Here is a 144,179-nt window from a genome sequence, read left to right on the forward strand (position 1 = left end):
CGCACCATCGCCCCAGTCCTAGGCCTTCAGCTGGGTTTTATAAAACCTTTTCAGTTTAGGCCTCCGCCGCCATGTGCAAAAAAAAAAAGGTTCAATCAATCAATTTCATCTTCTTGCGGGGAAAAAAAAAGATCTTGCAAAGTTGGAATTGATTGATTGAACATTTTAGTCGCACCCAGTCTGCCGTTACCACCGCAGCCACGCCGACCCAGTTGGCTACGCCCACCCATTTGGCCACACCCACCCACTGGGCCACGCCCACCCAGCACGCAACAGTACATAAGTGGGTTTTGGGTTGCAGTTTGGACACTCGGTTTCTAAAATGTTTGCCATCACTGTTCTAAGCTGAAGGCTAACCATGATAACTTTGAGGCATTTTTTTTCATCACTCTTGATACTGCATTTATATCCAATCCTTTCTCTCCGTGAACTCATGACTGTCCATAAGGGATACCCTAATTAAACAAATTTAATCTAAATTCTGAATATAGGTTGAACTGAAAAATCATGGCAGGACCAGTCATACATTGCCTTTCAATTCCATATTATGAACTGCACTATACTAATTCATGATAATCTAATAAGCTGGAAAAATGCAGAACTTGGGTGTTGGGGGAGGCGAGAGATAAAGACACATGTCTAGTTTGCCTTCATATCAATGGATGTCTTGTGACTAGCCACGCTCACGGTCTTAGACATTTTGCAGTGAACATAGGAGCCATTTTCTGATCAGTCACAATGTCATTTTATTGCTAATAATACACACAGTATCAACAATTATGTGCTAGTCATACCTATACTTTGTAAGTATACTTCAGCTCTTTCAATATTTTGCTAGTATTTATGGCCAGCCTAGGAACATCATCCAGAGTCCACTTGAGTAGGGTAACCAATACACTTAAATAAATAAATCTTGATTAAACCTAAGTGAAGGAAGGCATAGCAAAAATTGTTTCAACTCAAGGACGTGACCATAGTAAGAATTCCCCTGCCAAGTTATACACTTCTAATCATTGCTTCACAGGTTGAAATTTAAAGGTGAAGGCCACTATGCAATAGAATAGCAAATATAAGCTATTGATTTCAAAGTAAATATAAAGAAAGAAAAAGCTCTGTCAGAACCTTGCTCTCTCTGCATAGCTCCATTTTCTGTCTTGTCTGATTCGGCAAACATTTCCAAAATGGCCCTTTTAATTTCATTCTTAATTGGGATTCAGCTGTTTCATGCAGTGACTTCCGTTCCACTTCCTCACTTTCTTTCCCCATCATGCAATTCTTTGGAGGTAAATTTTGCTGCCGAAGAGGCCCTTAACAAACACAACAAATATCGGACAGAAGGCTATGTTTTTGGCCTCCAACGCATTTCTGATGCCCAAGAAGTAAGAGAGGTAAGATCTCCTCTTTCTATTGATTTTTTTTCTTTCTTACCACTCAGCACCAACACTCTGGTGTTCAGTCACGGTAGCACTAATTGAGCAGGAAAAAACCTATAAAATCACGTTATGGCACCCAAGAAATATAGCCTAAATTTGGTAGCCCTAATAAAAAGACATACTCAAAGTAGGGCCAACTTTCTGATTAGACAGAGTCAAGCTACTAATATAAAGGACAGGGTAATATCTCAGGGTAGAAGTGTGTTCTCCGAGCTTGTGGGCTGGTTTCTGAACTTTTGTTACCAGGCTAGGTAACATCTTCAGTGGAATTTAGGGGATGTCAGTGTCAGTATTCTTCTGCTAATAAAGGCTTCATGTAGTCAGTCGGTCTTGTGATGGGAGGGTCACATCAGAATAGAATAGAATAGAATAGAATAGAATAGAATAGAATAGAATAGAATAGAATAGAATAGAATAGAATAGAATAGAATGGAATGGAATGGAATGGAATGGAATGGAATGGAATGGAATGGAGTGGAGTGGGGTGGGGTGGGGTGGGGTGGGGTGGGGTGGGGTGGGGTAGAACAGAACAGAACAGAGATGGAAGGGACCTTGGAGGTCTTCTAGTCCAGCCGCCCACTCAAGCAGGAGAACCTACGTCATCTCAGACAAGTGACTGTCTAGTGGTCTCTTCTTAAAATCCTCCAGTGATGGAATGCCCACGATTTCTAGAGGCAAGCTGTTCCACTGGTTAATTGTCCTTACTGTAAGAATTTTTTTTCCTTAATTCCAGGTTGCTTCTCTCTTTGGTCAGTTTCCAACCATTGTTTCTTGTCCTGCCCTCTGGTGCTTTGGAGAATAGCTTGATGCCCTCTTCTCACATCAGGTGAAGGTCTTGTGATGGGTCCTAAGATGGGGAGGTCATTACATGTGAGGGTCATTGAGAGGCAAAGTGCTGGCTGGGGGGATTGCATGGGTTGTTTGAGTGTTAGTGCTATCACTGGTTGGCTGTGGAGTTGATTTGAATTTTCAGGGGGTCATAGGCTGGTCAATGTGTTTGTTGATGGAATTACTTGTGGAGTGCCAGGCAATTGTGGAGTGCCACAAGCAATTCCATCAACTGACAAATTGACCTACAACCAGCCTATGAACCTCTGATAATTCAAATCAACCACATAGCCCACCAGAGACAGCAACAAACTTCAATCAACCTACGCAACCCTCCCCAACCAGCACTTCACCTCCCAATGACCCTCACCTCCCAATGACCCTCACCTCCCAAAGACCCATCAAAAGACCCCCACCTGACATGGCCTACACCCTAGCCATCACAAGACCCATTGCAAAGCCCTCACCTGATGTGACCCTCACCTGATGTGAACCTCCCATCACAAGATCTACTGACCACACGAAGCCCTTATAATCAGAAGAACATCAATTCTGGCATTCCCTAATTTCTGCTGAAGATCTTACCCAACCTGTTAATGAAATGTTCAGAAACCAACCCACAAGCTCGGAGACTGAATCTCCACCCTCATCCTACACCCGAGCTACAGCTGTTTGCCACCAGGATAATAGCTGCCCAAGACATTCTAAGTTAATCATTTGGGATCAGATTTTCATGATAATAGATATCCAGCCTTGCTAGGATTAAAATAAATGTTTTGCCGCATGGAACAAACCATCTGGAGTAAACTGTGATTCTGTGGACACAGATTCCCTCTAAACGTCTTGGCATACAAAGTTCCAATATGCTACAGTCTTTTGCGCCCAACGCTCAAAAGAACAGGGTTTATGTCATTTAAGTTTCTCAAAGAAGCAGGTGATTGCTGTTCCAAATACAGGGAAGGAAAATTAAACAAGGGAGAAAAGAATTGAAAATGATTAAGGACCAGCCTGTCCTATGCTCTCCCAAGTAACCAGTTTCCACAGATGCGTTGAAGAAATGGTGATCCATTACAACAGGGGTCTTCAAACTTGGCCCTTTTATGACTTGTGGACTTCAACTCCCAGAATTCCTCAGCCAGCGTGTCTGGCTGAGGAATTCTGGGAGTTGAAGTCCACAAGTCATAAAAGAGCCAAGTTTGAAGACCCCTGCGTTACAACATTAAAATACTGAGAGATTCACCTAGTGGTCTACTGGTTCTCTTCCCACTTCATTGGAGACTAAGGAGCAGCACTGCAGTATCCCGCCAGAACTGCAAACCTTTCTGGCATGTGCACAATATTGTCAAGCAGGTAAAAAAAAAAAGCTATCAGTCTTGCATTACAAGACCACCACAACTATGCTTGCATTACTTCAAAAGCGAGCCAGGCAGCATATCTATTTAATAAGTAATTAAAATTAATTGGACATCCTTGCCCCATTCAAGGAAGCTGCTGGATTTATCTGAGACTGCAGTTGATTTCTTGATATCAAGTGAAAATCAGATGATCTGTCTTTTTCTGAATTTTGATTTGAAGGTTAATTTATGTTCATCCAATGTGCTCAAATTGATTAACACCTTGTCTTGCCTTTTTAAGAGTTTTCCTTTCTCCATAACAGAATGATGAGTCTGTTTTCAACCTCGTTTTGGATGTGCTAGAAACCGATTGCCATGTCCGGAGCAGGAAATCGTGGAAAGAGTGCAAATTTAGACGTCCACATGAGACAGTAAGTAATCGATCTGCTTATTTAAAGAACTACCAATGGGGTTTAGAAAGAAGTCAAATCTAGGTTTTGAATTGGTTTGCAAAGGAGGCTGAGGGCATCAGTCAACCCACTTGCCATGTGGTAACAAACTTTTTTCTTCAGAATAGCCTTCCACACTTCTCCCACGTAGACACTGATTTCTTGGCATCTCTGTGTTCACAATAATTCCCTGCACTGTGGTGCAATTTCCACTCAATGGCATTGTACACATGAATCATAGCATTGGAAGAAAGGGAGATGAATGGGTCAAACCCCCCCCCCCCCACTCAGTGGAGGAACTCAAGAGAAAGCCTTCCTGACAGAGGGCTTTTGGGCTATCTGGTAAATGCATTTAGGGACCCTTGGCAAAACATTCCCACTGTCCCACAGCTCTTACACTTGAGAAGGGTTTCATAATATTCAGTCCAAATCCCATGCCTACAACCTAAAACTGGTTCTTCCATGTCTGCACCATTGAAAAAGAGGAAACAGTTCTTGGCCTTCCTCTAAATATCCCCTTTTTGGGTACCAAAGGAATCTTTGCCCCCTCCCCCTCCAGTCCTTTATCAAACAAAACATTCACATCACCTTCAAGGTCTTAATTTCAGGACTCGTGAGCATTCTTCTTGTCCTGACACTTTCCCGTAAGCATACTAATTTTCCAAGAGAATACTTTTGGCCTTTGGCCTTTTAAGTTTGGTTTAAAGCTGTGCTGGCTCAGGAATTCTGGGATTTGAAGTCCACCAGTCATAAAAGAGCCAAGGTTGCTTACCCCTGGTCTAAGGTGTGGAAACGATCCAGCTTTTCATTATGTGTCATGGAATCATTGGTAAAAGAAATTGGTAGCACTTACACACTATTTTCTTTTGTTCCAGGTCTTTGGCCATTGCGAAATAATAATTAGATTAAACAGGAAAACAAATGATTCATTCTTGCACAAAGATGATTGCATTTTACGCCCTCGTACGTATTTTCCATGTTTTACTCCATGTAGGCTTGGCAAAAATGTCAATCCAAGCATGTATATCTCGCAATTTCAGTTTTACCGATATCCCCAAAGAGATTTAAAAAGTAGATGCAGAAGCACCAAAATTAAATTTTAAAGCTTTATTCCGTTCTTCCAGGTATCTTAGGCTACATCTGTAATTTCAGTTTGCTCTATTACTCAACCACAGGTGTAGTTTGGCCCAATTGAGGATGGCAAGGTCTAATTACTTCGCTACCCTCATCGCGTCTGCAGATAATTGCCCGGCCGCCCTGTTTAGGGTGACCCGCTCCCTCCTTAACCAGGAGGTGAGAGAGGATCCCTTGCAAGGTCATGCCGAGGAGTTTAGCCAACATCTGTCGGACAAAATCGCTTGGATTCGGACCAGTTTGGACTCCGACTGGGCAGCGTCTGACGATCAGGACATGGGTGGTCTTGTCGATGTTATCTGGGAGGAGTTCGATCCTGTGACTCCAGAGGAAGTGGACAGGATTATGGGGAAGCTGAGCTCCACCATGTGTTTATTGGACCCGTGCCCTTCCTGGCTGGTTTATGCAGCTCGGGAAGGGACACGAGGCTGGCTCCAGGCAGTGATATCTGCATCTTTGAGTGAGGGTAGTTTCCCTGCCGCCTTGAAGGAGGCGGTGGTGAGACCTCTCCTCAAGAAGCCTGCCTTGGACCCAGCTGTATTAAACAACTTTCATCCGGTCTCCAACCTTTGCTTTCTTGCGAAGGTTGTTGAGAGCGTGGTGGCACATCAGCTCCCTTTGGTCCTGGATGAAGCTGATTATCTAAACCCGTACCAATCGGGTTTCAGGCCTGGGTACAGCATGGAGACGGCATTGGTCGCTCTGGTGAATGATCTCTGGAGGGCTCAGGACAGGGGATGTTCCTCTGTCCTAGTCCTATTAGACCTCTCGGCGGCTTTCGATACCATCGACCATGGTATCTTGCTGCGGCGTCTCAGGGGATTGGGAGTGGGAGGCACGGTTCTTCAGTGGTTCTCCTCCTACCTCCTGGGACATTCGCAGTTGGTGTTGGCAGGGGGACAGAGGTCTACCTCGAGGCCTCTCATTTGCGGAGTTCCTCAGGGGTCGGTCCTCTCGCCTCTCCTGTTCAACATCTACATGAAGCCTCTGGGTGAGATCATTCGTGGTTTTGGAGCATACTGATGATACCCAGCTTTTTATTTCGACCCCAAACCACCCCAGTGATGCCCTCGATGTGATGTCCCGTTGCCTGGAGGCGGTTCGGGTCTGGATGGGGAGGAACAGGCTTCGGCTCAACCCTGACAAGACTGAGTGGCTGTGCATGCCGACATCTCGGGAAACTCAGATTATCCCATCTCTTACTATGGGGGGGTGAGTTATTACCCCCCGTAGATAGGGCCCGCAACTTGGGAGTCCTCCTAGACTCACAGCTTTCTTTAGGAGATCAACTGTGACTAGGGGGGCCTTCGCCCAGGTTCGCCTGGTGCGCCAGTTGCGGCCCTATCTAGACCGGGATGCCTTGCGTACAGTCACTCATGCGCTCATGACCTCTCGGTTAGACTACTGCAATGCTTTCTACACGGGGCTGCCCTTGAGGACCACTCGGAGGCTCCAACTGGTGCAGAATGCAGCCGCAAGAGTCGTGTTGGGGGTCTCCTGATACTCCCAGGTTACACCTCTGCTCTGCGAGCTGCATTGGCTTCCAGTTGTCTTCCGGGTGAGATTCAAGGTGCTGGTAATGACCTTTAAAGCCCTACATGGTATGGGTCCGGAGTACCTTAGGGAGCACCTGCTGCCGGCATCAACTTCCCTCCGCCCAGTGCGCTCCCACAGAGAGGGCCTCCTCAGGGTGCCACCGGTCAGAGAGTGCCGACTTATGGCCCCCAGGGGGAGGGCGTTCTCTGTGGGTGCGCCGGATCTGTGGAACCGTTTACCGATTGAGCTCCGGATGGCCCCCGACCTTCGATCCTTCCGACGTGATCTAAAGACCTATTTGTTTGAACAAGCCGGCCTGGTCTGATGGGTTCTGGGATTTTATCATGTTTTTATGTAATTTATCTGTTTTATTGGGCATTATGGTTTAATCTCTTCTTAATTTTTGTACTTTTGTATTTTAGTATTTATTGCCCTGTTCACCGCCCTGAGTCCTTCGGGAGAAGGGCGGTATACAAATTAAATTAAATAAATAAATAAATTTCCTTTTCCATATATTTTTGTTGCAAATTTATACATTTTTCGGACACTTTTTCCCCGTTTGTTTTCTGTCAGCATTTTTATTAGCATAAAGTTATTATTTTCTACTAACTACGCCTGCATTTCTGAGCAAATTGTAATTAAATTAAATTTAAAAATGGAATTCAGATATTTTTTTTCTGCCACCCAGACCCAAATGATGCTTTACAGCCAATTAATGTTGCACTGTGGCCACTCTTGTTTCTTAGTTAGGTTAAAAAACAATTACCTGTTTGTGTCTCAGTCTGTTCTGCAAAACAGCCCACTTGACTTGTTTGCAGTTCAGTACGTGAGAACCTCAAAGGCATTTAGTGGATGATTCAAGCTTTACCAAAATGGCTGACTATGCAGTTAGAGAGTGAATGGAGTGAGCTGGAAGTTGTTGCAAATGTGGTTTGAACTAATGGATGATGGAATAAAAGTCACTTCAGCCTTGGCATATGCATTCATCAGATGTTACTACGTTGTAGAATCTGATTCTATCATGAAAGAAAAAGTAATCCAGATTAAGAGCCAGTTTGATATAGTGGATAAGGCATCAGGCTAGAAATTGGGAGGCTATGAGTTCTAGTTCCATTTTTGAGCACGATCCCAGGGACGGAGGCGATAGCAAAGTGCTTCTGATAAATCTTCCCAAATAAATTGCATGGAGTTATCCAGGCTGTCTCCGAGAATTAGGCACGAATATATGGAAGGGGGAAAAAATCCAAATTGAGTTTATATTTAGGGATTCCAGTTTGATGCTAGTTGGTTCAAGGAGGCAGAGGAGGTTTTCGGTAATGAATTATCTACAAGCAAAACCACCAAGCTGAGAGAGCACCAAAAACTCCACAGTACAACCCTGAGATATAGATATTTTTCAGAATTGTAGATATATTTTTCAGAATTGTAGATATAGATATTTTTCAGAATTGTACCCCTCTCATAATGACAGGCTTCACTGGTTCCCTGCTATTGGGTGTTGTGTCAGGTCGCTAAGCAACTATGACCCTGATGAAATACAGGTTTGATAGAGAAGCTTAATTTTCAAGCTGATCGAAGCTTTTCGATTTAAATGCACAAGTTCATATTCAAATGCCTTGTCTCACCTTTTCAAATGATGCTCTTTTTTTCCCCTTAAAGTTTCTACTCCTTCTTGCCCTGGCTGTCCACAGCACAGGAACCCTTCTGAAGACAGTCTTCAGGAAGCAGCAAGAGACAGCCTGACCAAATTTAATGCTGAAAATAATCACAATCATTATTTTGCCCTTGTCGAGGTCACCAAAGCAAGTTCACAGGTAAAGCTGAGACAGAGTATTTTCAAGCAAGAAAGTATTTTCAAGCAAGAAAGAGGCCTGGTACTCTTCAATATCTTCATAAATGACTTAGATGAGGGGAATAGAAGAGGAACTTATCAGTTTTGCAGATGACACTGAACTGGCAGGAATAGCCAACAACCAAGAAGACGAGCTCAGGATCCAAAAAGATCTTGACACACTTGAACAATGGGCCTTACCCAACAAAATAAAATTTAATGTAGAGAAAAGCAAGGTTTTACACTTAAGTAGGAAAAAACAAAGGTCCAAGTACAGATTAAGTGAAAAACCTGGCTCAAAAACAGTAATGTGAGAATGACCTTGGAGTCCCAGTGGACAATCACTTAAACATGAGCCCAGCAGTGTGCTGTAGTAGCCCAAAAAGCGAATACAATCCTTGTTTGTATAAACAGAGGCATAGAATCAAAATCACAGGAAGTATTAGTATTGCTTTATAAAGCCTTAATAAGACCATACCTGGAATACTGCATCCAGTTTTGGTCGCCACATTATAAAAAAGATGTTAAAACTGTGGGAAAAGTGCAAAGAGGAGCAACTAGGATGATTAAAGGCCTTGAGACTAAAATATATGACTAAAATATATGAAAACATATGCAGTATTTGTGTATGGCTAGTCTAGAGAAAAGAAGGACTTGGGGGTGGGGCATGATAGTAGTATTCCAGTATTTGAGAGGTTGCCCCAAAGAGGAGATAGTCACCTTGTTTTCCAAAGCACCGGAGGACAGGACAAGAAACAATGAAAACTAATCAAGGAAAGAAGCAACTTGCAATTAAGGAGAAATGTCCTAACAATGTGGACAATTAAAGAGCTTGCCATCAGAAGTTGTGGGTGTTTCATCATTGGAGGTTTTTAAACAGAGACTAGACCACAGGTCTGCAACCCGCGGCTCCAGAGCCACATGCGGCTCTTTCAGCCGTCTCCTGCGGCTCCCAGTCCTCTGCCATGTGCAGTCCAAAAAAAAAAAAGGTGGGACTAAAAAAGTTCAACCAATCAATTCAAATATGCAGGGTAGGTGTATATCTCGCCTTGGCTCCACTCTTCAGTCAAACCCTGTTCTGTGCATGTGCGTATGTATGCGCATGTGCACACATTTTTTTGCGGCTCCCAGTTTTTCCTTTTGTGAGGGAACCGGTTCCGAGTGGCTCTTTCACTGTTTCAGGTTGCCGACCCCTGGACTAGACAGTCACTTCTCTGAAATGGGGTAAGCAACCTTGGCTCTCTTATGACTCGTGGACTTCAACTCCCAGAATTCTGGGAGTTGAAGTCCACGAGTCATAAAAGAGCCAAGATTGCCTACCCCTGGATAGGATCTCCTGCTTAAGCAGGGGATTGGACTAGAAGACCTATTCAGATCTATTCTGTATCCTTGATTTGTATAGAAACTGCTGCAAAAACCAGGGTTTATGCAAAATGTAGAAATTGAAAATAATAACAAAATAATTCCAGAAGAGGGCAGTTGATCTCTACATTATTGCCAAAGAAAGTGTAGAGACAGATTCTCAAAGTCTGTAGAAATCTGAACTGAAGATTTTAATTTTCATCTGCCAGAGGGATTCCCAGGGCCATCCTGTTTCCCACAAGGGTTTGATTCTGATCTTTCTACAACATTACATTCAGTTTGATTACTGAATATATTTATGTCCTCTTCCTAAAAATATTTGACAACATCCTACCAGTTCTCTTAGTGCTAAGAATTATGGGGACTGTCTGGAGCAGGGGTCGGCAACCTAAAAAAGAAAAAGAGCCACTGGGAACCGGTTCCATCACAAATTAAAAAAAGAGGGAGCCGCGTGCGTGTGTCCATGCACGCGCATGCGCAAAAAGGTTTTTTGCGCATGCGCGGACGCACGCGGCTGCCATTTTTTAAAAAATGAGATGGAACCGGTTCCCGGTTGCCCGATGGCGACGGCCCGTCTGCAAAGCTGCAGCTTCCGCAAAGAGCGGCGCCCCTGCCCATTCCGAGAGGTGCGCGCGCACCTCTCCGAACGACCGGAGGTGCGCGCGTACCTCCGCGCGAATGGGCAGCGGTGCCGCTCTTTCAGGAAGCCCGCCGCGGCCCGTCTGTGAAGCTGCCGAAAGCGGCAGCTTAGCAAACGGGCTGCGGCAGCTTCTGCAAAGAGCGGCGCCCCTGCCCATTCCGAGAGGTGCGCGCGCACCTCTCCGAACGACCGGAGTTGCGCGCGCACCTCCCCAAACCTTTGGGGAGGTGCGCGCGTACCTCCGTGCGAAGGGGCCGCTCTTTCAGGAAGCTGCCGAAAGCGAAGGGGCAGCGGCGCCGCTCTTTCAGGAAGCTGCCGAAAGCGGCAGCTTCCTGAAAGAGCGGCACCGCTGCCCGTTCGCGCGGAGGTACGTGCGCACCTCCCCAAAGGTTTGGGGAGGTGCGCGCGCACCTCCGGTCGTTCGGAGAGGTGCGCGCGCACCTCTCGGAATGGGCAGGGGCGCCGCTCTTTGCGGAAGCTGCCGCGGCCCGTCTGCTAAGCTGCCGCTTTCGGCAGCTTCACAGACGGGCCGCGGCGGGCTTCCTGAAAGAGCGGCACCGCTGCCCATTCGCGCGGAGGTACGCGCGCACCTCTCCAAAGGTTTGGGGAGGTGCGCGCGCACCTCCGCCCATTCGGGGAGGTGCGCGTGCACCTCTCCAAACGGGCGGTGCCACTCTCCATTTGGAGAGGTGCGCGCGCACCACTGCCCGTTGGAAGAGGTGCGCGCGCACCGGGCGGCTGGGAGCCGCAAGAGACGGCTCAAAGAGCCGCATGCGGCTCCGGAGCCGCAGGTTGCCGACCTGTGGTCTGGAGGCTTCAGGTTATTGAAGTTCGATAGGGCACCCAAGATTATGAGGAACATTTCCTGCAGAGTGTGACCTACTCTAAATCTTTATTACTTATTACAGGTGGTTTCTGGTATTTCCAACACTGTGGAATTCATTATCCAGGAGACCTCCTGTCATAAAAGTACACATGTATCTGACATCACTCAATGCTCTCTCCTCTCATCTCAAACTGCAGTAAGTATTTACAATCTTGCATACAACTTAGCCCAACATCATGGCTCAACGTGTGTCTTCTAAAGAACTCAATTATCCACTGCTCATATCGTGTTCTTTATTCATCAGTGTCTGCCGGACTCAATGGCTGCAATTATACAACATTTAGACTAACCTAAAATAGGATGAGGTAATCTGTGGGAATCCATCAATTATTATCTTAGTTCGTTGCATAAATCAAGCCATCACATTATGCCATGCTATAGTTTATTAATTCAGCCATTGCGTTATGGAATACTGAATTCATTCATACATTCATTCGTTCACTCATTAACATATTGATTTATTTATTAAATTTATTGGCCACCTATCTTACAGCAGTGTAACTTTGGGCAGCTCACAATATTAAAAGGACAAAACCTGTACACAATGCAAATAAAATATTATGAAAATATAAATACTCAACCCTAACTAAAAGATGGGCCGGGAGGGAGTAGGATGAACAGGGGGGGTGGGGGTGGGGGTGGGGAATCTGTCAATCAGCCCCAGTACAAAACCACAATGCTTCTTCTCCTCTTGTAATTAAAAAGAGGTAGATATATTATACAAACTATGCATCTCTTATATATTAAGTGTATTATATGAAAATTTATATGCCTATGGATGCATTATACTATATTTATAAGTGATAAAGATATCATTTACAGTACCCTACAAGGTTGAAAATTTTCCCATTCAGTTGGGTTCTTAACCACCCACCTTCCTTAGCAGTCAAGATAACACAGTTCTTTCTCTGACTTTCTCCTTTAGGGACCTCAAATTCCCTTCCTTTACATAGGACTTAATTTTGCTTGTGCTTGCTATCTTTTTCTCATTTCCTTTTTCATCTCTCAGTCATTCTCAATTTGCTCTATACCCCACTGGCTTCTCCTTCAGCTCTTAAACTCAACCCCCCTTTCTCTTTCCGCCAACATTCACGTCCTGCACCTTCATAGTTTCTCTTTTTCTCTCTCTGCACTACAGTTGTGGCCTCTACACTCTTAAATTCCCAGGGTCACAAAATGATAAGAAAGGAAAACTCACACCAAAGCTTAAGTGGACATAAATTCTTAAGTGAACATACAGTAGGCACTGGGTTTTTTCACCTACTTCTAGCATTCTGCATGAAGCAAATTATCTTCAGTAAGGAACAATTGGGAGGAAAAGGCTCATATTAGCTATAATTGTTGTTGTTAGTTGCGAAGTCGTGTCCGACCCATCGCGACCCCTTGGACAACGTTCCTCCAGGCCTTCCTGTCCTCTAGCATCTTCTGGAATCCATTTAAGCTCGTGCCTACTGCTTCAGTGACTCCATCCAGCCACCTCATTCTCTGTCATCCCCTTCTTCTCTTGCCCTCAGTCTTTCCCAGCATTAGGCTCTTCTCCAGTGAATCCTTCCTTCTCATTAGGTGGCAAAAGTATTTGAGTTTCAACTTCAGGATCTGGCCTCCTAAAGAACAGTCAGGGTTGATCTCCCCTAGGACTGACCAGTTTGATCGCCTTGCAGTCCTAGGGACTCGCAGGAGTCTTCTCCAGCACCATAGTTCAAAGGCCTCAATTCTTTGGCGCTCAGCCTTTCCTATGGTCCAACTTTCACAGCCATACATTGCAACTGGGAAGACCATAGCCTTGACTATATGCACTTTTGTTGGCAGGGTGATGTCTCTACTTTTTAGTATGCTGTGTAAATTTGCCATAGCTTTCCTCCCCAGGAGCAAGCGTCTTTTAATTTCTTGGCTGCAGTCCCCATCTGCGGTGATCTTGGAGCCCAGGAAAATAAAATCTGTCACTACCTCCATTTCTTCCCCATCTATTTGCCACGAATTGAGAGGGCCGGATGCCACGTTCTTTGTTTTCTTAATGTTAAGTTTCAAGCCAATTTTTGCACTTTTGCATAATAAATCTATCTACACACAGAAAGAAGAAAATAAATATATGGGGGTAAGGGAGGCTGAATGAGAAACAAAAGTCCAGCCCTGTACCATTGGTGCTCTTATTTCATTGTTGCTGATCTTGATTTTAAATTTTTTAATGTTTTTATACCTATGTATTTATTCTATTGTAAACCACCACAGTCATTCAGGACAGAGATTGGCACCATATATATTAAATAAATAAACAAACAAACAATACAGATCCACAATGAAGCTGCAGAAGAGGCTAATGTCTAAACCAACTTTCAGGCCATGCTTTTATCATTAAACCTGAGGAGATATTCTGCATGTCCACCTTCTGGAAATGGAAAGGAAGCAGAGAATCATGTTGGAATGGACTTTAGTGGTCTTCTGATCCAAACCAAACTCCATTTCTAGCTGGAATAATCTTATCATCCCAACAAACTGGCTCTCAAACCTTAAATAAACCCTTAACAAGTGAATGAAGAAGGCTCTTCCAGTTAGAATTCAAGCTTAGTACATCATTATTTTCCAAGTCAAGCCATCAACCATAATTATCAATTTCTAAATTTTTGTAGGAGAATTCTCCAACAATCAGAGAATATATAATTATAGGAATATAATCATCAAAATACCAAAATTAATATCTGGAACACCAAAATGCACTTCCTATTCTGGAAAATTTGCTTCAAAAAATCTATGGAATGGTTGGATTACTGTGAAAAGAAAGAATTTAAAAATTATAAGAAGCATAGCAGAAGAATTCAGATTTCCCCTGGAGGCTCCATTCACTCAAATGGGACTACAGAAATGGTCACTCTGAGGAGGAGAAATGGCATGCCAATCACAGGGAGAAATGAAGAAGGCCCTCTGATCAACCATATCTATTGCTATCCCATTACATATTAAAAATCTTGCCAGGTTAAATTTCTTGGGCTTTGTTGATGAAAACTTTCTCTTTTGCTCTAGGAGGCAGGCCTATGCAAGGGCTCTGTAATAAACAGAGGGGTAAAACTTCAGAAAACTGTCTCTGTAATTTGCGAATTCTTTCCACATCCGGTAAGTTCGTTGGACAGCTATCATCTGCAGAAAATATTTATTCCTGGGTTGCTGAGTATGGTTTACTTTTTAAAATACATTGACTGGACTTTACCCAGCAACCCAACAAATTTCTCAAAGAATAATTCAATAAATGACTAGTTAAGACCTGGCTTGATTAAGCAGGCAGATGGCAATCTTCTTATAATATTTTTTCTGAGATATCATTATTTTAATAACAATGTTTATTTTATTTTGATTTAAAATTCTGCCTAAAGCCTCTAGACTGAGGTAGTTTATACTGTAACTCTTAAAATCCAATAGTGAAATGAAATGATTAGCAGCAATCAAACAACAACTGAATAAGCAGAGAAAGAAGTTTATAGGTAATTGTAGATGTATGTGGAAAAGACCTTGAGAGGTGGAGCAAAGAGTTAGCAAATAGCATTTACGCTTATATATCATCCCATGTTGCTTTCTGGGCATTTTACAATTTAAACATTATTTGCATATTTCCCCCAAGAATCCATGCCCTCATTTTACCAACCTCAGAAAGGCTGAGTCAACCTTGAGCCCCATCAGGATTAAATTCCAGGCTATGGCAGAATTTGCCTGCAATTCTGCACTTTAACCACTGCACCAATAGGACTCTTTCTTAGGGAAGAAAGAGATGTCTCTTAGGGAATAGTCAGAGAGCCAAGTAGCTGCATAATGGAGAAACAGGATCAGAAGGGACCCTCCCTAGTTTCGTGGGGTTGTAAAGGAGATGGTCAATTTGTACCTTCAGATTTACAAGATTTTATTAATGTAACCATGCAACAAAGTAGAGTGATCTCATCTGGACATGTTTCTTCTCCATCCACCTGGTAAGACTGACAAAAAATAAGGTCTACCTGTGAGGAAGTACAGTTGGAAAAGTCTCCCCTTCTTGCACACAGAGAGCAGAATTTATGGACCTCGATTGTCTTGAGCATTTCACAAAATAACTAAGCACAATTTATAGGCCAGATATGGACAGTTCCCTAAATCACTTACTCTCTCTTTTGTCTTAATCCGGGTCTGAACCCCAGGAGATACACCATCCTCAGCACTCAGCTAATGCCACAGAAACGCCAGCAAAGCAGAAGGAAACAGTGGGACAGGTGATCAACTATCATCTTTCAAGTAAGCCTGATGTGGCAGAAGTGAAGGAGCCACATCCAACCGTTAGCCTAGGAGAAGAAATCAAGCCAACCATTCCTCCCTACCCCAAATGGTTTTCCGAATCATTTGAATGCCCAGGAAAGGTTGCAATAAACATCCCTGGCCTTCAACTGCCTTCACGGCAAGTGGCTGAAACCTCCCAAACAAAAAGTGATGTACAACACTGAAACTTTAATTCAGAGGAAATCTCCCACCCCTCCTCTTTCCCTTCCCCCCCTCCTTGTCTCCCTCCCTCCTTTATCACAAGATCAGCAGCTACTTTTCTGCTCAAGGAAATATTGAAAACATTCAATAAAAGAAACCCTGTAGCATGACAGTCTTTGTAGTGGTTATTTCAAAAATCAAGTTTTTTTTCTCCATTTATTATTTTGAAACAAATACACAGCTTGTGAGAATGTAAGGCATTTTTCCTATTGTAACAGCAACGCCTGTTTTTTTTCCCCTGGTTGTTTCAGTCTTAGAGCTTAGAGTAAAAGGGTTTTTTTTTTAAATTCAGTAGTACAGGTATTTGATGTGTAGAAATCCAAACATTTCTTTACTTCTCATAAGATGCCTAAAGAAAACAGCATAGTAAAGAATATTACAAAGTTCTAAGAGATTATTTAAACCAGGCTTTGCATGTTAGCTGGACTCTGTTTAAAAAGCATTGTAACTGCTTTTACGATATGTTAGCTGGGGAATTCTGAGCATTGAAGTCCACGTGTCCAACCAACAGTAAAAAAAACACTGATTGAGAACACTGTTCCAACTCATGGCTTGGTGCAGGAATCCCATTTAAGGTATTCCAGAAAAAAAACCCTACATTTTTCCTGAGTATATCCAGTGAAGGAGACCCAAGATCTCTCTTGAGCATGGTTTGCCTAACATTGTCATAAAAGCCCTCAACGAAGGGTTAATTTGGATATATGGAATCTTTTGCACCAATCATTAATTCATTTTATATATATCCCTCCATCACAGACATTCTCAGGACCCCAGAGAATAATAATATAAGAAAATAAAAGAAAATAAAAACATACTTACAATACAAAACAGTATCCTGTATACACCTCCATTGATTCTAACGAACTTATGATAGGAGGCCATTTTGATTTCATTGAACTTCCCTTGGGAGGCCATTTTGTAGGACCAGCCCAATGATTGAAAAACAAAGTCTCTGGGCTTCAGTCCGTCTGCCTACTGGGAATGTTCTCCCAGCTCAGTCAAAGGAATTGGGAGAAATGCACTTTGCAGCTAACCTAGGGCCAAGCACAAAGCACTTTCTCACAACAGCCGCCTTGCGATGGAGGCTGTGTTAGGAAAGGATGTCAGTCCCAAAGACATCCAGTGACTCACAATTCAGGTCCAATACCACTAACCGCACTGGCTCAAGTTGTGCCAATAAGCTAGGAAAATAGAAAACATGAAAAGAGGGATGTTTCTATATTTGTGCACACGTGCTACTGTGTAATTCAATGTGTGGGTGACTTGAGGACAAGGGAAGGAGATGCTGCCCAGGGAATGAGCAGAGAAGAGAGGCAGGAACCCCCAGTTGCTGCACAGACAGAGGAAGAATCTTAGAAAGGGCCCACTCAGATGAATCAAGCAGCTAAAAGAAGCAGAGAGAAGTTTGTCCTCTCAGACTTGCAAAATTCTGTTAATGTAGTCTTACAATAAAGAAAAATTAGTTAGTTCATCTTGTCCTGTTTCCTGTCTGGTTCATTCCAAATTTGTCTTCTCATCTACGGATGCTTAGCAAACAAGCCATACCTCTGGCGGCCATTTTAATGCAAATGCACTCATAAAATCAACCATTTTCTGACTAGTAAGCCTCACAAACCCAGTCATTTTGTAGACAACAATATGTATAATATCATATAATATGTAATATTGAAGATGTCAGGTTGGAATTAAGGAAACTTATTAAAGGAATTGCTAAGGCAGAAAAGTGGCAGCTGTGGTGAGTGTTACATGACCAGTAACCAATGGCGGGACACTACTGCCTAGCAATAGGAAAGGAAATAATAAGTTAGAAGGATGCCCTTAGTAGAGGAATGTTAGCTAAGGCATGAAGCCATGTGCCCTTCCTGTGCCAGGCCAGCCCCTGCAGCCTTGGGGGCAGCTTGGCTGACGCTCCTCCTGCTGGAGTGGGAGGCCTTTGCCCTGGGGATCTGGGAAGGCTACCTTTGCAGGACAGCAGACGGGCCATGTGTCCTTCCCATGCCAGGCCAGCTCCTGCAGACCCAGGGTGACCATGCTGGGTGTGGCAGGAAAGGTGCCGAGGTGGGGGCAGCCTGACTGACCCTCCTCCGGCTGGAGTGTGGGGCCTTTGCCCTGGGGATCCAAGGAGGCCACTTTTGCGGGAGGGCGGACGGGCCATGTGCCTTTCCCATGCCAGGCCAGCCCCTGCAGCCCTGGGGTGGCCATGCTGAGTGGCGGCAGGAAGGGCACCAAGGTGGGGGTGGCCAGGCCGACACTCTTCTGGCTGGAGCAGGGGGGGGCTTTACCCTGGAGTTCCAGGGAGGCTTCCTTCCTGGCCTGGCCGGGCCCACCTGAGAAGTGAGCAGGAAGGCGGCAGCCCAGCACCAAAGTGGCGAGATCTTTTTTTTTTTTTGCGAGAAGTTGGAATTGATAGACTGACTTTTTTTTCTCCACAAACTTCTTTTGTTTCCCTGCACATGGCAGTGGAGGAGGAGAAATGGGACAGGGCTGCAAGTCAGGTAAGCAAAGAAATGCAATTCCTGGGGGAAGCCAGGGCGGTGGTGTGGCAAGCTCTCCAGCTCCACGGGGAAGGGGCAGCCGGCATGGGTGTTGACGGTTCACTTCAGCACCCTCCCTCCCCGAGCCTCCGGCACTCCACCTGATGCTTTGGTGACTGTGGTCAGAGCTGTGAAGAAGGCCAGGTGGCTGAAAGCACCAGCAGTCTGGCTCAGGAGCAAAAGGGAAGAGACTGGGCAGGTGAGGGGGGAATCTGGCCCACTTGTTCCACGGCTGTAATATATATGTATACAAAACGTTAGCAGTAGTTAAACCCGTTTATTCCATTTATTCTGTGAGGTAAACAAATCTGACAGGAGAACACGCGGGAACTTTGACAGCTGTCAAAGTTCCCCGCCAGGGCGCAGGCGCAGCCACTGACAGCTCGCGGCTGTCAAAACACCAAGCCATGCGGAAGTAAGAACTGTCAAGAGAAGACGGCGGGGATTGGCTCGGGCAGACGCGGCGCCAAAAGAAACGATCCTGATTGGATCTCCTTGACAGCTGCCGGCTATAAAAGCCGGACAAGTTATTCTGTTTTTGCCTTGTTCTAAATAAAGTCCTAGTTCAGTAACCTGTCGTCCGAGTGGTCCTTCGGCTACTTCACTGGCGACGAAGGTGGGATCGCTCCTGAGCTGAAGTCACGGCCGAGGAAGAGAGTTCCCGGCCAGAGCTGTCACTGGAAGTTTTAACTTCCGAACGGAGCGAGACCAGGACCGGACGACATGGCCAACTTCGGGCGTGTGAGGGAATTTGATACCCGCCATCCGGAGAGATGGCAGTCACACCTGGGGCAAGTCGAGGGGTTCCTCCTAGTCAGCAAAATCACAGACGACAGAGCAAAGGCCGCCGCCCTCCTGTACATCAGCGGGCCCCCGGTATACGATGCTGCCATTGGGCTGTTCAGCCCGGTACCCATCACAGAAGTCTCCTACGCGGACCTGGTCGACCAGCTCAACAAACATTATATGCCAGCCCGCTCGGAGCTGTATTGGCGAGTACAATTCGCCCAGAAGAAGCAGCGACCGGACAAGCCCGCAAACGACTTCATCGCTGGGGTCAGGCATGCCACGCGTAACTGCTGCTTCCCCGACTTGGAAGACCACATCAGGGACCAAGTGGTGATAGGTTTGAGGGACGAGCGTCTCCAAAAAAAACTGACATCAAACCCAGACATGAGCCTAGCCGAACTGACCCGAGAGATAATGGCCTATGAATATAACCACAAGAAAAAACCGACCACCGCAACACCAGAAAGTCCAGCAACCGTATACCACGAGAACGCAACCCTCAGCGACAGCGACGAGTCAATGGACTTCACAGACGGTGAGGCCCTTCAGCGCAGGATGGAGCGTCGACAACAGCGGAGAAGCGACACGTCAGATCGCCAAAGAGCCAGAAACCCCCCGCCACCACGATACGAGCAACGGGCCACCTGCGCCAGCTGCAGGGGCAACCATGCCCGGGGAAGCTGCCGGTTCCGGAACGCAAAATGCCACAGTTGCGGAAAAACCGGCCACATCAAACCAGTGTGCCGAAGCCGGCCCCGTGACAACGTGCATGATCTGGAGGCCAACCGCCCAGGTAGGCCAACCGCCCAGGCCAACAAGGGAGGAGCGCCAGGAATCTTAGTGGGTACAATAGATAAGGTGCATAGCCTAAGTCCAAAAGTAAGGATCAGGGTAAAAATTCAGAGTGTCACCTGCCCCATGGAGGTGGACTCCGGGTCAGCAGTCTCCTTAATATCGTTCAAAACGTATCAGGAGATCTGCCAGCAAAGCAATAGGGAAATTCCCCTTAAAAAAACCCAGGTCCATCTAGCAGATTTCCAAAAAAAACCCATTCCTCTAGAAGGGAAGGCTAAGGTCGATGTAGAATACAAAAAATTCAAGGGACCCCTGGAAGTCTTAGTGACTCCAGGGAACCACACCAACCTAATTGGGCTGAACTGGTTCAGCCCTCTGGGCATCGCCATTACTGGGGTAAACACAGTAGAAGCCTCTAGCCTCGAAGCCGTCTGCAACAAGTATGCAGACGTCTTTGATGGCACACTAGGGAAATACACTGGCCCTCCCATCTCCTTAAAATTAAATCCAACCATCCAGCCCATAAAGATAAGAGCTAGGAGGGTTCCATTTGCCCTCAAAGAAAAAATAGAGAACGAGCTAGAACGCCTCGTAGGACTAGGGGTGCTGGAACCTACAGAAGGGGGAAGTTGGGAGACCCCAATAGTCACCCCAGTTAAACCTAACGGGGAAATTAGATTATGTGCAGACTATAAAGCGACCCTTAACCTAGCCCTCAGCCCCCATGCTTACCCGGTGCCAGCGGTGAGGGACGTCCTCGCTTCCATCCGCTCCGGCGCCATTTTTGCAAAACTTGATCTGATGCAGGCGTACTTGCAACTGCCTGTCACAAATGACACCGCGGAAGCTCAAACAATTGTCACCCACCGCGGTGCCTTTAAAGTGAAAAGACTCCAATTTGGCATATCGGCAGCCCCGGGTATCTTCCAAGGTATCATGGAAAAAACCTTAAAAGGGATACCCGGGGTCTGCCCCTATTTCGACGATGTTCTCATCGCCGGGGAAAACGAAGCAAACTTAGCTGACAGACTGTCAGCTGTGCTGAGCCGACTCAGAGAAGCCGGTCTCAAACTAAAACGGGAAAAGTGCTCCATCGGAGTCACTTCCATAGAATTCCTAGGGTACAAAATAGACACCCAAGGCATCCACCCCACCACAGAAAAACTAAAGGCTATTCAGACAGCCCCCAGTCCAAAGAATAAACAAGAGCTGCAAGCCTTTTTGGGGTTATTAAGCTTCTACCATGCTTTCCTTCCCCACAAAGCCACTATAGCAGAGCCTCTCCATAGGCTCCTAGACAAGGGATCTGCCTGGTCCTGGACCAAAACACATGAAAATAGCTTCCAGTCATTAAAAAATATTATCTGTAACAGTTCAACAGTCACCCTCTTTAGAGAAGACACACCAGTATGCATCGCTTGCGATGCATCTCCCTACAGAATTGGGGCAGTATTAAGTCATCTTTACAAGGATGGCACCCAAAGACCCATAGCTTTTTATTCACGCACCCTGTCAAAAGCTGAAAGAAACTACGCGCAAATCGATAGAGAAGCACTAGCAATAGTCGCAGGGGTAAAAAAGTTCCATGACTATCTCTATGGGAGACCCTTTACCATATTCACGGATCACAAACCCCTACTAGGAATATTCACTTGGGATAAAACAACCCCACAGATTCTATCACCAAGAATACTGCGTTGGTCCACCTTCTTATCAGCATATTCATACAAATTAATACATAAGCCAGGGAAAGAATTAGGGCACGCAGACTGCCTCAGCAGGCTACCAATTCAAGGCAAGGACCCTGACCCAGCCCCGGCAGGGCAGATTCTGGCAATATCCCAACTTCCTGACTGTCCCCTCTCCGCTAAAATTATAGCTAAAAATTCAGCTAAGGACAAAATACTCAGCAGAATTCTCAGATGGACAACCACAGGATGGCCAGCAAAAAATCCACACCCTCAATTCCAGCCATACTATAACAGGAAAAACGAAATATCTTCACACCAGGGATGCCTTTTGTGGGGAAACAGGGTAGTAATACCTGACAAAAACATAGCACAAACATTAGACACCTTACACGAAGGGCATCCAGGCATAGTCAAAATGAAGGCTCTGGCCAATAGTTATGTCTGGTGGCCTGGCATAGATAAAGAAATAGAAAAATATGTGGGAGGGTGCTACACCTGTCAGTCAACACGAAGCGAGCCACCCCAAGCCCCAATTCATAAATGGGAAACTACAAAAAACCCATGGTCACGCATACATCTAGATTTTGCAGGACCAATCCAAGGGCAAAGTTTCCTAATAATAGTTGACAGCTATTCAAAATGGTTAGAAGTAATTCCCCTTAGAAAAACCACTTCAGGGGCCACCATACAAGCCCTTAGGAAAATATTCGCCACCCACGGCCTCCCAGACACCATGGTCTCAGACAACGGACCTCAATTCACCTCTCGTGAATTTCAGATGTTCGCTATTAGACTAGTCACGTCTGCACCGTTCCACCCATCGACGAACGGGATGGCTGAAATTATGGTGCGCTTGACTAAAGAAGCCTTAAAAAAGTTTGTAAAGGGGAACTGGCAGCGTCGACTCAGCCAGTTCCTAATGTCACAACATACAACTCCCTGCACAACAACCGGCAAGACACCAGCAGAACTAAGATGGGTGAGGAGACTGATAACGTGCCTCGACAGACTTCATCCCGACACTTACACCGCGGAGCCAGATCACCCCCCCCACACCTCGTACATTTAAGCCTGGGCAAATTATCTGGGCACGATCATACACAGCCAAACATAAATGGGTCCAAGGGACGGTGTTACAACAAACAGGACCCATTTCCTACCTAATACACACGCCTACTGAAGGCAATCTACGACGGCACATTGATCAGCTCAGGCCAAGACAACCACAACACCACCCAGACCCTCACCCACAGGACCACCAAAACCCACCCCCCCGGAGACATATTGCCGATACCAAATCAAGGGGAGGAGGATCAAGAGAACTTGCCACTACCAGAACCAGACATCATACCACCCCCAAGGCGTTCAAACAGGAACAGAAGAGCCCCTACATATTTGAAAGACTACCAATGGGCCGGCTCCAACGACCAACAAGGGGGAGGAAACACTCCAGGGGAGCGGTAAGGGGTGCAATATATATGTATACAAAACGTTAGCAGTAGTTAAACCCGTTTATTCCATTTATTCTGTGAGGTAAACAAATCTGACAGGAGAACACGCGGGAACTTTGACAGCTGTCAAAGTTCCCCGCCAGGGCGCAGGCGCAGCCACTGACAGCTCGCGGCTGTCAAAACACCAAGCCATGCGGAAGTAAGAACTGTCAAGAGAAGACGGCGGGGATTGGCTCGGGCAGACGCGGCGCCAAAAGAAACGATCCTGATTGGATCTCCTTGACAGCTGCCGGCTATAAAAGCCGGACAAGTTATTCTGTTTTTGTCTTGTTCTAAATAAAGTCCTAGTTCAGTAACCTGTCGTCCGAGTGGTCCTTCGGCTACTTCAACGGCCACTTTCATCCAAGCCACGTTGTGCTCACCAATGGCACAGCCATGAGGCTTGGTAAATCCCCCCCCTTCTGACCCACATGAAACCATAGCCAGGCCTCCCATGCCTATGGTAACCCTAACCCCCACTCCCCCCCAATCCTAACGGGAGATGGGAAGCCCTGGGGGGAAAAACAGGAAAAGTTTGGTGGGGAAGAAAACAGTTTTTCCTGTTTCCCAAATGGGGGAAAAAACTGTTTTTCACAAGTTTTCTGGGTTTTTTTTCCAGGCCTTCCCATCTCTAACCCACAGTGCCTAATCCCCAACCCTAACCCACCCTCCACCCAGGGCAAGCACAATGCCTAACCTGACATTTGTGACTAGAAAAGTCATAAAATGGGGCAAACTTCCATTAACAATTGTCTTACTTAGCAACAGAAATTTTAGACTCAATTGTGGTCGTACGTTGAGGACTACTTGTATTTTAGTTCTAGTGGTGAGTCAACTCTACTGGGTCCTACATCTCATTTCTAACTGAAGACAAAAACAGACATAGATTTTTGGTGCAGTGATTTAAATCCAACAGCTTGGTTGTTGCTTGGTAAGAGCCACCCTGAAAACCTATAGACTTCTAATCATTGACTCGGTGTTAATAATGTGTATGTTGAGGTTCAAAGGTGAGGGTTACTGTGAGATAGAAAAAACAAATATTAGCTATTGAGCTAAAGTATATAAAAAAATGTAAAGATCTTTCCTAGCCTTGTTCTCCTAGCTTGGCTCCAGCTGCTGTCTTCCCTGATTCCTCAAACGTTTCCAAAATGTCTCTTTTGATTTCCTTCTTCATTGGGGTTCAGATGCTTCACTCAGTGGTTACTTCTCCACCTTTTCGCTTTCTGCCCCCAACGTGCAACTCTTTGGAGGTAAAGGCCGCTGCAGAAATGGCTCTTAACAAACTCAATGCACATCGGAAAGAAGGCTACGTTCTTGGCCTCCAGCGCATTTTTGATGTCCGTGAACTACCCCAGGTAAAATTTCCTTCTCCTATTGACTTCCTTCTTTCCTTCAATTCGATAGCATCCAACTGTAAAGATGTCACATTAAACTAAGGCTATCTGGATTGGTAAAGAAAACAAAAAACAAACAGCTATTCATTGTCACCCAATTCTTTCTTTTATCTGCTAGTTATCCAGATTCTTCCAAACTAGATTTGATGGATCTAATAATAAAATAATAAAAAATAGTAATAAAGTAATAATACAATAAAAAAGATGTTGAGACTCTAGAAAGGGTACAGAGAAGGGCAACAAAGATGACTGGGGGACTGGAGGCTAAAACATATAGGGAACGGTTGCTGGAATTGGGTATGTGTAGTTTAACGAAGAGAAGGGTGAGGGGTGACATGATAGCAGTGTTCCAATATCTCAGGGGCTGCCCCAAAGAAGAGGGAGTCAAGCTATTCTCCAAAGCACCTGAAGGCAGGACAAGAAGCAACGGATGGAAACTAATCAAGGAGAGAAGCAACCTAGAACTAAGGAGAAACTTCCTGACAATTAGAACAATTAACCAGTGGAACAACCTGCCTCCAGAAGTGGTGAATGCTCCAACACTGGAAGTTTTTAAGAGGAGACTGGACAGCCATTTGCCTGAAATGGTATAGGGTTTCCTGCCTGAGCAGGGGGTTGGACTAGATGACCTCCAAGGTCCCTTCCAACTTACTTATTATAATAAAAGGACAGAACTAAGGAGTAATTTTCCAACAGTGAGAGCTAGTGGAACAGCTTGCCTTCAGAAGTTGTGGGTGCTTCATCACTGGAGGCTTTTAAGAAGAGACTGGGCAGTCCCCTGTCTGAAATGGTATAGGTCTCCTGCTTGAACAGTGGGTTTGGACTAGAAGACCTCCAAGGTCCGTTCAAAGCTCTGTTCTGATTCATAAATTAAGTGTACGGAGAGAAGGGAAGCAACTATTTGTCCTACACCCTTTGTTGTGCATCATTACTAAATAATAAATAATAAATAAAATAATAAATAATAAATAAAAAATTATCTTCAACAGCAGATCCGAATACCCCTGAGCATTCCTCTTTTTTTAATGAGACAGGACTGTACCTGTCCTAGATCTTCCATGTTAAGCTGATGGGACCAGTTGTGGCTATAATGGATATTCCCCAAGTTTCAAATAATTTTTTTTGTTCCAGGCGTGAATCTTTTGGAGTAAATGGTTACAAAATTACAGAATAGAATTGGAAGGGACCTTGGAAGTCTTCTAGTCCAACCCCTGCTCAAACAGGAGACCCTTTGCCATTTCAGACAAGTCTAGTCTCTTCTTTAAAAAAAACCATCGTGATAGTGCACCCACAACCTCTGAAGGCAAGCTAGTTAATTATTCTCACTGTTAGAAAGTTTCTCCTTATTTTTAGTTTGCTTCTCTCCTTGATTAGTTTCCATCCACTGTTTCTTGTCTTGCCTTTTTGGTGATTTGAAAAATAAGTTGACCCTCCCTCCTTCCTTGTGGCAGCCCCTCCAATACTGGCTCTCTGGCCATTCGCACTCCATAAATATGTCAGCATTCAAAGCTCCGGCATATTTGGTATCTTCCTTCCAAGCTGCACAACTTGTACAGAATCAGTGTTCTAAATTCAATTTAAGCAAGCCAGCATTAATAGGAAAAAGTTTAAAAAGTGATACACGGACAGCTATCAGTTCTAAAGGAAAGAAGAAACACCTATCTTCTTGACCAGTATAAAAGTTCTAAACCTCCTCCTTTCGTATATTTGGAAATGAAGTTTGACAGTATTTTTTCAGTGTAGCATCTTGCAGATTGTAACTTTTTTAAAGCAAAGTAAGATATTTCTTAAGTTATGTCTGTGGTATCCAACCAACGTTTGGTGTTAGCTAAAGTCAGTGTATATTTTGGGGTTGGGTGATCGTGTGCAGGTTGTGCAGGATTAAAGCTTTCCCTTCAGGAGCTCAGTTTACGATCCCATACAGTGTATTCCACATGGGAGTTACAGAAAAGAAGGGAAAAAAATCCATCTCCACCACAACCAGAGCCAGATGAGTGATTGCACATCCCAGGGACCAATCCTGCTCATCTTCTAACCGGACACTGCTGGATTCATCAAAAGGGTAGTTGGTTTCCTGACACTGAGTGAAAGTGGGTTGAATTCTTGCCTTTTTCTGAATGATAATTTGAAGGTTAATTTAATTCCATGTAATGTACTTATGGTGATTGACACCCTGCTTTGCCTTTTCAAGAATTTTCCTTTGTTTGTCCATAGTGGATGGGTGGTTCTCTTTTCTATATCACCTTGGATGTATTAGAAACTGAATGTCATGTCCAGAGCAGAAACCTGTGGAAAGAGTGCAAAATTAGAGAGGCACACCAGACGGTAAGTGATCGATTACTTAGTTTAATAAACTACCAACTGAGATTGGAAGGAAGTTGAATCTGGGTTTTGAACTGGTTTGCAAAGGAGGCTGAAGGAGTCACTCCATCTTCTTGTCGTATCGCAACAAACATGCCTCTTCATCACCACATCCTTCACCACTTCTCCACTCTTTCCACTGGTTCCCTCAGCATGTGCATGCACATGTACGATAATTCTCCGCAGTGAGCTGCCACTTCAGATCCATAGTAGAAATTAGGGTTGCACGAAATTGCAGGAAGAAATGTTGGAACTGTGGAAATGGGGAGAACAAGAAATGTAGAAAATTTGACTCTCCTCATATTGGAAGGAAGGTAAACTGGAGTCCAAGGTGTGAGAAAGATACAGCTTTTGTTTATGTATCATGAAATCATTGGTAAAAAAAATGGGTGACTCTAACAAAAACTACTTTTTCTTGTTCCAGGTCTATGGCCAATGCAAAATAATAATTCATTTCAACAGGAATTCAAATCATTCGCAATTGTACAGTTATGACTGTGTTTTACGCCCACGTACGTATTTTCCTACATATAGGTTTGCAAGAAAAATGTATCTAAGCACATCTAACCCCCAATTGCAGTTTTACAGATTTCCCTGCAGAAATTTAAAAAGTAGGTGCAAAGTCCCCAAAATTAAATTTTAAAGATTTATTTCGGTCTTCAGGATATCTTAGCTACATCTGGAGTTTCTGTTTGCTCTATTTCTCAACCACAGGTGCTATTTGGCCCGATTTGATTTTCTATAAATTTTCACATGGCTCCTATGCTTTTTGCATGTGCAGTTTCTCACAATTTTTTATTCTAATGAATTATTGTTCATTTTTATGTTATACATATTGTACTTTAATATATATATTTCTGTGCAGATTAATGCCTTTACAAAATTTATTATCAGACTCAAAAACATGGTGACCTCCATGTTGTCATGATATTGCAATAATCTGATAAGATTTGTTGTACATGTACAGAAAAAAAATCCTGACAGAACAAATATGTTGTCCCTTTGCATCTAATTTTAATGCCTGAATTAAACTGTGAGCGAGGGACTAGCAATTGAAATTCTCCATCAAATTCAAACAATGAAACAAATATTTGTAATTAATCCAAGAATGGAATTCAGATTTTTTATCTTCTATTCAAGCCGAAATTTCACTTTATGTTCAATTCATGAAGCACTGTGTGACTTGGCAACCCAGTAAGACCTATTGTGTATATAAACAAACAAGAGTCAGATTGACTATAACATGTACAGTATGGACCTTTTATGACTTGTGGACTTCAACTCCCAGAATTCCTGAGCCAGCCATGCTGGCTTAGGAATTCTGTGAGTTGAAGTCCACAAATCATAAAGGGCCCATCATTCCCCACCTCTGATTTAGACAATATGATCATATGGTATCATGGTCAAGAGATAAAGAAACTCCATTTTCAATCCAATCCAAGTTTGTGCTTTCATTGAAATATATGAGCTGAAATCCAATTTTATATTGGACCAATGTTCTAATTCAGTGTTTCTCAACCTTGGCAACTTTAAGATAGGCGAGCTTCAATTCTTACAGTTTCCCACACATGAATGCTGGCTGGTAAATTCTGGCAGTTGAAATCCCCCCTCCATGAAGTTGCCAAGGTTGAGAAACACTTTCCTAAATGTTTGCTACATTGTTCTCTAGTTTCTCCAGCTGCTATGGCAAAAATCTGCCCTGATTGTCCAACCCCCAGAGACCCTTCTGAAGCCACTTTTTGGGAAACAGCGGCCGAGAGCCTGGCCAAATTCAACGCTGAAAGCAAACATGTTCATTATTTCACCATCCTCAATGTCACCAAAGCCAGATCGCAGGTAATGCTGAAATGTCAACACTGTGTCCTTGGTTTGTCTGGAAAAAAGTAATTCTTGTAATAATTCCCAATCTGGCATCCTTCAGATAGGTTGTGAATAAAACTCAAAGAATTCTGGAAGTAACTGTACCTAAACTTCAGAGAAAACCAGATTAGGAAACTAGCAAGTATACCTAGCCACCATCCAAAATTCCCAGTTCTAAGGACAAGTATTGTTCAGTACTATTTATTAGGCAGGAAACCATTTACCGTATTTTCCGGCGTATAAGACGACCCCTGACTTTTGAGAAGATTTTCAAGGTTTTTCGTCTTATACGCCGGAAAATACTTACATGCCAGTTGCCAAGTGTCCGACACAAGCCTGATTCAGATTCAGCCCTGTCTGATGCAAATGGTGCAAAGCCATGCGCTCTTCCAGGCCAGACTCTGCAAACAGCACGCCAGAAGCCGCAACCACCGCGGGAACTCTGAGTCCCCGCCTTTCGGCAGCCTGCACAACCAAGCGCGATTCGGCTTTGAGATAGCATTTGCAGACGGAGCAGCCGCCGCGTCTGGAGCCAAGCCCTGCCCAGGAGACGGTTGGCCAGGCGGGCCCAGAAGACGCGCTAGAGAGCCGGGCTTGGGGCGGCCATGCCAAGGCCCGCTGGCGAGGGCCGCTGCATGGTCTGCGGGCAAGAGGGGTGCCAAGTAGCGCTGTTCCGCACTCCATGACCAGGCAAGCGATTCTTCCGGTCGGCGTGGGTCAGGCGGTGCCTCGGCAGGAGCAAAGGTGCTCCCTTCCTACTGTCTGTCGCGGCCTACAGGCGTGACATTCAGCGGGGCCCCTCTTCGCAGCACGCCGCACAGGCCTCACCTGTCTCCCCATGGACGCATCTCCCTCGCTACGGGAGCCACCCCCGCCATCCCTGCACGCCACAGACGGAGGCCCACCTCAACTTGTCGTGAGCCTGCCTTCCGCGCGTCGGCTGCTTCTTCCGACCGTCCAACGCCGCATCCGTCCCTCCAGTGATCGCCGGCCTGGCTCGGAGGCAGGGGAGGCTCGCGAAGGGGAGGCTTCTCCCTCCCGTCTGAACCCCGGTGGCAATGGCGACAGCGGCGGCTCAGCTCCAAGCCGTTCCATCCCCTCCCCTGATCCAATGAGTGATTGATACACCAACGCCCGGCGCGCGCAGGACAACTCTACCGGGTCTCGCCAGGTGCCAGCGGGCTCCGCGGCATCCTTGACTGGGACCGGACCCATCCAGGCTGCAGTGCCTAGACGCGGTGTGGGCTGGGAAGTTTGGCGGCGACTTGCTGGCTGGGAGGCCTCTTTGGAGCGCGTTACCGGGGACTGCAGATCAGAGAGGTGAATAGTATTTTCCAGCGTACAAGACGACCCGGCGTATAAGACTTTTGAGACGATTTTCATGGGTTAAAAAGTCGTCTTATACGCCGGAAAATACGGTATTAGTCAGGAAACTAGCTAAGAAGGGTTAGGCTGGGTTGATGCTTGGATGGGAGAATGTTACAAAAGTTCTCAGAGTTCTCAGGGGATATCTTTAGTGATCCAAGTCATTTATCTGTTTGTTTGTTACATTTGTTTGTTGGGGGCAATTAAGCTGACTTTGTAATAATGCCACTTGGTGTGTGTGTGAAAGCCCTACTAAGCAGGCATATACATAGAATGAAGGCTACTGCTAAGTTTGTAAAGCCGCCCTGAGTCTTCGGAGAAGGGCGGGATATAAATGGAATTAAAATAAAATAAAATAAAATAAATTATTGGCCACCCGTGTTGCCGTGGGGCTACTCTGGCCAGCTCTCAACAATAAAATGGGAAAAATAATAAAAAATGTAAACATAAGAAGAGCAAGGCAATGAGTCAATAAAAATAAACAAGGGCAATAATATAAATTAAAAGATGGGTGGAGGGAGCAGGATGGGATCAGCTAATTAGTCAATAGCCACCTCCAGTGGACAAATAGTCCTTGACTTACAACAGTTCATTTAGTGACCGCTCAAAGTTACAACGGCACTGAAAAAAGTGACTCATGACCATTTTTCACTCTTGTGACCATTGCAACGTGCCCATGGATCACACGATCAAAATTCAGACACTTGGCAACAGACTCATATTTATGTCAATTGCAGTGCGACATTCTGAAAAGCGAAATCAATGGGGAAGCCAGATTCACTTAACAATCGTGTGACTAACTTAACATCTGCAGTGATTCACTTAACAACTGTGGCAAAAAAAGTTGTAAAATGAGGCAAAGTATGCTTAACAATTATTACAATTGTTGGGCTCAATTGCAGTCGTATGTCAAGGATTACCTATATTCCCCTAGTGGGTCCCGAGGCCAAACAGCAGAGTCAGATCTTTAGACCATTATTTGCTTTATTTTGGCAAGATTTCTGTCTACAGGTGAGCAATGATAAAGGAAACGTCTTTGAAATTACTCAGCATGTATTTCTTGGTTTTTTGGAGCATGTCATTCTGCAACTTGGTGCTCTATGGATCAGTTGGACTTTGATTTCCATAACTATTATGGGACCTGCTCTAACTTTTGCCTGTGACTTTTTCACAGTGGGTTGTTGGTCCTTCCAACTTTGTGGAGTACACCATCCAAGAGACCTCTTGTCCCAAAAGCCAGCCAGTGTCTGTCATCACTAAGTGTCCTCTGCTCCCATCCAACACTGCAGTGAGTATTCAGATATCTTGCACAAAATCTGTAAGTACATTTCTTTTCCAGATCTAATAAAAATGGAACTGAATAATTTGGGGAAGCCAGCTCTAATCTTATAGGTTGTGTGCCATGCTAAAAGATATTAATTTGAAATAACCTCTTGTGTGAGTACAGGAATCAGTTTTAGTTAGCCTAGGTTTTGGATTTAACACATTGTATGAATCCAACAATTCCATTTGAAGGACAACTGTTAGGCAGATACTAATATACTAATATAGCTTTAATAAATCTATTTGAAAAGAAATGGAAGAAACAGTAATAATACCATACCGAATCAGCAGAAGAAGTTAAATCTAAAATTAGATTTTGTAGAGGTAGACAGGAACCAGACAATGATAATGTTGAAACCCCTTGTACAGGAATTCTCCTATCATCCCTCCAAGGATCTAGGTCAGCTTGCTGGCCAACTCACCATGGCCATCTTGCCATGTCCAACTCACCCCGGACAATTCCACATGGGATAACTCAATGTGATAAAGGTTATCGGCACTGTTTCTTTGGCATTATTTCCATTGACATTTATCACATTGAGTTATCCCACATAGAATTGTTTGCATCGAGTTGTCCCACAGTAAGTTGATCATACAGGGACGCGGTGGCTCAGTGGGTTAGGACGATGAGCTTGTCGATCAGAAGATTGGCAGTTTGGTGGGTCGAATCCCAAGTGCCGCGTAGCAGAGTGAGCGCCTGTTACTCATCCCAGCTTCTGCCCACCTAGCAGTTTGAAAGCACGTAAAAATGCAAGTAGAAAAATAGGGACCACTACGGTGGGAAGGTAACAGCGTTCCGTGCACCTTTGGCGTCTAGTCATGCCAACCACATGACCACGGAGACGTCCTGGGACAAGGGCTGGTTCTTCGGCTTTGAAACAGAGATAAGCACCGGCCCCTAGAGTTGGAAATGACTAGCACGCATATGCGGGGGAACCTTTACCTTTACTTTTTAAGTTGACCATGGTGAGTTGTCATATGCCAAGTTAGCCGCAGTGAGATGGCCGCAGCAAGATGGCTATGGCAGGTTGGCTGCAGCGATATGGCTGCGGCGAGTTGGCCCCGGCAACATGGCTGTGGCGAGATGGCTGTGATGAGTTGGCCACATTCCATCCCTAGAAAACTAGCTGTCCATCCTTTGCTTGATAATGTCTACTGATGCAGTACACATAACTCAAGGAAGCAGGCTGTTCCATCTATGCAGTATCGTTTGGTGCTCTCTAACCCAACGTATAAATCAGAATGTTAATTATAATTTAGCGGAATTTTGCAGGGCAATTCTTTACTAACCAAAATTATATACCAATAGGAATTTAATAATTAAAATAACGATTTCACTCTGTAACACCAGAAAGCTATTCAGTCACCCCTAGAACAGTTGGACCAGTACAGTCTGAAAGAAAACAGAATATTTTGGAATTCCCAGAATACTATGTTATGTTCACAAATAGAAAGGAACTGATGAATAGCCTCACAGCACAGGAAATGTACATTGGAAGATCCCGCAGTACAAGAGTGTTAACAAAATGTATCTTCACTTCAAACTTAAGAATCAGTTTTCTTCCACTTTAGGAAATTCACGCTGAAAAACCCTATGTTATGCATGTAGCCCAAAAGAAATGAGAAAAAGAAAAAAAATCAGTTTCTAACAAGGATAGCGCACAAATTTGGGTTTGCCATGCTGTTCACTCTAACTGGAGCACGGAAACAGTTTTTTTGACGAGGAGAAATGGCATGCCAACCATAGAGACTAACAGAGAAGGCCCTTTGATACAGAACATCTGAGGAACAATATGTATTGCTGTCTCACTGCATATTAAAAACATGTGGCCAACTTAAACCTTTTGGGGATTTTTTTTTTGATGAAAAGTTTCTCTTTTGCTCTAGGAGGCAGGCCTATGCAAGGGCTCTGTGGTAAATAGTCGGATTGAAAATCGGAAATTTGTCACTGTGAAATGCCATTTCTTCCCACACCTGGTAAGTTCCTCAGACAGCTATCATCTGCAGAAAATATTCACTCCAGGTTTCTCAAACACGTTTTACTTTTTTAAATTTTTTAATTGGGGTTTTAAGTATACAGGGTTCAATTTAATATTTTTTAATTTGGTTTTTTAACTTTTGTATGGGGGATTTTTTAATTTCCTGTAAACCGCCCTGAGTCCTCAGGGAATAGGGCGGTATATAAATTTAATAAAATAAAATAAATAAAATAAATAAATAAATCATTGACTGAACTTTACCCAACACACCAATCAATTTCTCAGTTAAATAATAGCTTTAAAAAAATCACTAGTTAAGTCCTCGCTTGATTAAGCAGGTAGAAGATCTGCTTAACAACTTTACTGTTAGTTGTCTTTATTGTAAAGTTCTTGATTATATTTCAGTTTTGCATTCTACCTAAAGCCTCTGAAGTGAGGTAATTTACAACTCCCTAAATAAGATACAATAATAAGATAATGAAATGAAATGAAACGAACAAATATAAATAGAAACAACTGAACAACCCCCCCCCTGATTTTTTAAAAAAATGCATAAATAGGTTCATAGATAATTAAGGGTACCACAAGAGCATACAATTGGAAAGGTCTCACCTTGCTGCATCCAGACAAATTATTAACACCAACTGCCTTGAATATGCCACAAAATAAGCAAGCACAATTTATAGGTCCAGATACTGACAACCCCCTAAGCCACTTTTTTTGTATCTTTTGTCTTATTAGCCACCAGTTACAGATGAACAGACTCCACTGTCCGGATTGGAACCTGGGCAGGAAGAACACCATGACGATGGTAAAAGACACAGAAATCACCATGAAGAGAACAGACACCATCGTCACCACTCCCATCCTCATCACCACAAACATCATGGACATAAGCATGAAGACCAGGAGCCACACTCTCCTCACCACTCAGCTAACATCACCGAGATACAACCAGACCAGAAGAAAGTATTGGGTCGGGTGATCATCTATCCTCCTTCAAGCAAACATGTCTCACTACACTCCTTACCAGAGGTCCAGGAGCCCAAACCAACCTCTAACCCCAGTTTGACTTGTCCAGAACAGGAAGCCAGTCCTCACTCAGTAAAGTCAGCCAGGCCAGCCGTTCCTCCCTTCCCCAATGGGTTTTCAGAATCACCATCATGCCCAGGAGACCTTGCAATACAGGTCTATGGCCTTCACCTTCATAGGCCAGAACTTCACTAAAACTGAATGATGTACTGTAGGACCCTGGAATCTTAATCTAATAGAAACTCGTCAGATCTCCCCACACAAAAGCAGAATTCTCTTGGCTTCCATGTTCGCTAGTTTATTGTTTTGTAGCATCATACCAGCGAAGTTTTGATTTTAATTTAATTTTCATGAATAAAATACTGTTCGGATTCATACACTCTGGGAAGTGATGGATTATTTAAAACATGAGGTACCAAATGAGCAATTAGGTGCATGTAGACCATCAGGCTACTTCATAAATCATGGTTCAAAAATCTGAATGATTAAAGACTAAGAAATATAATTATGTCTGAACTCATTATACAGATCCTGCCTCTGTGGCTTGATGGCCCGGCAGAGGGCGGGGGAGAGAGGAACCAGCCATCCAAGCAGCAGGCCAGTGCATACATGTGCAGCTCGATTTGTGCAAGCAGCGGGCTGGCACACACGCAGGCATGCACAGCTGATTTGCACGTTGAGCTACACACTCGGATGCACACCCACTGGCCCACCACTCTGCAAGATGAGCTGTGCACGCTAGCCTGTCTCTCACACAGTCTGGTTGGGAATAGGCTACAGCCCCTGTAGTGGGCCATGGCCCAGGGGTTGGGAATTCCTGATCTAGCTATTCTACCCAGAGCCATCTGAATATAATTGCAAGTGTCAGAAAACCAACCTCAAAAAATGTCAGACATGCAGAAATCAATCCGAGTTGTCTCTTTCTAAGGGTTAAATAAACCTGTCATCTGGAGACACACCGAAGATTTGACCATGAATTGGACTGTGCAAGTCAAGCAAAAACAACTAAAACCATTTTTTGATTTGGAATTGAACAGATGGGAACCAGTTTCTGATATGATATGCAGTTTTGTAGCATCATACCAGCGAAGTTTTGATTTTAATTTAATTTTCATGAATAAAATACTGTCCGGATTCATACATTCTGGGAAGTGATGGATTATTTAAAACATGAGGTACCAAATGAGCAATTAGCTGCATGTAGACCATCAGGCTACTTCATAAATCATGGTTCAAAAATCTGAATGATTAAAGACTAAGAAATATTATTATGTCTGAACTCATTATACAGATCCTGCCTCTAGTGTCCCACAATAAACCTTAAAAGTGGGCCTTTAATTCTAAGTTAAGGTGGTGACTTTGTCAATTGCAGATAGTCCTTGACTTATACCATTTCATTTTGTGACGCGGTGGCTCAGTGGGTTAGGATGCTGAGCTTGTCGATCAGAAGGTCGGCAGTTTGGCGGGTCGAATCCCGAGTGCCGCGTAACAGAGTGAGCGCTTGTTACTCGTCCCACCTTCTGCCAACCTAGCAGTTCAAAAGCACATATAAATGCAAGTAGAAAAATAGGGACCACTACGGTGGGAAGGTTACAGCGTTCCGTGAGCCTTTGGCATCTAGTCATGCCGGCCACATGACCATAGAGATGTCCTCGGACAAGCGCTGGCTCTTCAGCTTTGAAACAGAGATGAGCACCAGCCCCTAGAGTCGGAAACGACTAGCACACATGTGCGGGGGAACCTTTACCTTTACCTTAAAGTTGCAATGGCACTGAAAAACTTATATTTTTCACACTTATGACCATTACAGTATCCCCATACTCATATGATCAAAATTCGGATAGGTGGCAACTGGCTCATATTTACGAGAGTTGCAGCGTCCCAGGGTCACATAATCACCTTTTGTGACCTTCTGACAGGCAAACTCAATGGGGAAGCCAGATTCACTTAACAACTGTGTTACTAATTTAACCACTTTAACAATTGTGGCAAAAAAGGTCGTAAAATGGGGCAAAACTCACTTAACAATGGTCTCACTTAGCAACAGAAATTTTGGGCTCAGTTGTGGTCATAAGTCAAAGACTACCTATATTGGCAAGATATCTTCAGTTTTACACAGAAAAAAACCCGGATGCATAAAAGTAGGTCATGATATCTCATGGGTTGTTCAACCATCACAGAAGTCTATATACTGGGATCTGCTCTTCAAATCTATGCAAGTTACCTCTTTCTTCCTGTATCCCAGTACTGGAGTTTCATGCTATTTTAGCCATTGGTTCAAATATTAGTCCCTCGTTTGGGAACCTCATTTCCTCTTGTTTACTCCATCAACACTATTTGTTTAGCTTAACCAGGGATCAAGGCAACTGGTTCAAGAACCTTGAGATCAGAGCTACCAAAAAGTAAACATCTCTTTGAGTTTATGGAATTAGCTTTCTAGTATCAGCTCAAAAGAGCTCCAATCTGTGACTTAAGAGGATCAAATCACTGCATAGCCCAAATGAAATTGCTAGCCTGTGCTCTATTTATTGTGGTATGGACCACATCCTGCCAAGCCTTGGTAGTCCCTGAAGACTGCAATGATGCCAGAATAGAGAAGAGTGCAGAGGTGGCCCTGGATTTAATCAATAAACATCGCAAAGAAGGCTACATTTTCGCCCTGTTCCGTATTGTTGATGCTCATGTGCAACATGTGGTAAGTACCACAGCTGTGGTTGGCTCCTCACTGATAGGGGCCTGGTTCCAGCATTGAGTCCATGTCTGTCATAATACTCTTGATTTAATGCAACCACTAGATAATTATTTGATTGCATGGTGTGATCATTTTGGAAGTACTTGTTTGTGTCACTTAGGGGTTGTTTTTGTTTTTTGAAATGGAACTTTTAAAGAACTTTTTTTTAAAAAAAACATTACTAATTAATTGGGGGAGCTTGTAAACTCACTTGAGCTTAATTTTAAAATATGCTTAATTTTAAAGTGCAAGTGTAAAATATGCCACTGTGAAGGCGAGGAATCTAGAATCTCTTCTTTTCCACCAATTTATGAGAAAAAATAAAACCAATACAGGTAGTCCTTGACTTATGACTGCTCCCTTAGCAACCGGTCAAAGTTACAACACACACACCCCTCCCCAAAGCTATTTATAACCTGGTTTCAAAGTTAAGGCCACTGCAGTGCTTTTGCAGTTGTTTACCTTTACAACCAACCACAGGTAGCAGCCCCCCCACCTATCCCCCCACTCCATTCTTCTGAATGCCCACATGCCTTCGCCTGCTCCCAGTCCAGTCACTCAGCCATCCTAAGGAAATTAGTCGGGCAGCAGAAGCTAGTGTTCCATTAGGAACTGTTACAGATTGTAGGCCAAGGCCTGCTTCCCACTCAGCAAACTCAAGGATTTGCAGGACTCAGCCTGCTCCATCTACTTGTGGAGTCTGTGGAGAGAGACAGAGAGACTCAGACACACACACACAGCCCTTACAGGATCACAAAAAGAATACCGGCTTGCAGAATAACATCTAGTTGTCATGAGGCAGCCTCTGTTGAAAAACTGGGTTTTCCGTTGCATCGGCCTAAAGGAAGAGAAAATTAAAAGCAAGTTTCAAAATGATGTCCTAGCAACTACGGTCACAGTTTCAGGAAGATGCGGAACCGGAACGAAGGAACGCTGTAGGCGTTAACTAAAGATATCCAAAACAGCGTTAGGTGTTGTAAGGTTTTTAGCTCAGAATTCCAATAAATCCAAAAAGATTCTGAACACGAAGCTACTGAAAATAACACGGTTTTATTCCTTTGATCAAAGTAATAAGCTGGGTGTCCCAGTCTCGTCACATGTACGAACACTGTGAGACAGAAGAGAATGAGCACATCCTAATAAAAAATTTCTTCCTTTTCTAACTAATACACATTTTCCCCCCTTAACGTTGCAAGTTTTCTGCACATCTAAAGATTTCTTTTTCGTTTGAATCTCCTTATCTATCAAGCATGTTGCAGTTCTGCATCTCTAAGCTCTGAATACGCAATAGCTCAATAGCTGGCAATTAACCCAGAAACTTAACTTGTTCCTTTGCAGGCACTGTGTTGTATATGTAAACAGTAATAATACTTCATTAACAGATTGTAAAAACTAGGGAAGCCGCCTGACAGAAAAACACGCGGGAACTTTGACAGCTGTCAAAGTTCCCTGCACAGCGCAGGCGCCACCACTGACAGCTCGCGGCTGTCAAACTCCGGACCAGGCGGAAGCCTGAGCTGTCAAAGTTCCCCGCACAGCGCAGGCGCAACCACTGACAGCTCGCGGCTGTCAAAACACCAAACCATGCGGAAGCCGGAGCTGTCAACAGAAGACGACGCGGATTGGTCCCGGTTTGACGCGGCGCCAAAATGAACACTCCTGATTGGCCCTCGCTGCCAGCTGCCGGCTATAAAAGCCGGACAAGTTATTCTATGTTTGCCTTGTACTAAATAAACCCTGTTGTTAACTAGCCTGTCGTCCCGAGTGGTCCTTAGGCTACTTCACTGGCGACGAAGGTGGGATCGCTCCGGAGCTGAAGTCACGGCCGAGGAAGAGAGTTCCCGGCAAGAGCTGTCACGGGAAGTTTTAACTTCCAAAGGAGCAACCCAGGACCGGACGACATGGCAAACTTCGGGCGTGTGAGGGAATTTGATACCCGCCATCCCGAGAGATGGCAATCACACTTAGGCCAGGTCGAGGGATTCCTCCTCGTCAGTAAAATCACTGACGACAGAGCAAAGGCCGCCGCTCTTCTATACATCAGCGGACCACCAGTGTATGATGCAGCCGTTGGCCTGTTCAGCCCAGTGCCCATCACAGAAGTCTCCTACGCGGACCTGGTGGACCAGCTGAACAAGTACTATATGCCGGCTCGCTCAGAACTGTACTGGCGGGTCCAATTCGCCCAAAAGAAACAGCGGCCGGACGAGCCCGCCAACGAGTTCATCGCCGGGGTCAGACACGCCGCACGGAACTGCTGTTTCCCCGACCTGGAGGACCGCATCAGAGACCAGGTGGTGATCGGTCTGAAGGACGAGAAGCTGCAGAAGAAGCTAACATCCAAACCCGACATGAGCCTGGCAGAGCTGACCAGAGAAATAATGGCCTACGAGCACAGCCACAAGAAGAAGCCGACAACCTCGACCCCAGAGAGCCCAGCGACCGTCTTCCAAGAGAGCGCAACCTTCAGCGACAGCGAAGAGTCGGTGGATTTCACCGACGGAGAAGCCCTGCAGCGCAGAATGGAACGCAGGCAACCAAGGAGAGGCGACACTTCAGACCGCCGTAGGTCCAGGAACCCCCCTCCGCCGCCGCCACGTTACGAGCAACGGGCCGCCTGTGCCAGCTGCGGGGGCAACCATGCCCGGGGAAGCTGCCGATTCAGAAATGCTAAATGCCACAATTGCGGAAAGACCGGCCACATCAAGCCGGTGTGCCGCAGCAAGGGCCGTGACAACGTCCATGATCTGGAGGCAAACTCCCCAGGTAGGCCAGCTACCCAGGCCAGCAGAGAAAAACCGCCAGGGCCCCTGGTAGAGACAATTGACAGGGTAAACAGCCTAAGCGCAAAGGTTAAGGTCTGGGTAAAAATTCAGGGGGTACCCTGCCACATGGAGGTGGATTCAGGGTCAGCAGTCTCCTTAATTGCATTAAAAACGTATCAGGAGATCTGTCGGCAAGGCAAGGGACAAATTCCCCTGAGGCAAACCCAAGTACACCTAGCTGACTTCCAGAAAACCCCCATTCCTCTGGAAGGGAGGGCTAAGGTCATAGTGCAGTACAAGGGGTTCAAGGGTCCCTTAGAGGTTTTAGTTACGCCAGGGAACCGCACCAACTTGATAGGGTTAAACTGGTTCGGGCCGCTAGGGATCGCCATAACGGGGGTAAACACAATTCAATCACCCAGCCTAGAAGCCGTTTGCAACAAATATGCAGACGTCTTCGATGGCACTTTAGGAAAATACACTGGACCCCCCATCTCCTTACAGTTAAACCCAGCAATCCAACCAATTAAGATAAGAGCTAGGAGAGTACCCTTTGCCCTAAAAGAAAAAATAGAAAACGAACTTGATCGCCTCATAGGCCTCGGGGTGCTTGAACCAACGGAGGGGGGGACCTGGGAGACCCCTATTGTCACCCCAATTAAACCTAATGGAGAAGTGAGAGTCTGCGCAGACTATAAAGCGACAGTCAACCTAGCCCTCAGCCCCCACGCTTACCCGGTGCCAGCAGTAAGGGACGTATTTGCTTCCATCCGTTCTGGCGCCATTTTCGCCAAACTCGATCTCACGCAGGCGTATTTACAACTGCCTGTCACTGAGGACACCGCGGAAGCCCAGACAATTGTCACCCACCGCGGTGCCTTTAAAGTAAAGAGACTCCAATTCGGCATATCGGCGGCCCCAGGTATATTTCAGGGTATCATGGAGAAGACCCTGAAGGGAATACCCGGGGTCTGCCCCTATTTCGACGATGTTCTCATCGCCGGAGAAAACGAAGCAAACTTAGCTGACAGGCTGTCAGCTGTGCTGAGCCGGCTCAGAGAAGCCGGCCTCAAACTAAAGCGAGAAAAGTGCTCTATTGGAGTCACATCCACTGAATTCCTAGGGTACAAAATAGACGGCCAGGGCATCCACCCCACCACAGATAAACTAAGGGCTATTCAAACTGCACCCAGCCCAAGGAATAAACAAGAGCTTCAAGCTTTTTTAGGGTTATTAAACTTCTACCATGCCTTCATCCCCCATAAAGCCACTATCGCGGAGCCCCTGCATAGGCTCCTGGACAAGGGCACTGTTTGGTCCTGGACCAAGATACATGAGAATAGTTTCCAATCATTAAAACAGATTATCTGTCACAGCTCAACTATCACCCTATTCAGAGAAGATACCCCAATATGCATCGCTTGCGATGCCTCTCCCTATGGAATCGGGGCTGTATTAAGTCATCTATTCAAGGACGGTACACAAAGACCCATAGCCTTCTATTCACGCACTCTGACCAAAGCAGAAAGAAATTACGCACAAATAGACAGGGAAGCCCTAGCAATAGTTGCAGGGGTCAAAAAATTTCATGACTACCTTTATGGGAGGCCATTTACTATATTTACTGACCACAAACCCCTGCTGGGCATATTCACTTGGAATAAAACTACACCACAAATTCTCTCTCCGAGAATATTACGGTGGTCCACATTCTTAGCAGCCTATTCCTATCAACTAATACATAAACCAGGAAAAGAATTAGGACACGCAGACTGCCTCAGCAGACTGCCCATGCAAAACAAGGACTCTGACCCAGCCCCAGCCGGTCTGATTTTAGCAATCTCCCAACTTCCAGATTGCCCCCTGACTGCAAACATTATAGCCAACAATTCAGCCAAAGACAAAATACTTACCAGAATCCTCAAATGGGCCACAACAGGGTGGCCAGCTCAAAACCCACAACCCCAATTCCAACCATATTTTAACAGGAAAAATGAGATCTCCACCCATAGGGGATGCCTGCTGTGGGGAAATAGGGTCATCATACCAGAGAAAAACATAGACCAAACATTACACATTTTACATGAAGGACACCCAGGCATTGTAAAGATGAAAGCGATGGCTAGAAGTTATGTATGGTGGCCAGGCATTGATAAACAAATAGAAAAGTACGTGGGAGGGTGCTATACCTGTCAGGCGACCCGAAACGAGCCACCCCAAGCACCGATCCACAAATGGGAAACTACAAGGAACCCTTGGTCACGTATACATTTAGATTTTGCAGGACCTATCCAGGGCCAAAGTTTCTTAATTGTAGTGGACAGCTATTCTAAATGGCTAGAAGTCACTCCCCTTAGAAAAACAACGTCCGAATCCACTATTCAAGCCTTAAGGAAAATATTCGCCACACATGGCCTTCCAGACACCATAGTTTCAGACAACGGACCTCAATTCACCTCTCGTGAATTTCAGATGTTCGCTATGAAGAATTGTATTAGGCTGGTAACGTCGGCGCCGTTCCACCCATCGTCGAACGGGATGGCTGAAATTATGGTACGGTCCACAAAAGAAGCCTTGAAAAAATTCGTTAAAGGGAATTGGCAGAGGCGTCTCAGCCAGTTCCTCTTGTCACAACACTCAACCCCATGCACAACAACGGGCAAATCACCAGCGGAATTGAGATGGGGGAGGAGGCTAATAACACGACTCGATAGACTGCACCCTGACACATACCCAGAAGAAAAAGAGCACCCCTACCCAAACCGCACACTCAACCCAGGACAATTGATATGGGCACGGTCATACACGGATAAAAACAAGTGGGTCCAAGGGACAGTACTAAAACAAACCGGACCCATTTCATACCTTATTGCCACACAAGCACACGGCAACATACGCCGCCATATTGACCAACTCAGACCCAGACAACCACCATACAACTCTGAGCAACCAAAGCATTCCGAGCTACAACCCCCCCCCCCCGGAAATACTTCCTATGCCAAACCAGGAAGAAGAACAGCAGGGGAACGAACTACCAGAACCAGACAATCCCCCACCCCTTCGCCGCTCCAACAGGAATCGAAGAGCCCCCACCTACCTAAGAGACTATCAGTGGGCAGGTTCCAACGTCCAAGGGGGAGGAAACGCGCCAGGGGAGGGGTAAGGGGTGTGTTGTATATGTAAACAGTAATAATACTTCATTAACAGATTGTAAAAACTAGGGAAGCCGCCTGACAGAAAAACACGCGGGAACTTTGACAGCTGTCAAAGTTCCCCGCACAGCGCAGGCGCCACCACTGACAGCTCGCGGCTGTCAAACTCCGGACCAGGCGGAAGCCTGAGCTGTCAAAGTTCCCCGCACAGCGCAGGCGCAACCACTGACAGCTCGCGGCTGTCAAAACACCAAACCATGCGGAAGCCGGAGCTGTCAACAGAAGACGACGCGGATTGGTCCCGGTTTGACGCGGCGCCAAAATGAACACTCCTGATTGGCCCTCGCTGCCAGCTGCCGGCTATAAAAGCCGGACAAGTTATTCTATGTTTGCCTTGTACTAAATAAACCCTGTTGTTAACTAGCCTGTCGTCCCGAGTGGTCCTTAGGCTACTTCAGGCACCATGGTAGAGAAGCAAAGTAATACATTTACAATCCAAGGAGAAATGGGGTGGAAAAAGAACGCTACTGTATGTTGCAAGCTATGGCAGTAACACTTTTAAAGTAACAGAAAGCTTTTCTTTCTCTTTGCTCAGCACAATTTACATTATACTGGAGCACCTACAGAAAGCCAACAAAATAAATGAACGATGGCTGGACTATGTTATACATGAAAAATGGATTTTACATAATAGATTACATTTTTGGTCCCTTCAGTGTCAAGTTCTGCAAGATTCGGGGAAAGCCTCAATACCACCACCACCACCACCTCATCTGTCCTAAATCAGGACTTTTCAACCAGTGGTACGGATACCATCTGTGGTACATTGGCACCTGGCAGGTGGTATGCAACCATCCTAGAAAAGTGGTAGTGAGGGAGGGGAATGAGCTGAATCAGTGGCAGCACCGCACAAGCCTGAGCAAGAGATGGCTGGAGCTGCAGGGCTGTCAGGGCTCAGCGGAAGCGCCAGGATCAGCGCCAGGCTCCAGCTGGAGCTCGGCGCTGATCCTGGCGCTTCTGCTGAGCCCAGAAGAAGTGCAAAATCAGCTGGAATGTTGCAGCATCTCCAGGGTCTTCTGATTTACATTCAGATGCTTGGCAACTGATTCATATTTAGGATGGTCACAGTGTCCCAGGGTCATGTGAAGTGACCAAAACCTGCTGCAACCACCCAGCGGACGGGGAGGAATAAAAACCAGACACCCCCACCCCACCCCCGCTGCCAATCCTCAACAGAAATGCTCACAACAATGAAAACCTCGGACAGGAGGAAGAGCACCGCCGGGCAGGCAGGCAGGTTCTTGCTCGGCTGTGGCTTGGGGGGCACCAGTGCCATTGTAACTTCGAACAGTCACTAAGTGAACTGTTGTAAGTCGAGGACTACCTGTACTTTTTTCCTTTTTTTTTTTTGGTCATCAAGTTTTTGACACCTTGCTAGGTGACTGGTGGTACTCGGATGTTGCCATATCCTAAAAGTGGTACAATGGGTGAAAAGGTTGAAAAGCCCTATTCTAGATAGTCAGACCTCCCCCCCCTCGCCCCAGAAAGGCTCATTAGCATCCTAAAATACACCCCAGAGACATGTGGGAATGGCATTAGTCAAGTCTGCTTGCGCATTAACAAGTAACCAATTGCAGCACTTGTTTCCTGCGGAAAACTACAAAAAGCCATGCCTGACTCCTCTTCCTCTTTGCTTGGAGGCTACTCCTTTGCTTATGTGCATCAATAAAGGAGTTTTGCTCAAGGACTGTCTTGTGGCCTGTGGACTTAATTGGGCATTGTCTCTGGGCAACAGACCACAATCCAATCATCTCTGTTTACCAGTCTGACAGGCCAGGCACCTCTCTGTAAAAAGAGAATGGTAACTTGGGTGTTGCTGGGCCCTGGATCTGGCTGTGGAGTATGCTCAGTCCTGCAAATCCCTCAGTGGCTGAGGAGGAAGCAGGCCTCCACATGCAAAATCTAACAGCCCTCCATGCACCAGTAGCTTCTGCTGCTTGATTTTAGGCTCCCTTGGGTGACTGAGTGGCTGGGTGGGAAGCAGGCTAAGGCCTGTGGGGACTCCAAGGGGTAGGAAGTGGAGCCCCGGGTGCCTCAGAGAATGGGGAAGTCTCTGAAGGGCAACAAACACTATCATCTAGCTCAGCGGTACCCAACCTCTGTGGCTTGATGGCCTGGCAGAGGGCGGGGGAGAAAGGAACTAGCCATCCAAGCAGCAGGCCAGTGCATACATGTGCAGCTCGATTTGTGCAAGCAGCGGGCTGGCACACACGCAGGCATGCACAGCTGATTTGCACGTTGAGCTACACACTCGGATGCACACCCACTGGCCCACCACTCTGCAAGATGAGCTGTGCACGCTAACCTGTCTCTCACACAGTCTGGTTGGGAATAGGGTACAGCCCCTGTAGTGGGCCATGGTCCAGGGGTTGGGAATTCCTGATCTAGCTATTCTACCCAGAGCCATCTGAATATAATTGCAAGTGTCAGAAAACCAACCTCAAAAAATGTCAGACATGCAGAAATCAATCCGAGTTGTCTCTTTCTAAGGGTTAAATAAACCTGTCATCTGGAGACACACCGAAGATTTGACCATGAATTGGACTGTGCAAGTCAAGCAAAAACAACTAAAACCATTTATTTGATTTGGAATTGAACAGATGGGAACCAGTTTCTGATATGATATGCAGTATTCAGAAATGATCCAAGCTGGCTTCTCATTGCTTTTTAAAAATTCACCTTGATATGGAAATCCGATTCAGTTTGGCAATTTGATCAGGTGGCTTCCTAATCAAATAATTCACCCTTGTTCTCTGCTGTTTGCTTTGTTCATTTATTTCATAATTTGAAGTGGGATTGCAATGACCTTTAATAATCCTGGATGCATGTCATCCTATTTTATCCTTTTTAGGAAGTTCTTGAGGAAATCAAGCATTTCAAAACACTAACCTATGTGCGTGTTTGAAATAAGCAGAAACCAGCGTATATGTTCCACCTGGAAATCAGCAAATACTGATTTTCACTGCTGTGGTTCAAGATCCACATTATCATGAGTAAAGACTAGATTGTGAGCTACTTTTTAAAAATGAAAATTTATCTTTTTTTTAATGAATCTACTTCTTAGTTTATTAAACATCTTCAGCAGAACATGCCCGATTTTCTTCCATTTCGCTCTTGTTCTTTTCCATTTCAGAAAAATGCATCCATAGCATACCTAACTTTGGATGTCTTGGAAACGCAGTGTCCTGTAATATCCAGAAAACACTGGTCATCCTGTGGACACAGACCATACTTAAGTATAACGGCAAGTAATGGCCATCTCTGTTCTTCCTAACATCAACTCTTTGAAATATACTACTGTGGAAAGTCCTGCTTTTGTAACCACTAAACCAACAGAAATGTGACGTTAACACATTATTTGTACTGCCATAATCTCATTGACAAATACAAGTTTTAGAAAAAGGTTTTTCTTGGCTGAGGCCCCAAAGTGTTCCACATTTATACTCCACAGCTGATATCATCTGCATGTTTGATATAATGCTATGTATTGATATAAGCTAGGGACGCGGTGGCTCAGTGGGTTAGGACGCTGAGCTTGTCGATCAAATGGTCGGCAGTTTGGCGGGTCGAATCCCGAGTGCCACATAACAGAGTGAGCACCTGTTACTCATCCCAGCTTCTGCCAACCTAGCAGCTCGAAAGCACGTAAAAATGCAAGTGGAAAAATAGGGACCACTACGGTGGGAAGGTAACAGCGTTCCGTGCGCCTTTGGCGTTTAGTCATGCCGGCCACATGACCACAGAGATGTCCTCGGACAAGCACTGGCTCTTTGGCTTTGAAACGGAGATGAGCACCGGCCCCTAGAGTCAGAAACAACTAGCACGCATGTGCGGGGGAAACTTTACCTTTACCTATTGATATAATGTTAAAGATAAGGACTGTTTGAGCTAAGTGTGACTCTAGGTGACTCCATAAACACATTCTTCCTGGATAATTTTTCAGCAAGTAGCAGCTCCTCAATGGATGTCAGTCTTCTTACCTGGTTTTGGCACCAAATGTCACTTCTCCACATACTTAAGTTTGGTTGAGCTTTTCATAAACACTTAGCTCAACCCACAGAGACAACTTAGCTAGATTAGAATCTTAATCTCAGACAATAATAAAGCTTCAAATGCAACCACAGTGCAGAGAAGCCAAAAGCCTCAATTTTTTTATGCTCCAGGGTTCAAACTTTAGACTTCTTCCTGCAATCTTTCTGAATTAACAGAACTTTGGCAAATCAACTGGTGGCCTTGGGATATGTTTACATCATGTCCTCCTCTAAGCTCGGAATTGCTGATTTCCCCTCTCACTAGCCTTAACCTTTACACTGCCCTGGGTGTCTTAGAAAGCCAAGCAGGTTCAGTGATGGTTAATTCTTGAATAGAAGATCCAAGAAAAACAAGGCTGCAGTAGAGAAAGAAGGGAACTTGAAAAACTATTCTGGAGAGAAGGACATGGTAAATCAAGCTTGTCATACTAGTACCAAGCACATTCCATAATCATGGCCAGGACATTGCTAAGAGCCAACTTTTAGTGACTTTTGTCTTTTTGTAAAATACAATTTGGAACTGATGCCTTTTCTTATGTCTTTCCCAGGATTTGGGACAATGTAAGGCTGTTGTATATATAAATGAACTTTCCGAAAGAAAACTCCTATATGCATACAACTGCACTGTCAGTCCAGGTATTCACATCTTCTAAATTACAAGTCCAGAATCAAATATAGAAGCATCTCAGTGACCTAGAGGGTGATTTTTTGCACCTTCAGACAATGTACAATCTTGTCTCCTAGAAAAGTTTGAGGGAAAAATCTGATGCTTCTGATTGTTCAGAGGATGATGGCAAGTCTGTACATACATACCAAATGCCACTTCCTTTAAACATTTTTTTCAGATGAGATAGATAGATAGATAGATAGATAGATAGATAGATAGATAGATAGATAGATAGATAGATAGATAGATAGATAGATAGATGGAAGGAAAGGAAGGAAGGAAGGAAGGAAGGAAGGAAGGAAGGAAGGAAGGAAGGAAGGAAGGAAGGAAGGAAGGAAGGGAGAGAGAGGGACAAGAATTATCATCTAAATGTATAGATACATTAAACAAGAATCAAGGCAAGACATTCAACTGCAGTTTGGGGAAAGGCAGAGATGACAGAGGATCAGGATTTGAGGTTATAGAAAGAGGTACCTATAACAGGAGGGTAAAAAAAATCAAGATGTTGGCTGAAACTTTCTGATCAAAGCCATTTTTTTAATTTATAGTCATATCCATTGGACCCTTTTCCATGGATATCCCTGGTCACAGATAAACATGGAGGACATGCTTTTACAGTATGTGCTTATCTCAATACTTCACCGTAAAAGCATGTCCTCCATGTTTATCTGCACAACCTCAGAAATTGCAGGCATATTAACTGATAGAAAGTCCAGGTTACTTGAGGGACTGTCTCACCTCACTGGGGTTGGCCCGACATCATATCTTACTGTGGGAAAGGTAGAATAGAATAGAGCTGGAAGGGACCATGGAGGTCTTCTAGTCCAGCCCCCTGCTCAAGCAGGAGGACCTATACCATCTCAGACAGGTGATTGTCCAGTCTCTTTTAAAAAAAAACGTTTTAAAGGTTTTGACTGACAGACATGAGACTTCTGAATTTTAATTTTTGGTGGCAGAAGCAGGGTGGTAATAGATATTATCACTCAGGTGATATCAAAAAATTTAAAAGGGACATTTTTGAGAACTTTAGTATTTAAAGATTACATCGGAAGATTAATTTTTACTAATTTGTTCTAGCTCTAATGTGTGAAGACAAGTCAGATCAATGATGCGGCAGTGTTGATAACAGTGCTTTTTTTTTTTACAGTTCCACCAAAAAAATATGAATGCAAGGATTGCCCTGTAAGAATAACAGTTCTAGAAGACGCTGATAAGCACACTGAAGAAGCCAACAAGATTTTAGAGAAGTACAGACTGGAGAGCAATGAATCAAATTATTTCAAGGTGGAGAAAGTCCAAAAGGTTGTCAGCGCAGTATGTATCCATGTTTTCCCGTGGAACAGTAGGCTTAGGTAAAAATTGTTTCCCAAGGTGTCCGGAAAGAAAGGATCAACAGTGGAAAATCCACTCCCATTATGCACCTTCCACTACTCTATCTCTTTCTGGTCGCCATGATGTAAAAAAAAATGTTGAGACTCTAGAAAGAGGACAGAGAAGAGCAACAAAGATGGTTAGGGGACTGGGGGCTAAAACATATGAGGAACAGTTGCAGGAATTGGGTATGTCTAGTGAAAAGAAGGACTAAGGGTGACATGACAGCAGTGTTCCAATATTTGAACGGCTGCCCCAAAGAAGAGGGAGTCAAGCTATTCTCCAAAGCACCTGAGGGCAGGACAAGAAGCAACGGATGGAAACTAACCAAGGAGAGAAGCAACCTAGAACTAAGGAGAAACTTCCTGACAGTTAGAACAATTAACCAGTGGAATGACTTGCCTCCAGAAGCTGTGAATGCTCCAACACTGGAAGTTGCTAAGAAGAGACTGGACAATCGTTTGCCTGAAATGGTATAGGGTTTCCTGCCTGAGTAAGGGGTTGGACTAGAAAATCTCCAAGGTCCCTTCCAACTCTGTTATTCTGTTCTGTTATTCTTTCTCTGTCTTCTTTCCTTCCTTACTTACTTTTTAAAAAGGTCATTCTTGTGGCTGCTATTCTTATGAATGAAATACATACCAAATTTAACCCATATCTTAACTGTATTAAAAACCCTTTCATAGTGTCATTACTGTATTGTACTAGCAGTGTCAAGAAGTGGCATATTTAATCCTCTTTACTGATCCCCTATCTTATGCCTAGGTTTATTCTGATTTAGAACAGACTCCATGGAATAGCCTGATTTTTCTAAAACTTTCCTAGGTGAAAAACTTACATCTACTCTGCAATCATCCTTAGATGCTAATGCCAAAATGAAGTGTAATGTTGGAAAAGTTGGATGTCATTTGATCACTGTTTTGTTTATTTTATGCAGGTGGCCGATCGTAAGGTATTCATTGTTGAATTCACCATAAAAGAGACAAATTGCCCTAGAAACACTGACCCAGCAAGTGTTTCCCAATGCGAATTCCTGCCTGATGGAAAAGCTGTGAGTTGAGAAGCCAAGAACTTTATTATATGCAAAAGTAGTTTGACTAATAAACTGCAGGAATAAAGTAGGTTAGTTGTGATACAGAACTTTTCATATAGGGCAAGAAAAGATAGAACACAAACTTCCTGTTATAGATCCTCAAATGTATCTTAGTAACAATTGAATAAGGACCAGAGGGATAAGCCTTTAAACTTTGCTCAAACTTTAGCTTCTAAAGGAGAAAATATTTTATTTATTTTTATTTTATTTAGTTATATTTATATACCGCCCTATTCCCTGAGGACTCAGGGCGGTTTACAGGGAATTAAAAATCCAAAATACAAAAATTAAGAACAAATTAAAAAAAAATATTAAATTAACCCTGTAGTCAGTTAAAAAGAACCCCAAATTAAAAATTCCTCCTCAGTCTGGGCCCGAGAGCTGAAAGAGCCAGGTCTTCAGGCCCCGGCGGAATGATTGGAGGTCGGGGGCAGATCTAGGTACTAATTTAGGGGGCAAATCTAGGTACTAAAATAGCAGATCTAGGTACTAATTTAATAAGGAGTCCTATAATTATTACAGTCAGGTGATCATCATTTACAACCTTCTTAGCCAGCTTCGGAGAAGCAGTCAATGGGGGAAGCTGGATTTGCTGAAAGACCACATGATTGACTTCACAACCGCAATGCTTCACTTAACATCTGTGGCAAAAATGGCCATAAAATTGGGCCATTGACTCACTTAATGACCATCATGTTTAACAGCAGTTGTGGTCATAAGTTGAGGATGACTGAGAGAGACAGAAAGATGGAGAGAGAGAGAGAGAGAGAGAGAAGGAGGGAGAGGGAGGGAGGGAGAGAGAGGGAGGGAGAGAGAGAAGGGAGGGAGGGAGAGGGAAGAAGGGAGGGAGAGGGGGTGGGAGAGAGAGGGAGGGAGAGAGGGAGGGAGGGAGAGAGAGGGAGGAAGAGGGAGGGAGAGAGAGAGGGAGGGAGGGAGAGAGAGAGATGATATATGTATCAAATTTAGAAAATCTAATACTATCACAAGTGTTACCATTTCTTTTTCTCTGTAGAACCTGGGATTTTGCATAGGAAGAATAGTTAAAGGGACACAAGGCCCAGATGTGATTGAAGTAGACTCCTGTGAAATCTATGATCTTCAGGTAAGAGTGCAAATGATTTAACAGCTTTGAGGAAAAACACATAGCCTTAAGGGCATTGGTAGCCATCAGCATGAATATGAATCACAGCATGCAGCACAATCTCAGTCTCCTCTTCAAAAGTCTTTACAAAAAGGGGAGGAGTTTACAATTTACCCACAACTCAGGTTTTCCCCCAAGAGATTGCAGCCTGTCTTAGTCACACTGGATCTCCAGATTTCTCTCATCTTCCTCCCTCCCTCCCTGTATCAGCCAAATAAGGAAAGTACACTACTACCATAAAACAGATGAAACAGGTAGTCCTCAGCTTGTGCCCATTCATTCAGTGACCATTCAAAGTTATGGCAGTGCTGAAAAAGAATGGACATACAACTGATCCTCGAAGTTCTCTCCACCATAGCATCCCAGAAGGCATGTGATCACAATCGGGACACTAGGGTGCCTGGATTGCAATGATGGCACAAGAGAGAGTCATAGTCACACGATCACAATTTGTGACCTTCCCTGCTGCCTTTCTGGAGCCCTGGTGACACACAGTGGTTAGAATGCAGTATTGCAGGCTAACTCTGCCCACTGCCAGGAATTCGATCCTGACTGGCTCGAAGTTGACTCAGCCTTCCATCGTTCTGAGGTCGGTAAAATGAGGACCAGATTGTTTGGGGAAATATGCTGGCACCATAAACCACCCAGAGAGTGCTATGAAGCACCGTGAGGTGGTATGTAAGTATAAATGTTGTTGCTATTGCTATTTCCACAAGCAAAGACAATCAGGAAGATAACAGGCAAGGTCACCAGTAGCTCCAGTAAGTTACTCTCACTTTTTCTCCTGCCCAGACCACCCCCTGTCCACACGCAGCTTTCACCAGCCTTCCAAGAGCCTTCGACAGCCTCCCACACTCCCTATGGCAAACCTTGCATCACCACTGCACTCCTTACCTGGACTTCCACCGCTTCCCACTTAACAACCCACAAATCTTGGGGTTACAAACAGCAACCAGGACTGCCTGGGATTGCCATTGCTAAAAATGTGGTCACATGACATCACACTGTACAACGGCATCACTTAGGGATAGTAATCCCAGTCCCAATTGCAGCTGTAATTCAAGGACTACAGGTAGTCCTCAACTTACAATCATTTGATAAGCGACTATTTAAAGTTACAACAGCACTGAAAAAAGTACTTACATTTACAACCATTGCAGCACCCCCACAGTCACGTGATCAAATGCCAGAGGCTTGGCAACCAGCATGTACTAATGACAGTTGCACTGTCCCTGGGTCATTTGTGATCAATTGTAACCTTCCCAGCCAGCTTCAACAAGCAAATCAATGAGAGAAGCCAGATTCACTTAATGACTGCAGAATTCGCTTAACAATTTCAGTGATTCGCTTAACAACTGTGGTAAAAAAAGGTCACAACTCGCTTAACAACTACCTCGCTTAGCAATGGAAATTTTGGGCTCAACTGTGGTTGCAATTCGAGGATTGTCTGTATCTGCATTTGAAGAGTGGTGCAATGCCTCATAATCAGATCATTCAGTTCAATCCCATATGACAAAATGTAACAGTAAACAGGCCAATGACTTGCAAGGTACTTTCACATACTGTATATTTTCATTTATATATTTATGTGTATTATTAAATGCTTTTGTTGCAAACTCTCCAAGGGGTCAGGAAGGGCATCTGGCCAGTAAACGCTCAGCTCCCGTCAGTTGCCCCAACTCTACCCTGAATTATAGGATTACAGGGTAGTAAAGAGGGAGTTTTTTATTGATATATTACTTTGATTTATGTATTTTGCATTTTTCTTGCAATATGTGTTACACCCATTCACAAATACATAGCAAATAGAGTTCCAAACTAACTTGGTTTCTTTTTTCTAATTCTCATTTGTGTTCCATACAATCATAAACGGTGGCTTGTCCTTTTAACTTCCTTTGCAAAGACTCTCAGCATCTTCCATCATCACCCTCACCACTTCCAGCACGATTCAGGAGAAGGCCATCATTGTTGCAATGTAACTGGGCATGAATGCAGACATCGGCTACATGATCATCCTTCTCACCATCATCATCACCCTCATCACCCCCATCATCACCATCATCATCACCCCCATCATCATCATCGTCATTCTCACCACAATCACTCTCACCATTCGGGACACCTCCAAGAGTATAGAGATCCACCAATTCTTGGCCATTATCAAGCTGGTCCTGCAGGTCCCAAAGGCAACCATAATTCTGAGCAGACGCAAGAGGAACATCCTGGCATTCCCCCTCCTCCAGGGCCCCAATATCCTCCTCCTCCTCCTGGTGGTCCCCATCATCTTCCTCCTAGTAAATATCCACCACCACCTCCTGGGCCTCCACCTCCCCGACCTTTTCCTCATAGACCAGTTGATCATCACCCACAGCCATGTGGGAGGTTTCCTCAATGTGGCCACTGGCATCGCTGCCACCACCATCATCACAGGTCTAATGACACCGCATATAACAGAGAAGAAAACAGCTACCATTCTTTCCCTAATAGTGGTGTGGGTTTGGTCCATCACATTCCAATTTTGAATGAACAGGGTGTCCTCCAAGCTCCTGGTGCCAACTTTCTTGACCAACCTTTGCCTGACCAAGGAAGACATGGAAAACATATAATACAACCTTTCCCGGAGGGGTCAAAGTCATGCCCAGGGAAGGCCAAATATGACCTCTTGCCAGGCCTTTTGTCTTTATTTCCTACACCATCAGCACATTAAAAAGCTTTTCATGGAAATATTATATCTGCATTTATTTGTGTTGATTTTAATTTAAATTCCCCATAAATGGTAACCACAAGAGATAAATATCAGACAGCATAGCTTGTATATAACCCCCTACTCAGGCAGGAAACCCTATACAGTTTCAGGCATGCTCTAGAAATGATTTGAAAAATCAGTGCTTTTTTTGTAAAAGAAAAAGGTGCCGGAACTCGCACATGTCATACAACCCGCCTTGCCTACCCTACAAGGTTCCATCCAAAAAAGGTGCCGGAACTCCGTTCTGAGCGTTCTATGAGGAAAAAAGCTCTGTGAAAAATGTATTTCAGATGTTGCATAATTGCATGCGCAATAATATGCCATTCTTTAAAACAACCTGTTTTTTTTTCAGTCTTTCCATAAAAATCTGGAAGGAAGATCCTAATGTTTTATGCTAAGGAGTATAATTGCATGCACCACATACAGAGAAAGTAGATTTTGTAGAAAGAATCTTCTTATGGAATGTCTGATTCTAAATATCTTCTTTATTTTATTTAGTCCAGTGGTATTCCACAGAGCTACCATATTTGGCAGAAAAAGTCCAAATGATTAGTATCTGGCAGCAAAAAAAAAAGGGAGGGGGGATTCCTGAATCTGTTTGCTACCACCTAATAGTTATGTAGAGTTTTGCAAACCAGATTTGGTAAACCAAGTTTCTTTTATGGCCAGCAGGGGTTGAACTGAGAGGTGACACCTGTTGCAAATTGCCGAAGGTAAAAAAATATTTTTACTTTTTCTCAAACCAAACTTTTATCAACTGTAAACAATCCAAAGGTTTCAAATTGTGGGTAAATCACCAAGGCCAATGTTATATCTGTAAAAGACTGTATTTGCACAACACATTTAATCAATGGCATATGCATAAGATATTGAATTAGTACTGTATCAGCCTTGATTACTTCCTGTGTGCATACACATGGAATAATATACTGTGCAGGTACAACTTATTTGGCTAGCCTATTGTGTAATGGGTAGCCTGGAAGTGCATTTTTAAGTGTTTTCAAAACTGGCAAAAAGGCTTTGCAATCAAGAGCACAAGTCCTGATCAGAGCTGTCGATGTAAAAGATGACCAGGCTGAGCATGAAGTTAGGGTTAAACTTGTAATCAGTTTGGAATCATTGCACAGCTACAAGAGACCTATGTCCAGCCCCCCCTCCCCCATGAATCCCATTGACCTTTATCTAGAGCCAATTTAGCTTTGACCATTAATTGACCAGATTCTGTGTGGAGGAAGCAATAATTAACTTTTCTCTGCTTTGAACTCAATGAACGTTCCTGGTTTTTTGCACCTGACAATAAGTGAGCAAAAACAGTCTATACCTGTATGTCATTCAGAAGGAAGTAACAACTGTTCCTATGTTGCTTAAATACAACCTATTGTTGAACGACAGCACCCACCCACCCTCCTAGAGAAGGAAATATTTTGAGGAATATTAAAAAAGGCAGAATATTATACTTCCCCAAAGGAATAAAGGAGAAAAATCTTAGACAGAAACCAGCCCCCAGTCTCCTTCCCCCAAGCAGGCCAGCTTTTAGAAATGGAGATTTGGGGGCCACCTCCTCATAAGCAAAATGCCTTCAGCCACAGCTCCAGAGAAGGTTTGAGCTGATGGGATTAGGAAAACAAAGACCCCAGGACAGGAACATAAACTTTAGGATATAATAGGATTAACCCACCACCTCTGTTCATTCCGCCGGGACCTGAAGACCTGGCTCTTCGAGCTCTCTGGCCCAGGCTGAGAATCTTAATTTTAATTTTAATTTTAATTGGGGTTTTTATTTTTTCAGGGATTGATGTAATTTTTTAAATTGTTTTTAACTTTTGTATTTCTTGTTTTAAATACCCTGTAAACCGCCCTGAGTCCTTCGGGAAAGAGCGGTATATAAATCCAATTAAAAAAATAAATAAATAAATAATAAATTAGAATATCAAAATTATTGTAGTTCTGATAACCCAACAATTTCATCTTATTTTTTTTTACTCCTGTTTAATCCTGTTATAAAAGGGACATGGTGGCTCAGTGGGTTAGGATGCTGAGCCTGTCAATCAGAAGGTCGGCAGTTTGGCGGGTCGAATCCCGAGTGCCGTGTAACAGAGTGAGCGCCCGTTACTCGTCCCAGCTTCTGCCAACCTAGCAGTTCGAAAGCACGTAAAAATGCAAGTAGAAAAATAGGGACCGCTACGGTGGGAAGGTAACAGCGTTCCGTGCGCCTTTGGCATCCAGTCATGCCGGCCACATGACCACGGAGATGTCCTCGGACAAGCGCTGGCTCTTCGGGTTTGAAATGGAGATGAGCACCGGCCCCTAGAGTCGGAAACGACTAGCACGCATGTGCAGGGGGAACCTTTACCTTTACCTAATCCTGTTATGGATATAATTATCTCCTCAAGCTTGGCAACAGAGAAGAAAAAAAATACCAATCCTTGGAATCGATTAAGTTCCATTCTTTCTCCCTTTGAAACTTGCTTAGTATCAGTCTGGAAAATATTCTTGAAGCCAACCAAAGTGACCTACAGTGAGAACCATATGTTCTAACCTTCTCCACGCCACTCAGCTGTTCAGCAGGACGGCCTCGTAGCTGTCCTCTGCAGGGTCCCCCCTTCTAGCAGACAGGTCTGGGGGAGGGAAAGGGCTGTCGGATGCCTCCATCTGATAGTTTTGTCCCCTCCTCCCCACTCCCGTTAATGGCAAGCCCACAGGGGTTTGACAGTAAATTTTGGGCTCAATTGTGGTTGTATGTCAAGGACTATCTGTAAAGCTGTATTTTGGTCTGTATATTTTCCACAGTTGAAAAAAATGTGAGCTCTCCTGCTCATATGTGTGTGTGTTCTGGTTGACACTAAACTGGCAGGAATAGCCAACACCCCAAAACTAGGTGTCATGGTTCCGATAAATGAGACAGTTCAAAAACATGTCAATGTTTGCAGCATTGACAATAGGCTCAAGATCCAGATGGATCTCAACAGACATGAACACTGGGCCCTATCTAACATAATGAAATTCAATGCAGAGAAAAGTAAGATTTTACACTTAAGTAAGAAAAACCAAACGTAAAGGTTCAGATTAGTGGAAATTTTTTGGGTCACACAATTGGCTGACTTACAGTAGGAGCCTTCCCGATATTGTTAGCATCCAAATTCTAGAAATAGATGAATGTGTCTGCTGCTCAACATCAGGAAGAACACAGGTTAACTCTCTGAGGATACAACCAATTTTAAAAAAAAATCTGTTGGATTACATATAGCTTCCACAACTGTTTACAATGGAACAGAACGAACTATTCCAAGCCTGTTTGTACACATATCAATAACCATGATGCAATGAAGAAGAGCACAATGGGATCACTACACTGTGCTCCCCCCCCCCTGAGGTGACCTGGCTCTGACCTGGGCCCTAATTCTGGAAGTGGCACCTCCTCCTCATGGGTATCTTGCTCCCTTCTTTAGCCATCTTCATCAATTTTAAGCCAGGTTTAGTATTACTATTTATTGTTTTAATGTTTCATGTTATTATTCTTATTGATTGTAAGTCATCTAGAGTCACCAATATGGGCGACGTATAAGTTTAATAAATAAATAAGTAAATGTGTTCATTATTTCTATTACAAAATCAACATAGATTATAGGATGTGATTCTTGAACCCTCTAAATTTTGGAATAATTGAATATAATAGAATAGAGCTGGAAAGGGCCTTGGAGGTCTTCTAATCCAGCCCCCCCCCTCAAGCAGAAGAACCTACACCATCACAGACAGGTAAATGTCTAGTCTCTTCTTAAAAATCTCCAGTGATGGAATGCCCACGATTTCTGGGGGGTAAGGTGTTCCACATCTGTAAAGTGTATATTTAACCAGAAAGATGGTAAAGAATGTTTCTGTTCTAAAGTTTAAGCAATTAAGCCTTGAGATCATCTTTCTGATAGGAAAATTCTATGTACGTCTATTTAAATCTAAACCCTAAATCCAGATTAATGAAACTCCTGTGACCAAAAGGAATATAATTAACAGGACAGCCTGGTAAACCAACATGCTAAGAAAATAGACCACAGAATCATAGGGATGGAAGAGACCCTGGTGTCCTCTAGTCTAACCCTCTGCTCAAGGCTGGAGACGTTCTATACTGTCAACAGGTGAATGTCTAGTCTCTTCTTAGAAATCTCCAGTGATGGAGCACCCACGATTTCTGGGGGTAAGCTGTTCCACTGATTAGTTGTCCTCACTGTTAGGAAGTTTCTCCTTAAGTCCAGGTTGCTTCTCTTTGATCAGTTTCCAACCATTATTGCTCTTCCTTCCCTCTGGTGCTCTGGTGAACAACCTGACCCCTTCTGCCTTGTGGCAGCCCCTCAGATACTGGAACACTGCTATCATGTCTCCCCTATTTCTTCTTTTCTTTAGACTAGCCAAACCAAAGTCCCGTAGCTGTTCTTCGTATGTTTTAGTCTCCAGGCCTCTGATCATTTTCGTTGCTCTTCTCTGAATTTTTTCCAAACTCTTAACATCTTTTTTGTGATATGGTGACCAAAATTGGCTGCAGTATCCCAGGTGTGGTCTTACTAGGGTTTTATAAAGCAGTACTAATACTTCATGTGATCTTGATTCTATGCCTCTGTTTATACAACCCAGGATTGTATTAGCTGCACGCTGCACGCTGCTGGCTCATGGTTAAGTGATTGTCCACTAGGATTCCAAGGTCCTTCTCACAATTACTGTTTTTAAGCCAGGTCTCGCCTGTTCTCACTGTCAGAAAATTTATCCTCCTAGGTGGCATCTCTCCTTAACAAGCTTCTACCCATTACTTGTCTTGCCCTCTGGTGTTTTGGAGAACAAGTCAACCCCCTCTTCTTTGTGACAGCCCCTGAAGTACTAGAAGACAATTATATATTATCATGGCTGGGTTCACACAATATGTTCACCTTAAATGCTACCCAGATTCATTTTAGCTTGCTAAAATCCCAAGATTGTTACTCAAAATTATTAGTAAGTAAATAGTAAAGGTAAAGGTTCCCCTGCACATACGTGCTAGTCGTTTCCAACTCTAGGGGCTGGTGCTCATCTCCGTTTCCAAGCCGAAGAGCCAGCGCTTGTCCGAGGACGTCTCCGTGGTCATGTGGCCGGCATGACTGGATGCCAAAGGCACACGGAGCGCTGTTACCTTCCCACCGTAGTGGTCCCTATTTTTCTACTTGCATTTTTACGTGCTTTCGAACTGCTAGGTTGGCAGAAGCTGGGACGAGTAACAGGTGCTCACTCTGTTACACGGCACTCAGGATTCGACCCGCCAAACTGCCAACCTTCTGATCGACAAGCTCAGCGTCCTAATCCACTGAGCCAGTGATGTTGAGCTATCTATTGCTCCGTTCTCTGCTTTTGGGTGCTTTTCAAGGGCCGTTCCATGGCTCAACTCTGCTCTTAACCAGCTCACATTATTCTGGAAAAAATAACAATTGGTATTTAGAAGCTGGTGCAAGCCAGCTCCAGAACAACTCTGGAGCACAACTCTTGCCATATTCTTGGCATCAGTGGTAAGACTATGGCAAGAAGATGAAACAAAGTCATCTTCTGCACTATAGCCATTTTGGGACTGTGTGCAGTGAACATTCAAAGGTGATTGGAGTTCCCAAGTTAAAAGCAGTGATACCACAAGGTCTGGAGAATCAGAGATAGATCCAGACCCCTCATGTGGGCTTTGGCAATGTTTATCCCCTTGTGGCAACTGATTACTGTATATTCCCTTTGCTGGATCTCTACCCCAGAGGCTGACTTCTGTAGCAATATCATCTTCAATAAAAGCCAGTTCTGCATCCCTGTTTTTTGTTAAAAGAACAACCTCATTTTTCCTGCCTTGGAGTTTTTTAAAACAGCAAGATGAAAAAGAGGCAAAAAAAATCTGATAACCCAGCAGTTCCATCATATATTTTTTTACTCCTGTTTACTCCTGTTATGGATATAATTATCTCCTCAAGCTTGGCAACAGAGAAGAAAAAATTACTAATCCTTGGAATCGATTAAGTTCCATTCTTTTTCCCTTTGAAACTTGCTTAGTATCAGTCTGGAAAATATTCCTGAAGCCAACCAAAGTGACCTACAGTCAGAACCGTATGTTCTAACGGTGACATTGTAAAGTAACAACCTGTATTGTGAACTGCACGTGAATAACCCTAGTATTTTTTTTAAAAAAAAACTAATGCTTAAATAAACCCCAAAGAATATTCACACTGACATACTTGAGTTCATTACGACCCAAGCTCATGAAACGTTTGTGTTAATTTTTGTTTACTTTAAGCGCACTGATTTCTGTTTGAGAGGATATGCCCCAACAGTTATATTGAAGCTCTTTCTCCCCTTCCCACATTCATCAGATTGCAGAAGGAACTTCTCTCACCTAGGTATGGAAGTCTTCATTCTGCTAGTCCTCAGCATTGGACTTTGCCAAGCCAAGGCTGTCCATGACGAATTGCGTAAAGATGATCCAGAAGTTGCCAATGCTGTGGCTACAGCAATAAAAATACTTAATGAAGACAGAAGTCATGGGAATAAATTTGCCCTCGGTGTCATCCTTCACGCCTTCAGAATAGTAAGTAAATTTGGTAACAACATCAAAAAGCTAATTAATGGGAAATTCATAGCTGGGAACTTGCACAAGAATCCACCATCAGCATCCCCTCTATCCAGTGTTGAATGGTGGTCATCTGAAAGTTTCCCCCAGATTTAATGTTTCATTTAAGAGAAAGATAAAATTATTACATGCATGGGAAGTTAGTCACCTTTACTGTTCCTTTGCTTTGGGATTTTTCTCTTCTGCAATCCGATTCCCCTACCTTAAGATTTGCTGAAAGGAACCTATTGCTATTCCAATGAGAATTTAGTGTCAGTAAGTGGACCTGCCCAATATAATCCAAAAGTATTGAACTTCAGCTCAATATAATTCCAAAAGCTGTGAGGGGTTTTGCATTCCAACCAAGCATTTTATTTTATTTTTTTAAAAAAAACTTTGTTTTGGGAGGGAAGAATTCTTCCATGTCTTCAAACAGCCTTCGTAAGTCTGATGCTTTTGAAGTCGATGGGATTTCAACCCCCAGAACTGGGATAATTACAGGAGCTGCCATCCCACATTTTGGCGGCACAATCTTCCTTCCCAATTCTGCTGATTGCCATACAAAGCATAATATTATGCAACCATTTGGTGCTTTCCATTTAACATTGCCTAACGTGGATTTCCATGAATTAAATTCACGGAATGAATCGGGAACGCTGAAATTGGCCCGAGGCATTTCAAGGGTCAGAAGTCCATCTGAGAGCTTGTGGGTACACAACACACACACAGCCCCTGATGGCAGCTTCCTAAGTCAATAGGGTGTGTTCACTTCTGAATTTTGTACTTGTGATGGGGGGGAAAATGAAACTTTGACTTTGGTTTTGTCAGTTATATAGATTTGTCGTTATAGAAATGGCTAGTTATATACTAATGTGTAAAAGCAAAAAAGTTGAGGCTGGAGTGTTTTTATCTTGTACTGTGCTAAAAAGAGTCAGAAGTCAATGCCTTTTATTTTTCTTTTTTCCCTTGTACCTTACATTTTCTTCTCCCCTCTCTTTTTTCTTCCCCTAATTTCCCATTTCTATTTCTCTTCCTATGTTATAGAGAGAGAGATAAAACAATAAAAGATAAATAATGAAATTGGGTGTTTTCTAGGGTTCACAGTACAATAGGGGAAGGCACCTGCATAATCCTAGGAAAATACCTTTTCCTCTCTGAATCCAAAGTGCTGCCCAGCTCTGTACAAAGCCATTATAGATAGTCCTCAGTTTATGACCATTAATTGGGATTAGAGCTTCTGTTGCTAAACAAGGTGGTTTTGATGAACTGTACCTGATTTTACTACCCTTTTTCGGCATGGTTGTTAAGAGAATCACTTCAGTTATATGAATCATGCAGTCGTTAAGCGAATCCAGCTTCCCTTATTGATCTTGATTGATAGAAGCTGGCTGGGAAGGTCATAAGTGATGAACACATGACCCCCAAGATGCTAGACCGTCATAAATACATGCCGGTTGCCAAGTGTCCAAATTTTAATCACATGACTGTGGTGATGCTACGATGGTTGTATGTGTGAGGACTGGTTAGAAGTTACTTTTTTGCAAAACTGCCGTAACTTTGCAGGGTTGCTGAAAAAATGATTGTAAATCGAGGGTGACCTTTATTGATACAACTTGTAACTATTTCTCTGAGCTTCTTTGAACTATTACATGCTGCGAGTACACAGACCATTGGCAGGTGTTTTTTTTAACTACTAGGATATGGGCCACCCAGGTGGATTGGCCACCAAATGAGAATAGCATAATTTTGGCATAAATTATACTATTTGTGTTTTTAATCACTGGTTGTGATTCACTTTATTCCTATGTTGTTTTAACTGCTAGCCACCCAGAATCATGTGTTTGAGACGGGCGGTCATATCAGTTTAATAAATACATAGATGAAACTGCAGCTGCACTCATGTACTTTCTCTTTTCAGGCAGGTCCTGGAAAAAAATTCTATATCATCTATCAAGTAAGAGAAACTGTGTGTCCAATAGCTGCGGATGAGCCTTGGCAAAAGTGTGATCTGTTAAGGACCTCAAAAGGAGTATGTATTTATTCTTCCTCCTTTGAAGTGACAAAAAAGTGTTTGGGGGGACAGCAGGAGAATAAGAGAGAGGTGTGCAGTATGAAGCTGCCAAGTTCACTATATGCAACGAGACAAAAGACGTCATTATGCCACCAGGCAAAAAAAAACATTAATATAAAACTTGAGGAGAAACTGTGTTTTGGCACCAGCCTCAGTGATGGGTATAACAGAATAACAGAGTTGGAAGGGACCTTGGAGGTCTTCTAGTCCAACCCCCTGCTCAGGCAGGAAACCCTAGACCATTTCAGACAAATGGCTGTTGAGTCTCTTCTTAACAACCTCACAGTTTCTGGAGGCAGGTTGTTCCTCTGATTAATTGTTCTAACTGTCAGGAAGTTTCTCCTTAGTTCTAGGTTGCTTCCCTCCTTGATTAGTTTCCATCCATTGCTTCTTGTCCTGCCTCTGGGTGCTTTGGAGAATAGGTTGACCCCTTTTAGTACAATTAGATGCATTGCCTATAACAATATTTCTCACATTTGGCTATTTTAAGACATGTGCAGTTCAGTTCCCAGAATTCCCCGGCCCCCAAGCAATGACTGCTGAGTCTGTAGGCAAGTCTGCATTGAGGAGCAGCTGGCCCTTTCAATAATAATCCTGCCTATCAGGCCCAGAGAAAATCACCTGACCCCTGAAGACCAATAGAAGGAAAGAATCAGATTCTGGGAGTTGAAGTCCACAAGTCTTAAAGTTGCCAAGGTTGAGGAGTCCTGGCGTAGTCTACATTCTACAGCTCTCTTGTTCTTTCTGTTTTGCCCCTTCCTGGTCAATTAATAATAGCAAGATATATAAGGACATAATAGGATCCAGAGATAATGTAACAGAATAATACATATAAGGGAATGAAGATATGCACTTCATATCAAAGGCTATGGAAATGATAAGTTCTGTTTCTTAACAATGGAAAGTGGATTTACACAACTCCTGATATTTAACACAGAGTTAAAATTGATGTCTCTTTTTGCTTTTCTTACAGCACTCTGGAAACTGCACAGCTGTAATTGACCTTAACAAGTCACAACAATTTACCTCCATTGAACAAAATTGCAAAATTAGACCAGGTAAGTAAATTTTTAAGTTAGCATTCTGAAAAATCACCCTTTTTTTACCTTGTTCCTAATAATAATGGAGAAAGAAAAAATCAGTGACCAGATTTAAACCAATACTTGGGGGGCTGGAATAAGGAAAGGGTGATACCACAGTAACCTGACCTTCAATTTCCAGTGTGTAACTCAGTTCATCATGAGCCAGACTACAGTTAAGAAGTGAATCGCTTAGCTGAAAAATAAGGAATTGCATAGTGTTGAAATAGAATGTGCAGGGAAAATTGTTTGGGCTTTTTGAATTTTTGGAGAATGATTAAGGGCTGAATGGTGAAAAAGTTAAAAAGTTAAACCTTAACTTTTAAACTGTAAAAAAAATCATTTTAATAATAATCATAATAGTAGTAGTAGTAGTAAGTTGGAAGGGACCTTGGAGGTCATCTAGTCCAAACCCCTCCTCAGGCAGGAAACCCTATACCATTTCAGGCAAATGGCTGTCCAGTCTCCTCTTAAAAACTTCCAGTGTTGGAGCATTCACCACCTCTGGAGGCAGGTTGTTCCACTGGTTAATTGTTCTAACTGTCAGGAAGTTTCTCCTTAGTTCTAGGTTGCTTCTGTCCTTGACTAGTTTCCATCCGTTGCTTCTTGTCCTGCTTTCAGGTGCTTTGGAGAATAGCTTGACTCCCTCTTCTTTGTGGCAGCTCCTGAGATATTGGAACACTGCTATCATGTCACCCCTCACCCTTCTCTTCGTTAAACTACACATACCCAATTCCAGCAACCGTTCCCTATATGTTTTAGCCCCCAGCCCCCCAATCATCTTTGTTGCCCTTCTCTGTACTCTTTCTAGAGTCTCAACATCTTTTTTTACATCGTGGTGACCAAAACTGGATGCAGTATTCCAGGTGTGGCCTTACCAAGGCATTGTAAAGTGGTATTAGTACTTCACGCGATCTTGATTCTATCCCTCTGTTAATGCAGCCTAGCACTGTGTTGGCTTTTTTGGCAGCTGCAGAACACTGCTGGCTCATATTGAAGTGATTGTCTACTAGGACTCTGAGATCCCTCTCACAGTTACTACTATTGAGCAAGGTACCACCTATACTATACCTGTGCATTTGATTTTTTCTGCCTAAATGTAGAACCTTACTTTTTTCACCATTGAATTTCATTTTGTTAGATAGTGCCCAGTGTTCGAGTCTGTCCAGATCCTCTTGTATTTTAAGCCTGTCTTCTGGAGTATTGGCTATTCCTGCCAACTTGGTGTCTGCAAATTTGCTGTGTTTCCCATCTATCCCCTCATCCAAATCATTGATGAAGATGTTGAAGAGCACTGGGCCCAGAACAGAGACCTGAGGCACCCCACTACACACTTCCCTCCAGGTAGATGCAGTTCCATTGAGGACCATACGCTGAGTACAGCCTGTCAGCCAGCTACAAATACATCTTGCTGGTGATGCTATCTAACCCACATTTTACTATCTTATCAAGTAGTAGGTTGTGATCTACTTTATCAAATGCCTTACTGAAGTCCAAGTAAATTATATTTAGAGCATTCCTCTGGTCCACTAATTTTGTCACTTGGTCAAAGAATGCAATAAGATTTGGGTATGATCTGTTTTTGACAAAGCCATGTTGACTTTTAGTGATGACTTTGTTTGCATCAAGGTGCTCGCTGATTTGTTGTTTGATTATCTTTTCCAGAATCTTCCCAGGTATTGAGGTCAGGCTGATAGGTCTGTAGTTTCCTGGATCTATTTTTTCCCTTTTTTGAAGATGGGAACTACATCAGCTCTCTTCCAGTCCTCTGGTAGTTCCCCAGTGCTCCAGGATCTTTGAAAAATATAGTTTAGTGGTTCTGAGATCACATCTGCCAGTTCCTTGAGAACTTTGGGGTGTAATCCATCTGGTCCTGGTGATTTGAACTTGTCTAAGCTGGACAGTTGCTTACTTACCATTTTCTTGCCTATCTTAACTTGCGTTTCTATTCTGTTTTTTATGGCACTGGTTTTGGTAGGTTGGACTGTTTTTTCCCTTTGTGTAAAGACAGATGCAAAAAATGAGTTAAATAGTTCTGCTTTCTCCCTGTTGCTTGTCACCTTCTTCCCATTTTTCCCCACTAATGGACCAATCATTTCCTTAACATTTTTCTTGTTTTTTATATGTTGGAAGAAGCTTTTTTGTTATTTTTGACTTTGGTTGCAAGCCTTAGTTCATTTTGAGCCTTAGCTTCCTTCACTTCATCTTTGCAGGCACGGGCTATTTGCTGATATTCTGCCTTAGTTATGTGCTCCTCTTTCCTTATACTTGTCCTTTTTATCTTTCAATTTATCAGAGAGTTCTTTATGCAGCCATGCTGGTTTCTTTTGAGAGCTGTTGTTTTTCTTCTTTGTTGGTATTGTGCTAGACTGGGCCTTTATTATCTCACTTTTCAAAATTTCCTAAGCTTCTTGAGTTGTTTTCCCCTTTAGGATTCTCATCCATGGAATTCTTCCCAAGGTCTCTCTAAGTTTATTGAAATTAGCTCTTCTAAAGTCCAAAAATCTAGTTTGGCTGTGTTCTATTGCTTGTGCTTCCAGAATGTTGAATTCCAATATTGCATGATCACATCCCCCCAAGGCTTCGACACTTTCTATCATTTCATCTCTTTTAGTGAGAATTAAATCCAATATGGCTAATCCCCTAGTTCCCTTCTCTACTTTTTGGGAGAGAAAGTTGTCTGCTAGGTTTGTCAGGAATCTGTTTGATCTTCCACTTGGTGCAGAGTTTGTCTCCCAGTTGATATCAGGGTAATTAAAGTCCCCCATTACTACTGTGATGTGCTTCCTACATACCTTAGTTAGCTGACTAGCAAAACGTTCATCTATTTCCTCTGATTGGTTGGGCGACCTATAGTATACACCTATGGCAATGGCATTTTTTTCACCTTTTATATTGACCCAAATGCATTCAAGTTTACAGTTTTCATCATTGTTGTGCTCTATTTCTGTAGAGATAAAGTTATTTTTTATATACAGTAGAGAGCAACTCCACCTCCTCTTTTGTTTAGTCTGTTTCTTTTAAATAATTTAAATCCCTCTAGCTGTGTGTTCTATTTTTGGGTTTCATCCCACCATGTTTTCGTAATGGCAACAATATAATATCCACCCTCATTTATCTGAATTTCTAGTTCACCCTGCTTACTGTTCATACTCTGTGCATTGGTGTATAGACATTTGAGTCCTTTATGACTGACCCTGTGTTTACTTGCTACATAACTTGTGTGGTGCCTGACTTCCCCTATTTTCTTAGATTGCTGGGGACAGTGATGTTCTGTATCAATTAACTTAATATGTCCGTTGTTTAGTTTAAATGTTCCTCCAGAAAAGCTGTGAATTTATTGCTAAGTAACTCAGTCCCTTTCTTGGATGGATGCAGACCAACTCTTTTGTACATTTTTTCATTGGACCAGCTACAGACATCATGATAATATAACCAAAGCCTTCTCCTTTACACCACTCCTTTAGCCACATATTAAATTCTGCTATACGCTGGCCTTTTCCATTTTGCTCCTTATATACTGGTAAAACCTCTGAAAAAGTGAGCCTACAGCCTATTCTGCTGAGTTCCTGCCCCAAGCTCTGCAAATCATTCTGCACACAGAGTACATCCTTTTGGGACAGATCGCTAGTGCCAAGATGTACAATAGCATCCACATCACAGTCATTGTTGGCATTGCTAACTATTTTGAAAATACGCTTCTTGTCCCTACTGGCAGTAGCACCTGGAAGACACCTGACCTCTTTTGAAATCTCTGTATCCTTTCCTAAATTTACATCCCTTATAACTGAATCACCAACCAGAAGGTGGCTTCTCTTTTGGGGTACCTTTCTTTTCTTGCATGACTGATGTGTAATACCTGATTCGCACTTCTCCCTGTCAAAAACAAGTTCATCTCGGACCATGGTCCCCTGCTTATTTGAGTTATCATCACAATTACCTTGACCTGTTTCCTTAATGTCCCTATTAAGGTCAGCAAGGGCACTGTATCTGTTATGCAGGGACACAGTGAAAGCTTTGGGTTTATTGTTCACAGCTCTCACCCTGCCAGATCCTATGGTTGTCCACACTGCCCTTCTCCTGCAGGATCTTTGTGGTAGAGGGGGCTGATAGCGCGGAGGCTCAGTAGAGTAGAAGGGCTGAGCTGAAAACCTAATTTCTGCCTGAAGTGCACAGATTACAGACCCTAGATAAATAATCTGTCCTTCTAGACTAGTGATTTGTGTACAGATAGGACATTTTCCCAGTTTGAAAAGAGTGCTGCGTAAGACAGCTGCAAAACAAGTGTTGCACTGAACTAAGCCAGACATGCTGAGATGAAAGGAATCTCAGATGCACTTGCCCTGAATGTACCACCACTATTTATTATTTTTAGTTATGTGATTTGCGCGCCGTTAACTCACCCACCTTAACTCACAGTATTGTAGCTTTTCCCAGCAGCCTCTGGCAGTTTAAAAGCAAAGAGGGTCCAATCAGCAAGGGCTTAGCTACTATGCTCCTCATGCACCTTAACTCACAGTATTGAGTATTTTGCCCCTTAAAAGTGCTGCACTACAACCCCATACATTCCTACCTTATAAGTTGTATTCAGAACTCCCAAAATTCATAGCTAGAATACTACTGGAAAGAATTCGGGGAGTTATAGTCCTAATAAACTTGGTCACCAGGAGGGTGGAGTTGGAGTAGAGTGCTATGCATCCTTTTGTCTAGCAAGATTATACAACGCATATATCGGCTGGGACTAGACTCACTTTTTATATGAATGTGCAAACTATCATATATGCAAAGTTAGATGTATATAAACCCCAATGTTTAAAAAGGAAGGTATAATTTTTTGTCTACCATTAATTTCTCTAAGATGAATTGCCCCTCATTGCTTATTTTTTTCCAAGCTACACTTCTGATTACTTACCTCTTTTTTATTTGTTTTTTACCTGTTTGTATAGTATAGTATAGTATACAAACAGGTATACTATTGGGGATGCAGTGGCTCAGTGGGTTAGGACGCTGAGCTTGTTGATCAGAAGGTTGGCAGTTTGGCGGGTCGAATCCCAAGTGCCGCGTAACAGAGTGAGCGCCTGTTATTCGTCCCAGCTTCTGCCAACCTAGCAGTTTGAAAGCACGTAAAAAAGCAAATAGAACAATAGGGACCACTATGGTGGGAAGGTAACAGCGTTCTGTGCGCCTTTGGCATCTAGTCATGCCGGCCACATGACCACGGAGACGTCCTCGGACAAGCGCTGGCTCTTCGGCTTTGAAATGGAGATGAGCACTGATCCCTAGAGTCGGAAACGACTAGCACGCATGTGCAGGGGAACCTTTACCTTTATACTATAGTAATTTTCATGTAACTTCCCTTTTTAATTTGCTTACTTTTGTTTCCCTTTTTGTAATTTAATATTGGCTTGCTTTCAGGACAGCAAAATGTAGCGCAATCCCATGCTAAATGTGCAGGCTGTTGGCATCACATAAAAAACCGTAATAGTCCAGAAGTGCTTCGTATTGTGAAATATACCATACAGCAATTTAACAATCAGAGCCAATACTCTTCGTTATTTCACTTTGCAGTAATGAAAAATGCTGAAGAGCAGGTTTGTATATATTTATTCCAATAATTTTCCATCTTAACTTTATAGAATGTGATGATTTTAATAGATTTTAGTTAAATCTGGAAAAAGTTGAATAGCAATAGCATTTAGACTTATATGCTACTTCATAGTGCTTTACAGCCCTCTCTAAGTGGTTTACAGAGTCACCATATTGTCCCCGCCACAATTTGGGTCCTCCTTTTACTGACCTCAGAAGGATGGAAAGCTGAGTCAACCTTGAGCAAGTCAGGATGGAACTGCTGGAGTGAGCCATGAATTAGCCTGCAATATTGCATTCTGACCACTGCACCACTACAGCTCTTCCTTGAATATGTGAATTTCCTCCCCTTGTGAATATTCTTGAAACCATCATTTAAAAAAAACAACACAGGCCTGAGAGAAACTGAAAGCTAATTCCTTTTTTTCCTAACAAGATATTTGTCCTGTGCAACTTCTCTTAATTTTTCTTGTAGATTGTTAATGGAATAAATTACCGTTTTGAATATTTGATAAAAGAAACAAATTGTTCCAAGAATGAATTTCCAGATCTGAGTCCAGAATGTAAATCCCTTCCTGGAGGGGTAAGTGAATTTCTTTTATGTCATATCCCAGAAAGAAAGAGAAAGAAAGAAAGAAGAGAGAGAGAGAGAGAGAGAGAGAGAGAGAGAGAGAGAGAGAGAGAGAGAGAGAGAGAGAGAGAGAGAGAGAGAGAAAGAAAGAAAGAAAGAAAGAAAGAAAGAAAGAAAGAAAGAAAGAAAGAAAGAAAGAAAGAAAGAGAAAAAAGAGAGAGAGAGAGATTCCTATACAATATGCAAGAATGTAGATAGGTAGGTAGTACAGTAGGGATGGATGGATGGATGGATGGATGGATAATAGATAGATAGATGGGGTCCTTGGTGCTCTCTGAGCTTGCTTGCTTTCTTGTAGATGTTTCATTACCTAACTAGATAACATCATCAGTGCTAGCAAGGACCAAGGACTCCTCATTTCAACCCTGAGCTACAAATATTCTCCTTCATACATAGATAGATAGATAGATAGATAGATAGATAGATAGATAGATAGATAGATAGATAGATAGATATCATTGAACAGTGTACAAGAAATACCTTTCTTCTAGCTTTCTCCTGAGTTGAACCTGGATGGAGAGCAGCTGGTGAACAGTTTTGTACAGGAAAAGTATGACTAGACAATATGTCAATGGACACTCAATCATCCAGGCCAAAGGTGTCTACACGTTGACTCATGGCAACTGGACCAAGCTGTCAGTCTGAGACGTTTCTTGGCTCATCCATCAGCTGGAGCAAAATTAGTTAAGCAGAGTCAGAGAGTAGTTGGAATGTACAAACTCTTGCCAAACCATGATTAGACAACCAGTATCAAGGAAGAGATGGAAGCCAAAATAATGGGCTGCAATAGCTGTCTTTAGGAACTTGCAGAAACAGCATTCAAGTAAGTTTTGTGTTTCTTTTTGGCAAAAGAGCTGCCTCGGCACAGCCACTAAAAGAAATACAAAGATTAAAACACAAAGTCAGCAATACTGTAATAAAGACTGACACATATAAATTCTTACCAGACTCATTTGGAATTTACCAGTGCTATCCATTCTGTGCCATCGTAACTTCAAACAATTACTGAAGAAGTAGTCACTATCTGCAATCAGCATGGTAAAGATAACTTACAAAGAGAAAACACAGTTCTGGTCTACTACAAAAATCTCCCATAAAAGTATTTGACCTGGAATTCAAATAATCACAGACAGCAGGTCGCAGAATACAATATTTTTGCATAAACCTGAGCAAAATGCAAGAATGACCTACAACTCAAAATTATAATTTATAGGGACAAATAGAGAAAATTAGAACTGTGCAGAAAAACAAGAAACTATGAATCCTGGCTGCAAATTGTTATTATAAAATAAAATAATATATAAACAGATGTTCACTCTGCTCTAAATTACCTGGCGTTTCCTCAGATTCCTGGAAATGTTAATGTTAATCAGACTATTATAAGAACACTCTTAGATCTCGGGGTTTTTTCCCAGGAACAATTTCCAGGTTCTGTCTGAATTCTTCCTCAAGCTTTTCCCTATATCCTGCAGAGGTAGAGGCCAAGATAATCTGACACCATGTGCATGTGGCAAAATGCTGTTTTCTGTGGATGCATGTTATCTGGAATTGGGAATGTGTATTCTGTGTGTGAGCTCGTGCTTTGTGCCAGTCATACTCACAGGGATGCCATCTGGAAAAATGTGAGTGAGACAAAGGAGCTATCTGATAAAAGCATGGTTCAAACTTCAGCTTGCTTTTTGTCCCCTTCCAGCTAAACGGTTTCTGTAAAGCTAAAGCCTACGCTGACAATAGAAACAAACTGATCCATGCACAAGTGGACTGCAGACTGCAAGGTTTGTAACTGCTGCATCTTTGATTCAGTATTGCTTGGGGTTCCACAGAAACGACAAATTCATATATCAGGCATTCAGTTCTTTAGTTCTGTTCCTAGAATCTCCTGTTGTGATTGCTTGCCAGCCCGTGGATCTGGCAGCTGGGTCTGAGGACTCAGAGGAGGAGGAGGGGCCTGGAGCATCATCAGAGTCAGCGGGAGGCACTGAGCAGCTCCAAGACTTACTGTCTGATGAGGAGCCTGGCCCCTCTACTCACACTCAGGCTGAGACACAGCTGTGCTGGGAGGCTGAGGGGGATAGTGATGACTCACAGCTGGGTGACATCCAAGATGCTTGTAAACGCTGGCAAGAAAAGAGAGCAGGACATAAGAATGCAATGGGGCGGCTCCAGAGGCAAAGGAGCAGGCATTAGGAAAGCCACGCCTTGGCTGCATAATAAAAGGGGAGGCGTGGGAGGTGCTGGTTGCCAAAGGCAACCGTTCGGGTTAAGAATCAAGTTGCGATGAACTGTTTGTTTTGCTCAGGTCTGTGAGTACTAAAAGGGGTTTGGGTTTGTCCTGCGGTTTCTCCCTGCTTGATTTGAAGAGGGGTTTCTCCTTGTGAACTTAACAAGGAGCTCAAGTCGGCTGGGACAGAAGATCTCCCTCTTCTGGCCATGCTTTCAAAAGATGCAGGGAATGGGCAGAACCCAGCAGGCACAGCCAACCAGAGAAGTAGAGGGGATGATGGGACTCGGAGTTCAACATTTGTAGATTCACAGATTGGCCATTTGAAAATAAATGTGATAGAAAAAGTCAGGTTAGATATAATGCTTCCAAAATTATTTACAGGCTACGGGTTTAGAACGTTTGACTTAACGACAACCCTTAAATATGAACAGGCTATATTACTGAAATTGGGATCAATGTTCTTCTTCCTTGAGCCGGCAACACGTTGATGCCACATGTTTTTGATACACAGCCTTTTTTTTAGCAATTTTCAGTTGTTCTTGGAAGTACTGCATAGCTTCAGCACTTTGCTGGCTCACGGAAGGACAATGCTGTCTGCCATTTTTGATAATGGGCAGTACTGTATAGTGAAATGGAATAAAGCATTCTTTTTATATGAACAAATTAGAGGCCATGATGAAACCATAGATAATAACCACCACTAACAAATTCCAAATTGCTGCAGAACAATTTGCACTCATACATTTCTTTTTGCATCGGCCAAATGTGTTCAATTTAACCTGTTTCAAAAAATAAGATAGATGCAAGCTGCCATTCTTGCACTTTTTCCTTTTTTTAGAATAACCCGATATAAACCTGTATTTTTATTTATATATTTTCAATAGATGAAGACAATAAGAGATCTCTTGCTCAAGAGTGTCCTGGTTGCCACAGCCCAATTTCTGCAGACAGTCAAGAACTGAAGAAGCCTCTAGAAGCTGTTGTGAAATTATTTAACCTTAAAAGCAGTGACTTTCATTTCAAAATTGTGGACATAACAAAAGTATCAGGAAAGGTTCGAATTCTGACTCTACCACTGTATTTTAACATAGTTTTTTTTTAAAAAAAATGGTTTGAGATAGAGAATTATCTTTTGAGCTTGCCTCTTTTCCCAATTCAGCTGGCCTCATACAAAGTTGATATTGTAATGGAAGACTAATGGCTCGCAACTTGGGCGTCCTCCTGGATTCACGACTCAATTTTGAAGACCATATAGGAGCCGTGACCAGGGGGGCTTTTGCCCAGGTTCACCTGGTGCGCCAGTTGCGACCCTACCTGGACCGAGATGCCCTACGCACAGTCACTCATGCGCTCGTGACCTCCCGTTTAGACTACTGCAACGCTCTCTACATGGGGCTGCCCTTGAGGACCACTCGGAGGCTTCAGCTGGTGCAGAATGCAGCCGCGCGTGTTGTGATGGGGGTTTCCCGATACTCCCATGTAACACCTCTACTCCGCGAGCTGCATTGGCTTCCGGTTGCCCTCCGGGTGAGATTCAAGATGCTGGTGATGACCTATAAAGCCCTGAATGGCTTGGGTCCGGGATATCTGAGGGAACACCTGCTGCCGGCATCAAGTTCCCTTCGTCCAGTGCGCTCCCACAGGGAGGGTCTTCTCAGGGTGCCACCGGTAAGAGATTGCCGGCGGACGACACCCAGGGATAGGGCCTTGTCAGTGCGGGCGCCTGCCCTTTGGAACCAGCTGCCAGTGGAGCTGAGGACTGCCCCCGACCTCCGTTCATTCCGCCGGGGCCTGAAGACCTGGCTCTTCGAGCTCTCTGGCCCAGGCTGAGGATTAATCTTATTTTAACTGGGGTTTTATTTATGTAGGGACAAATATATTTTTTTTAAATTAGTTTTTAACTTTTGTATCTTGGGTTTTTAATCACCCTGTAAACCGCCCTGAGTCCTTCGGGAAAGGGCGGTATATAAATGTAATAAAATAAATAAAATAAATAAATACATAAATATGTTTGAATTTCCCCCAAATAGATGGGTGGGCCAAATAGGGATGTAGCTTGGAGATACCGGATTGAGAAAGCTTGCAGAAATTGTGTTGGTAGATGATGAGTCAGATAAAGCACACATTTGTGTGACAGAAGATTTCAGTTTGAGCTCTAGGCAATTCCAGTAAGCATGGGAAAGATTCCTGACTCAAACTTTAGAGTGTCTTACTGGTGAACATCAACAATATTGGGCATGAGGGATCAGTGGCTGATTTGATTCATGACAGTTTCTCATATGCCTCTAAGGAAAAATAACAACAACAACAATAAATGATGATGATGATGATGATGATGATGATGATGATGATGATGATGATGATGATGATGATGATGGAAGGGACCTTGGAGGTCATCTAGTTCAACCCCCTATACCAGGCATGTCAAACTGCCGGCCCATGGGCCGGATGCATCATATTGAAACCACGCCCACCCCATTGCTGGCAATGGGGAAAAAGTCCCGATATGTCACATGACGTCATGTGATGTCGTGAGTTTGACATTCCTGCCCTATACCAAACCCTATACCATTTCAGACAAATGGCTGTCCAGTCTCTACTTAAAAACTTCTAGTGTTGGAGCATTCACAACTTCTGGAGGCAGGTTGTTCCACTGGTTAATTGTTCTAACTGTCAGGAAGTTTCTCCTTAGTTCTAGGTTGCTTCTCTCCTTTGTTAGTTTAATTTAATTTAATTTAATTTATTAATATTTCTATACCGCCCTTCTCCCTGAGGACTCAGGGCGGTGTACAGGGCAAGAATAATACACAGAAATGTACAAAAATTAAAAGATAATTAAATACATGCCCGATTAAAATACAGTTAATACATAATAAAAACCCAATAAAAATGATAAAAAACCCCATCAATCCCCCTCATGCCAGGCCGGCTTGCTCAAACAAGTATGTTTTCAGATCGCGGCGAAAGGAGCGCAGATCGGGCGCCGTCCGGAGCTCAACCGGTAACTGGTTCCATAGCTCCGGGGCGCCCACAGAGAAGGATCTCCCCCTGGGGGCCACAAGACGGCATTCTCTGACCGGTGGCACCCTGAGGAGGCCCTCTCTGTGGGAACGCACAGGGCGCAGGGAGCTTGATGCCGGCAGCAGATGTTCCCTGAGGTACTCCGGCCCCATGCCATGAAGGGCTTTAAACGCCATTACTAGTTTCCATCCGTTGCTTCTTGTCCTGCTTTCAGGTGCTTTGGAGAATAGCTTGACTCCCTCTTCTTTGTGGCAGCCCCTGAGATATTGGAACACTGCTATCATGTCACCCCTAGTCCTTCTTTTCATTGTTGTTGTTGTTAGTTGCGAAGTTGTGTCCGCCCCATCGCGACCCTACGGACAATGTTCCTCCAGGCCTTTCTATCCTCTACCATCTTCTGGAGTCCATTTAAGCTCACGCCTAATGCTTCAGTGACTCCATCCAGCCACCTCATTCTCTGTCGTCCCCTTTCTTCTATTGCCCTTAATCTTTCCCAGCATGAGGCTCTTGTCCAGTGAGTCCTTCCTTCTCATTAGGTGGCCAAAGTATTTGAGTTTTAGCTTCAGGATCTGGCCTTCTAAAGAACAGTCAGGGTTGATTTCCTCTAGGACTGACTAGATCGCCTTGCAGTCCAAGGGATTTGCAGGAGTCTTCTCCAACACCATAGTTCAAAGGCCTCAATTCTTTGGCACTCAGCCTTTCTTATGGTCCAATTTTCACTGCCATACATTGCAACTGGAAAGACCATAGCCTTGACTATACGCACTTTTGTTGACAGGGTGATCTGTCTGCTTTTTAATGTGCTGTCTAGATTTGCCATGGCTTTCCTCCCGAGGAGCAAGCGTCTTTTAATTTCTTGGCTACAGTCCCCATCTGCAATGATCTTGGAGCCTAGGAAAATAATATCTGTCACTACCTCCGTTTCTTCCCCATCTATTTGCCAGGAATTGAGAGGGCCAGATGCCATGATCTTGGTTTTCTTAATGTTAAGTTTCAACCCAGCTTTTGCACTCTCCTTCTTTACCTACAGCAAGAGGCTCTTTAGTTCTTCTTCACTTTCTGCCATTAGAGTGGTATCATCTCCATATCTTAGGTTGTTGATGTTTCTTCCGGCAATCTTAATTCCAACTTTTGATTCATCTAGCCCTGCTTTTCTCATGATGTGCTCTGCATATAAGTTAAATAGGCAGGGCAACAGTATACAGCCTTGCCAGACTCCTTTCCCAATTTTGAACCAATCAGTGGTTCCATGTCCAGTTCTCACTGTTGCTTCTTGGCCCACATATACTGTAGGTTTCTCAAAAGACAAATAAGATGGTCTGGTACTCCCATCTCTTTAAAAACTTGCCACAGTTTGTTGTGATCCACACAATCAAAAGCTTTAGCATAGGCAATGAAGCTGAAGTAGATGTTTTTCTGGAACTCTCTAACTTTCTCCATGATCCAGCATATGTTGGCAATTTGATCTCTAGTTCCTCTGCCTCTTTGAAATCCTGCCTGTACTTCTGGTAGTCTCGATCCACATACTGCTCTAGCTTGTAGGATTTTAAGCATAACTTTACTAGCATGAGAAATGAGTGTAATGGTACGATAGTTTGAACATTCTTTGGCACTGCCTTTCTTTGGAATTAGAATGTAAACTGATCTTTTCCAATCCTGTGGCCACTGTTGAGTTTTCTAAATTTGCTGGCAAATTGAGTGTAGCACTTTTACTGCATCGTCTTTTAAGATTTTGAATAGCTCAGCTGGAATACTGTCACCTCCACTAGCTTTGTTGTTGCTCAGCTTTTCTAAGGCCCACTTCACTTCACATTCTAGGATGTCTGGCTCAAGGTCAGTGACCACCTCATCGTGATTATCAGGGACGTTAAGCTCATTATTGTATAGTTCTTCTTTGTAATTTTGCCACCTCTTCTTAATCTCTTCTGCCTCTGTTAGGTCCCTGCCATTTTGGTCCTTTATCATGCCCATTTTTGCATTAAACGTTCCCTTCATCTCTCCAATTTTCTTGAAAAGATCTCTGATCCTCCCTATTCTATTGTTTTCTTCTATTTCTTTGCACTGTTCATTTAAGAAGGCATTCTTATCTCTTCTAGCTATTCTCTGGAATTCTGCATTCATTTGGGCATATCTTTCTTTTTCTCCCTTGCCTTTTGCTTCCCTCCTTTCCTCAGCTATTTGCAAAGCTTCCTCAGACAGCCATTTTGCTTTCTTGCATTTCTTTTTCTTTGGGATGGTTTTAGTTGCTACCCCTTGTACAATGTTGTGAACCTCTGTCCATAGTTCTTCAGGCACTCTGTCTATCAGATCTAATTCCTTAAATCTATTTGTCACCTCTACTGTATATTCAACAGGGATATGACTTAATTCATACCTGAGTGGCCTAGTGCTTTTCCCTACTTTCTTCAGTTTAAGCCTAAAATTTGCAATGAGAAGCTCATGGTCTGAGCCACAGTCAGCTCCTGGTCTTGTTTTTACTGACTGTATAGAGCTTCTCCATCTTTGGCTGCAGAGCATATAGTCAATCTAATTTCTGTGTTGACTGTCTGGTGATGTCCATGTGTAGAGCCGTCTCTTGGGTTGTTGGAAAAGAGTGTTTGCTATGACCATCGTATTCTCTTGACAAAATTCTATCAACCTGTGCCCTGCTTCATTTTGTACTCCAAGGTCAAAGTTGCCTGTTATTCGTTATCTTTCCTACTTTAGCATTCCAATCCCCCATGATGATAAGGACATCATTTTTTGGTGTTAGTTCTATAAGGTGCTGTAGGGATTCATAGAACCGCTCAATTTCATCCTCTTCAGCACTGGTGGTTGGGGCATAGACTTGGACTACTGTGATATTGAATGGTTTGCCTTGGATTCTGAGATCATTCTGTCATTTTGGGGAGTGTATCCCAGGATTGCTTTTCCTACTCTTTTATTGACTATGAAGGCTACTCCATTTCTTCTGAGGGATTCTTGCCTGCAGTAGTATACCTGATGGTCATCTGAATTAAATTCACCCATTCCTGTCCATTTTAGTTCGCTGATACCTAAGATGTCGATATTCAGTCTTGTCATCTCTTGTTTGACTATGTCCAGCTTTCCTTGATTCATGGATCTTACATTCCAGATTCCTATGGAGAAAAAATCTTTACAGCATCGGACTTTCCTTTCACCACCAGACACATCCACAGCTGAGCGTCCTTTCGGCTTTGGCCCAGTCGCTTCATTCTTTCTGGCGCTACTAGTACTAGCCCTCTGCTCTTCCCCAGTAGCATATTGGACGCCTTCCAACCTGAGGGGCGTCATATCGTTTTGCCTTTTGGTACTGTCCATAGGATTTTCATGGCAAAGATACTGGAGTGGGTTGCCATTTCCTTCTCCAGTGGATCACGTTTTGTCAGAACTCTCTGCTATGACCTTTCTGTCTTGGGTGGCCCTGCACGGCATAGCTCATAGCTTCATTGAATTATGCAAGCCCCTTCACCATGACAAGGCAGTAATCCATGAAGGGGTTCATTAAACTACACATACCCAATTCCAGTAACCGTTCTTCTATATGTTTTATCCTTCAGTCCCCTAATTATCTTTGTTGCTCTTCTCTGTACTCCTTATAGAGTTTCAACACCTTTTTACATCGTGGTGACCACAACTGGATGCAGTATTCCAAGTGTGGCCCTAGCACGGCATTGTAAAGTGGTATTAACACTTCACATGATCTTGATTCTATCCCTCTGTTAATGCAGCCTAGCACTCTGCTGGCTTTTTTGGCACCTGCAGCACATCTTTGTTTCTCCATTTCACTTGCTTGTTTTTATTAGAATCCTAGAGGAGGAATGGGTCCTTGGGGCCATTGAATCCAACAGGAACTAACCAGGCAGCAAGCCAGGTTTTTTTGTTCTTTGTGGGTTTATGCTATCCAGCATCCAGTCTAAATACAGTTGCAAATCATTTTTCTCCTTGAATTTCAGATGATGGTTGGACACGTGTATCGAATTGACTTCAAAGCTCAGAGAACAAATTGCTCCAAGACTCAAGTTGAGAATCCAGATGAGAACTGTACTGTTGTGAAAGACGGGGTAAGACACTAGGATTAGTTCAAGAGGAATATTTTACTTAAGAGAATGAGTTAATTTTAAAGCAGATTCTTGAAGCAGAACATTGGTGGGAAATGTTGCACTTCCCTATGGATGCATACTAAGTTTTGAGATAATCTTTCTGCTAAGACAATGTGATGTAGGTCTACTCAAGACCTAAACACAAGTTAACAAAATGCCTGTGCCCAAACAAACCATAAGATTAAAAGGATGGCCTCATTCACCCAATATGCCCACGTTAATCTACCTAGACTCATTATTTGGTTTAGTATTGGGCTATAATTAAGTGAAGTAGATCTACGCTCCAGTTTGCCCCAACTTGCTGTTGAATCAGTTGGAAAGCCCAAAATCCCACACTGGGAATGGTTTTTTTGCATGCATGCACACACATGCGCACTCACATATACACAGATGTAGGTCATGATTTTATGGCTTTAGTTTATACACCTTGCCTCAATGTTTTGAATGAATTCCTGTTCCCGGAAGAAAGAAATCATAGATAAAAAACACTATTCAGAAAACAAATTTTAAAAATGATCAGCATTTGGAAAAGAGAACACTTTTTTCCAAAATGCCAGTCAAAACATATTATTCTACATTGTATTTTATTTTTATGCCAATATTTGACAAGAAATGAGCGTTTGCATTTCTGTTTTGTTTGGCTGACAGGAACTGATGTTCTGCCATGCCTTAATTTATGTGAAACCCTGGGAGCCATCAGTCGCACCAGAGGTGACCTGCACAGACGAGCAACCTTTACAGGTATTCAAAGCTGTCTCCCCCCTGCCCCCCCATCACTCTCTCTTTCTAATACAGAATGCAATAATCAGTGTATAGTCCCAGAAATATTGGTACATTTCCCAAGGAATTGGTAATCGGTTTTTCAGATATTCAGTTACGGAGATAAATTAGAGCAGGAGTGTCAAACTCAATTTCATTGAGGGCCGCATCAGCATTGCGGTTGCCTCAGGGGGCCGGGTGGGTGTGGCCTGGGTGGGCGTGGCCTACTGGGTGGGCATGGCTAGAGTGCATATGGCCTAATGGGTGGGCGTGGCCAGCTCTACATCATTCACATCAAGGGTGCCTATGGGGGCCTGGACAGGAGTGGGACAGATCCGCGGGTCTCTGGCAGAAGGAGCGTCTCTGGGCCTTGTATTTGACATGTCTGAATTAGAGGAAATGGTAGAGAAGTCCAGAGATATTAATTGTATTCCTGAAATTGTTCCTCTTAAAAACGGATAAAAGCTCATTGGTATTGAAGGGTAGGATACATCGTCAAGAGCAGGTGTTCTTAATTTGGACCACATTTGCCTTAGTTGCTAGGGATAGAACAGGGATCTCCAAACTTGGCAACTTTAAGATTTGTGGACTTCAATTCCCAGAATTCCCCAGCCAGAATTCCAGGAATTGAAGTCCGCAAGTCTTAAAGTTGTTAAGTTTGGAGACCCCTGGGATAGAGACTGCCGATCAATACATATGGAGGCCACCAAGCTACGGGATAATGTTTAAAAGTTTTGCTTTGTAAGTTTAGCACCAGTGCAGAGTGATTGCCAGTCACCATCATGATATTATTACTTGCCTTCTTCCTACACAAGGCTCCCCATCCCTCAGATCAATGTGATCTCTCTTATAACCATATGACACACTGCTCTAGATACCCAACTGACTGAGACCTCCAGAATGCTTCTGCATCACACTCAGCAAACCAAAACCTAGCCAGCCAGCCAGAGAAGCCCTCTATCCATGCACCCATGCATCCATGCATCCATGCATCCTTATTTGTTATTTATTTATATCCCACCTTTATTATTTTTACAAATAACTCAAGGCAGCAAACATATCCAACACACCTTCCTCTGTTGTGATTCAGGGTCAGCCTGTGGGTTCGGCAGTTGGGTTGGACAGTTCAGAGGAGGAGGGGGGGTGTTGGAGACCTTGCTGAGGATAGTATTGAGGCTCCGCAGAGCCCTCAGCCAGGCCCCTCCCATCTGGTCACAACGCAGACCCAGCTGTGTGAGCCTGACAGCGTGGATGAAGATGACCCACAGCTGGCCCTGTTCAAGGACGCCCGACACAGGAGGCAGTCAGTCAGGAGTAAACAGAGGAAGGCAATGGGGCACCTCGGAAGGAGGCACAGAGAGGCCACGCCCTGAACTGTATTTAAGGGGAATGTGTGGGAGGGCTGGTTTGCTGAAGGCAACCGCTTGGATTGTTCCTGCTTCTTGGCTCGTGTTTTATGGTTGGTGTCTTGTCTTGCTCTGTTTTGTGTGGATAAATTTGGCAGGCGTGGTTCCAGCCTCTTGCCGTTTGTGGAGGGGTTGTCCCTGCCTTCTTTGCAGGGCCGGTGGCAGGCTGGTACAGAACATCCTCCTTCTATTTTGCCCACAACAACGCTATGAGATGGGTTGGGCTGAGAGAGAATGGCTGGCCCGTAGTTACCCAGCCGGATTTCATGGCTGATGCGGGACTTGAACGCGCAGTCTCTTGCTGTCTAGCCCAGTGCCTTCACCACTAGACCAAACTGGACCTCCTATAAGACTGAACCAGCCTCAGCTTCCCTGCTCCCACATGAGTGGCTGAAGGGGGAAAAAAAACACGGTCAAACCTCACCAGCTGGGATGAACCAGGTGCATGACTTCCTGTCCCTGCCTTCTTCCGCTCAGTTGCAGGTTGCAACCTGTTATAACCCCAAAACTAATTAGGGGAAGTTACCTTCAGTTTTCTGCTGCTGTGACTTGGATTTTTTTAAAAACTTTCTACTGCTTGCATTGGGTCAAAAACCCATGTCTTGCTTAACCTTCCCCTCAAAGTTTCAGGGGCAGAAAATCCTGGGAACTTGTAGTCTCATGTTCTAGTCTACATGTCTCAAAAACCAGAGGAACTCAGTGACTTATTTCTGCATTTCGCATTTCGGTTCAAGACCTCGGTTGCATTTTACTTTTCCAGCTGTCAAAGCCTTTATCTAACCTATCTGAAAAACCATTTTTTGTGTGTCTGTGCCCTTTCAGACTTCCGAACAGGGAAAGTTCAAAGATTCAGAGTTTCAAGTTACCTTCTACGATGACGCTGATACTATTAATGAGCACCACGATTTTTCAAAATGATGAAGTTCTTGGGATTTCTGACTGCATAAAAGCATAACATTTAAACACAGCTTCAGCCAAGGTCAGTCTGCTGCATCCCCTTGCCTAGCTTCTTTTGCAAAGTACATTAGTACAGTCAAAGCAGAACTGTAATTCAGTCGGCTTAGTCAGCCAGCAATATGCACAACTAACTGCCTTTTGCAGAACCAGCGTTGCCTGCATTCAGCCTTGGAGGAAAAAAAAAATTCTCTGGAAAAGAAAGGGGCCTTTGCATGTCTAGAGAAGCTCAGTGGGTGAATTATGTTACATTTCTCTGCAGTCAATTAGGGTGGAATTTCAAATATGAGCTGCTTTCCTATACCTCATTCCAACGATTATTTTGTGACAAGTTTACAACAATGGCACTAATTCAGTACAATTATGTTAATTAGTCCGCTCTTTTTGTTACTGGATGGACATACGTTTGACTGTATACCTTTCCTTGATTATCATAAATAAAAGACATATATCAAAATACTGGCGGGCTAAATTTGCTTCATTTCAAATATCAGAAAAGTCACTGAAGGCTTAGCCAAACTTACGTTTTCAGAGCCCAAATTGATGAGCAATTCTCAAAATGAAGGCGTCCCTCCCTCATGTTTTGAAAACCTGAAGCTAAAACATATCCATGCATGACCCAGCTAGGAAACACAACTAGGTGGTTTTCCTAGAATGCCTGTCTTATAGTCTTACATTTATCATCATCATCATCATCAATCATCATCATCAATTATTATTATTATTATTATTATTATTATTATTATTATTATTATTATTATTATTATTATTATTTATTATTCGTTCAGTCAGCCAGATGTTCAGATTGGATTGGGCATTATTGTCCACCTCTCAAGTCTTTCCAAAGGACCTGGGATTGCAGATATTGATGTTTGAGGTTGTTATATAAATTTTAATAAATAAATAAATAAATAAATAAATAAATAAATAAATAAATAAATAAATAAAGGTATTTTCACAGGATAGAAGCTGTTCCATGTGAAGCTGCCTTTAACAATTGATTGATGGTGATTTTATCAACGCTGATGATGTCCAAGAACTGATGCTCCAGTTGTTTGGGATTGCACCTGTTATTATCACTATTACCTTTCCTTCTTAACATTTATATGTGGCACGACTCCCAGTAACTCTGGGCATTTATGATGCTTTCCATGATTTATGTAGGCAGGCTTTTCTCTTTTCTGATGGTGGACAGATTTTAAATTTGAGGGACCCAATTTTTTTTCCCATAACAGCTCCCCAGCATTCATCTCAAAGGACAACCAATGACTTAAGGCAGTGGTGGGATTCAGCCAGTTCGCACCACTTCAGCAGAATCGGTAGTTAATATTTTGTTGCCCAGGGCCAGAATGGACTTCCAGAAGCGGCATTCACACAGAGAACCGGTTGTTCACATATTTGAATCCCACTGACCTAAGGCTCTTCAAGGGCTCCCTATGAGATTATTAGGCCTGCACAAGCCGTGTGCACATATGGATTACAGGTGCTACAGATAAAACCAGAATTGGCCGCCAGCACTGTGTAAACCAATTAATTCTAAGGGCAAAATACAGGGGCCAAGAGATAATTTGTAGCAAAAGGCAGAATTGCTAGTTGTCAGTGCTGCAGACATTGGATGTTTTTGCTCTGACAATGTAAGAGGCAGCCTTTTGCTTTAACTGTTTTGCTTTGAATCACTGAAGGGGGGGGGAATGTTAACCCGGATGTTTTGATAAGAGAAGGGATGGTGAGCTACAGAAAGGAAGTGAAACTTCATATGTTAAACTAATTGGAGAATGTGATTCATGACGTGTAACTAAGGGAGGGAATTGTGTATGATATGATATGTTCAGGGGAGGAGAATTCAGATTCTGACACCCATCCATGAGTGCCGATGCTTCGTTCTCATTATCATAGACTTTTTAGAATAAACAATCATGGAATGTTCTTTGATCTATCTCGTTAGTCGGAACCATGACACTGGTTTTGTTGTTGTTCTTGGCCATCAGGTGAAAAAAAAAGTGGCCATGACTCCATAAATCTTCTGTCTTGTGCCCCCAGATAGTTTGAGACTAAAGGTAAAGGTAAAGGTTCCCCCACACATGCGTGCTAGTCGTTTCCAACTCTAGGGGCTGGTGCTCATCTCCGTTTCAAAGCCGAAGAGCCAGCGCTTGTCTGAGGACGTCTCCATGGTCATGTGGCCGGCATGACTAGATGCCAAAGGCGCACGGAACGCTGTTATCTTCCCACTGTAGTGGTCCCTATTTTTCTACTTGCATTTTTACATGCTTTAGAACTGCTAGGTTGGCAGAAGCTGGGACGAGTAACAGTCGCTCACTCTGCTATGCAGCACTCGGGATTCGAAACACCAAACTGCCAACCATCGTCCTATGTGAAAATTCCCTATGTGCTTCCCCAAATCCATCAATTGCCCAGAAGACATGATGATTTTTTTTCCCGTCTAAGGTCTTAAAGGGAGGCATTGGGGAACCACTAGTTTGGGGCAGAGCTGAAAATGAGGCCGTAGTCTCCTATCCTTCCTGGCCCATTGCCTCATTCCTCCCAACAGCAGCATATGCCCTGTGATGTCCTTTGTCAGTCATTCTGGTGTCCCCCTGGCAATTAGCCTTTTCCCACGATCATATCTTTTCCCCCCACTCCCACAAGAATCTATTTTCTCATCACTGTTTATAAAAGTCTTCCGTAAGCTTGTTTGCAAGATCCTATTTTACGCAGCAGGTTCAGCTTTCTCTTTTGAGCTGTCCTGCTGATTGAGAGCTATGAGTGTTTTATATATATAGCCTGAAGAAACCCAGTCATGGCCACATGGTGGCGCTCAATTTACTATCAGAATGCCAGGCCCTCTGAAGATTCGTCTGGGCTTCTGGTTTCTTCCATTTAGACCAGGGCTTTTCAAACAGTGATACAGATACCACCTGCGGTACATTGGCACCTGGCAGGTGGTACGCAGCCATCCCAGAAAAGTGGTAGTGGGGGAGGGGAATGAGCTGAACCGGTGGCAGCACCGCACAAGCCTGAGTGAGAGATGGCTGGAGCTGCAATGGTTGTCAGAGCTCAGCGGAAGCGCCAGGATCAGCGCCAGTCTCCAGCTAGAGCTTGGCATTGATCCTGGCACTTCTTTGCTCAGAAGGCAGGTGTCTTGCTCAGCTGTGGCTTGTGGGGCACTTTTTTCAATGCCATTGTAACTTCGAACAGTTACTAAGCAAACTGTTATAAGTCAAGGACTACCTGTACTTCATCACTTTTTTCCTTTTTTTTTTTTTTGGTCATCAATTTTTTGACACCTTGCTAGGCGACTGGTGGTACTCGGATGTTGCCATATCCTAAAAGTGGTACAATGGGTGAAAAGGTTGAAAAGCCCTGGTTTAGACCGTGAAGTGGCAGCTGAGCTCCCTGTGCTTCATAGGGTAGCCCTCCTTCCTTGCTATCACTCGGCCTACCTGCTTTTGCCAGCTCTCAGAAAAGGCTGAAGGGGAGAATGACTGAAAGTGTCACTCCACGAACTGGCCAATGGATCTGTCACTTTAGTTAGTTGGCATGATTATCAGGGACCACCACCAAAGGTGTCCTCCATTTGAGGACACCTTTCTTTGTTTCAGGTGATACATGGTGCTCCTATTTGAGACAGAAGAGATCAGCCCTCCCCACGCTGATCATTTTTTACAGCTCTGGCACTGGTCAGCTCTGGTCAGTTGTCGAGCAAGATCCATATTCCCAAGCCTCCAACAATAGGAAAATCTAACAGAAATCAAACAGAAAGTGACTAAATTAGTAGACCAGCGAAACGCTGTGGGCGTAGTATACTTAGATTTCAGTAAGGCATTTGATAAAGTAGACCACAATCTACTGCTTGGTAAGCTAGAAAAAGGTGGAATAGACAACATCACCACCAGATGGATTTGTAGCTGGCTGACAAACCGTACTCAACAAGTAGTCCTCAATGGTACTACATCCACATGGAGAGAGATAAGCAGTACCACAAGGCTCCGTCTTAGGCCCAGTACTTTTCAATATATATCTTTAATTACTTTGATGAAGGGATAGAAGGGGAACTCATCAAATCTGCACATGACACTAAACTGGCAGAAATAAGCAACATCCCAGAAGACACTCAGGAGCCAAAGAGATCTTGATAAACTTGAACAATGGGCCCTAACCAACAAAAAGAGTTTTAATGTGGAGAAAAGCAAAGTTTTACATTTAGGCAGGAAAAATCAAATGTATAAGAGACCTGGCTCAAAAACAGAAACTGTGAGAGGGACCTTGGAGTCCTAGTGGACGATCACTTGACTATGAGCCAGCCATGTGCAGCAGCAGCAGAAAAAGCTAATACAATCCTGGGTTGTATAAACAGAGGCATAGAATCAAGATCACACAAAGTATTAGCACAATGGAAGACAAATTTGAAGTCACGTCACATACAGCAAAGGGTTTCTGCTGATACATCTGCAGGAGATGGGGCTATACAAGTACTGCATATGGTATACAATTCACCATCTGTCTCTAAAGCCACAGTGGTCTTTAGTTACATTGGCAGACTCGGCTTTGGTGAGAGACTTGCCTAAAAATTAAGAAGCCAACTTCACTTTAAAAAGTTTCTAATTCAGCTCTGTCCACCTGTTATTGTTCGGTTAACTCAATAGATCCTATCCCCTCCCCCCACTGTTAGTTACCTTTTTCCATAATGCTGTTCATTAGCTTTGAGAGAGAAAGAGAAAAGAAAAAAATAATAGTATATAGTGATTGGAAGACAAACTTTTTTTTCCAGATAAGTTTAGTTTCATTCTTATGTCTTCCAATATTTGAGGGGGCTGCCACAAAGAAGAGGGGGTCAAACTATTCTCCAAAGCACCTGAAGGCAGGACAAGAAGCAATGGATGGAAACTAATCCAGGAGAGAAGCAACCTGGAATTAAGGAAAAATTTCCTGACAGAACAATTAATCATTGGAATGATTTGTCTGCAAAACCTCCATCACTGGAGGTTTTCAAGACTGTACAACCATTTGTCTGAAATAGTATAGGGTTTCCTGTCTGAGCAAGGGGTTGGACTAGAAGATCTCCAAGGTCCCTTCCAAATCTGTTACTCTGTTATTCAGTTATATACGTTCCTGAAACCTATCTGCAGCCTCTACTTAATTTTCCAGTTCTTTTGCAAGCAATTTCAGGAACATCTGGCAACGGGAGTAAAAAAAAAAAGATGGCTATGACCACACAATCATTTTTGACGGTCTTTCCCCCTCCCAGATCTGCAAGCAAGTAATTCAAATAACCTTTTCCTTCTCTGGCCATGCACAGAATTTGTAGAGAGAATGTCTGTTTGTGACAATGTGCCATTTGCTAGACTTCTGCTCCAGAGTCTACAGAAATATTACCTTCAATAAAAGAAAGTTTTCCATCCCTGATTAAAGAAAACAACTCATTTTTTTCCTTCTTTGGAGTATTTTAAAATAGCAAGATGAAAAAAAGAAGAATAATCATTGTATTTCTGATGTCTCAGCAATTCCACCATAATTTCTACTGTGGCCATGGCCATAATTATCTCATCAAGCTTGGCAACAGAGAAGTAAAAGTTACAAATATATTCCACTCTTTCTCCCTTTGAAATGTACTTGCAGGCAGTCCTCAACTTATAACAGTTTGGTTAGCGACCATTCATAGTTACAATGGTACTGAAAAAGGTCACTTATAGCCATGTTTCACACTTACGACCCTAGCCGCGTCCTCATGGTCACGTATGGTAATCAAAATTCAGACGCTTGGCAACTGACTCATATTTATGACGGTTGCAATGTCCCAACGTCATGGGATGACCTTTTGCGACCTCCTGACAAACAAAGTCAATGGGGAAGTAAGATTCACTTAACAACTTTGTTACTAACTTAACAACTGCAGTGATTTACTTAACAATTGCCGCAAGAATGGTGGTAAAATGGGGTAAAACTCCACTTAGCAACTGTCTCGCTTAGAAACAGATATTTGGGGTTCAGTTGTCATTGTCAGTCAAGGACCACGTGCAGTGGTGGGATTCAAATATGTGAACAACTGGTTCTCTGTGTGGATGCCGCTTCCAGAAGTCCATTCTGGGTCTGGGCAACAAAATATTAGTTACCGGTTCTGCCGAAGTGGTGCGAACCGCCTGAATCCCACCACTGACCACTTGTATTATCATTCTGGAAAATGTCCTTGAAGTTACCGGTACTCAAAGTGACGTACCATCAAAACCGTATGTTCTGACCTTGAGATTGTAAAAAGTATCAACTTGCATTGTGGACTGCAGGTGAATAAACGTGGGTTTTTTTTAAAAAAAAAGCTTAAATAAACCTCAAAGGTTGTTTACATTGCATATAGACTATGACTTGAGGTCATGACATAGCTTTGTTTACCTTGAGTTCTCTGGTATTTGCTAGAAAGACATACCTCATCACATATTTTGAAGCTCTTTCTCCTTTTTCTACGCTCATCAGAAGCTCAAAGGAGCTTGTCTCACCTGGATATGAAAGTCTTCATTCTGCTAGTCCTCAGCATCGGACTTTGCCAAGCCAGTCCTCTCCGAGATGAAGTGGGCTGTGATGACCCAGAGGTTTTTGAAGCTGTGGCTAGAGCAATAAAAGCACTTAATGAAGAAAGGAGTCAAGGAAATAAATTTGCTCTCAATGTCATCCTTCATGCCTACAGAATAGTAAGTAAATTTGGTAACGATCAGAACCATAAAAATCTAATTAATGCGAATTTCATAATTGGGGACTTGCACAAGAATCCACCATCAGCCCCCGCCACCCACTATTGAATGGTAGTCATCTGAAAATTTATCCCAGATTTAATGTTTAATTTAACAGAAATTAAAAAATGATTACATGAATGGCAAGCAGTCATCCTTACTGTATTTCATTTGTTCAATTTCAGCTTTTTTTCTCTTCCGCAATCCCTTTCCTCCATCTTTAAAAAAATGCCCCTTTCCATTCCACCAGACTTATGTGATGCTAAGTGGACCCTTCTTAAAATAATCCAAAAATATTGAACTTCAGCTCAATGTAATTCCACAAGCTGTGTGGGGATTTGCACTCCAACCAAGTTATTTTACTTACAAAAAAAATTGTTTTGAAGTGGGCAGGGATTCTTTCAAGTCTTTAAACAACCTTCATAAATATGGGGGTATTTTTCAAGTACATTGGATTTCAGCCCCCAGAATTGGGGGTATTATTGGAGCTACACTCACACATTTTTGGAGAGCAATCTTTCCAATTCTGCTGCTTTGCCATACAAAATGTAACATGATGCAGCCATTCGGCGGTTTCATTTAACATTGTTGAATTTGGATTGCCATAAATTTGAAGTCTTTGGTAATGCTAAAATTGATCCATGTCTCTGCACTATTTATTTATTTATTTATTTATTTTTGGGACTTATATGCCGCCCTATCTCCCGAAGAACTCAGGACGGCTAATAACAATAAAAATACAATAATACAAAAGTTTTTTAAAAAGAATTTAAAAAAAGAATTAAAGAATTAAAGGAGATGTTCGCAGAGGAATCGGAAAAATCAGTCATTTTAAATGTAGATGCAGCTGGATTACTTATCTTTAGCAAGCTAAACTCTCCAACTGTAGCTCAGGTCCTGATGACTTTTTCTGTCAATATGAACATGGTTTATTGATACCTTTTTAAAGATTTTTTTTTGGAGGGGCGGAGAATGCTCCACTCTTAAAAAAAAACCAGTCTTGGTGTCTCTTAATTCTCTTCCATCCAAATCTTAACTAAGTTCACTTTAGGGAATCTGTCACAGTCAAATACCTTAGCCTAATCTTTCATACAGATTTTTACCCTTTCTTTTTTGCATTAGTTGTTTGTTTCCATCCACATATTATTAATAGATTATAATAGACTATAGTAGACTATCAGGGCTCTTTTAGAAGAGGCTGGCAGACATAAACTGGGAGTTGGGAATGAGAGAATTTTATTTTTTTAAAAAAATATTTTTATCCTGTCTTTATTAGGCAGCAAACATTCCTCTCTATTTCTGTGAGGGAGATGGGGTGTTCTAAAATATCATAAATAAATAAAAATAAATAAAATATTCTATATTTATAAAATACTCTGTATTTCTATAATAAAGTATTTATGTAATACTCCTTATAAAATACCTCTTATTTTTCCCACAATAACAACCCTGTGAGGTGGATTGGGTTGAGAGCCAAAGTCACCCAGCCGGTTTTTATGCCTAAGGTGGAACTAGAATTCAGTGTCCTGGCTTCTAGCCTGGTACCTTAACCGCTAAAACACGGGTGTCAAACTTGCCGCGTCACATGACGTGTTGCAACATATCACAACTTTTTCGCATTGCCGGAGCTGGGGTGGGTGTGGCCTCCACATGATGCAACCGGCCTGTAGGCCGGCAGTTTGGCACCCCTGCACTAGAACAATAATGGCAAAGCTTTGGGGCTTGACATGGAAATTTTCCAAATTTGAAAAATTCTTAACTTCACTGCTGAGGTGTCAAGAAAGAATTCTTTATTGCCCCCCCCCCATCTAGGCCACCCTGAACAGTGGCATTTGGCAGCAACCCCAAGGTTGGGCCTGAAGTAGAGGACCAGAGTTCAACTTCAGTCCTGGCCCCACTGCTGTCACTCAAAAAGGCTGCCTCACATCATTCCCCAAGGCACACAAGGTCGCTCCAGGTTGCATGGGGCCTTCTTTCTTGAATGTCTGTGGAGATTCTCAGTCATCCAGGTCATGGCTGTCCCAAAGGTGCTTTTTCAAAAGGCAACTGGACTTTGTTTTCCTTTGAAGATGTTTTCCTTGAAGTACCTTTGGAACTTTGGCGGGTCAAATCCCAAGTGCCGCGTAGCAGAGTGAGTGCCTGTTACTTGTCCCAGCTTCTGCCAACCTAGCAGTTCGAAAGCACGTAAAAATGCAAGTAGAAAAATAGGGACCACTACGGTGGGAAGGTAACAGCGTTCTGTGTGCCTTTGGCGTCTAATCATGCTGGCCACATGACCATGGAGATGTCTTCGGACAAACACTGGCTCTTCGGCTTTGAAACAGAGATGAGCACCGTCCCCTAGAGTTGGAAATGACTATCATGCATGTGCAGGGGAACCTTTACCTTTACCTTTACCTTACCTTTGGAACATCATTCTTGAGGCAACTTCAGAGAATGCTCTTTCATGGCCTATGCAGCCTCCAAAAACCACAGGAAAGCATGGCCCTCTCATGCAACTTCCAGTGAATCCAAAAGCTATGCAAGAGCACACTTCATTCTCACATGGCCTCACAACCTCCCAAAATTGCAAGAGTATGGAGCATGCTTTCAAGAATAGCTGTCAGGCATTGGTAAACACTTTGTGGCATGTCACTTTTGACACGTTTGTCATAGGTTCACCATCACTACAATAGACCATCTAATATTAATACTTCTAATATATTTTTCATGGAATTAAGCAAAACAATGCAAAACCATGACAAACAACACAAAACTGAGCTTGAATTGTTTGTGGTTTAGGATATTGTAGCTATCCTAATATAAGTAGCTCAACATGATAAGCCCTAATCAGTGGTGGAATTCAAATACCTGAACAACCGGTTCTCTTGTTTGATGTAGGCATGGGCCTCTGAGGCCTAGAACAGGCTTCTGGAAGTGGCAGCCATGCACTTCCGGTGGGCCATTCTAGGACTGGTTCTCCAAATGCAGCAAAATTTAGCTACCAGTTCTGCTGAACTGGTGCGAACCAGCTGAATCCCACCACTGGCCTTAATGTAGTTTATGTATCTAGGCATAAACAGGGAGATTGATCAGAGGAGCTGCATACACCTAATTTAACTTAAATTCAATTGGATTATATTTTTGTTGTGTTCCCACTCCAGCACTTCCCCTTCCTGTTGGTCAGTCCTTGAGTTTGTACTCAGTGGGCAAAATGGAGTCATGCCATTGATCCCCAGATTAAAGCAGTAGATGTTACATGACAAATAGGCATGTACCTCCAACAGTCATGCTGTCCAAGCAAAAATCAGACAGTGTTTACAGAGGTTAAATATTTGATCTGTTACACATTTACTGAAAGTTTGCTTTGGATTTCAACTTGATTTGCCTTCATAAGACTCTTGAATTGAAAAGACTGTTTTGCAGCGCAGCAGACACCTGCAAGAATTTTGATTCCAATAAAGTTCTAAATTCTTGAAGCTGGTGTGATAATTCCAAAGTTATTTAGCTTTAAGATGAGTCTGTCCAGATTTCTCTCAACCTTGACAACTTTAAGAGGTTGGATTTGGATTCCCAGAATTCCCGAGCCAGCATGCATTTTTGTCTCTAAAGCACCAGTTATCTGTTTGGCCTGTAGCACTTCTACCTGCATGAGAGTTGTAAAAACAAAATATTTCTACACTAACCAAAAAAAAAAAACAGCAGATCAGCAAAAGAGCTAGCACTAAACTAATTTTGCTGGCATTGTTTGGGAAACTTTTGTATGAAAGAATGGTCACTCCCGATGAAGGTTTCCTTAATTAAAGCTGAAGAACAATTTCTTAATCTAGGATCCTACAGATATAAAGCTAAAGATTTCCCTGTCCAGTTGCATCCAATTCTAGGGGGTGGTACTCGTCTTTATTTCTTAGCTGAGGGAGCCAGCGTTGTCTGAAAACTTTTCCACGGTCATGTGGCCAGCATGACAATATGCTGCAACTCAGAGCGAGGGACGAAACACAAAATGCTGTTACCTTTCCCACCGAAGTGGTACCTATTGATCTACTCACATTCTGCATGCTTCCCAACTGCTAGATGGGCAGGAGCTGGGGCAAGTAATGGGAGATTGCCCCATTTCAAGGCACTCAGATGTCAAACCTGGGCTGTCAAGCTCAGTGGCCTTAACCACTGAGCCATCAAGTCCCCGCCCTACAGATATACTCTATTATAATATTTAGGGAATGAGGGGTTGCTTGGATTCCAAGGGGCGGAAGTCCTGAGACTTTGTGGCTGCAGAAATAGAGCCACTATTGGAAACTTCCTAAATCAAATGGGTCTTTTTTGTGATCATGTGGCAGCAGGGGAGGTTGCTTGCACAGACCTAGGAAAACAACTTTCCTTCTCTGAATCCAAAGTGTTGCCCAGCTCCATACAAAACCTATTGCAGGTACTCCTCAACTTACAACCACATTTGGGACCAGGAATATCCATCGCTATGCAAGGGGGTTGTTAAGAACAGTCATACCCAATTTCACAACTTTTTTGTGCCGTGGTTAAGCAAATCACTGCAGTCCTTAAGCAAATCTAGCTTCTCCCATTAACTTTGCTTATTATAAGTCAGCTGGGAAGGTTAAAAATGGTGATCACCCCAAGATGCTGGACTGTTCTAAATACAGTACGTGCTGGTTGCCAAGCACCCAAATTTTGACCACATAACTGTGGTGAGGCTATGACAGTCATAAGTATGAGGATCAGTTGGAAGTCACTTTTTTCAGTGCCATTGTAACTTTGAACAGTTGCTAAACGAACAGTTGCAAGCTGAGGATTACCTGTATTGATACTTTAACTATTTCTTTGAGGTTTTTTGGATCATTACATGCTGTAGAAACACAGAAGAACATTGGCAGATTTTTTAATTACTAGGACATGGACCAAACGGGTGGATTGGCCATCAAAATAAGAATGCAACTTTGGGATAAATTATGTTGTTTATATTTTTAATCATTGGTTGTGTTTCAGTTTATTCCTATGTTGTTTTAACTGTTAGCCACCCAAAATCATCTGTTAATGATGGGCGGCCATATCAGTTTATTAAATACATAAATAAAACTGCAACAGCACTCATGTACTTTCTCTTTTCAGGCAGGTCCTGGAAAAAAGTTCCATGTCGCCTATCAAGTAAGAGAAACCGCGTGTCCAATTGATGCAGATGAGCCTTGGCAAAACTGTGATCTTTTGGGGATCTCAGAAGGAGTAAGTATTCATTCTTCCTCCTTTGATGTGGCAGAAAGAGTTTTATAGGGGGAGCAAGAAGAAAGAGAGGTGTACATTAGAGGGCTGCCAGGATCACCATATGCAACCAGGCAAAAGATGCCATTAAAACAGATTTGTGGAAAAACTGCATTTTGGCACCAGCCTCAAGGAAGAGTACTACAGTTTTAGGTGGATTTCTTGGCAGTTTTAAGACATATGGACTTCAACTCCCAGAATCCTCTAACCAATAGGCTACCTGAGAAATTCTGGGAGTTGAAGCCCACATGCCTCAAAGCTGTCCCTTTGGCCTATATTGTCATGTGACTGTTGAGTCTACATGCATGACTGTAGTGGGGACCAGTTGGCCCATTAAAAATATGACCCTGCCTTCTGTTCCCAGTTGGTGTCATCACCTGACCCTTAAAGGCCAATAGAAGGAAGAGATTTTTATCAGATTTGGGCAGACATTATTGAGTTAGAATTACATTAGGAGATTTTTCTTTATTTAAACTCTCTCTCTCTCTCTCTCTCTCTCTCTCTCTCTCTCTCTCTCTCTCTCTCTATCTATCTATCTATCAGCCAAATGATAGGATTACAAATGAAGATTACCATCTACCATCTGCTTTATTTGTCTCTCCAAAGACCTGTCTGCCTGTGCTCCATCACACATTATAAAAAATGTAGGATCTCATCTCAATGCAGGTAGTCCTCGACTGGTCAAAGTTACAACTGCATTGAAAAAAAATGACATAACCATTTTTCATATTTCTGACCTTTTTAGGATCCTCATGATCATGTGATCAAAATTCAGATGCCTGGCAACTGACTCATAATTATGACAGTTGCAGTGTCCCAAGATCATGTGATCACCTTTTGCGACCTTCTTACAGGCAAAACCAATGGGGAAAGCAAAAGCCAAATTCACTTAACCGGATTACTAATTTATCAGCTGCAGTGATTCACTTAACAGCTGAGGCAAGAAAGGTCGTAAATGGGGCAAAATTCACTTAACAAATATCTCACTTTACAACAGAAATTTTGGGCTCAATTGTGGTTGTAAGTTGAGGACTACCTGTATTTAAGTACAGGCAGCGAAGGTCTCACTAATAACCCATTGATTGTTGATTGTTTATTCAACAATATCAAAAATCTATGAAATGTGATCAGTTCTGTTTCTTAACAGTGGAAAGTGGATTTATAAACTCCTGAAAGGTAATTGTGATGTGCCACTTAACACATAAGAACTCAACTGATGTCTCTTTTTGCTTCTCTCACAGCATTATGGAAACTGTACAGCTGATATTGATACTGAGTCGCAAGATTTTTCTTCCGTTTCACAGAACTGCAAAATTAGCCCAGGTGAGTAACCTTTAAGCTAGCATTCAGAAAAATCATCATTTTTCTATCCTGCTCTTGATGATAATGGAGGAAAAAAAGAATCAGTGGCCCGATTTAAGCCAATAATAGTGAGGGAGGAAAAAAAAATCAGGAAAGGGTGATACCAAACGAAGTTGACCTTCGTTTTTCATTGTGTAATTCAGTACATCGTGGGCCAAACTACATTTAATGGATTGCTCAGTTGCCAAATAAGGAATTGTGTAATGTTGAAATAGAATGTGTAGGGAAAAAATGTTTGGGATTTTTGAGTTTTTAGATAAAGGGCTGAATGGTTTCAAGTTAAGGCTTTTAAACCATTCAGCCCTTTATCTTTCTCCAAAAATTATTACATAAGATATTCATTTTACTCCATAAAATCCCCAGGGGAAAAATTAGTTCTATTTTAGTCATGAGGGATTTTGGAGGGTACAATGAATGCCTTGCCCCTCAATGCCTTACTCCTTTTCTCATCTTAATCAATCCAAATACCCTTAAACAACAATAAAAAGAAACTAGGTTGTGCTAGATGTTCTGCTCCAAATACACACCCTTGCTTATCACAGTTAAACTTTTAAACTTTTTCTCCAAAACTTTGACTAATGGAGATGGGTGAAAAAGAAATCAGATTTCCAGTTACAACTCCCTCACTTTCCACACACAAACCTGTTCTGCTTTCTAATGGACATATCATCTTTGTGGAAAATTGTATTTCGGCTGCACTAAGGTCACTGACCAAATTAAAAAAAAGAAAGAGAGCTGTGTAGTCACTCTGTCAACCATAAAGTTTCATAGTTCTTCTAGCAGACAAGATGTGGTCTTTTCCCATGGAAAGGCTTTTTCCTACTAACTAGATCACCTTGGACTGGTTTCAGCTTCTTCTAGCAAGGTGGGATCTCTGTTATGTGGACACATCTTCAATGACCAGTAGATTGAGGGGGTAAAAGTGGTTCTGTGGAGAAACCTATTGTTAAAAGAAAAATCATCAATTAAGTGCAAGCCGGGAATAAATACAATGGAGGCTGTTTGGAAAGAAGGTTCTGTTCATTGAAGAACAAAACCAACAGCATATGGTTCTGGGGCAGCTGACAAATTGGAGTTGGGATAGGTGGGCTTTTTATACCTTCTTGGGCCTTGTATTTGAAACTGTTCCTGTTCCTGTGCCATGTACTTTGACCTGAGCTTGAATGTGCCCTTTTGGTATTCCTAATGGCGGTGGGTTAATCCTATTATGTTCCTGTCCTGTAGTATTTGTTTTTCTAATCCCATCATCTCAAATCTTCTCTGGAGCTGTGGCTGAAGGCATTTTGCTTATGAGAAGGTAGCCCCAAATCTGCATTTCTAAAAGCTGGCCTGCTTGGGGGAAGGAGACTGGGGGCTGGTTTCTGTCTAAAATTTTTCTCCTTTGTTCCTTTGGGGAAGGATAATATTCTGCCTTTTTAATATTCATCAAAATATTTCCTTCTCTGGGGGGTGGACTTGCAACACTATAATCCCCAATTAGATATAAAATCTGACTGATTATGGCCATACCTAGTGATGAACCAGTTGGTGTGGTGGTTAAAGTGCTGCCCTATAAACCAGGAGACTGTGAGTTCTAGTCAACTTTTAGGCACAAATGCCAAATGGGTAACTTTCGGCTAGTCACTCTCTATCAACTCAACCCACCTCACAGGGCTGTTGTGGGGAAAATAGGAGGAGGAAGGAGTATTAGGTATGTTTGCCAACTTGAGTTACTTATAAAAATCTCCAACAATGAGACGTGTTGCATATAAATGTAATAAAACAAACAAATAAATAAATTTAAAAATCTAATAATAACTTGTTAAGTGCTGAATCTGAACATGGGGCTGACAATGACAAACTATAATGAACCAAGATCTATTACGTGCCTTACTGAAACTGCCCCCTGATGTGCTTTCCAAGCTTCCATTTCCTAGAGTTGTAAGAATCAAATAAAATTAAAAGAGCCTTGGTGGAACAGCGGGCTAATGCCTCCTTAAGTAACACCAGCTGCCTGCAATTAGTGCAGGTTCGAATCCCACCAGGCTCAAGGTTGACTCAGCCTTCCATCCTTCCGAGGTAGGTAAAATGAGGACCCAGATTGTTGGGGGCAATAAGCTGACTTTGTAATAATGCCGCTTGAGAGGGGGGGGCAAAGCCCTAATAAGCAGGCATATACATAGAATGAAGGCTATTGGTAAGCACATTGATTTGTGCTTCTTAGATTGTAAGCCACCCTGAGTCTTCGGAGAAGGGCGGGATATAAATGGGATTTTTTTAAAAAATGGCATTTATTTAAGATATTTAAATAGTCAACCTTTCAGTCCAAGGTACAGAGAAGCTGCATGTTAAAAGAGAAAAACAGCTAATCAGGAACAGCTGCTAGTGACACCACACACCCCCAAAGGAAAACATACTGATAGGATGGGCCTTATCTCACACCCACTTTATAATTGTATATGAAAAATAGAATTCTACAGAGATGGCAGTACAGTTCTCACAAGTTTAGTGTAAAAAGTTTAACATCTATCAGTTATAAGGATTTGTAATATATGTTAGTCACAAAAGTTAGTCCTTCTCCAGGAACGCCCGGTGTAAAATGGCTGTGCAGATGCATCTCAGATTATTAAGACACATCACTGAACTAAACTGTTTAAAATAAAAAGGCAGATTTTTTAAAAAAAATAAAAATTCTTTTTTGGTTTTAAAACATGTCCACAATGTAATGGTGACACCTAGTTGTCAGCCGCATGCAGTGACCAAGATGTTGTGTTTCCAAAGTTAAAATTCAAAACCACAAGAAATGGACCTCTAGTTCCTCTGCCTATGGAAAAATTCCTCTTTGCACTTGGACAAAAACGCGGACAACCAGGACAATTTCTCCATCCCCCCTTTCCAAATCTATTAGAGATTTAATCATTATTAATTCTACAGCATAGTCGATACATGGTTGCCCTGAATTTGAACAAGTGAAACCAGATACTAAAATATGGGAAAAGGTAAATTTTGCAACAACATTTGAAGCATAGCAGGTCATAAATCTCCCACCTCACTGTCACATAGATCCTCACAATGTATACAGTTATCTGGTTTCTGGAGTTTCCTTCTGTAGCCCAGCGGTCCCCAACCTTTGCGGCTTGGCAGTCCAGCTGGGGGAGGGATTGAGGAAGTGGACCGCGTGAGTTCCCATCTCACACAGATACATCCGAGCCAGGCCACCTTTTCCTGTCCTTCAGTCTTTTTTTGCACCAAAGGTTTTTGCAAAAGGACGGAAGGCCTAAAGCAGCGCAAGATCGCTGCCATGAAGCCTTTCATCCATTTGCAAAAGCTTTGGGCATGGAGAAGAGAGGTGCAGTCTTGTGCTCCTTCAGTGGCTTGGCGGCTTGGCTGGGGGGGGGAGGGGAGAGGGGAACCAGGCCACGCAAGTGGAAGACCAGTCTACACAGGACCGCAACTCCACTCATGCAACAGAGAAGCCTTTGGTGTGCTGCTCACATGAGTGGAGCTGCGTGCATGTGTTGGAAGAAAGGTCTTCGTCGTGGTTCATCCAAGCTGGGAATAAACATGGCAACCGCTTTGGGAAGAAGGTTGTAGTTTATTGGAGAGGAGAACCAGACAGGAAGATGTCTGCCAGAAAAAAAGGACTGAGCACATGGAGGGAGTGGGTTTTTCTACCCTCTGGAGCCTTTTGTTTGGAGTTATTTCCTGTTCCTGTTTGAGGCTATTTCTTGTGTCATGTATTCTGAGCTGAGTCTGGGTTTGCCCTTCTGGTATTCTGCTAGTGATGGGTTACTCCTATTATGTCCAAAGGTCATATCCTGCTTCCCTGGGGCTGGGGTATGTAGATTTTAGGTGTCTTTGTCTTCTTAATCTCCCAGCTGTGGGAATGCAACCTTCCTGGATTTACATCTGCTTGGGGGAGGGAGACCTGGGGCTATCAAGAAAAAGTGGGCATGCTTTCCTGCCTCTTTTGAGAAAATATATTTTTCTGCCCTTTTAATATTTCCTTCTCTGGGGGGCTGACTTCCCACACATGCATGCACATGCTCCCACTAGTCCACCTCTCATGCAGCCCAGTTCCAAATAGGCCATGGCCTGGTATTTGGGGACCCCTGTTCTAGCCCATAAACAGCTTTGGGAGGCCTACTATGCGTTTCTAATCTAGTCTGTAGTTCATCTTTTCTGTTAGTCTTCTTCCAATTCCTTCCTTCCTAATACAGTATGTTGCAATCACAACTCCCAGAATTCATAGCCAGAAAAATTCTGGAAAGGAATTCTCGGAGTTATAGTCCTAATAGACTTGGTGGTCCCTAGGCGTAAGTAGAGTGGTGTGTGTCACTTTGTCCAGCAAGACTACAACAACCAAATATATATATTGCTTGAAGGCTGAGTCTAGATCTCACTTTTATTTAAATGTATGTGGAAATAACCATGTGTGCAAAGTTTAGAAGTCATAAACTCCAGTGTTTAAAAGGCAAGGTACGGTATAGTTTTTCCCTACCATTAATTTCTCTAAGATGAATTGCCCCACGTCGTTTGTCCTTTCCTAAACTACTTTTATTCCTTTCATTCCTTTTAATCGCTAACCTTTATCTGTTTGCGTACTGAGCGCTGCAGTAATTTCCACTTTTAATTTCTTTACTTTTGTTTTGCTTTTTCTAATTTACCGTTGGCTTGCTTTCAGGACAGGAGAATGTAGCTCGATCCCTTGCTAAATGTCTGGGTTGCTGGCATCCCATAGACCCTAAGAGCTTGGAAGTGCTTCCCATTGTGAGATTCGCCATACGGCAATTTAACAATCAGAGTCAACACTTTGCCTTATTTGAAATTGGAGAAATAAACAAAGTTACACGTCAGGTTTGTATATGTTCCTATAATTCCCTATCTCAACTTTACAGAATTAGGTGATTTGGATAGATTTATAGTTAAATCTGAGGGACGCGGTGGCTCAGTGGGTTAGGACGCTGAGCTTGTCGATCAGAAGATCGGCAGTTTAGCGGGTCGAATCCCGAGTGCCGTGTAGCAGAGTAAGCGCCTGTTACTCATCCCAGCTTCTGCCAACCTAGCAGTTCGAAAGCACGTAAAAATGCAAGTAGAAAAATAGGGACCACTCCGTTGGGAAGGTAACAGCGTTCTGTGCGCCTTTGGCGTCTAGTCATGCTGGCCACATGATCGCGGAGACGTTCTTGGACAAGCGCTGGCTCTTCGGCTTTGAAACGGAGATGAGCACCGGCCCCTAGAGTCAGAAACGACTAGCACGCATGTGTGGGGGAACCTTTACCTTTACCTATAGTTAAATCTGAAAATGCGGAATGTGAAGTATCCTTCCCTTGTGTATGTTTTTGAAACCTTCATTTGTTAAACTAAACAACACAGCCCTGTCAAATGTTGATAAAACGCACAGTGTCTGTGCAATTTTATTTAAACTACAGTGATACCACAGTACTTGACGTTAACTTGACGTTAACTGAGAGTATTAACTGGGGTTCTAATTGTATTTTAATTGTAAGTGGGGTTGTTAGTTCAAGGTTAGTGTAATCGTTTTAATTGTTTTTAATTTTTGTAACTTGCGTATTGTTTTTAAAAAAACCTTGTGAACCGCCCTGAGTCCTATGGGAGAAGGGCGGTATATAAGTCTAATAAAATAAATAAATAAATAAATTGGTTCCGGGAGGTGCAATGAATGCCAAAAACAAGGAATACCAAGCATAAGGAATAATGTAAATAGCTTTAATGCGTTTCCAAAAACAATGCACATTTTTAAGGCAATATGTAAAAAGATAGGGTCATATATCATTACATGAGAAATAAATCTAAAAATGAATAAATACTTAGATTAAATAAACACTTTACTTGTACTGATGAGGGGCGGGGAGCACAAAAATATCCAAAATGGCAACAAAAGCTTAGATAATATCGCAAGCAGACATGCACAGGGCAAGAGCTACTGTGTGACTAACATGTCACCTTTGTTTCGGGTGGAAAGGGTAGTGAGTCATGAGGCAACCGAGAATGACTACCTGTAGCTTCCATGTTGAGTGCCAAATAAATGACAAGTAGCAGGACAAAATTTTCTCATCAAAATGTGTTGAGTTCCAAATTTGATGAGTTTCAAAGCAATTGAGCACCAAGGTACCACTGTAATTTCTTTTCTCTTAACAAGGTACTTGTTCCATGCAACTTCTCTTAAATTTCTTGCAGGTGGTTAATGGATGGAATTACCGTTTGGAATATTCAGTGAAAGAAACAAATTGTTCCAAGAATGAATTTCCAGATCTGAGTCCAGCATGTAGACACCTTCCCAAAGGTGTAAGTGAACTTCATTTTTATCCTGCTCCTAGGAGCAATAGTGTAACATACTAGCACACACATATTCCTGCCAGACTCATTTGAAACTTACCAGTAACTGCTCCATCTTATTTGTAAAGTTACTTCACCTGGCATCCTCCTACTGGCAATTGAAAGAAACAAATATATCCATCTGTCCATGCATATATGTATATGGGTGTGTATGTGTATGCACACAAAGAAAGAAAGAAAGAAAACTCTTTTAATAATACCTTCTCTTAATTAGATAGTGTAAAGGATGTGGCTGGAGTGGCCAGCACTTCCTTTGAGATAGATCAGCATCAGCAATATGGGCCTTGTCAGGATTAGTAAGATAAAAAAAAATCAGTTTGTTAAAAAAAAAGAAATACAGTTCAACCATCCTTGCTTAATTTTAAATATTACATGTACACAAAGGTAGTCCTTGGTTAACAACAGTAACCAACAGTCCTCATTGCTGTTGTTAAGCAAGAATCGCAGATGGTTAAACTATGAGTTTCTTACAACTTCCTTTCATCTTGCAACAAACAAAGGCAATGGGGAAGCCAACAGGAAGTCAAAAGAAAACCTGGATTGCAGTGGCTGCTGCTGGACACAGGAGGGCGCACAAGCCCCAGCAGTACAGCACAAAGCCTCATCCAGCCCAGCCCAGCAGTACAGCACAGCTCAAAGCCCTAAGCACCACAACCCAGCAGCAAGCACAAAGTCCCAGTTGCCCCACTGAAGCACGAAGACCCAGCTGCTCCAAGCCCAGCAGTGGAGCATGAAGACCAAACCATGCCAGCCCAATAACCCAGCATTAGATCCCCAGCTGCAGCCATTCTGCACTCGGCAGCCATTGCTACTGTGCACTCTGCCATCTTCTTCTTCTCACTGCTGACAAGACCTCCCTGCATGGCTTTCTTCTTGAGGTCTCATGATGAAACCATCACACGTAATCTCAAGAAGATGACTTTGCACAGCTAACATCTGCCTCGCAAGGAGCCAGGGTGGACAGGCAAGGAGACCGCGAAGGTCATCTGGAGGCAGCAGTGTGTGGGGGGGAATATTCCTGTAAATTCTAAAGGTTAATCAGACCCCTGTAAGGACCCTCTTGATCTCTGGTTTTCCCAGCATTGGTTTTTGGCTTCTGTCTGAGCTCTGCCTCAAGTCTTGAAGGGACAAAAGCTTTTCTCCATATCCTGCAGAGGTAGAAGCCAAGATAATCTGACAGTGTGTGCCTGTGGCAAAAAGGCTCTTTTCTGTGGATGCATGTTATCTGGAACAGGGAATGTGCATTCTTTGTGTGAGCTCGTACTTTGTGCCAGTCATACTCATGGGGATGTCCATCTGGGAAAATCACCCTGAGTGAGAGACAAAGGAGCTGCCTGATAAAAGCATGGTTTAGTCTTCTCGCTTTTGTCTCCTTCCAGCGAGAAGGTTCCTGTACAGCTAATGCCCACGTTGACAATGCAAACACACTGGTCCATGCAGAACAGGACTGCAAAGTGCAAGGTCTGTAACTGTCATTCTGTAGCCGCTGCTTCCTTGATTCAGCATTGCTTGGTACATCACAATGATGACAAATTCATATTGCTTGCATTCAGTTCTGTAGGGTCTTCTGCTATATATATGCGAAAGCCCTGATAAAGTAGCTGAACAACAGTTCCTGTAATCATCCTCCTCCTCCTCTGGCCATAGTTCCAAAAGATGCAGAACCCATCAGGCACAGCTAACTAGTAGAGGGGTTGATGCAACTTGCAGTTCTGGATTTAGAGAAACAAAGATTGAGGGCAGAGGTTCGTTCTCTGAGCTTGTGGGTTGATTTCCAAACATTTCATTACTCCTAAACTCGGCTGAAGATGTTACCTAGCCTGGCAATGAAATCAACCCACAAGTTCAGAGAGCGAACCTCCACCCTCATCCTCCACCCAGTTAAAGATATTCGCCACCATCGCAAACAATGATTGGCCCTCCAAAAACAAAAGCATCAGGTTAATATGGCTTCCAGAATTACTTTCTTACACCCTGTCCCCGGGTTAACAATGTTTGACTTAAGGATGACTCGTAAATATGAATGAGCTGTCTATTAATAAAAATGGCGGACAGTGTTCTCCTTGCTCAAGCCAATGAAGTGCTGATGCCACCTGTTTTTGACATACAACCTGTTTTCATGAATTTTTAGTGGCTCCTGAAAGAACTGTGTGGCTTCAGCACTTTCCTGGCTCAAGGAAAGGGATAGGGCTCGCAACTTGGGAGTCCTCCTAGATTCACGGCTTACCCTGGAAGATCATATAGTGGCCGTGACTAGGGGGGCTTTCGCCCAGGTTCGCCTGGTGCGCCAGCTGCAGCCCTATCTGGACCGGGATGCCCTGTGTACGGTCACTCATGCGCTCGTGACCTCTCGCCTTGACTACTGTAATGCTCTCTACATGGGGCTTCCCTTGAAGACCACTCGGAGGCTCCAACTGGTACAGAATGCGGCCGTGAGAGTTGTCTTGGGAGTTTCCCGGTACTCCCATGTTACACCTTTGCTCCGCGAGCTGCATTGGCTACCAGTTGTCATCCGGGTGAGGTTCAAGGTCTTGGTTATGATCTTTAAGTCCTTACATGGCATGGGTCCGGGTTACCTCAGGGACCACCTGCCGCCGGCGTCAACTCCCCTCCGCCCTGTGCGTTCCCACAGAGAGGGCCTCCTCAGGGTGCCTCCGGTCAGGGAATGCCGACTGGTGGCCCCCAGGGGGAGGGCCTTCTCTGTGGGCGCTCCGGCATTATGGAATCAACTGCCGGTGGAGCTCCGGATGTCATCAGACCTCCGAACCTTCCGTCGCGGCCTGAAGACCCACTTATTTGAATTAGCTGGTCTGGCCTGATGGGGGAATATGGGTTTTTAAATTGTTGTTCTTAGTATTGTATTATTGTTTTTTTAACTGGGCATTGGTTTAATCTCTTTTTAACTTTTGTATTGTTATTTATATATGCCCTGTGAACCGCCCTGAGTCCCTAGGGAGAAGGGCGGTATACAAATTAAATAAATAAAATAAATAAATAAATAAAAAGGAAGGGCAATCCTGTGTGCCATTTTTAGTAATAGGCGATGATAGATAGATAGATAGATAGATAGATAGATAGATAGATAGATAGATAGATAGATAGATAGATGATGGATGGGTAGGTAGGTAGGTAGGTAGGTAGGTAGGTAGGTGGAGAGAGAGAGAGAGAGGGGGTGGGTGGATGGATAGATAGATAGATAGATAGATAGATAGATAGATAGATAGGTGGGTGGAGAGAGAGAGAGAGATGGGTGGGTGGGTGGATGGATGGATGGATGGACGGACGGACGGACGGACGGACGGACGGACAGACAGACAGACAGACGGATAGACGGACAGACAGACAGACAGACAGACAGATAGATAGATAGATAGATAGATAACCTTTATTGTCATTTTTTACTGTGGGTACAATGGCACACATTAAAAATGAAATTTAGTTGCTGGTTCTCAAAGTGTACACATACATAACACACATTTAAACATACTATATACAAAATATGTATAGGCCTACATATAAGTAACATATGAATATTAATCACTGCCCGTCTTGAATACATAATGGAAGGACGAAACTTGAGAGTTCACAAGGTTCCATACTGTATGGAACAAAACTGTGACTGAATCTGGATGTTCTGCTTCGGATACCACGAAGCCCCCTCCTCCCAGAAGGGAACAAGGAAAACAGGTTGTACAGTATAGTGGAGTGGAATACAGCATTCCTTTTATATACACAAATTGGTGGCCATGATGAAACCATAGATAATAACCATTTACTCACGGTAAATTCCAAACTGCTACAGAGCAATTTGCACTCATACATTTTTTGCAAGGGGAAAATGTGTTCAATAATCTCTTACAAAAAAATAACATAGATGCAGGCTGAAATTCTTGTAATCTTTCCTTTTCACAATAATCTGATATAAACTTGTACTTTTATCTATATATTTTCAACAGTTGAAGAAAAGGTGGAGCCTCCCATTGATGCATGTTTTGGTTGCGTAGTCCCGATTGCAAAGGACAGCCAAGAACTGAAGGAGCCTCTGCAAGCTGCTATAGAATCATTCAATGCAAAAAACAACAGTGACTTTCATTTCAAAATTGTAGCAATAGGAGAAGTCACAAGACAGGTTTGGATTTTATCACTGCTACTATTATATAGCAACTTTGCTAAGACAACATAGTTTGAACCTGAATCCATTTCCATTTCAGGCCCTCAGGCTGCAGAAACTCTCTAATGTTATTGTTGTTAGCTGCGAAGTCGTGTCCAACCCATCGCGACCCCATGGACAACGTTTCTCCAGGCCTTCCTGTCCTCTATCATCTTCTGGAGTCCATTTAGGCTCAGGCCTACTGCTTCAGTGACTCCCTCCAGCCACCTCATTCTCTGTCATCCCCTTCTTCTATTGCCCTCAATCTTTCCCAGCATTAGGCTCTTCTCCAGTGAGTCCTTCCTCCTCATTAGGTGGCCAAAGTATTTGAGTTTCAACTTCAGGATCTGGCCTTCTAAAGAGCAGTCAGGGTTGATCTCCTCTAGGACTGACTGGTTTGATCGCCTTGCAGTCCAAGGGACTCGCAGGAGTCTTCTCCAGCACCAGAGTTCAAAGGCTTCAATTCTTTGGCACTCAACCTTTCTTATGGTCCTACTTTCACAGCTATACATTGCAACTGGAAAGACCATAGCCTTGACTATACGCACTTTTGTTGACAGGGTGATGTCTCTGCTTTTTAGTGTGCTGTCTATATTTGCCATGGCTTTCCTCTCCAGGAGCGTCTTTTAATTTCTTGGCTGCAGTCCCCGTCTGCGGTGATCTTGGAGTCCAGGAAAATAAAATCTGTTACTACCTCCATTTCTTTCCCATCTATTTCCCAGGAATTGAGAGGGTCGGATGCCATGATCTTGGTTTTGTTAATGTTAAGTTTCAAGCCAACTTTTGCACTCTCCTTCTTCACCCGCAACACGAGGCTCTTTAGTTCCTCTAAACCAGGGGTGTCAAACTCAATTTCATTCAGGGCCGCATCAGCATTGCGGTTGCCCTCAGGGGGCCGGGTGGGTGTGGCCAGGGTGGGCGTGGCCTACTGGGTGGGCATGGCCAGAGTGCGTATGGCCTACTGGGTGGGCGTGGCCAGCTCTACATCATTCGCATCAAGGCTGCCTATGGGGGCCTGGGCAGGAGTGGGACATATCTGAGGGTCTCTGGGCCAGGGCCAAGGCAGTGGGGGCCATTCCCTCACTGCTTCCAGGATGGCTTCACGGGCCGCATGAAACCACTTCGCGGGCCGGATCTGGCCCCCGGGCCTTGTGTTTGACATGTCTGTTCTAAACTCTCTAATGATAGATGACAAATAAAGAAATAAATTTTGTTCCTTATTTCCATTACAAAAACCAACATAAATACAGGTTGTAGATTTTGGAATAATCAAATATAAATAGGTCTATATATAAGTGTCACCACTGCACTTATAAATTTAACAGGAGGAAGCTAAGCCTCTTGCTCATAAGTGCAGAGGTTGCCCTGTGCCCATTGCAACTGAAAACCCAGAACAGAAGGAGCCTTTGGAGGCTATTCTGAAATACTTAAAGTATTCTAAAGATATAAAGGTAAAGGTAAAGGTTCCCCCGCACATGCGTGCTAGTCGTTTCCGACTCTAGGGGCCGGTGCTCATCTCCGTTTCAAAGCCGAAGAGCCAGCGCTTGTCCGAGGACGTCTCCGTGGTCATGTGGCCGGCATGACTAGACGCCAAAGGGGCACAGAACACTGTTACCTTCCCACCGTAGTGGTCCCTATTTTTCTACTTGCATTTTTACGTGCTTTTTTTTTTATTGAAAAGTTTTAACATACAATTTTTCCTTTAAAAATCCCCCCTCCCCCTCCCTTCTCCCTCCCCCCTACCTCTCCCCCCTCCCCCCTCCCCCCTCCCCCCCGACTTCCCAGAGCTAAATACAAGGTATATATAAAAAAACAATCATAAACAACCATATACTAACAACCATAAACTCTAAAATCCATCACTCTCTAGCTTATATAGGATAAAACAAACCTTAGTGATATTAAATATATATAGAAAAACTAAAATAGAAAAAGAAAAGAAGGAAGACTTATTCAAATGCTACATAAAACTTCTTAACCCTATACTTGTTCTGGATAAACTCAATCCATTTTCTCCATTCCATAATATAGCGTTCTTGCGAGTGATCTTTCAAATAGGCCGAAATCTTCACCATCTCAGCCAGGCCGGAAACCTTTAAAGTCCACTCTTCTATGGTCGGCAGTTCCTCTTTCTTCCAGTACTGACCTATCAAAAGTCTTGCTGCCGTAATTAAATTCAACATCAACTTAGTGTCCACAACTGTAGCATCTGTAATTATTCCCAACAAAAAAAGTTGCAGACAAAACTTTATCCTCTGTTTAAAAATCTTCTGCATGTTCCACCAGACTTTTATCCAAAAGGCCTTAACCTTTTTACAAGTCCACCATATGTGAAAATATGTTGCGTCTTCATCACCGCACCTCCTCCAAGCTTGAGGAGATAATTATAACCATAACAGGATTAGGTAAAGGTAAAGGTTCCCCCAGCACATGCGTGCTAGTCGTTTCCGACTCTAGGGGCCGGTGCTCATCTCCATTTCAAACCCGAAGAGCCAGCGCTTGTCCGAGGACATCTCCATGGTCATGTGGCCGGCATGACTGGATGCCAAAGGCGCACGGAACGCTGTTACCTTCCCACCGTAGCGGTCCCTATTTTTCTACTTGCATTTTTACGTGCTTTTGAACTGCTAGGTTGGCAGAAGCTGGGACGAGTAACAGGCGCTTACTCTGTTATGCGGCACTCGGGATTTGACCCGCCAAACTGCCGACCTTCTGATCGACAAGCTCAGCGTCCTAACCCACTGAGCCACCGCGTCCCTCTTCTAAAGATATAGAAGTAATCAAAATTACAAACAGCTTTAAACTCTGCCTGTACATAGTACTCTATTGCAATTTGGTGTTTTTTTTTTTTAAAAAAGTCTGGTTTGGGCTAAGACAGTCACCTCTTGAGATTTCCCAGCTCTGCTGGTCTTGAACAAATTATATAGTGAAAGACCAGGATTTTTACATCTTAAGCTTTCCTAACTAGATGTCTTGCAGATACAGATAGTCCTTGACCTACGAGCACAACTGAGCTCCAAATTTCAGTTAACAAGACAATTGTGAAGTGAGTCTTGCCCCATTTTATGACCTTTCTTACCACAGTCGTTAAGTGAATCACTGCAGTTGTTAAATTAGTAACGTGTTGCAAAGTGAACCTAGCTTCTCCGTTGACTTTGCTTGTCAAAAGGCCAGAAGAGCTGGCCCTGGGACACCGCAGCCTTCATAAATATGAGTCGGTTGCCAAAGCATCTGAATTTTGATCATGTGACCATGGGGATGCTGCAATGGTCGTAACTATGAAAAGAGTTCATAAGTCATTCTTTTCAGTGTTGCTGTAACTTTGAACGATCACTAAATGAACTGTTGTAAGTCAAGGACTACCTGCGATGTCAAAGTGTTTGGAGACTGCAAGCTAGGAAAGGCCATTAGGCAGCAGAAACTCTATGCCTCAGGAACATGATTCTAACCACACACACATTTGTGGACAGAAAATCTCAGCTTGAGTCCTTGACATTTCCAGTTAAGAGCTGGGAAATTCCTGACACAAACCTTGGAGTGTCCTGTCAGGCAACATCAAGTATTCTGGGCATCATAGGTCAATGGTTTTGTTGTGATTCAGCGTCAGCCTGTGATACTGGCAGCTGAGTCTGATGATTCTGAAGAGGAGGAGGAGGAGGGGTTTGGAGAGCCTTTGGTGTCAGAGGGAGGCTCTGATGCACTGCAGGACTCTCAGCCTGGCCCCTCCCGTCATGTTCCTCATCAGACTCAGCCGTGTCAGCACAAGATATTGGACGTAGATGATTCACAGCTGGATCTATTCAGGGACACTAGGAGCAGGAGGCAATCCAGCAGAGTAGAACAGAGAAAGGCCATGAGGCAACTCAGTGAGAGGAGGAGAAGGCAATGAGAAGCCACACCTTGGGACTGCTGATAAAAGGGGAAGGTGTGGGAGGTGCTAGTTGCTGAAGGCAACCATTTGAAGATCTTCTGCTAGAGTCCTGGTCTGTTATTCCTGTTTAACTCTTGTTTGAACTTTTGGTTTAACTCTTGTTTGAACTTTTGATTTCTTTGTAAATAAATTTGGTTGTGTTTTTCCAGCCTGTTGACTATAAAAAGGGGTTGTCCCTGACATTCAAACAGGGCCGGTCATAGGTTGGAACAGAACAGGTTTGACTTGATCCATGGCAGCTTCTTATACACCTCTGAGGGAGCACCATCTTTCTTTGGCCATTTCACTTGCTTCTTTTTATTAGAATCCTAGAGGAGGAATGAGTCCTTGGGGCCACTGAATCCAACATGAGCTAACCAGACAGCAAGCCAAGGGGGTTTTTTTTGTTCTTCGTGGGTTTACGCTATTCAGCATCTAGTCCAGGGGTGTCAAACTCAATTTCATTGAGGGCTGCATCAGCATTGCGATTGCCCTCAGGGGGCCGGGTGGGTATGGCCTGGGTGGGCGTGGCCTACTGGGTGGGCGTGGCTAGAGTGTGTATGGCCTACTGGGTGGGCGTGGCCAGCTCTAAATCGTTCGCATCAAGGGTGCCTATGGGGGCCTGGGCAGGAGTGGGACAGATCTGAGGGTCTCTGGCAGAAGGAGGGTCTCTGGGCCAGGGCCAAGGCAGTTGGGGCCGTTCCCTTACTGTTTCCAGCATGGCTTCACGGGCCACATGAAACCACTTTGCGGGCCGGATCCGGCCCCCCGGGCCTTGTGTTTGACATGTCTGATCTAGTCTAAATACAGCTGCTCATCGTTTTTCTCCTTGAATTTCAGGTTGTGGCTGGGACAATATATCGATTTGGCATGATAATTCAGAAAACAAATTGCTCCAAGGCTGAAGTTGAGAAGCTAAATAAAGATTGTACGGCTGCTGAAGATGGTGTAAGGCACCGGGATTAGGTTTATGGAAATTTTCACTCATCCAGGTCATGGTTGTCCCAGAGGTGCTTTTTCACCTTGGACTTTCTTGGTTTTCCCTGAAGACGTTTCGCTTCTCATCAAAGAAGCTTCTTCGGTTGTCAAGGATGAAAGTCCAGTTGCCTTTTGAAAAAGCAGCTTCGGGAAGAGCCTAGGATTAGTTCAAGAGGAATGTTTTACTTAAGGGAGCAAGAGTTCATTTTAAAGTTGGTTCTTGAAACATAAAGTTGGTGAGAAATGATGCAATTCCTCATAGATGCATATTAAGCCTTGCAATAATCTTTCTGATAGAACAATCCTACGTATGCCTAAAGGTAAAGGTAAAGGTATGCCTACCCAAACTCTAAACCTTAAACACAAGTTAATAAAACTCATCTGCCCAAACAAATCATATGATTCACCCAACAGGTCCACTTTTTTGGTTTACTAACCATTTTTTTAGTTTATTAAAATACTATAATTTGTTATTAGAAAATGTAGTGAGAAGAAAGCATTGGGATATAATTAGATGAAGTAGAGTTCCACAAATCAGTTTTCCCCAAATGGCTGCTGTGTCAGCTGGAAACTTAAGATCCCAACCCACTTCCACATCCCTTCATTGAGAATGGTTTTCTAAGAGCACACTCACATATAGACACAAAGACACACAGAGAGACCCAGAAACAAAGTGATGCAGGAATAATAAGTCATGATTTTATTGCATTAATTTATATTCCCTGACTTAACTTTTTGAATGAATCGCTCTTCCCCGAATCATAGATAAAAGCCAAAAATATTCGGAAAACAAATAAAAATTTTGTCGCCTTTTGGAAAAGTGAATATTTTCCCCAAACAACACTCAAAATATAATTATTCTACCTCATAGATCAGTGGTGATGAACCTATGGCATGTGTGCCAGAGGCGGCACTCAGAGCCCTCTCTGTGGGCACATGCGCCATTGCCCTAGCCCCGCCTCCCCCCATGGGCCCCTCCTTACCAGCAGCCCCCCCAGAGGAGAGTCGCCATCCAGCGCGGCCTGTGCAGAGCAGCATAGCCAACGACATGGCAGCCGGGTAGTGGGGACAAGACTCCACCCTCACGCCCCATCATACACAGTTGATGCTGTGGGGCGCGGGTGGAGGGCGTGGCCACCATGGCACTGCTGGGCTGCCTGGGCAATCTGCGGTAGGCCCTGGAGGCGGTGAGTGGCCCTGTGGGTAGGCGGGGTGGGGACAGAGCGGGGGTGGGCTGGGGGCAGGGCGGAGTGGAGCAGGGGCAGGGTGGGGGGCAGGGGTGGTTTGTGGGCACTCGGTCTCTAAAAGGTTCACCATCACTGTCGTAGATTGTTTTTATGCCAATGTTCAACAAGAGATGAGTGTTTTCCCTTGTTTTTTGCGGGGGTGACAGGAGCAGTTGGTCTGCCGTGGCTCAGTTCGTATGAGACTCTGGGAATTGTTCATCTCATCTGAAGTGAACTGCCAAGAGCACCAAACCTTAGAGGTATTCAAATCTATAGGTAGTCCTCAATTGGGCCAAAATTTATGTTGATAAGTGAGATATTTGTTAAATGGGTTTTGCCCCATTTTATGACCTTTCTTGCCTCAGTGGTTAAGTGAGTCACTGCAGTTGATAAGTAAATCACTGCAGTTGATAAGTTAGTAACCTGGCTGTAAAGTGAATCTGGCTTTCCCCATTGACTTTGCTTGTCAGGAGGTCACAAAAGGAGATCACATGACCTTGGGACACAGCAACTGTCATAAATATGAGCCAGTTGCCAAGCATCTGAATTTTGATCACTTGACCCTGGGGATGCTGCAAAGGTCATAACTGGAAAACAGTCATAGGTCACTTTTTTCAGTGCCACTGTAATTTTGAACCGTCACTAAATGAACTGTTGTAAGTCAAGGACTACCTGTATTAATTTATTTTGAAGCAATCCATTGTTCCATGTATGATTCTGCTGTTTCTTGCCCCGCATACAGTTTTCTCAGGAGACAGGTAAGCTGGTCTTGTACTGCTATCTCTTTAAAAACTTGCCACAGTTTGTTGTGATGCACACAAAGGCTTTAGTGTAGTTGATGAAGCAGAAGTAGATGTTTTTCTGGAACCCCCTTATTTTCGCCATAATCCAGCAAATGTTGGCTATTTGATTTCTAGTTCCTCTATCTTTTTGAAAACCAGCTCGTACTTCTGGTGGTTCTCGGTTCACATATCACTGAAGCCTAGCTTGTAAGATTTTGAGCATAACCTTACTAACATGTGAAATAAGCACAATTGTACAGTAGCTTGAACCTTCTTTGGCATTCCCTTCTTTGGGACTGGAACGTAAACTGACCTTTTCCAATCCTGAAGCCACTGTTGAGTTTTCTAAATTTGCTGGCACATTGAGCACAGCACTATAACCGCATCATCTTTTAGGATTGTAAATAGCTCAGCTGGAATACGGTCACCTCTGCTATCTTTGTTGTTGGTAATGTTTCCTAAGGCCCTCTGGACTTTGCACTCCAGCATGTCTGGCTTGAGGTCAGCAATTACACCTTCATAATTATCAGGGGCATTAAGATCTTCCTTGTATTGTTCTTCTGTATAGTCTTGCCACTTCTTCTTCACCTTTTCTGCTTCTGTTAGGTCTCTTTAACATTTTTGTCCTTTGTCATCCCCGTCTCCATGAAACATTCCTTTGATATATTCAATTTCCTTGAAAAGATCTCTAGTCTTTCCTATTCTATTGTTTTGCTCTATTTCTTTGCATTGTACATTTAAGAAGGGCTGCTTCTCTCTCCTTGCTATTCTCTGGAAACCTGCATTCAGTTGGGTATGATGGCGGCGCCTGGAATGGCTGCGGCTGCATTGGCTCTTGAAGGCGAATAGTTTTGGGAGGGATAGTAAGGGATATAGGCCACATGATCAGGAAGATTTTAATGTGTTTGAGCAACGTGGTAGAACTAAGGTAACATTCGACATACAACCAACAATCTTTGCTGGCCTGGCGAGTTTCTAGTGGTTTTGGAACTGTTGGTGAGACCGTTAAAAGTCGTTGGCGCTGTTTGGATTTGTTCTACCAGCAGCAAGATCTGACTGCTGGCCCAGTGATGGATTGTATTGCAAATCAGGGCTGTTTCCAGAGGAGGCAGAGGAGGAGAGGACCTGGAGCTTATGGAGCAAAGGAACTGGATGAGGCTGTCAGCAGGCCCAGAGGAAGAGAGAGAGGCTTTTGGAGGAGTTGGTGGAGGCGGCAGCAGCGTGCTCCAGGGGCGAAAAGAAGCAAGGCCTCTTTAAGGAAAAGGTGGAAGAGTAAGGATCAGAAAAAGGAAAGAAGGCTAGGTTGTCAGAATACAAGCCAATTTGAGGGCTAATCCACATGGAGCCCCATTTCCATCTGTCCTGTGTGCCATCGTTCACTCCCTAGAGCAGGGGTCTTCAAACTTGGCCCTTTGATGACTTGTGGACTTCAACTCCCAGAACTCCTCAGCCAGGCATACATCTTCAAACTTGGCCCTTTGATGACTTGTGGACTTCAACTCCCAGAACTCCTCAGCCAGGCACACGCTGAGGAATTCTGGAAGTCCACAAGTCATCAAAGGGCCAAGTTTGAAGACCCCTGCCCTAGAGACTAAAATGGACAATGTGAAATTTGAGCGGGCCCCGAACGAGAAGTATATATCGGAGGTGGTGACCCTTTGAGAGCTGTATGCAACGAAATTTCATTTTGATGTATGCTGATTGGTGTACATTTAAAGTGACAATAAAGTTATCATCATTATCAATAAACAGTCTCTCCAGTATGCCCTTCTCTTCCCCCCCCCTCACTTTCCTTCTTTCCTCGGATATTTGTAAAGCCTCACCGGACAACCACTTCGCTTTCTTGTATTTCTTTTTCTTTGGGATGGTTTCAGTTTTCTGCCTCCTGTACAATGGGGAGAATTGGCTGATATAGAATGACAGTATATTAGTGCTTCGTTAAAGTAGGAATGTGGAATAAAATGTGCTAAGTGCATTTATTTATTACATTGTTTGGAACATTCCCAATAACTAAACAACATTTTCAGTTAATCTTCAGGCTACCTCCAGGTTTCACCCCTTTCCGAAGTTCAGTCCATGCTACAGAACCAAGTGCTGCGGAGAAATTCCATCCTGATCCAAGGGGACACCACATTCACAAAAATAGGAGGGTCTTTGGCCGTGCCCATGGACACAGAAAGGGCCACAAACATGGACATAAAAAGCCAACAGAGAGTTCTTCTGAAGAAGTTACAGTTTTACCACCTGTTCAAACTCCAGATCAGCTGCCTATTTCAAAACCTTTTGTGGAACAGGACGTTAACGGCAGAGCCCTCCACGAAGAAGGGATTGGGTTTCCTGATGTCTCCCCAATACACAGCACCTCTACAGATTCCCCCACTTTCTTAGATCACCTGCCAGATCTACCAGAACCACCAAAGTGTCCTGGAACACCCTGGAAGCCTAAAAGAGATCCAGAGCCTCTGGATACCTCCTTTGCCGATTTTGACCTTTTGGATGCTCTCCAGAAATAATAATAATAGTAAAAAAAGGCAGTGAGTTATTTCTCCAGAAATGTTCTGCTCTTATAAATGATGAAGTTCTTGGGATTTCTGACTGCACAAAAGTATAAAACTTAAATACAGTTGCAGCAAAGGTTGGCCTGCAGCATCGGCCTGCCTAGCTTCTTAATGTTTTGCAAGATACAGTAGTTGGCAAACAGTCAAACAAGAACTGTAATTCAGTCAGCTCAGCCAGCTAGCAATATGCACAACTGCCTTCTGGAGGACCAGAATTGCCTGCATTCAACCGTGGAGGAGAAAAAAATTCCCTAGAAGAGAGAAAGGGGCCTTTGCATGTCTAGAGCAGCTCAGTGGGTGAATTGCATTAAGTTTCTCTGCAGTCAGTTAGTCAGGATGTAATTTCAGATATGAGTTACTTTCCAACACAATGATTATTTTATGACAAACTTGCAGTACGTGCATTGAATTCCATACAATTATATTAATTAGTCCACTCTTTCTACTAGTGGCTTTGCAATACTTTTAATCACACACCTTTCCTTGGCTATCACAAATAAAAGACACGTACCAAAGCACTGGAGGGCTCGATTTGCTTTATTTGAAACATCAGAAAAGTCACTGAAGGCTTAGCCAAATTTATGTCCTCAGAGCCCAAATCCATGAGCAATGAACAACTTCTCAGAATGAAGTCCCCCTCCTTCATGTCTTGAACCCCTCCAGCTTAGACATACTCATGCGTACTTTCATTTGAAAACCAAACTGGGTGGTCTTCTTAGAAGGCTTGTCTTGCAGACATGTGGCACATTATTATCATGATGATGATTCATTGCACAGCAAGCCAGATGTTTAGACCAGGTTTGGCATCTTTGTCCACCTATCAAGTCCTTTCCAAGGACCTAGGGTAGGCAGACGTTGATGTTTGATGGTGTTAAAGATATTGTCACAGGATGTAAACTGTTATATGCCTGTAACAATTAGCTGATGATTTTCTCAATGCCAAAAAGGGTGCTCCAGATGTTTTGGGATTGCACCCAAGGCATCCATTGCTATCATATTACCTTTGCCTCTGAACATTTATATGCGTCAAGACACCCAGAAACTCTGGGCATTTAGGACGCTTTCCGTGATTTATCTAGGCTTTTTTTTCTCTTTTCTGAAGATGGACAGATTTTGCACTTAAGGGGCCCAATTTTGTTTTCAGATAGCTGTCCAGGATTCATTTTAAAGGCAACAGGTGACTAATGGCCTAAAGCTCTCCTAGGGCTCCATATGAGATTATCTGGCTTATGCAAGCAGTTTGCACAAATCAGCTACAGATGCTACAGATAAAAAGCCAGAATTGGCCACCAGAACTCTGTGAAAAGTCTGGGAAAGGGCAACCAATTAATTGTAAGGGCAAAACACGGGCTCAGATTTAGGCAAAAGGCAGAGCTGCTGGGTTTTGTCATCGTTCTTGGCCATCAGTGCCAAAAGCCAGTGGTCATCTCTCCCATAAAGTTTATTTTATTTATTTATTAAATTTATATGCTACCCATCTAATTGTTGCAATGACTCTGGGCAGCTTACAACAAGGGTTTCCAACCAGCGGTACGGGTACCACCTGTGGTACATTGGCACCTGGAAGGTGGTACGCGACCATCCTAGAAAAGTGGTTGCAGGGGAGGGGAATCAGCTGAACCGGTGGCAGCACCACACAAGCCTGAGCGAGAGATGGCTGGAGCTGCAGGGCTGTCAGAGCTCAGTGGAAGCGCCAGGATCAGTGCCAGGCTCCAGCTGGAGCTCGGCACTGATCCTGGCGCTTCTGCTGAGCCCAGAAGAAGTGCCGATCAGCTGGAATGTTGCAGCATCCCCAGGGTCTTGTGATTTACATTCAAATGCTTGGCCACTGGTTCATATTTATGACGATCACGGTGTCCCAGGGTCATGTGAAGTGACCAAAACCTGCTGCAACCACCCAGCAGATGGGGGGAATAAAAACCAAACACCCCACCTCACCCCACCCCCACTGCCAATCCTCAGCAGAAATGCTCACAACAATGAAAACCTCGGACAGGAGGAAGAGCGCCGCCGGGCGGGGAGGCAGGTGTCTTGCTCAGCTGTGGCTTGAGGGGCACTTTTTTCAGTGCCAATGTAACTTCAAACAGTTACTAAGTGAACTGTTGCAAGCGAGGACTACCTGTACTTCATCACTTTTTTCCTTTTTTTTGGGTCATCAATTTTTTGACACCTTGCTAGGCAACTGGTGGTACTCGGATGTTGCCATATCCTAAAAGTGGTACAATGGGTGAAAAGGTTGAAAAGCCCTGGCTTACAGAATAACAGAAAGTAAAAAAGAAAAAAGATAATGCTTCCTGTCTGGTGCCCCTAAATAGTTTGGGATTACACGCCCCCCCCAAATTCTCAGCCCGTGTAAAAATTCCCATCATGCTTTGCAAAATCCATCAGATTACACAGAGGACATGGCCCTTTTCTTTCTTGAACATTTAAAAGGTACCTCGGAGCACTGATGATGTTACCTAGTTTAGGTAGTGAAGCGTCTGCAAGAAAACAAGCAAGCTCGGAGAGAAACAAGGGCCCCCTCATACTTTGGAATCTTTGAAAAGAGCCAAAAGAAGCTTCTAGAGTCCCTCTGAAATGTTAAAATGAGGCACGGAGGTTACTCTTTCGGGCCTGGGGCTTGGCAAAGCTGCAAATGATGCCGTAATCTCCTATCCCTCCTGGTCCATTGCCTCATTCCTCCCAACAGCAAGACCAGCACCTTATGGCTCCCCATGTTGCATTCCTTACTTGCATTCCTTTTGGGGGGGAGGAAATTATTACTCTAAAAAAGATGAATTGCATTTTTATGACCGCTGCCACCAAAAAAGGTTTCCACCCCTCCATTACCAACACAGGCAGTCTGGCAATTAGTCTTCTCCCACGATCAAATTCCCCCTCTCCCCCCCACCCCAGGGATCTATTTTCTCATCGCTGTTTATAAAAGTCTTCCGTAAGCTTGTTTGCAAGATCCTATTTTACGCAGCAGGTTCCGCTTTCTCTTTTGAGCTGTCCTGCTGATTGAGAGCTATGAGTGTTTTATATATATAGCCTGAAGAAACCCAGTCATGGCCACATGGTGGCGCTCAATTTACGATCAGAACGCCAGACCCTCTGAAGATTCGTCTGGGCTTCTGGTTTCTTCCATTTAGACCAGGAGTCCTCAAAATTGGCCGCTTTAAGACTTGTGGACTTCAACTCCCAGAATTCCCCAGCCAGCCATGGCTGGCTGGGGAATTCTGGGAGTTGAAGTCCACAGGTCTTAAAGCGGCCACGTTTGAGGACCCCTGGTATAGTCCGTGAGGTGGCAGTTGAGCTCCCAGTCTTTCCTACGGTAGTCCTCTTTCCTCGCTATCACTCAGCCTACCTGCTTTCGCCAGCTCTTAGAAAAGGCTTATGGAGAGAAATGTCTGAATGTGTCCCTCCACACACAGGCCAAAGGATCTGTCCTTCTAGCTGGTTGGTGTGGTTATCAGGGACCACCGCCAAAGCTGTCCTCCATTTTGAGGACACCGTTCTTCGTTTCAGGTGCTGCATGGCACTCCGATTTGAGACAGAAGAGGTCAGCCCTCCCCCTCGCTGATCATTTTTCATAGCACTTGCTGGCACTGTCAGTTATTGAGAAAGGCTCACATTTCCAAGCCTCCCGGCAAGTTTGTGACAAGGAAATCTAACAGGAATCCAGCACCAGCAAATCATATTAATATGAGAGATTTTTACACAAAGTAGACGGTTCGGTTGTAATGTGTATTTTTTAATCATTTTACCTAACATCACCCAAACAAATGCATTGTTTTTTCTGAATAATACACTTTCCTAAATAGAATACACTTTCCCAGGGCTTTTTTTGTCATAGAACGCCCAGAACGGAGTTCTGGCACCTTTTTTGGATGGAACTTTGTAGGGTAGGCAATGTTAAGTCGTGGGCTCTGGTGAGCAGGAATGAAGACACACAGCTGAGTACAGAGGAACTCATTCTTTATTCAAGCTGGAACTGAACTAGGACTTGGGCCGTTCCCCACCACAATATATAGCCAAACCCTATAGTAGCAACCAATCAGATTGAACCCGTGCTTGCCACCTGAGGGTGACCAATTGCAGGACCGGAGAAGTCCTGTCTGGGTTGCTGTAGAACCATTAGCTCTCCAGCAACGCATGTGGTGTGGTACCAAAAGCCCAGTACATAACAGGCAAGGCGGGTTGTATGACGTGTGAGTTCCGGCACCTTTTTTTTTTTACAAAAAAAGCACTGCACTTTCCTAAATAGAATCAGAAACAAACAATATGCTCTGATCTGCCTCATACAGATGTTCTGAAACAGATATCCCAAGTCACTATTCGAAAAAAGTTTACGCCCGTGGTGGTGAACCTATGGCACACGTGCCACAGGTGGCATGCAGAGCCCTCTTTGTGGGCAACCATGCCATCGCCCCACTCCTAGGCCTTCAGCTGGATTTTATAAAGCCTTTTCACTTTAGACCTCTGCTGCCGTGTGAAAAAAAAAGGTTCAATTAATCAATCAATTTCAACTTCTCATGGGGAAAAAAAGATCTCGCAAAGTTGGAATTGATTGAAGTTTTTAGTCCCACCCAGTCTGCCATTACCACCGCAGCCATGCCCACCCAATGGGCCATGCCCAGCCAATTGGCCACACCCACCCAATTGGCTACACCCAGCCCATGGGATGGAGTTTGGGCACTCAGTCTCTAAAAGGTTCGCCATCACTGGTTTAGGCAAAACATCATATTTTAATAGTACTTTTTTTTCCCTTGCCTGTGCCAAGGACCCGTTAAAAACTGTGGTATATCATGAAGATAATAGGACCCAGGTCTCCAGGGTGTTACTTTATCAAGTCAATCTTTTTGAGGGAGAAACAACAGATTCATTAGACCTGTATTATGGAAAACACAAGTCCCAAGCCTCACAAGGAAATTATAACTCCGCCGCACCCAGAATTGTATTGTTTTCACGTGATGCTTTGTGAAATGTTGTGCACATAACCTTGCATTGTTTCATCTGGCTAAAAACGTTCTCCAGGTGCTCAAGAAAAGAAGGCTTTCGTGTCCCTTTTGAAGTGCTGGTTTGGATCCTGGCCCTTATTTATTGGCATTATTTATTTCTGAGAGTTCTGTCTGTACCATTCCCAACTGGCTAAGAGCAATGCATGAAAAAAACCATAACACCATTTTTTTAAAAAAAGGAAACTAAAAAACAATACATAAGGATGCCTTCCCCTGAGGTCAGGCCAAATTGGCATCCCTAAGGCATTATGAAATAACCAGATTTTCTACAGCTCTGTGAAAATCCAGCACAAGGGGAAGCAGCCTGCATGTTGAGGGCTCTCGAAGACGAAGCTCCCTCAGTGACAAAATCCTCAACAAGTCTTCTCTCTCTGGTCTCCCTAGATGGGCAGATTCATTTTGGAGCCAAAATTCTTGAAGACATCCAGGTCTGCAGTCATGAAGGGCTTTAAAGGAGATAAATAGCATTTTGAACTGTACACAGGGTTTCCCTCTAACCAATGCGACCCCCAGAATAAAGAGATTATATTGGTGAATGTAGATGCTCCCACAAGTAGCTGGGTGTCAGGTGCAAGGAAACAGAACAACTCTGTGAATCTGCCAAAACAGTTTATTGTTGATCACCTATTTTACAGGAATCTCACCAGACTGACTGCATTTCCTTTGGAACTGGCAGATAAAGGCTTCAATGATCTGCTGTTTCCTCCCCCAGAGCAACTCTATACTAGAATGTCTTTTTATTCCCCCCCCCCCTTTCTTTTAGCCAGTGATTCCACTACACTGGGCAGTTGCAAGTTGTAGTACTTTTAGATTCTGGTCTTCAGAGCCATCCCCATGTAGTTTGAGTGGCAATAGTCCAACCATGCATATGCAATGCTGCCTGATCCAAGAAAAGATGCAACTAACACACTAAGGCACGGGTGTCAAACTCATCACGATACGTGACGTGTCGCAACATATCATGACTCTTTTTGCATTGCTGGCAATGGGGTGGGCACGGCTTCAGTATGATGAAACTGGCCCGCGGGCTGGCAGTTTGACATTCCTGCACTAGGGGTAATTGTATAAAGATTTTTCTGGACACAATTCCATCTCTATTCCAATAAGAATCTGAAAGTGCAGCTTGCAAACCAGCTCTGAAGAGGGGAACACAAGCCTGTCCTGATCTAAAGATGGACCATCCCTGGATTCAAAAGGTCTCCAGATCCACCACCATTCTGCCTTGTTGAGGTCAACCATCAACTTTGGCATGCAACGCACATGTTCTGCTGGCAAGATGTGGTCCATAATAAAATATTCCCCTATCCTCTGTATAATGGACAATGAATTGCCAAATTTGAATAGCCCATTCCACTGATTGCAAAATATCCCACAATCTGCAGTGTAACAAACCCTCATTAACAAATATCCCTCATCTTAAAGGTAAAACTTGTCTTTTTTCTAGTGATCCACTGTTCCATATCACCCTCTTCTGGCTCTGTGTCAAGCTCTCACTGAGTTTCTCCTCTCTATGGGCCCATAATCTGTCAGAGCATGCACAGTCTTATTGTGCGAGGAATAAACCCAGGAGTAAACATAGTAAACAGTAGTCTATATTAAATGGTGGTTTATCTTACACTATCTACAATATTCTACACCAGGAACAATATACATACACATGCTAATACAGCAGGCTCCAACAAATCACAGTTACAGCAGGAAATGAAAGAGAGAGAACACATCAGTGAAGCCTTCCCTTTATAAAAAGGCTCTTAAAGAGACACAGAGCCTGCTGAGTCATTCCCATCATTACATCTTAAATCTTATATTACATAAGCTTGTTAGCTGTTAAATCAATACCTTGACAATAGAGAACATACAGTACAAGATCTTTTCAGGCAAAAGGTATCATTCATTTCCAACAAGCAAGGTTTTAAACTGTTTGTGGGATATGCTCTTTAGTTCTTTTTATCTAAAACAACTGTATCGTGGCTCCCATATCACCTTTTATACACAATTCAACCCTATATTTACTTCTGAAAAAGGTCAGTTCAAAAATTTAATTTAATTTAATTTAATAATATTTGTATACCGCCCTTCTCCCTGAGGACTCAGGGTGGTTCACAGGGCAGAATAAAATACTAAATACAAACATTAAAAAGAGATTAAATGATTGCCCAAGTTAAAACAATTGGAATAGAATTCTAAAACACCAAGTTAAAATTAAGACACCAAAAATAAAAAACCCCACCAATCCCCATCAGGCTAGGCCGGCTTGAACAAACAGAAACGTCTTGAGATCGCGACGAAAGGAGCGAAGATCGGGCGCCATCCGGAGCTCTACCGGTAGCTGATTCCACAGCTCCGGGGCGCCCACAGAGAAAGATCTCCCCCTGGGGGCCACCAATCGACATTCTCTGATCGGTGGCACTTTCAGCCTATCGAGTCTTTCAGCCTATCGAGTCGCACCTAAATAGGTTGTGTTGGGAAAGTCTGCCTAAAATACTGTATAATTCTCACTACACTTTTCGTTTGGGATAGTTACAAAAGTCTCCCTTCTCCTCCTCCACCTCCCTTTCTGCTATAAACTACTTATAGCAGAAACTGAAATCTGCTGACTTTCTGTTGTAATACAATGCAGAAGAAAAAATACCACAGGTAAATCTGTAAGAAGTAGAGATTCTCCTTCCTATAATACAATTGAATTAGAAACATTGTGCGAATCATTCTTTGCTCAGCCTGAAACCTCAGCATATGATCCTAAAATAGCCAGATGGTTCTCGTGAAAATGCTTTATCCCAACTTTACGTTTCTTTGCATCAGCCGAGCACCGGAAATTTGTCACCTACAAATAAAAGCGCCCAAATCCTAAGGTGACAAACTAATCTGTTCGAGAGTCCCTGCTCTCAACTTGCAGATTTTGCAAAAACCCTGTAAGTTTTCTAATCCAGCTGCTTATGATGCAGCTTGCAGATGAGCTGTGGGAATCATACATCTGTTTTATGGCTTCTCTGAGCGAGGAAAGCAGCCTCTTGGCATCTGCAGGCGAGAACATGGATTAAACCCTGTCATCTTCTGCACTGCAGCCGTTTTTTTTAACTGTATGCAGAGAACTTGCAAAGTTCATTCGAGTTCCTCAATCAGAAGCAGTGGAGCCACAGAGACTAGAGCATCAGCCATAAATCCAGGGCCTAGCAGCCCAGAGGAACCTCAAATTCTTATCTTACCAAAACAACACCAAATTCAGTAGAGATCCTTTTCTGTGCATTCATTTTCCTCCCCTTACAGGGGCAGTGGCTCAGCGGCTTAAAGATGCTGGAAATAGTTTCTGCTCCGACGGTTCCAGTCCTAGCACCGTATGGTGGGAGTGAGCTCCCGTCACTTGCCTGAGCTTCTGCCCACCTAAGCAGAGTGAAACCATGCTGCATGCGAGTAAATAGGTACCACTTCAGTGGTGGTGTTGTGTGTGGATAGTTGGACTCCTGCCAGTGACAGAGCTTGCCCGGATGTGATGCCCGACTGCAAGGCGACATTGGTAGTGAGAGTCCCAGACGACGCCACAGAACGCTGCTCGTCTTTCCAGCACGGAGCTAGTTTGCTCCTTCTGGCACACCATGGATAAGCATATCAGTGCAAACTAAATGGACTAGCACTCTTTGACAGCCAAATAGCTGCTATGTACTAATATCGTAGTCTCCTGGCTAGTTGTAACGTCCCCATAAACTAAATAATAAATTATTCCTTCCCTTCCTTGTAGCACCTTTGAAAAAATGAAAAAAAAATGGCAAAGACCTATTCCTGCTCCTTTGGAATGGAGAATCAAAAGCATGATTCTTCTTATGGGGGAGTGAGGAAGGAAGGGAAAAGGAACTGGGACTAATTAGAGCAGACATGTCAAACCCAAGGCCCGGGGGCCAGATCCGGCCCGCAAAGTGTTTTCAAGCGGCCCGTGAAGCCATCCTGGAAACAGTGAGGGAACGGCCCCCACTGCCTTGGCCCTGGCCCAGAGACCCTCCTTCTGCCAGAGACCCTCAGATCTGTCCCACTCCTGCCCAGGCCCCATAGGCACCCTTCATGCGAACGATGTAGAGCTGGCCACACCCACCCAGTAGGCCATACGCACTCTAGCCACGCCCACCCAGTAGGCCACACCCACCCCGGCCACACACACCCTGGCCTCCTGAGGGCAACCGCAATGCTGATGTGGCCCTCAATGAAATTGAGTTTGACACCCCTGAACTAGAGCATGCAGAAATGTAAAGGTTCTATGGTTCTATAGTTCTAGCTAGTGCTTTTTTTGTAAGAAAAAAAGGTGCCAGAACTCACACATATCATACAACCTGCCTTGCCTACCCTACAAGGTTCCATCCAAAAAAGGTGCCGGAACTCCATTCTGGGCGTTGTATGAGAAAAAAAGCCCTGGTTCTAGCAATGACACTAATTGAAAAGACCCATCTCCCTGGCACACAATGCCTTATGCTTGGCATTCTTGGAATTAAGGTATGGTGAAATTCCTAATTCTGAATGCATTTGAGTATGCAAAGCTAATGAAACTGGGTCTGCAGGCCATCCGTGGCCAGGATTCTCAATTAAAAAAAATGGGAAAGTCAAACATGACCCTTGGTGATTAAACGAACATAGCCCAGTACTTTTATTGGCAGGTGCAATAAAGTCATTTGATTACTTCTTGGGATTTCTCTATTCCCACCTCCCAGCCTTTGAATCTAGCTTATAGCCTTCAGATTATCTAGAAGTCTCTTCTCTAATAGTTCCCAGAGTTTGGTGAAAGGAGGAAAAAAAAACCTCTGCTTTGTTCCAGGCTCATGCCTGCCAGGGTGCACCAATGCCAAAACCGTGTTCTTGCCAAAGGTCTGCCAAGAAAAGGGTCAGACCGGACAACTGACGGTGCACAGCCAAATTTAAAACAAAAAAGGCACAGGCGGACTCAGCAGAGACAGAAGCAGTATTTGGGAAGATGGTCAGATCACCCTTGTCTGCAAGATCCTAGCCTCCTTACAGCAGAGGACATAAATGCACAATATTTACGATATTTCACTCTTTCCTCCCTCCTCTCCCTGCCCCAAATTATTAAAAAAAAGGATTCTAGTTTCCTTCTGCAGGATTTCATTCCAGCGTTCTGTCACACTGGAAAGAATTTCGGAGGCAGATGTTCAAAACATTTCACTCTAAGAACACTGAATTGTGGTTACAAAACACTGCTATCTTGTCACCCCTAGTCCTTCTCTTCATTAAACTAGACAAACCCAATTCCAGAAACCCTTCTTCATATGTTTTAGCCTCCAGTCCCCTGATCATCTTTGTTGCTCTTCTCTGCACTCTTTCCAGAGTCTCGACATCTTTTTTATGTTGTGGTGATCAAAACTAGAGGCAATATTCCAAGTGTTGTCTTAACAAGGCCTTACAGAGATGTGTTAACGCTTCAAGTGATCTTGATTCTACCCCTCTGTTAACGCAGCCCAAGACTGCCTTGGCTTTTTTGGCAGCTACTGCACACTGCTGGCTCATATTGGCTCCAGGTAGATAAACCATCCCATGTGTGAAACCAAGCAGCCGGAGTAAGCTAGAACAAAGGTGTCCAACCTTAGCAACTTGAAGACTTGTGGACTTCAACTCCCAGAATTCCCCAGCCAGCATCTAAAAGTTTGACCTTTCCCCTCCAATGTTCCTAACCACCTCAATCCATTTCTGGCAGCACAAAGGACACCAGCTGGCAATTGCAGACAAATTCTCTCCAAGCACTCCGGTTCATTGCAGGATGAAGTTAATCCATGTATATTTAGCATTACTTTCTCATTGCTGGCCAGCCACCCTGCGCTGAATACCTTCCTCTTTCAGTCGCCCTCCCAACAACCAGACTTCCAACAGTTTCTGCAGCAGGAGAAAAGGGAACTTCTGGAGAGGACCATAAAGGTGGCTGTTTGCTTCACTGCAATGTTTTCTCTAGGGATGCGGTGGCTCCAATCAGCTTTGAATGTTCTCTGCGTCCCAAAATGGCTATAGTGCAGAAGATGACTTTGTTTCATCTTCTTGCCATAGTCTTACCACTGATGCCAAGAATATGGCAAGAGTTGTGCTCCAGAGTTGTTCTGGAGCTGGCTTGCACCAGCTTCTAAATACCAATTGTTATTTTTTCCAGAATAATGTGAGCTGGTTAACAGCAGAGTTGAGCCATGGAACTGCCCTTGAAAAGCAACCAAAAGCAGAGAACGGAGCAATAGATAGCTCAACATCACTGGCTCAGTGGGTTAGGATGCTGAGCTTGTCGATCAGAAGGTCGGCAGTTTGGCGGGTCGAATCCCGAGTGCCGTGTAACAGAGTGAGCGCCTGTTACTCGTCCCAGCTTCTGCCAACCTAGCAGTTCGAAAGCACGTAAAAATGCAAGTAGAAAAATAGGGACCACTCCGGTGGGAAGGTAACAGCGCTCCGTGCGCCTTTGGCGTCTAGTCATGCCGGCCACTTGACCACGGAGACGTCCTCGGACAAGCGCTGGCTCTTTGGCTTTGAAACGGAGATGAGCACCGTCCCCTAGAGTCGGAAACGACTAGCACGCATGAGTGGGGGAAACTTTACCTTTACCTAATGTTTTCTCTACCGAGCAGGAGGGCTGCTCTTCTGCTGCTCTTCAACCCAGCTGAAAATCCGCTCCTCTTTTTCTCTGCATGCAGGTTTTCCTTTTTAAGACAGTGGCAAGTCTGTCTGAATGCATCAGTGCCACTTCAGAGTTTTCATTACGTCCTTGTCTTATCTAGAGCTTCTCCACCTTGTCTGATTCCCCACCCCACCCCACCCCAAACACACAGGCTTTCCAGAACAGCACTATAGCAACAGTTCTTCGGGGGGGGGCAGCAGTTCCCCTCAATTGCCTCACGTTCACACGTTGCCTTTAACATTTATTTTGGAAAAAAGGCTTGTTTGCACACTGCCAGTACTTAAATAAATCCAGATCCAAGAGATGTTAAAGTAAAAAAATATATATATTCCATAGGACAGAAAAAGGAGCCTTTTTTTCCTCCACAATGCTCCTCTAGCTTTATCCAGGAAATGCACCAAATTTATTCAGTTATTAATCAAATTTTAAAACTGCCCATCTCCCTTACAGAGGGAGTGGTGTTCATTCGGAGTGATAAAATGATTTTAAAAAACAGCCTTTAAAAACCAGAGAGGAATCTTTCTTAAGACATTTATATTTACTAGTTGATATTTTAGTCTATGTGACAATCGGTGTTTCAGAACAAGAAAGCTGCTATATATGGTTAAACATGGTACTGAAAGTTTCAGCATCTTGGAACCATAGCTGCAGCCAAGCCACCGATAAAATCAGTGGACTATTGAGGAAGCTATCAGGGGAAAAGCCCAGACTTGCATAATAGAAAAGCTTCTGAAAACCTGGTTGCAAATTCCACAGCATCAGGGGTCTTCAAACTTGTCCCTTTTATGACCTGAGCACTTCAATTCCTAGAATTCCTCAGCCAGCGTGCCTGGACAAGGTATTCTGGGAGTTGAAGTCCACAAGTCATAAAAGGGACAAGTTTGAAGATCCCTGGATTAGAAAAGCAAGTGGTTAATCCGTTCCATATCTACCGTTACCCGCAAGTGCTTAGAATGTAGTATTGCAGGCTGACTCTGCTCACTGCCAGGTGTTCAATCCTGACTGGCTAAAGGTTTGAGTAAGCCTTCCATCCTTCCGAGGGCGGTAAAACGAGGATCCAGATTGTCGGGGGCAATATACCAACTCTGTAAACTGCTTAGAGGGGGCTGTAAAGCACAATGAAGTGGTATATAAGTTTAAATGCTATTGCTATTTTCCAAACTGAGCTTTTCCTCCAATTAAGATCCAAATTATTGCATAAATATTTCTACTCTACTGACTTCAAATGGGAAACATCAGATGGGGAAAGAGTTAATGACTTCCACGGTCTCTCCTCCCCAAACTTGCTAGGCATTTTCGTTGTCCCATCTAGCTGGAGTTTTCCTTTTAAAAGGTAGGTTAATTTAAGGATACTGTAATATCTATCTCAGCTTTTAAGTGACAGGATGGGATTCTGCAGAGCCTTCTGCAAGCTGGCGCTCTCTATGGCAGTTTATCAACCTTGGCAATTTTTAAGATCTGTGAACTTCAACTCCCAGAATTCCCCAAGCATTCATGAGAAATGTTGCTCTATGGCAGTGGTGGCGAACCTATGGCACACGTGCTAGAGGTGGCACTCAGAGCCCTTTTAGTTGCCACGCGCACCACCGCCACCAGCAGCAGGTCCTTCAGGCCGCCACCACCACCCGAAGCAAGAGCCCCGCCCAGCACAAAGGAGGCAAAGCGGCCAGCTAGCAAGCTCGAGTACAGGTGGTAGAGCAGAGATCAACAACCATTGTCAGTTGGTGGACTGGAAGAAAAGGGAGGGGAAAGCATTTTACATGCGTGCGTCTGCGCATTGGGCCATGAGCATGCACGTGCTACAAATGGGGCGGGGCTAGTGCCTGCATGATACTCACTAGCCCTGCCTCATTCTTACATAGTGCAGTACCTTGCATCTGCACCCCGTGGTGTGGCGGCAGCCGTTTTCGTGCCTTGCAGCACGGTGGCCCATTTTTGTGCCCCCAGTTTTTGCGTGCCAAAGGTAGCACTCAGAGGCGCCTTCCTGCCCCCCCCCCGAGGGCACCACAATGCTGATGCGGCCCTGGCACTTTGCGATAAATAAGTGTGTTTTTAAAGGTTGCAGTTTGGGCACTCGGTCTCTAAAAGGTTCACCATCACTGCTCTATGGGGTTATTGGTTAGAGATCACAGGAACTCAATATATATAGGACGCGGTGGCTCAGTGGGTTAGGACGCTGAGCTTGTCGATCAGAAGGTCGGCAGTTTGGCGGGTCGAATCCTGAGTGCCGCGTAACAGAGTGAGCGCCTGTTACTCATCCCAGCTTCTGCCAACCTAGCAGTTCGAAAGCACGTAAAAATGCAAGTAGAAAAATAGGGACCACTACAGTGGGAAGGTAACAGCGCTCCGTGCACCTTTGGCATCTAGTCATGCCAGCCACATGACCACGGTGACGTCCTCGGACAAGCGCTGGCTCTTCGGCTTTGAAACGGAGAAGAGCACCGGCCCCTAGAGTTGGAAATGACTAGCACGCATGTGCGGGGGAACCTTTAACTGAGTGTGTGTGTGTGTGTGTGTGTGTGTGTAAAATTATGGTTTGCTGTGGATTCTACCGGTTGAAGAACAGGACTGGAGACACCCAGGTTCTTTCTCAGCCATAGAAGCCTATTGGTAAGAACGTGGCAAAACAGTAGAAGACATGGGTGTCAGTGCGGGGAAGGGGGCAAATGATCCATGCCATGTTGAGTGCATTCATGGTGGCCTTTGCAAGATAACATCACACGTGACTCTTCATTTTAACATCATTGATGTTACATATACACATATGCCCCCTTTCCTTCTCTTTGATTTTGTCTACCATTTTGTCACATTCTTACCAATGAATTGCTCAGGGGATGTGTGTTTTTTTGTAGGGAAGCAGGGAAGAAATGCTGAGACTGCTTTTTTTTAATGGCTGTTTTTCTAAAAAAAAAACTCAGAACAGAAAGGATGCACCGAACAAAAAAACCAAGGGGTCTAGAATGTTTTGCAATCTAGCACAAATTCTCAGTGACAACCCTTGTTGTGCAAAGAACATCCTCTCCTGGCTGCCCGCATGTGCTGCTTTCTGGGAAGGCTCAGATGACAAGACTGCAGTGGATAACTGATTACAAAAGCAAAGGTATTTCTGACTGTGCCAAGAGCAACCCTCTGAGGACCAAAATCTATCAGAAATTGGAGAGCAACCGGACGATGAAAGACATCTGTCTCCATCTTCCTTGGAAAAGAGACACAGCTGAAAAAGAAATGGATTTGTGCTACTGCTCAGTTACCAGTGGCAATCACCACTTTGAAGAAGAGACACTGAATGCACAGGCTTTATAAACAGTGTAGACCTGCAGTGTGAGGAACTTGATTATGACAAACACAACCCACTCCTAGAACTGGATGTGCTTTGGAGATGAGATCTGTCCACTAATACAAGATTTATATTCTGAATATGGCCAGGTGGTTTCTAAATACAGGTACTCTTAACTTTGATTGTAATTGAGCCCAGAATTGTGATTCTAAGTTATGGTGGTCATAAGTTGGAGGCATCATATAATAGGACCCTATTTTTGTGGTGGTCGTTAAGCTAACATCTTTGTTTGTTATGCAAACACCATGGTCATTAAGAAAATACATTTTACCCAATGGGTGCTTTTTTGCTGGAAAGAAAATGCCAGAAGCTGGCAAAATACATCAAAACTTTCAATCATGTGACTGCCAGATGCTGCAAATGCTTGGTTGTCAAGGGCATAAAATGCGATCACGTGACCGCAAGGGCGGGTGTGTGTGTGCAACATAACTTCAAAATCGGATCGTAAATAGCCCATTACTGTTTACACTGATTTTGAAGTTTTGAATGGAAAAGTATGAGGGGATAACCAGGGTAAAAATAAAACAGAGACATATAAATTGAGAGCATTTGCAGAACATGTGTCAATTTTGAAAGATCGATTGAAAGGGATAAAATTGTTAATGAGAAAATTAAAAGAACTTGGTATGGTAGTTGACTTTAAGATTAATAAACAAAAGACAAAGATGTTAACAAAAAAAAGTGAAGACACAAGGTCAACTATAATTGTATGTAGTTTTAAGATTGAGAAAAAGGTGAAATATCTGAGTTCCAGTGTATTCTCTCCATAGACAAGAGCAATCTTTCGTACATCACCTATGATGGCAGTTCCCGTCTCAGTTTCAGTTTTATTTAATTTATATACCGCCCTTCTCCTTGGTGGGGACTCAGGGCGGTTCACAGGGCATATATAAAAAAGACAATACAAAAATTAAAAAAAAGATTAAACCCATGCCCAGTTAAAAACAGTGAACAAATCTAAAACAACTATTAAAACCCATCCCCGTCAGGCCAGACCAGCTATTTCAAATAGGTGGGTCTTCAGGTCACGACGGAAAGTTCGGAGGTCTGGTGCCATCCGGAGCTCCACCGGCAGTTGGTTCCGTCTTTTGTATATATATTTTTGCCAAACTTTTATTACATCTCCGAAGAAAGGAAAGTGGGTATTTCTGCCAACAGAGAAAAATAGCCATTTAACAGAAAATTTCTGAAAATTTGGAAAACTTATTTTTAGCTTTTTTATGTACTGCTGTCCATTTTCCAAGAAATAAAAACATGCACCCCAACACCCAATATATAGACACTGTGAGTTCAGTATAATCTATCGTTTGATTTATCTTTTCCTCATAATTTTTTAAATAACTGCTGAGTTATCTTTCTTTTTCATTAAAGAACGTAATCTAGAAATACAGTCCTTCCCAAATGAATATGGGGAATTCTGTTTGCAGACTCTCCCTGTAGAATTTTATTAGACTTTGTAAACAAGACACAGTAACTCTGTTTGAGGGAGAACACTAAGATGCTTCATACCCATAAACCATTTTAGCGCAATACAGGTAGTCCTCGACTTACAACCACAATGGAGCCCCAATCTTTCTTGCCACTGTTGTTAAGTGAATCACTGCAGTTAAGATAGTAATGTGGTTATTAAGTGAATCTGGCTTCTCCATTGACTTTGTCAGAAAGTAGCAAAAGGTGATCACATAACCCCAGGACACCGGAACTGTCATAAACATGGGTCAGATTTGAATTTTGATCATATGACCATAGGGGTGCTGCAATGGTCATAAGGTATGAAAAACGGTCCTGAGTCACTTTTTCCAGTGCTATTGTAATTTTGCACAGCCACAAAACGAATGGTTGTTAAGTAGAGATCTACCTGCAGGCAAATCCAGCCACTTGTCCATCACTGCTGCTGAAAATAAGCATCTTCATTCAGAATTTGTAGAAATTCAGCAAACTCTGCATTGTGAATCAATTGCTCACAACTATGTATAAGAAGACTAAAAATTAAAATATAAGATAAAGCCGATCTAAGTAAAGGGACATCTGAATTTTACATAAGCACACCTTTATTTCTCCCACAACTTAGCATTGCATGAAATGAAATACATGACATTGCAGTAAACATTTAGCTTAAGTGAAATGTTAATGCAACCATACTTCTCAATTTATCAGCAGCAAACACCTGCTTTGGTTCCGTTTTATCTTGGTGCAGCCTGAAGAACCTTTTTTACAATATTCCCCACTGAAGATTTTTACATGTTGAACAAATAAAACTTTCCAAAAAGGTTCAGGAAAAATGTTCTCCTTTAGGCCAATAAGCAACACCTTCCTTCAGTGGATGTTGTACTTAGGTAACCTCTCATTATATACACATTTGAAATTTCCCTAATTAAGGTAGCTGCAGCACGCTTCTTTCAGATGGCTGAAGTCAAAAGGCTGTGTTCCTTCTAAATCAGAGGTGTCAAACTCGCAACGTCACGTGACGTGTCACGACGTATCACGACATTTTTTTCCCATTGCTGGCAATGGGGTGGGCGCAGTTTCGCCATGATGCATCCGGCCCGCGGGCTGGCAGTTTGACACACCCCTGTTCTAAATATCCAGGATTACAAAGAGCAACAATGAACAGCCTAATTCAGCACGTGAGTCACTGGCATTATTTTTATCCACCTTGATGAACTTAGCAATTTAAAACTGATGTATGACTGTATCCCTCCAGTAATTCTTAGTGTTTCTCATGATGTACCCAGCCCTGGAATTCTGCTATAACAATGATTAATTGACCTGTTATATCATCAGAATCACTAAGAACAGCTGGTTATTTCCCATTCTGCTGATTGACAGGCTTCAGGCCTACTGGGATGAGGCTAAAAGTTGACTATTTACAGTTAAAAAATCAGGTGAAAACCCAGCAAACAGAGTGAGTGTAAACCCAATACGTATATAAACTTGGGACTAAATTTTAAAAATAATTACTCCATGTTATACATCTGTAATGAAACAATGTCCCTCAGGGTAAACAATAATGCAATATACAGGTCGCCCTTAACTTATGAGCACAACTAGAATCAAAATTCCTGTTGCTAAGTAAGGCAGTTGTTAAGTGAGTCATAAGCAATGTTACCTTTTTTGCCACACTCATCAAGCAAATCACTGCAGTTAACGCAGTCGTTAAGGGAACCGGGCTTCCTTCAGTGACTCTGCTTGATGGAAAATCCCTGGGAATGTTGCAAATGGCGATCAAATGACCCTGAGATACTGCAATCTTTATAAATACACGCCAACTGGCAAACACCCAAATTTTGATCACGAGGCTGTAGTGATGGTGAGATGGCCATCAAGGTGAGGACCGGTCATAAGTCCCTTTTTCAGTACTATTTTAACTTTGAATGGTTGCTAAACAAATGGTGCAAATAACAGACTTGCAAATAAAAAAAGAATTGAATTTTATGTACTACCCTCTTCAACAAAAGCTCTCAGCAGTTTACAAATGCAAAGGGTCAAAATAAGAACAATCACATTACAGACAAGAATCCAACAATTAATAAGCGTGTTGTTCCTATTGACTGTTGGAGCAGCTTCTGAGGAATAGGTGGCCAAGAACGGGGCCCACCATACCATTGGTCCAAATGATTTTGCAAATCAGCCAGATTTTAGTAACTTTCCTAAATGCCAAGAGGCAAGACGAGAAGATAAGATACAGGTATCTACTTTTAAGCTATTAGAGACCTTATGATCGACAAGTCTGAAAATGCCAAGTGAGTTTGCCTTAAATGAAAGAAAGTGTTAACCATAAAAAATGGAAAAAAACTTCATGAAAAAAATTAAATATGACTTTGATCCCAGAAAGCTTTAAACAGATTAAGAGTCCAAATAAGTTTGGAATAAGATTTTTGAACTAGTTATAAAAAATCCTTTCTGTAGGAAATAGATATGTTTGGACTATTAGCAAGGCACAGTAAAGATAAATAATTTTAAAACTGTACACTAGAGGGAACTAAAGATTTCAGCTAAAGGAGAAAAATACACCAGCCTGATTGACCACTAAGTTATTTGGACTTATAAAATGATGCATTGTAAAAAAAAATGGAATTGGAAGTTAGCATGCACAATAAGGATGTTTGCTTCTATGGATAGACTGTGATGAAAAATGTTATGTAAGAAATGGCAGATGAGGAACGAGTTTTATCTGAAAATACCGAAATGGCATCAAAAGTGGATCTGAAATAACAGGCTACAAAAATGGAAAAGGATGTCTCACTGGACGTACATAGGAAACTTTCTGATATTTCAAAAATTAAAAAGTAGGGAACTTCCTGTATAGTGCCATGGCAAGTTAACGTCCTGCTGGTAGCAAGGCTGAGAAATTTGGGAACTGATCTTGCCCAGCCAGTTCTATTTTGGTTTTTCATTACAGCATACGTGAACACAATTCTGGTTTTAAAAAAAATCTTAACAGTTAAATATGTAAATGGAATGCTAAATTACATTCCTGAAATGGAGGTTGCCATTTTATAAGGAGCTTTGGCTTTACTGAGATTTACATAAATTTCCCTAAATAGAAACTTCATGATGTTAAGAAATGGATTAGAGGCATAAGTTTGATAGTAATTTTGGAAATGTCTTCACGTTTTAAAAATGAGAAGAGGCATCATGCCTTTCTATATTATGTGTATCTACTGGTGAATTTATGGATAGACTTTATCAAATCCTGCTCCATTGCCTCATTCGGGTGGTCAAGTGTTCCTCGTTAGGATGAAGGACGATTGCCAGGACTGTACACCAACACATATGTTAGGCAACGTGTGACCATTTGGGTCATCCCTTCAGAGATATTTCTTTATCAGACTCTTCAATATGTTTCAATAATGTCCAAGTTCCAATGTACTGCCATTAGCTGAAAATTTGAGATACATTCAGAGATGTATCTGTCTTGGAAATAGTCTATCTTGAACTGTATAGCAGTCAAACATCAGCACAGGAAACGCTTTATGAAATTTTGTATTATGTCATAAACTGTTCAGTGGTAATTTTATGTCATAAATTGTTTTGTAAAATTTGCCAAAATTCGATTCCACAGGAATCATGGGTCCCATATTTTGGATACATTCTGTAAGTTAGCCCATTTCAGGTATCTTGGTTTAAAAATTGTTGCCTTAGGATGCATTGTTTCACCCAATTAAAGGTTACAGTTGTTAGTCTATGGATTCCCAGCAAGGCTATTCCAGCTGCCTAGGTAAAGCAAGCAGGCAGCTGTATCAAGCAGCAACAATTGTGGAAGGATGCTGGAAGAGGAGGAACACTTGAGTGACAAAGTCATTGTTTCATACATATCATTTTGAATTCAGTGAATTCAAATAATGTGACCATTTTGTGGGATTCATTAACCACATATATACCTATACACAGAAATAAAACTGACTAGATTATTGATACAAGTAGATTATGTGCCATCAAGTCACTGTCTTCTACAAAGTCCAACTGAGTATCATAGGGAACACCACGGCTTGTGTGATTCTGATCTTTATAAAGTATATTATGACATTATTTTCCAAGGCTTTCATGGATGCTCTACCACAGGGCTTTTCAACTAGTGGTACGGGTACCACCTGTGGTACATTGGCACCTGGCAGGTGGTACGTGACCATCCTAGAAAAGTGGTAGCGGGGGAGGGGAATGAACCGAACCGGTGGCAGCACCGCACAAGCCTGAGCGAGAGATGGCTGGAGCTGCAGGGCTGTCTGGGCTCAGCGGAAGCACCAGGATCAGTGCCAGGCACCAGCTGGAGCTCGGCGCTGATCCTGGCGCTTCTGCTAAGCCCAGAAGCGCGGATCAGCTGGAATGTTGCAGCATCTCCAGAGTCTTGTGATTTACATTCAGATGCTTAGCAACTGATTCATATTTATGATGGTGACAGTGTCCCAGGGTCATGTGAAGTGACCAAAACCTGCTGCAACCACCTGAGGGGGGAGGGAATAAAAACCAAACACCCCCCCACCCCACCCCCGCTGCCAATCCTCAACAGAAATGCTCACAACAATGAAAACCTTGGACAGGAGGAAGAGCACCGCCGAGTGGGCAGGTAGGTGTCTTGCTCGGCTGTGGATTGGGGGGTACTTTTTTCAGTGCCATTGTAACTTCAGTCACCAAGCGAACTGTTGTAAGTCGAGGACTTCATCACTTTTTTCCTTTTTTGGTCATCAAGTTTTTGACACCTTGCTAGGCGACTGCTGGTCCTCGGATGTTGCCATATCCTAAAAGTGGTACAATGGGTGAAAAGGTTGAAAAGCCCTGCTCCACCAAGTCTAGTCTGTATTTCTTGACTGGTGTTTTGTTTATCATATTTCTATGCTTCCCATCTCACCTACGTGACTGTGTAGTTTACAATAAAAATGTTCCTTTATGGTTGATGGTTGATCCTAAAAGATCGAAGCTGTCCCCAACTTGGATAGCCTCACTGCCAATTTTAAGGCTAATTGTTCTAGCTGCCATCATTTGTTTGGTCTTCTTTACATTTTAGTTCCATTTTTTTCCACTCTGCTCTCTAATGGTATCAGTTGGCGTTAAATAGGCATTCCAGTCCTTACTAAGTCAGAAGAATACAAAAATTAATGAAATATCTACTGAAATGGCAAGCAGCAGGAATAAAATCAGTAGAGGTCTAGTCAAACTATGCCAGCAAATCTGGAGAAAGAGCCAGTGGCCAACAGATCAGTCTAGAAATAATACTAAGAAACTTAATGTTATGTTACTTATCCTATGGGAGAATTCACTGGAGAAAAGAGTTATGTTTCGAGTAAGCAGTAAAAGAAAACCAAGACATCAAAGAACACAGTGACTGGACATCATCAAAGCTGACCAAAGCTACCAGCCAGAGCACAGAAAAATAAGTTATGAAGAAGTTATGGAAAGACCTGGCCCATAGAATTACCATGAGCCAGACAAGACCGATCGGATCAGCAGCAGCAGCCAGAGTAGAGAAAGGGAGATGTCAAGCTAGCCTCAGAAAAGACCAACAAACAATATGTACTGTCAGGACCCACCCCAATCCACGTCTTAGGAAAACAAAAACTCTTGGAGTCAGTTCTAGTCCAAAAGGAATTTTTACTAGGACATACTTTCTGGTAAATATTTGATAACTGAGAAGGTCAAATAATATCAAAAGGAAGGTTGATTCCTACGACCATATGAAGTTGAGGAACGCACTTAGGAATCAAGTGGATCATGAAAGTATCAACCCGGAGTTCTCACTTGGTGCACAAAGAACCAAGCTCCAAATATTGCATTTTGACCTGTTATGCGAAGACCTGGCTTTCTGTAGAAACCTACAATGCTGGGGAAGGTAAAAGGAATGAACACAGTCAGCAGCAAGAAGGACAGACTCAGTTTGGTGATGGGCAAAGGGCTAAGTTGGGGCCAGATCATGCTAGCGCTAAGAGTTAGCAGTGAGTGGATGGCACATCATCAGACATGTAACCAATTAAATACTGAATTAATTTTTGATCGATTCTATGTGGAGCTTATTTTTAATTTTTTAAAACTTTTTTTTAAAATCCCTATAATGAATACAGGTTTTAAAACTGTACAATTAGTATATTTAGTTGTTCTTTTTATATTCCATTAATAAAAATTCTAAAAAAATTAAAAGGTCATTCTCTGAGTGATCATATCACAAGAGCTGTTCATTGTTAGCTACACCAACCAGCTCCACTGGACACTCTACAGAAATGTTGGGGTGGAAATTCTGCAGTGCAACACTGCTCCTTCATGTTAAAAGATACAGTAAAGGTAAAGGTTCCCCATGCGTGCTAGTCGTTTCCAACTCTAGGGGCCGGTGCTCATCTCCGTTTCAAGCTGAAGAGCCAGCGCTTGTCCGAGGACGTCTCCGTGGTCATGTGGCCAGCATGACTAGATGCCAAAGGCGCATGGAACGCTGTTACCTTCCCACCGTAGCGGTCCCTATTTTTCTACTTGCATTTTTACGTGCTTTCGAACTGCTAGGTTGGCAGAAGCTGGGACAAGTAACAGGCGCTCACTCTGTTACGTGGCACTCGGGATTCAACCCGCCAAACTGCCGACCATCTGATCGACAAGCTCAGCGTCCTAACCCACTGAGCCACCGCGTCCCTTCCTTCATGTTACAAGACTCTAAAATGAAAAAGGATAGTCCTAAACAATTGGACTAGATAGCTTTTTTTAAGCTCTACTGCTATAGAATACGTTTAAGTATCTAAGATATATCTTATTAATTTAATTCATTAACACTTGACTCTTCTAACTGACCAAAGCATACTTCAGGTTCATTTCACGCCTTACTTCGGAGATAGCAAGAACTCCGCACAATGAATATGTATCAGTTCAAAAATAAAAGTGTAAACTCAGGCCTAAATGGGGTGCAGTGTGTGCATGTAAAGGGAACTTGCCAATGAAACCTGGATGTAAAGATTTTTTTAAAAAATCAAGAGCATAATTCTACCATATATGAGTCTGTTTATCATTTTTATTCCTTTTTTATGTAGAGAATGCAACATTTTAGGGATTGGGAGCCATAATTTAGTTTCCCAACCTTTGGGAGAGCTGTTCAAATAAAGCTCACTAATGGAATATGCCAATTTCCATCAGTCTTAGTTAACTAAGTTCAGTGGCAGCATCTCAACTTAAACATTACAAGGCACAAGAAAATTCCCCACCCTCATCTCTGGGGAATTCCCACTAGTCAAATTAGGTGATGCTAGTTTGTATCATCACTTGCATAGCATCACTGTTAAAGTAGTTTTATTTATGAGCAGTACAGAGCTGGAACAATTATAAAATGTAATTGGCTCCAAATCTAATTAAAATTTAATTTCCTACAAGAAGAGATCTGAGCTAAATAGATTGAAAATGGTGCTTTGCATTTGAAATCTTCAGTAAAACCTGGCCAAGAGGGAAGTTAAAACCAGAGTTTTAACCTCTTGCACATGTTGCTACCTGAAGTTTTTCCTCAGTTGGATCAACTTCTGTATTTACAACTTGATTCTAGTATGCTAATTTCTACAATTTTACCTTTGTTTACAGCAATGGTTTATAAAATTCTGTTTCCTTTCCTCTGTACTTAGCCATAACAGACTATTATATGCAAACAGTACTCTCATTTCTGAGAAGTTTAGCAGTAGAGATATACTGGGCCTACTGATGTCAGAGCATCCTAAAACAAATGATCCACTAAAGCAAGAATAAGTTCCTAGTAACTAAAATTGCACTGATGAAATATGGTAGAAATAAGATGGATTTTAAAACAATTTTAGGGGATTTTTTAATCAAAGTCATAGCCTCTGGAAGGTAAGTCCGTTTCCTTTCCATTCCATCCTTATATTTCTCCAAAGCCTCCAACCACCCAAGACTAAAAATGCACTACTGAAATAAGGCCCAAGAATCAGCTACAAACCTTAAAACCCTCTATTTAGTATGAAGAAGGTCAGAATTCAATTGCACTTTTATTTGATCAGTCTGGGGTTCTCCAGAAGGTTGGGAAACTAAATTATGCCCCCCCAATCCCTAAAATGTTGCATTCTTCTATAATAAAGGAATAAAAATAAGAAACAGGCTCAGACATGGTATAATGATGCTTTGTCATTTTAAACAAAACATACTGAGAAAAGACCAACCAGCATAAAGTGGAAACTGAGCAGTAACCAGAATTCTTAACAATTTACCTAAAGCAAGGAATGTGTGTAACTAATGCAAATCTCTTAAACCTTTTCTGGAGGAAAACCATTAATTTACATGCAAGATTAAACTCAATGAAGAATAGTCTGGCAATGAACCAACACAGAACCAATTTCCTCACCTGTAAACTATGCATCCCAAAGGGTGCAATTCCTTGCTATTAAGTCATATATATTTTTTTGCACCAAATGAATGCAGCCATTAAAAGAATATCTGTGAACAGAAAAAGGTTTCAGGGAACTACCCTAAAGAATATACAGTTGCAAGAAAAAGTATGTGAACCCTTTGGGATTACGTGGAGTTTTGCATGAATTGGCCAGAAAATGCGCTCTAAACGTCATGTGAGTCACAACAATAGAAAAACACAGTCTGCTTAAAATAATACTACACAAACATTAGCTGTTGTCATGTTTTAATTGAACATAAGAGGGAAACATTCACAGTGCAGGGTGGAAAAAGTATGTGAACCTTTGGACTTAATAACTGGTTGACCCTCCTTTGGCAGCAATAACCTCAACCAAACGTTTCCTGTAGTTGCAGATCAGACCTGCACAACGATCTGGAGTAATTTTGGACCACTCCTCTTCACAAAACTGTTTCAGTGTAGCAATATTCTTGGGATGTCTGGTGTGAATCGCTCTCTTAAGGTCATGCCACAGCATTTCAATCGGGTTGAGGTCAGGACTCTGACTGGGCCACTCCAGAAGGCGTATTCTGTTCTGTTGAAGCCATTGTTTTGTTGAATTACTTGTATGCTTTGGGTCATTGTCCTGTTGCATCACCCATCCTCTGCGGAGCTTCAATTGGCGGACAGATGATCGTACGTTTTCCTGCAAAATGTCCTGATAAACTCTGGAATTCATTTTCCCATCAATGAGAACAATCTGTCCAGGCCCTGAGGCAGCAAAGCAGCCCCAAACCATGATGCTCCCTCTGCCATGTTTTACAGTGGGGATGAGGTTTTGATGTTGGTGTGCTGTGCCTTTTTTTCTCCACACATAGTGTTGTGTGTTTTTCCCAAACAACTCAATTTTGGTTTCATCTGTCCACAGTATATTTTGCCAGTAGTGCTGTGGAACATCCAGGTGCTCTTTTGCAAACTTCAAACATGCTGCAATATATTTTTTGGACAGCAATGGCTTCCTCCGTGGTGTCCTCCCATGTACTCCATTCTTGTTTAATGTTTTCCTTATTGTAGATGTGTCAACAAAAATGTTAGCATGTGCCAGAGATTTCTGTAGGTCTTTAGCTGACACTCTAGGATTCTTCTTTACCTCATTAAGCATTATGTGCTGTGCTCTTGCAGTCATTTTTACAGGACGACCACGCCTAGGGAAAGTAGCAACAGTGCTAAACTTTCTCCATTTGTAGACAGTCTGTCTTACCATGGACACATGAACATCAAGGCTTTGGAGATACTTTTGTAACCCTTTCCAGCTTCATGCAAGCCAACAATTCTTGATCGTAGGTCTTCTGAGAGCTCTTTTCTGCGAGGCATGGTTCACATCAGACAGTGCTTCTTGAGACCAGTAAACCCAAAACAGGTGTGTTTTTTTAAAGGGCAGGACAGCTGTCAGCAACACATCCAATATCATCACACTGGTTGGAGTCAAGGTTGGCTCACTCCTGGCTCCAATTAGCTCTTGGAGAAGTCATTAGGCTAGGGGTTCACATACTTTTTCCACCCTGCACTGTGAATGTTTCCATCTTATGTTCAATTAAAACATGACAACAGCTAATGATTGTGTAGTATTATTTTAAGCAGACTGTGTTTTTCTATTGTTGTGACTTACATGACTTTTAGAGCGCATTTTATGGCCAATTCATGCAAAACTCCACGTAATCCCAAAGGGTTCACATACTTTTTCTTGCAACTGTATATAAAGAGCAATTACTTAGGGTGAAAAGAGAATCAAGCTAAAAACACTAATTATTCTCACTTGTATTCAATTCTTCCAAAAGTTGACAAGCTTTTTACTCACCAGGCCTCACCCTAAAATCAATTTTGAATGTATGAAATATATGAATATATGAAAATAAATAAAAATAGATTAAATATGCATGGCAATAATTTTGTTCACTGATGTTTTTATTACAATTTTAATCTATCCTTTTTCAAAAGCTTCTACAAATAGACTAGTTTTCACCCCGTATATCCTATAAGTTGGTAAACTTTACTTGAAGACAATGTGACTAAATCTAAACTCACTAAATAAAAGGCGGTGAAAGGAAGAATGCTGCTGCTGACTCTGGAGGTTCTCAGTCATCCAGGTCAGAGTGGTCTCAAAGGTGCTGTTTCAAAAGGCAACTGGACTTTTTTTCCCCCCTTGAAGATGTTTCCCTTCTCATCCAAGCTTTATCGGTTCAGGCAGGACAGTTGAGGGGACAGAAGGATTGGTTCTGACAGGAAGGGGTGGGGAGGGAGAAATGCAAGGATCATTTGCAGTCATCTGGTCGTTAGCACTCTTTCTGAGAAGTTAGCACTCGAAAACCATTGAAGCCACTTGAAAAGCATCTTTGAGTCAACCATTAGCTCCATTCTGAATTCACCAGGTGGCTTTCGACCAAACACTCTGTTTTACCTACTTATAACAAGAATATGAAGCATGTGAAAAGCTAACACTCAAAACCCACTATACAGTTAGAAATATGAAATGTTATCACTGCAGCTTAAGCGATGCTTGCTTTAAAGAGAGAGCCAAAAAATGTATTTATTCATACTATTCTGAAAGCAAGCAGCACGTTTCCAACCATCTGGCCAGATCTCAGAGAATTTAACCCATACAGGCAAGCCAAGCCCTTCCCCACCTATAACTTCTGCATTCCAACCAGGCACCTGATTGCTATACCTATTTAGGTTTTTTTCTGTATGAACTAACTCCCTCCTTGCCAGTTTTCACCGCCTAGACATGAAGCAGGTACAATAATCTGCTCTCTTTTTTTAAAGGATGTTAAGCTGAAGCAATCACCACAGTTTTTGCTAACTCAAGTTCCCTTGGCCTTAGACTCCTTTCCTTTCCCCTGCACCCCTTTCCCCCTATTTCTTTCCATCCGTTTGCCAGCTTCTTGCCTCTTCTTCCTCCTACCAAGCGACCCCCGCCCCGGTCCCTGTTTTTCTCGGCCTTCCTCGTTTCTGTCACAACCCCAACTTCTGGTGGCCTCATCTGACAACCAAATAATCCAAAACGTCTGATTGTTCCCAAAGGCTCGCTGCACATCAGCCAGGTGCTTTCCCATTTAACAACAGCCATTTCGCCCCTCAGCCCGGGCCGAATTCAATCTTAAAGTGATGAGGCGGCGGGCGAGGTCTCCTCAGTCCGCAGAACTCGGTCCCTTCTCCAACCTCCTAAATTGGAGGAGAAATGCAGGGGAATGTCAGAACCGACACAAACACACACACCTCCCGTGCCAGACGCCCCCCCTCCCATGGCATAATCCCACAGATCTTGAAAGGGACTGGGGGGGGGAAAGAGAAGGAGCCCCATCTTTTCTTCTTCTTGCTGCCC

The 144,179-nt window shown here is 43.2% G+C and overlaps 3 protein-coding genes across 3 annotated transcripts; all 3 read left to right on the forward strand.

Annotated features, from left to right (window-relative positions):
* Positions 1-37,040: 37,040 nt before the first annotated feature.
* Positions 37,041-60,401, forward strand: HRG (histidine rich glycoprotein; the record flags this gene model as incomplete). Its single annotated transcript, XM_083364930.1, has 7 exons — positions 37,041-37,235; positions 46,382-46,492; positions 47,828-47,915; positions 49,094-49,260; positions 51,420-51,509; positions 53,452-53,923; positions 60,337-60,401. 7 exons carry the CDS (start codon positions 37,041-37,043, stop codon positions 60,399-60,401), a joined length of 1,188 nt encoding a protein of 395 aa, XP_083221056.1.
* Positions 60,402-60,682: 281 nt separating this feature from the next.
* LOC310641692 (kininogen-2-like) lies at positions 60,683-70,632 on the forward strand (the record flags this gene model as incomplete). Its single annotated transcript, XM_083364931.1, has 5 exons — positions 60,683-60,868; positions 62,808-62,918; positions 63,934-64,018; positions 69,437-69,630; positions 70,101-70,632. 5 exons carry the CDS (start codon positions 60,683-60,685, stop codon positions 70,452-70,454), a joined length of 930 nt encoding a protein of 309 aa, XP_083221057.1. The 3' UTR covers positions 70,455-70,632.
* A 12,024-nt stretch (positions 70,633-82,656) lies between these two features.
* Positions 82,657-115,949, forward strand: KNG1 (kininogen 1; the record flags this gene model as incomplete). The annotated part of the gene is made up of 9 exons (XM_083364932.1): positions 82,657-82,748; positions 89,189-89,403; positions 94,543-94,653; positions 95,931-96,012; positions 100,697-100,887; positions 102,232-102,339; positions 103,770-103,851; positions 112,382-112,487; positions 115,475-115,949. The coding sequence occupies exons 2-9, from the start codon at positions 89,218-89,220 to the stop codon at positions 115,947-115,949; spliced, it is 1,341 nt and encodes a 446-aa protein (XP_083221058.1). The 5' UTR covers positions 82,657-82,748; positions 89,189-89,217.
* Positions 115,950-144,179: the final 28,230 nt, after the last annotated feature.

This window comes from Vipera ursinii (genome assembly GCF_947247035.1).
Source record: "Vipera ursinii genome assembly, chromosome: 5".
Taxonomy (NCBI): domain Eukaryota; kingdom Metazoa; phylum Chordata; class Lepidosauria; order Squamata; family Viperidae; genus Vipera; species Vipera ursinii.